Below are 111,016 nucleotides of genomic sequence, written 5' to 3' on the forward strand. Positions count from 1 at the left end.
GCGTTCTGGAGCGCCACCTACTTGTAGCTCAGTAACTGCGTGAGATTTGCCGGTTGACGGGGACCCGTTGTCCTCGGATCTGAGGAGCGTCTCGTTGGCAGAAGTCCACCGTCGCCGTCAGCGTATCATGTGCCTGTGTGCTCCTATCTAACTTTGCGGCGCCTCCTACTTCGTCATCCGGCTGATTATACCAGTCAGAGATTCATAAAGGCCAACGCGTGTGAGCTGAATAATAGAATAATTACCTTAATTAACAACAAAGACCAACAAAGGGCATTTGGTCTAGTGGTATGATTCTCGCTTTGGGTGCGAGAGGTCCCGAGTTCGATTCTCGGAATGCCCCCCTTTTCTGGACTAGTTTTTTTTACATCTTCCGTTTTGGCCAGTGACTCGGTGAGTGCACAAATTCACACGCAGAATATAATCTGCTCTTTTCTATTGCAAAAAAATTTGATGCATTGCTGCAACTAAATTCCAATCCGGTGGCGGTGGGTAGGCACAAAACAATAAAGGATTATAAATGTGATTTTTTTTTTGCTTTTTACCGTTTTCTTCCTTGCATGTGAGTTCACAAATTGACACGCAGAATATCATCTGTCTTTCAAAAAAAGAACTTCTATTTTGCAGATTAGGGCATCCAAGTGACCATGCCGTGCGTACGCACAAAAAAGTCCTAACCCTACCGTGCTAGCCTAGCCTACTGAGTTGTATCTGACTTTTCATCGCACGCAGAGCTGGACCGAAAAAAACTGGGACACCCTCTAACTTGATTCGTCGTCGTTGGCGCCAAGGGAACTGCTGCTTGGCTCGTTCACCTGCTCCGTGCCGCCGCTAGTCGCACTGCCCGGCTGCGCCGTCGGCTGCGATTCACCCGCCTCTCCGGCCACCGCGACGTTCCCCTCGTCTTGTTGCACTTCACTCTTGGCCACGGGGGGCGCCGCCGCGCCCTGGCCGGCGCACCCCGTCGTCTCCTTGTCGGGAGGAGCGGCCACCGCGCGCGGGCCGTACGGGAACGAACGTGGCGGGCCCTGGCGCGGCCGCTTCGGGAACGGGCCGTGGCCTCCGTGGAATTGGAACGGGCGGGGGCCCGCGAACCGCCGATGCGGACGCTGCTGCCCATGATGGAAGGAGTGGAACGGGCGGGGCCCCGCTGGCTGGTGGTGCTGCGGCGGCGGCGGGCCGCGGCCTTGGTGGAAGCGGGGCGCGGGCGGGCCTTGCTGCTGGAACGGGATCGGGGCAGGCGGGCGGCGGTTCTCCAGCACGTCCGAGGGCAGGTCGCCTCTGTCCACGAGGTACTCCGCGGCGAGGCGGCCGGCCGCCATCAGAACAGCTTCCCTCTGTTGCGGCGTCATCTGCTGCTGCTCCGGCGGCGCCGGCGGGCGGTAGGGCTGGTGGCCTCCCCCGTGGCGGAAGCCGCCGCCATTGCCGTTTGCACGCGGGTAGTAGCCTCCAGGCCGCATCGGCCTTATTAGCTCGATCGTCGACGAGCGTATATAAAAAACAAACAAATAAATTTCAGATGAGGGAGGCCGGGAGACGAACGCGACACGATCGAACTTGACGCGATGGGGGCTGCTGCTGCTGCTGAGTTTTAAAGGGCGCGGAACGACGAGCCCGCGTCGGATTTGGGCTGATGGTGCCCTGTCGTGGGCAGCGCAGACGGACGAAGTCCGGCAACGAGCAGAGGTGTCGAATTGATTCCGGAGATTGTAAAAGGCAATGGCAGTCGTCCCCGACTCGGACACGGGAGGTTCTCTCTCTAAGCGATGTGGCCTAGTATCTGTCAATTTTGAGTTATTCGCTCACCAAAAAATGGAACCTCCCGCCCGGGGTGTTTGTGCCGTCTAGTAAAGAAAATAGTCCAAAGGCCCATCCGGCTAACATTTGGCGTACCAAAGTATATCGAATCAAGCAGCAGACTCCTGAGCTATGATTCTGAGAACTTTTCAGTCTCTGATGTGATTATGGCATGCAGTTAAACAGTGGGATAAAGAAAGCACTTCCGAGGATACACACCTTAGGCGATATGCCATATCCCCACAATTTGGGAAAGGTAGCAGCTAGTTAATGCAAAGCATCAGAAATGCAAATATGTTTCAGCAAGGGTACCGAAGTGAAAAATCGTATCAATGTCGTGAACCTATGGGGCGATAGTGGCAGAACAATTTCATAGGCTGGAACGGACAGGAGCCCTGGGTCAAGTATGCAACATTCAATCATTCCCAGGAGTGCTAAAAATAATATCAAACATGGACGGATGATGGAGTGACAAATGTACGCATTCCATCTCCCACAAGGTTCATGATGGTTCAAGTTCTTGTTGAGACATGGTTCATGGATTATGTTTGCCAATTAAAACATAAAACTTACATATTGGGGGCACCGTTTCTTCCAAATGACATGCCTGGGTGCCCAGAACGTTACCGGACATGATAATCTACGTACCTTCTTCCCGGTATCTTTTCCGGAAGCCACATCCAACACCAGGGCTGCTTTGATGTCTCCAGACCAGCTTGCTTTGTTTTTCCTTCCCGTACGTTGCAAATGAAAGTTTCTGCAAAAGATTATCCAGAGTAACTTAGTTGCATCCTAAACACTAGCATACAGAAAAAAAAAACAACAACAGTATACGCAGCGTGTGCATTCATATTTTTACAGAAGGTAAAATTGGATCTCTAAATTTTTCTTACATAAATTTTCGATCTGGTAAGAAATGAAACTAGTACTATATAAATTAGATGTATTGTAGACACCAAATGCAGCAATGGTTTATCCAAACGTACCTGTCTCGCTCGCTTGTCAAGAGGAGTCCATGTAGGCTCGATGGACGGCAGTATGCTCTTTTCAGGATTTATACTTGGCTGTGCCTTGAAATCCATTCTTATGCTATGGCTCTGTGCTTTAGTTCCTCCTCTGCCTTTCCCATGCCTGTGAGCCCCATTTGAAGGGCTCTGATTCCTCACAGGGGTGTTTATATTTCTTCGATATCTGAAAGATTCAGTATTTGAAGGGTTCTGGTCCCTCAAAGGAGTGTCTGTATTTCTTTGATAACTGAAAGATTCAATAGGAGGAGCACTCAGAAATCTATATGAGCTATCTCTCATTCTTGAATTTGACATTGCTGATGAAGCATTGCATCTAGATCGCTCTTGGCGTGCTATTCTATTTTCATTCATTTGCCTTAGATAATCCATTTCCCAACCTGAGCCTTGTGAAGCTCCATAATAACCAAAGTCCTGTTTCAGAAAAGAAAGAGAACTTGCTGGACTCTGCATTGTTTCCTGTCTTGGTTCCTGATACCTGCTGGCTAGATCATTTCTGTGAGAGCTTGTGGTGAAATCCCCATGCAAATGACCTGTACATGTTTGATTTGGACCGCACGAAACATCCCAGTCACAAGGTTCGTTATTGATCTCCAGTGCTGATGGAAATGTTGGATGGCTGGAAGCTCTGCAGAATGATGGTCTCCTGGTGGGAAAGGAGCTTCTGATTGGCTGTTTAGCTCCCAATTCGGGTTGCCCAGAGAAATTGCATGTGTCCACCATACTGCTAGTCCTTTCATTGTATGTTCTGAAATTCGGAGACAACTCGATGATGAAGTCATCATCTATCATCTGATTCCTAGCAACTGTGTCCACATCATGTTTTCTTGGCTGATAAGAGACACCTTTCCTCCCCATATTCAAATTTTGATCAACAATAAAGACTTCTGGGAGCTCAGGCATTGTATCCTCTATGTGAGAGAATTTCCTTAACTTAGATGGTGAGAACACCTTGTCATGTTCATAATCACCACACAATTGATCACGAGGATTAGGGCAGGCAGGATCGTTGATTGCTACTGAAAAGTCCACAACACGCCTTTTCTTTTTCCTTGTGGACTGTAACAACGCACTACTGATATCTGAATCTACAGAAGAGCATTCAGTCATTACGGACCCTGATTCACCTAGCTCACCAAATTTGCACAAAGCACTGAAGAGACAGATGTTCTGTGGTGGCAAACAATACTTTTCAACAGCCTGAGTGCGTTGCTCATGTGACCATCCGAGGAAATCCACAAGACTACCAGAAGAAAGTATCATGTGTGCAGACAGAGGAATAATTGAAGGGAATGCTGTGAGGAATGATTCGGCCAAACTTTCTGATTCAGGTATACCTGGAGGAACCAGATTTTTCCTAACAACATTCCTGATGCAATTGAGAATGATTTGATCTGTTGATTTGGGCGTTTGTGAGAAAAATAGCTGCAAATTCATGTCTAGGCTAGCAGCTGAAGCATATAGAGAATCAGATGCCTCCATTACAGGAGAAAGGAAGTGGTTTTCAACCTCGAAGACCTGCAAAAGTGGAATATACAAACCGTTCTGTTACAATATACCAAAAATAGCACAAAAGAATAAGACAAACAAGTGTAACATATGTGCATTCATAAGCTCTCAATGGCATGGCATGGCCACTCTATTTAGGGAAAATCAAGTTCTCCATCATGAGCAAAACCAATTACCATTATGCAGCCACTGAAACAGAAGCTAAGTGACATCAGAATGTTGGTAGAAATGTCTTCTATAAAATTTGTTATACTGGATGTGTCCGCTGATATTGTTAATTCGCTGGACCCAAAGGTTCTGCTATCATACCATAGTAAACAAACTGCAGCACTAAGTATTAGGTCCACAGGCAGATCAACATCTCGCTCTACAACCTGCATTCCTTCTTTCTCCAAAGCTAGTATCTGCTGATAAGATGATCTTCGAGAGAACAGCATATGCTTTCCATGATTTCCAGTATTTACAACAATCACTACCTCTGGGGCAGACAATCTTCCTAACTTGGTGCTGTCAGTTTTCACACTGAGAGGGAAGTCACTAGCTGATGCTGATTGGTTGTCTTGGGGGGGTTTTATCACAATGGCAGATACAGAAGAAGTGGAGCTACTCTTCTCAACTGCAGGCACAATTTTTTGTGAATTGACGAAGGTTATTCGGTTCAAGGTAACGAGCTGTTCAGCTGCAGGCACAAAGTTATGTGAATCAACAATGTTCTTTTCATCCAAATTTCCCTGATTCTGAAGTTGACCATCCACAGGGATTTTTTTGGATGGATCAGCAGCGAGGTGATTGCTCAGCTTTTCCTGCAGATGTTCCTGTTGGTTTGTTGTTGGTATAAAGTTTAATGAATCAACGATATGCATTTTGTTCATCTTTTCCTGCAAGTCTTTCTGAAGTGTATGCACAACAGCATCCTGCAAATAATCACGAAAGGAAAACTTAGGCTCTTCGGTGTTAACAAAAACATTTGCTGCCCCATTAGTCATTTGAGGCCTTCAGTGTGGAGTGTGGACCCTCAAAATCCATACCACTTTCATTACCCAACACGTAAAATCCATGCTCATCAAAACTAGATATCATGGATACAAAGTTTTATGAGTAAACTGATAATACAGTTGTTTGCATGTTTCCGTTACACATATGAACACATTTTGGAGAGTGACACGTAGAAATGAAAAAGGAAAAGAAAGGGGCATATTTTTACCTCCATCTTTGGTGTAGGAATTTAGGAACTCCTAGAGAGAAAAGAGACACTCTAAGCTTTATATGTAATCAATAAGTTTTATAAAGAAAATTTACTTGAATGGATAATAGATATAGAAACAATTAATAGAACCAGACTCACATTTCGATGCATGTGCGCTTATAAAGCAAAAGCTTATAAGTTATGAACAGCAGGACCAAAATAGATATAAAGATTGAATTAGTTCGATTGGAAAAGAGTGATTGATACCAATGTGGATTTCAGATCCTTGTCTGTGTGATTGTCCTCGACAAGAGCAACTGGAAAGTCTTCACCATCGACTGTGACATACAGGAAATGCAGTGGTGGCAAACCATCTAATTTGGGAGCCAGGGATAACAAGGTAGATGATTTATTTGGACCTCCATATTCCAATATCATGCAAAACTCACTGAAAGGGAATGAAGCTGGAATGTTCCTTCAGGATGGAAAAGAAATGAGTGATATATGATATTTTTTTTTCAACACGAGTGATATGATATGTGAGAACAGACACACTAAAATCATAAAGCACACAAAAGAAAACTGTCTACAGAAAACGATAAGAAACTTTTTGGACAAACATTTTTTTAATGTTTTCTTTATCATGTAGACATGGCCTATATGAGATTTCTAAGATGTTACACCATGCACTATCTGCATGTGCACCAAAATTTTCAAAGTGCTAAAGTGTCAGTAATTATCAGAAAGAATAAAAGGTTAGAAAAAGATTCAGTAAGTAAGCAGGCAAACTACTTACAAAAAATATGCTTCTAGGCTTGTGTTATATACAAGTGGTAATAAATGAAACTAGACTGGCACAGAAAAGGTTGAACAATTCATACATTCCATACAGTTAAAAATAATGTGAAACATTCACCTAGTTTTAAATTCTAACCATACGTAGTAGATTCTTAGTGTCATAATAGACTGATTATTTATAACATTTTTATATCAAAAAAAGAACTAGGAACTGAACATGTGTACTGTAATGCTGAAACGAGAACTGATTGCATCTTACCATAAATTACATATTGTTTGGACAAATCTGTAGTTTATACAAAAGTTGGAGAAATAAATTCACCAGTTATAATCAATTAATCATATCACTCATGATCCTACCAAAATTTGGCCTTTAGGATCCTTCAATCCAAAGCATATTTTTATACATCTTTTATTATATATGAATAGCGGCATACCATGCTTAAGAATGTATAAATATGAAAAGTTATCATGACAATTAAGCGGCTAACTGAAAGAACCAAATAATATGTTTTTATAGTTGATTTTATTAGTAGTAACAGAACTGAAGAGACAAGGAAATAGCGCAGATAATTGGCTCAAATGCGGCCTAATTTCAATTCATATGGACTTACTTGCTATCTAGCAGAATGCAGTCTGATTTCCATAATTCTTCTAGCATCCAAGTTGCAGAAGGGTATGTTCCAACCTCAACAGATGTCATCTTCATGGCAATTAGCTTTTGACCCAATGGCAACCAGAAAGCTCTATCAGAAACTATAAGAATCTTTTGGCCGATCTGAGTATTAGATCTAAGGATTGCCTCAATTTCAGACAATGATGGATGAGACTCAAACAATTGCTTCTCAGCTTTCAAACGTGCTTCACCAATGCAGCATTGAATATTTCTTAACCCCTCAGGAATACTTTCAAAGCTTACAGTCAAATTGCCTATATACAGATAGGCAGCATGCAGACCAAAGAAACATAGGTAATATGCAACCTGCTTCAATGCATACAGTACGATAAGTGCCATTTTATCTTCATTTTTACAGAGACTGTACAAACCTTCTGAACCTTCTGCAGTTATCAGTTCAAGAAGTTTTTGCTTTGAAATGTTTAAACCTTGCCCATCTGAGAAAGAATGTCTGAAATATGTACTTTCTTGCAAAGCATATGTATAATTTACATGGATGTCTTTGATAAGGCCTCGGATAAGATCTGAGAGCCTGACAGGATGAATTTCTATGAGTTTGTTAACTTTTGATCTGGTTGAAAAGGGAAATGCTTGTTGTTTTGAAGGGGGGATGGCTGAAGTAAAAACATTCTCAGCATTCCTTACTTTATTGGTTCCATTCTTCACATTCAAGTAGTAGTTTAGCTCATTGGATTGTGACATTGACCCAAGCAACGACGATGCCTTTTCTGAAGGTTTCTCCATGTGGCTATGACCACTTTCTTGTTTATACTTCTGAGCTGCTTCCAACTTAGCTGATGGATCATGAGATATAGGTTCAGGAACATAAATCTCATTCTGCTTGTCCTCATGTTGAAGCTTCGCACTTCTCTGAAAATCCTCCAGAAAATCAATGCCAAGAGCTGGTGTCTGCTGACAACTAATTTGCAGCTCAGAACTTAAACTGCAAGGTTTTACCTCCTCAACCATGCTCGCATGAGTAGAGCAGCTCTCCCGGCTGCATGGCCCTTCCAATAGAAGATGCCAATCCAAATAAATTCCATCTGCTGCAGATAGAGGAAGTGGTTTCAGGGAGCATAGTACTTCTTCTATAGGGGGGATCATTGATCTCACTGCTTTATCATCAGTTAAAATAGGCGTAGGTAGCGATTTGAATGTATCATCAACTAAAGCCAACTCAGAGCTAACCACCGATTCATAGAAACGCCTTGCTTGATCAAAATCATCTTTGAATATTTCATCAGATGTATTCATCTCAGCCTTCTCTGACTGAACAAGCATCTTGAAGGCATCATCAGAAGGAAAGTCGATTATCTCTACTTTCTCGAAGAGCATGAAGCAAGGCAAGTCTGAACAGGTGCCATCAGGTTTGAGAGGGTATAATGCTGACTTTTTCTCGAGTAATATATTATCATTGATCCTCACAAGATCCATTTCTGCTACATCCTTTGCTGTAATTGTTTTTTCCGCTTGATACTCCACATGTGGGGCATCTTCGCAAACAAAGGCCAACATGTCCATATCACGTGATCTCAAGAACTCAGTTGAGTCAAATGATGGAAGATGAACTTGTGCTCCATCATTTAAGTTTTCAGCAATATTAAGAAAAATATTGGATATCACTGTCTTTGCTGGGCATTCATCAAGCTCCCAAGAATTCCTACTAATCTCCAATTGAGGTATTGTTAAGCCATGCTCTAGACCCGCGATTTCCAAGCAGTATCCATCTCTTGCATAAGGACAGGCCTCGTCATCGTCATGTTTTACAGGGAGTTTTTCTACTTGATAAATTGACTCTGCAACTTCAGCTGGATATGTTATTGTTGTCTCAGTGTCAATATCAATGAAATCCTGTGAGAAATCAGAAGGTAGTTCAGAGTCCATGAGAAACTGATAAATTATATAGTATAAGAATGCGATACTTTTCATAGTCACGAGGAATCAGATCAGCAAATGGACATCCTAATCATCAGGTGTTTACTCTTGAAACCACAGACACAGAACTGAAGAAATCCTGTGTTATATTATCGTGCATACATGATGCATCACGGATATAGTATAAAAATAGGTAACAATCAACTTTTATTTGAAAACAGTAGACCTTAATTATTCCCATTTAACATATATGTGCCAAGAACTTATGGGTCTAAGCACAATATTACATCCCTCTCTCAGAACCAAACTGCAGCTCCAAACATAAAAGTAGATTAGTGATCCTAATTAAGATGTGACATGCCAAGAGCTTGTGGATCTAAGCATGATATTTTCATTCATTTCTCACAACTAAATTGCACCTCCAGACACAAATGTGGAATGCAGAGTAAATATCTTAAAATTTAGATGGGATGATGTAGAGTACCAGATGGATTTTCACGTCTGGGAGACCAAACGAAAAGGTGACACCACCATCTGGCTCTTCATCATCAAACGATGCAATTTTTCTCTGCAAAACCTTTCATACCACGAAACAACAGAGTTTGAGCCAGAGCAGGAAACTGCATGACAGTATAGGCAATACCACTGAAATAAATATTACCGGCAGGAGATCGACCTCTACAACCTCAAACCTGAGCTCCTTCAACAGCTCACGTCGCTAACACAATATTATGCAGAAATTACACGTAAATCTCCTATGAAACAATCACATCATAAAAGAACAAGCAGAAACTTCGATCACCTTCTTAAGTGCGGAGGGCCCCAAACTGGATCCCTCTTCCTTCTCACCCTTCTCGCAGCTCATCTCGTCCAATCCCTTGAACAAACACACACAACTTTCAGAAATGCTCCACGGGTGGATGAACAGAGCCCAAAAATGTACGGAGTCCAAACATAAAGCTTCACTTGCCTTGGGGATTTTGAAAGCAACAGGAACCGTCGAGCTATAACCCTTGCCATACACACCCCTATCGTAGAGATAATCATCCAAGCCCTGCGGAAAAATCCAGGGTTCTAGTGATTCACAAATGCCACAAAATTCCACACATGGAAGCACGTACGGCATTGACCAAAATCACACAAATCACCAGTTCATCACCAATCTGAGCTGCCCTCACTAAACCCACACGACCAGAGAACGAGAACCCCGAATGCGCGGCGGGCTCACCTCGTCGGCGGCGGAGATATCCGGCACAGGTAGGGGCTGCGGGATGACGGAGGCGAGGAACTCGGAGAGCGCGGAAGCGACGGGGAGCGAGTCGAGATCATCCCCATTGACGCTCGCGACGGGGAGGAAATCGGCGGGGAAGGGGAGCGGGTCGGGGAGGTGAGGATCGGGAGGAAGAGTCGGGACGGGGAGGGAAGGGAAGGGTAAGGACGCTAGGGCTAGGGCTCGGTCGGAGGAGGCGGCCGCCGACGGCGACGGCGCGCAGTAGTCGGTGGCGAGGAAGCGGGACCGCATGGCGTGCCGCGGGGAAGGGAGGTAGGGAGCGATGGCAATGGTCCGTTGAGGCGTTTGGAGCAAAAGCAACAGGCTGTCCGGACTTCAGACTTCGGAGTTCAGAGTAGAGACGGTGAATTCGAAGCTTCAAAGTTCAAAATTCGAATTCGAACACGAGGTTGAGGAACTCGCGTGATGGGCCGACTGCCTTTTCATTTTGAGGAAAGGCCGACTGCTTATAGAAGACTTAAATTGGGCTGACCAAGACTTGTATAAAATAAATAATCTTTGCCGGCCCAGCCCACAAGACATAGCCTGAACGGTCTCGGATTTACCGTTCGATCTAAGGCGATCACGGCCGTTTATAGTCCCCTCGACTGTTCTATATAATCCGAAACCTAGGGTTTACTGTTGCTGTCTTCTCGTCGCCTTTGCCTCTTTCTTTCCATGTCGAGAGAGGAGAGGAGCGCAAGATATGGAGGATGGCGAGGAGAAAATTGCAAATTTAGGACTCCAAATATCGCGCTTCGCAGTTTTGCTATTACTAACATTGATTTCATAAAAATAGGACTTTAAACATATTCAACTTGATTCTACTACTATTATTGGATGTATTTCCTCTATTTTCTATTTTTTCATGTATTTGGCAGGATGAAATGACCATTTACCCTTCCACTTTAATTTATGCACCACACTTGATACGTTAGGCGTGGCGTGCTGCCTTGCCGCTGCCGCCCTTGTCAGGCAGGCAGGCGTGCAAGCTGCCGTCGCCTAGGCAGGCAGACAGGTTGGCAGGCCACCGTCGTCGCCTGGGCGTAATGCACGGATGCCAGGAACCGCCACCTCAAGCCGGGCCCGTGGCCGTGCCGCTATTCAGCAACCTGATGTGGTTGCGCCACTCCGCCGCCCACGTGGAGCCGTTCCTACTGAGGCTCTTCAAGCAGTGAGGCCCCATGGTGACCCTCCGAATAGGCGCTCCCACCTTGCCGTCTTCGTAGCCGATCGCCGCCTCATGGGCGCCAGCGCCATCATCGATCGCCAACTGGCCTAAGCCCGCCACTAGCACGCTCCTTGGTGTCGGCGGCAACATCATCACAAGTAGAATGCCTCCTGCGCCGCAACCTCGTCGCCGTGACGCTGCACCCGTCGCGCCTCCTCGTGCTCATGTGCTTCGGCGAGCCCGTGGTGGCCGAGGGGGCCCCTCGTGAACCAGCCGCGGAGTGGTCATTGGCGGCATCTGCCAGGCTGGAGGCGGGTGGGCTGGCGGCACCGCGGCCAAGTTCGAGGGGGGGAGGGGGCGTGACCGCGGATAGCTGCAGCCCCTGGGGCTGGCTGCATGGATGGCCGGGGCTTCATGGCCGCTAGCCCTAGCAAGAGGAAGACGAACCGGAGAGAGACTCGATCGCGAGATGAAAGGGAAGATATGCATGCATGAAGTGGGAAGGATAAAATGATCTTTTGATCCTGCCAAATACATAAATAAAAAATAAAAAAGAGAGGAAATACACCCATAGCAGTAGAATCAAGTTGTATATGTTTAGAGTCTCAATTTTACGAAGTCAATATTAGTGGCAAAACTGCGAAACATGTTGTTTGGAGTTTCAAATTTGCAATTTTCTCTCGAGCGGGATTGCGGGATTATAGATATGATTGTAGCCTTATATCAAACGGATACATTTGGATTGACTCAGCCAAAACCGACAAGGATAGGGACTCGATCACAGGCCTGGTGCCTGAGTTGCCGCTCCACCTCGTCGGATCCGCCACCCCTGCCTTTTGCCTAGTCAAAGCCGCCGCCGCCACCACTCGTCGCGAACATGCGTTGGGGCCTCGCGTCATGGGTGCACACCAAGGCCTTGCTTCGTGGTGGCCTGGCCGCGACCCATTGGCCTCCCCTTGCATCATCCATCGTATCTGATTTGATAAGCATCTGAAAAAGGAAGGGGAAAGGAGGAGAAAAATATCTTCTCTCTACTCATATTGCTCACACTAGTTTGGTGGCCGTCCTATATGAATCGACCGGCAAAGTGCAGAGCCCGTTGGATTAAAAACGAACCATGCTGAGAGGGGCACTCACGATAATCTTATTTGAAGAGTGCTCTCTAAATAGATTTTTCGTTATTATAAATCGATAACCCTCCAGCAATATGAATCTATTTTTTTAGGAAAATGTGGTATTGTGTTGGAAATTTTTCGGCCCATGGCAACGTAGGAGTATAAATCCCAATTATTGGATAGCTTGTGAATCTCTATCTCTATCTCTAAAAGTTTAGAGATGGAGACGGTATGTCAACGTGCGATCAGGCTCCATGCGAATTTCTTTTATTTTAAACCTTTGTATTAATATTTTAAAAATAACTCATCTTAGATTTTATTTCCACGGCGTGACCCTTTTGGTCACGCCGGACGGAGTGGTGCGATAGGATAACGCTGCCGCGCCATATGCGGCGGCGCGATAGCCCTGCCATGCTAGCGCCGGTGGGGTGCGGCAGCCAGTGTGGCGCTGGCTGGGCCCGGCCGTGCTGCGCCACCACATGTGGCGCGCCAGTCTTGTCGCGCCAGGCGGGATTCTTTGCACGCATTGTGGGCGCCTCTTGCTTCTCTTCATCGGTCATCGGAGGGGGGATTTGGTGGTGGAGGTACCCACCGTCTAAACTCATTGCACGGTTCGGTCTTCCACTCCTTGTATGGTTACAGTTGGATCCTAGGATCGAACGTATCCGGGCCATCGATCCACTGGAAAAAATAGCAATGGCAACGATTGGTCAGAGACTTCCACTTACAAATGTAGAATGCTCTCCAGGAGGTTTTAGGATGCCTTGATTGCTTCACTTCCGCCAGAATGTCACCTGGTGGTCACGAACAAAATAGGACTGGAAGGGCAGGAGGAACGGGGGCATCCGCAGCGTAGTCGGATGGGTAATGTCCATAACCAAGCTGCTTGGACCAATCGCGTGGGTTGTTCATCGTGCATACATACATAGCACAATTACCAATTAATGAATATGAAAAAATAATGTAAAAGAATATTGCTAAAGTTTGCGTATACTACAACTTCATTGGTTTGACTATTACAAAATATATCCCAACTTTGCATGATACATATGGTGTTCGAAAACAAAATAATCACAATGCAATTTAGTCTAATATGCTCAACAACTCTATACAAGTGTGCTAACCAACATAACATGACAACCTAACTTTCTTTAAAAATTCACACCATACTATGTATACCTAAAATCAATTATTAACTACAAAAATTAATACATGCAACTAATTATACACGTCAAATCGGTGGGCAATACGAATACTACATCTAAAGCAAACATCTAAAACAAAGAGAATATCACCTACGTCTATAATTTTTGAATTTATCATAAACCAAGTAATGCAAAAAAACTAACACATCCACCGAGGAAAAAGAGATTTTTAGAGGGGTACCTTCCCTCAAGGGCGGGGAATGATTTTCCTCCTTTTCCTACCCCAAATCGGCCGATTTGGGGTAGACTGGTGGCCGGCGGCGGCGAACGGGGTGGGAGGCGGCGCGTCGGCCAGGAAAAGAAGAGGAGGAAGTGAGGGAGGTGGAGGGGGAGGACTGGGCGCTGACCGGTATGGCGCCATCCCTTCTAGCGCGAAAACCTGTCGCGCCACATGCGGTGGCCCAGCCAGCGCCACGCTGGGTGCCGCGCCCCGCCAGCGCCACTGTGGCAGGGCTGTCATGCCGCCGCATATGGCGCGGCAGCGTTGTCCTGTCGCGCCACTCGGCCCGGTGTGATCAAAAGGGTCACGTCGTGGAAATAAAATCTGGAAGGAATTATTTTTAAAATCTGAATAGAAAAGGTTAAAAAACTCTCTTGCCTTCTGCGATCTAATCACCGTCAGATGTTCATTGATCTGCCGCTTTGCAACTGAGGGCCGCTTGATTGGTTTGGTTGCCAGTCGGCCTGCTGATCATCCTGCACATCCCTTGCCGTCCAATTGATGGCGATGTAGTATATCAATCCTAGACTCCACCCCACGCCATAATTCTCGCCACGCATTTCAAATCCCCTCCATCCGATTCCGGCAATGCCAGTTTCGACATTTTGTTTGAGCTTTCACCCGCACTCATCGCAAATCATCTTGCCACCTGTGATCTTACTGCCGTGCGAGTCGCTCTATCTTGCCGCGTGACAACCGACGCCCCTTTGATCTAATCTCCATACATCGTTCTGCCAATCGCCGTACCTGCTGCGACCAACACTCCGTTGGATCGCGTCGTCCTATCGCGTGATAACACCCTAACGAGAGCCATTTGATCAATTCAACCCTCGTGCGATCAATCCCCCATGGCTTATCGTCCTGCTAGCATGCCTCATAGAGTCAATGCAGTGAGTGGCCCTGCTTTGCTGGAAGAAGGTTCAGGTTTGGCCGCTGTCAGTGGAGCTCAAGGCAACAACAATGAAAGATGGTGGCGAAAGGTGAAGAACCACTCCACCCTCTAGCTCCCAACTTTAACCCCCAAAACGGACTGACCTCTCTATCTCTCCTGGTCCGAGCGTCATTCGGCAGCGATCGGAATCACAACGTCAGTATGATTCCAGCGAGCCACACGGCGGCGCTAGGGCACGAGGTGAGCGGCCCCGCCTTCACGATCACTCCTTCCGTTTCTTTTCCGTCCTCTTACTTAATCTGACAGACAGGCCGAGGCCCAAACGTTGTTCCCTTCTCCCGTCAATCCCACCAAACACTTGGGGCAAGTACATTGGAGCCGTCTAATAGGCGGTCTTATGCAATGACATATCATCTTGAGATGACTGAACATACAACCTCTACAATATTATTTTTTTATCTCGTAGTAGTACCATGTCTGGAGTGAAAAAAAGAAATATTATGAATAGTATGACGACAACAACTTGTACAATAGTGAGTAAGTGGTCTCATAGTCCTTAATTTTAGCCTATGAGGTGGTTGTTTCGTGAAGCAACTACCTCATTCTCTCTCCTCCCCCTCTCTCATCCACATCAACAAAAATCCTACATGGATCTGCATGAGACAACCTATATATGAGACCGCTGACATGTAGTATTGTATACTTACCCTTATTCAATCAATCGATATGCAAATCACGTGTTGTCTTCCATCTGCCAATACGTGCGCTTCGCCAATCATGCCCCCGGCCCCCTCCATCTACCATCGCTTTCCCTGCGCCGCGCCAGTCCATTTTCATCGCCTCTCATCTCCAATCAACCTTTTGTCCTTCCCCACGGCTCCTCTTGGTCCCGGAGATACATCAAAGGAGGCTATGACGAGGCAGACATAGGCGCGGTGTCGCTCGAGGGGGCTATTTGCAGTCACATATGTGAGTGCGAGGGGGAGCGTCGCAGAAGGCTCCCCCCCCTCCACCGCTATGGGCCGCGAGTGGGTTGGCCGCGCTCCCCCGCCTCCATCGCCGCTCGCCGTCCCGGCGCTTCCGCCCTCTGCCACCGCCGACGCTAACCCGGCCCTCGTCCTTATCATCGGCCGTCCTCATCGTCGGCCGAGCTCCCACACCTCCACCGCAGCCCACCGGCTCTGGTGCTGCCTCGGCGCCTTCGCCGCCGTCCCAAACTCCTCCTTCTCCAACTCCGTCCCAAACGACTTCCCCCACCCCCAACCCTGCCCGGCCGCCATCCCCCACCGCCCCGGCGGGCAGCGCCCCTACGCCCTGCCTCGCCGCCGTCTCGACCGTCCCCACCGCCGGTCCGGCGACCCCCCGGCGATCCTCTATAGGTCCGGCAGCATAGCAGCCCCGGCAACCCCAAACCCTAACCCCGGCAGCCCCGGAACCCTAACTCCGGCAGTCTCGACGGCATGGCGAGCGGCGGCGGCAGTGGTGGGCCGCCGGTGGGCCTTCTGCGGTTAGATCCCACCCGCGCGCGCTTGACTCATAACATTAGCGTCGCTCAACGCCCGGGCAGCAGAAGAGCACGACAACACGTTGGGAGTGGGAAGGAAACGGCGGCGCCTGCTGAAGTGCCGAGCGAGTAGAAGGGTGCGGTGGTGGTCGCTGTCTCTGGCTGTGTTGCCTCCTCCAGACCTCCACCAATACCCGATGGGAGCCATGGCTTCACCGGAGAGATTTGACGGCCAAGTGCATCCCCGCCGGTGCGCTGCTTCCTCCACCGACGCAAAATGGTAGCCGCGGCTGCCTGCATCAGATCTTGGACGGACACATGCAGCGCCGCGAACAATGTCTTCAATAATGCTGGTGCTTGGAAGGCCGTGGACGATGTTATCCTCAACGTTCCCGCCAGCAGCAAATCTTGCAAAACTGGCCGCTCATGCTCGCCGGCCCATGCAGGGACGATATATATCAAGGTGCTACGCGTAAGTGTATCTCTCTACTCAAGCACATTACTTCTCCTGTTCTTGCCTAGCCAGAGCGATTTGCCGTGTGCAATTTGCCTTGCAACCTAATTCTCGGATTCTTAGGATCATCGTTGTGCCGGAGAGCCCCAATACCTGGGGCATGGCCAGCACAGCCAGTGGCTCCCGCTTCCACAAGTTGAGGTGCGAGGAAAAGCTCTAGCCCCAGCACCACACATCCACCAGAAGAAGAATGTAACCGGTTGCAGCACCTGACGCTTGACTAACGATATGGCCAAACTAACAGTGTGCTTGCTTGTGTTCTTGCAGGATTGGGGCTCGCCAAATCATCGTTTAGAGGTCGTTTTGCAGCCTGATCCCAAGGTGAGCTTATGCCATACCCGCCGTTTGATTTGAGATTGGCTTGAGCCTCGTTGAATGTACACCCACCAATTAGGAGCAATATCACCGTGTCTGTTCTGTTATTTCATCTCCAGGCTGTTTACTCCAAGGATTGCCATGGGGTTAGCGTGAAGGGGCATCAGCTTGCAGAGTAGCTAAGCTAGCAGTACAACCTGACGTCACCTGGAGCTCCAACATCATGGTCAGGCACTTGAGAAGGTGAACTTTTGGAAGCATTCTGATCTTATGTGTGCATTTTTCTTAATGACACTGGAGTATCATGATATCAGGGCACAGCATCATTGGTTCTTGCAGGTTTCATTTGTTAGCAGCAGTCAAGCCGGTTGGTTATTGGGCCCTATCGGAGCACATCTATGTGTTCTTTGGGGCTGGGGAGGTTAATCACAGCTTATCTTTATCTTGATGGACTTCTTTTTTCTTTGCGCTTGAACTGTTGAAGCATAATATTGTTCTTTTGAAACCGAAAGTTTTGTACCCATCAATGAGATTCTTTATTTTAGCTTGACCTATCATTCTTTATTTTAGCTTGAGCTATCATTGCTCGGATATTCCAAAATAGTCTCATACTAATATTTCTTTATTTTCTCCGGTCCATCAAACTTACACTTCTGATATTTTTTTACAATTTATTACATTAGCATTTTTGGGTGGGAAGAAATAGGTATTCCCAGTATTCGTATTCTAAAGATAGAGTTTGCATATAGTCGAGTATACTTAGAAGACAATGTATTTTTTTCTTTTTGCAGGATGACTAATTAAATGGACAAAGGGTCAAGTTTGTTCATTGGAAAATAAATTTTATTTAAAGATTTCGAAATCACGAATGCAGTGCCAGAATGGTTGCAAACTTATTAGGCTTACATTGTCGGCAGTTTAGAGAATGTATAATGGGATGAATGCATTAGCCTGTACTAGGTTGTTTGTTAGGGATTATGTTGTCGGGATTGATTCTTCTTAGTCCATGCAATGAAATTTTCTTATTAATGATATAATATTATTTGAGTGGTGATATGTGCTTTCGCAGAATTTTGCTTAAAATTTATTATTCCAGAATGTGCAATGGTTAAAACAGCTTAATTATAAATATTTTAAAAATAAGTTATGTGTGGAGAATTCTAAGATTTCAGTATGGTTCACATATATGACTATATATCTTAGTCGCATCACAGGTAAAAATATAAAATAGACATGTACCTAACTTTGTTTAATTCATAACTAAGAATTTGAATTAACAATTTTTCTTGTGATATGTCCGTAGTTGTTTTCACACTATTAGCACCTTATTAATACTTTCACTATATTGAACTATAAATATTTTACGATCGTAGCAAAGCATGAGTACGAACCTACTCGTGATTAAAAACCCAACGCAAGAGGACCTCACCAGCAGACGTTAACTCCATTCCCACGGGTGTTGGTCCACTGTCAGCAGCCACGCCAGGCGAGGATAAAAAAAAATTCGACTTTGATTTATTGATTCAGTCTGACCGCTTCCTTGTCCTGGGAACTCGGCGCCCGCATGCAAGAGACCTCAGACCCTCCCGCCGCAGCCCACGTGGGCGCGCCCTCCCGAGCGATCGACGGGCACGCAACGCTCTCCAGCAACTCCCGGTGCTCGATGCCTCGACCCAGTGCCAACGATGCCAGTGCCCATCCCGTCCTTCTCTTCCGGGGGGCGGAGTCTGACGGGCCGGGAGGAAACAGCGCGCGGCTCTGATCGCCCGGAGCGAAGAAGCGGCGGGCAAGCGAGGGGAGCAGCCGCTCGGCGATGGCTTCGGCGGCCGCAGCGGCGGTCCCGGACGGGCGGCGGTGGAGCAAGGGCGGCGCGGGCTCGCCGTCGTCGCCGGTGACCACGGCCGTCTTCCTCTTCTTCTTCATCGTCGTGGTCGGCGTCCTCGTGTCCGCCCGCTGGATCAACACCACCGTGAGTGAAGAGTTCGTTTGATGTTTCACCTTCTCCCCCCATCGCCATCTGAACTCGGTTGCATTTTCGGCTGTTCGGCATAGATATGTTCGCTGTTTTGCATCATTTTTTTCCGGAAGAATCTGCTTGTCGATGCATTTCATTTTCATGTATCGATGTTTGAGGATTTTATTATACTTGTGTTTGATTCTTGGAATAATACAAAGATTAGTTTCACGGGACCGAGGCATGAGTAGTCAAGGCCGTTCTTCCTAGGGACTAATTGACAATTAATTTAACATGCGTGCAGACTCATCTGGCAATCACCGATCTGGATCAGTGGCGCTCAAAACCGGTAGGTAAGTTCCATCCATTTTTCTTCAACAAAAATTTCACACTCACCTAGGGATGTTAATCAACACATACTCATATGGGGTTATTGGATGTCAAACTACACGTATTAGCCATTTAATCAACACATACTCTTATTAAATATGTTAATCAACGCATAATCATGTGTTCAACTGTTTGCTTCCTCAAACACAACTCCTACAAAGGAATACCTAGTAAAAATTAGACATTTCTTAGTCATGATTATTTTGCACTTTTTCAATACAGAAGTTTATAGTCCATAACAAAAACACAAAGAAGTCGATTAAAATCTCCTTGTTAACAAAAATAGAACTAATTAAATTTTCTGAAGAAACCTTGCTCACAACGCTCTCTGAGTCTTCCACTCTTCCTCTGCCTGCAGGCAATCCTGACCGCGACGCAGACCATCTCCATCCCGGCCATCCCCGACGCGCCGCCGCCGCCGCGGGCGACCTACTCCCTATCCTGCTCGGCGCCGCCGCTTCCCCGCGACCCGGACATACCCAGCAACATTTCCCAGACCCTCGACCTCGTGCTCTCCCCCAACGCCTCCTCCGCCTCCACCTGCGCCGCCATCCCCGACCCGCCGCCGCTCCCCGCCACCGCCAACGCTTCCTCAACCTGCCCCACCTACTTCCGCTTCATACACGAGGACCTCCACCCATGGCGCGCCGCGGGGGGCATCACCCGCGCCATGGTCGACCAGGCACGCGCCACCGCCAACTTCCGCCTTGTTGTCATCCGGGGCCGCGCCTACATCGAGCGCATCGCGCCGGCATTCCAGACGCGCGACCTCTTCACGATCTGGGGCATGCTGCAGCTGCTCCGGCGCTACCCCGGCCGCGTCCCTGACCTCGACCTCATGTTCGACTGCGTCGACTGGCCCGTTGTGCACGCTGACCAGTACGAGGGGGAGAACGCAACCGTATTGCCACCGGTCTTCAGGTACTGTGGCGACAATGAGACGCTCGACGTTGTCTTCCCAGACTGGTCTTTCTGGGGCTGGTAAGCAACTGATCCTAGCTTCTTTTTTCTCACCACAAATTAGTTTTGCTTCTTTCGTGCGTTGGCATGGTTCGATCAGTATTCACTGCACTCCTTGTTGATAATTGTGAAATCGACGAGAACCAATTGCAAAAGATCAGTTTCATTTCTAATGTTTATATTTTTAAGGGCTAGCGAAGCGAAATTGTTGTTGATAGTCTGTTCTTTTGGGTTTTGATGTTCAGACTTCAGACAAAGGCACAACCACCTAATAAACTGTCTGTGATGACTGATGACAGGCCTGAGATCAACATAAAGCCTTGGGATGCTCTGCAGAAAGAATTGGCCAGGGGCAACAGGAGGGTGAAATGGATGGATAGAAAACCTTATGCTTACTGGAAAGGGAATCCAGATGTTGCAGCTATAAGGCAGGAGCTCGTCAAGTGTAATGTCTCCAGGGAGCATGAATGGAACGCACGGATTTACAAACAGGTACTTTGCTTCTCTTTATGTCACATTGAAGTTTCTTATACTTAGACAAATTATAATAGCCCATTCTCTTCTGTCTTCTCACAAGTTACCTCCTTCATTAAATTGTTCAACTCCATCCCATAAAATGCTTAAAGCCTTCATTATTAGTGGATGGCCACTTTTAACTGAAACAGTTCTGGTAATGGTGGTTCATCATTGATTAGCTAGTTCATTTTTTCTATCATTTAGGATTGGCTCAAAGAGATCAAGGCAGGATACAAACAGTCAGATTTGTCTAGTCAATGCACCCATAGGTTTGTTTTCTTTTCTTGCAGGCAAGTTAAAATTTATGTTGTTCTGCAGTGATGCTGACCTTCTTTCTTTGGGAGACAGGTACAAGATTTATATTGAAGGATCTGCATGGTCAGTCAGCGAGAAGTATATTCTAGCTTGTGATTCAATGACACTAGTGGTTACACCAAAATACTATGATTTCTATTCAAGGGTGCTGATGCCCATGCAACATTATTGGCCTGTTCAGGATGACAATAAGTGTAGCTCAATCAAGTATGCTGTTGACTGGGGCAATTCTCACAAACAGAAGGTATTTTTTTGTTATATGCCTTTTACATATCAGTAATGAAAGTTTTCTACTCTATACCATAACATACTCTTCCTTATTTGTCTGAATTGGAACACATTGATTGTAAGACGCTTGGTGTTATCTGAACTACGTTGCTTGTAAGACGCTTTGTGTTATCTGAACTCAGGAGATATCTTTAAGGACACCCATATTAATCAAACCACCGTGGAGTGATTTCAACATTATTTATTTATTTGCTGTGCTTGCTTTGATATATGCTTTGGTTAAAAGCATAGAACTTTCGGTTATAACATAATAACACAAAGGATACAAATATTACAAGCGCAAAAATTGCTGGCAAAAGCTTCGTATGAGGAATACTTGCCTAGCTCTAGTCCGATTGTACGTGATTTTCACAAGTAATGATCATATTGGAGTCAAGAACACCCATTTTCTGCTATAGAGAATATTTTGTTACGTACATTTGTAAAGGATTTGCATTTTTTGATAATAACTGCGTCCATGTATCTCCTCTTAAAATATAGGCACAGAAAATAGGGAAGCAAGCAAGCAACTTCATTCAAAAAGAGCTCAGTATGGACTACGTATATGACTACATGTTTCACCTCATAACTGAGTATGCCAAGCTCCTAAGGTTCAAGCCAACCAAACCACCTGAAGCTGTTGAGGTCTGTTCCGAGTCTTTAGCTTGCCAAGCTATAGGCCGTGAGAAGAAGTTCATGGAGGATTCAATGGTGAGGTCTGCCAGCAATGCTGGCCCATGCGATCTGCCCCCTCCTTTCAGCCCTGAGGAATTCAAAGCGCTAAAGCGTAGGAGAGAGAAGACAATGAAGCAGATCGAAACATGGGAGCAGAAAGCTTCCAAGCCGGTGGATAGCAAGCCCTGAGAGCTCATGCATTCCCCTCCCCAAAAAGATTCATATAAAATGCATGGTACATACCAAATTTTTGTAGTGATAATAATCACGGGCATTTGCTATATGAAGATTGAATCAAATGTGTTACATCTAGAGTAGTCACATATGTTTTAGTTCTTCTCATCATTGTACTTTTATTTTTCTGTACTCTGGTTTAGCTGTAGCAATATGACTCTGATACGCCTTTAGAAAAAATTTAGAATCTTGTCAGAAGGTAATCTGGGAAAATTCTGGAAACAAATTCCATGATTTCTACAGTATGTTTTGAGGATTCAGAATGATGCTTCCAATTATGTCAATGCCCAGCATGGATACACCGTTACCAGATAGTACTACATACTCCTCTCACTTGATCTGGTGTACACCCTTTTTCGTAATTGTGACCGCAGGCATATAAGAAGAAGATCTGTTGAGGACTTGAGGTTTGTTTTAGTTGTATTAGGCTATTAGCCATGGATCTTTTAAGGCTCGGATCAATTTTCATGGAAGCTGAAAGGCTGAATAGTTACTCGTTCTTTACCAATTTAGCATGAAAAAATTAAATAGCGCAGCTACACTGGCATCTGTAACAGGACGAATCATTTGAGCAAGCCACACATCAGTCTGAATCTCTTTTAGCACTATAAAATAATGCGGATGTTCTTCAACAATGTCATGATATGGCGGAGACACTGCTCCGAGCAATTTACAAAGCATCCAACATTGTACGCGACAAGCCACAATTTCAAAGAAACAATTCTGTTTGTATGTACAAAAGGATGCCAACAATTAGTCAATCTTTCAAATTTCAAAAGGCTAAACCTCATGTCAATAGCAAGCTGGTAGCAGCTCGTGTGTAGGGGAGAACTACGACTTATTGACTGGCTAAACTTTATAATTTGAATCAGAAAATTACAATAGGCATCAGATGCTATGACAAACAGACCAGGATCGGAGTTGTACAATAGCAAGCACACAGAGAACACGTACAATTTGTTTAGTTCTTGAAAGAAAAGCCAAACAAGATAAATCATTACGCACTCATCTCTTCATGAGGAAACCTAGTAGTATTCCCATAATAGCAACCACCAGTACTAAAACTAATGAGAAACCACCGTGCTGCCTGCTGATGTCTCGCCTCAGAAGATCCTGTTAAAATTCCAACAAAGTTATTATCAGCCAAGGTCTGTACTGCCACTGAAATTGATCCAAGTATTCAGATCTCGTTGTTGCGGGAAGCAATACAGCAGTACTCCCTCCCTCCATTATTTCAGGCATATTTTGGTATGTAGTAGTAGTTCTTAAAAGCAGATTTCGACCTTTAATTACTCTTGCATCACTTTATAAAGAGCACTTCAAAATATGAATCTATTGATACATCTTCTGTACACGAGACAAGTATATAATTTGATTTAATTGTTGGACAAAAATTTTGATGCTTGATTCAAATAAAAATACACTTTATATGGAGGGAGTATACGAATATGCACAGATTAGTTGATAGATAGGTAGTTCTGCACTGGAAATAATGAAAGGTCATTAGGCCAAAGGAAATACAAGACAAAGCTACATGTAGCCCATGTAAAACAGATTACAGGAAAGGAAGCAGTGCACAATCTTGTATTGAGCATTTGAAGATAAATGCACAAGACTAATACCACTACTTTGTCTAGCCTAGAAAATAAAACCTCAAAAATCTGAATGTAGTGCCTACAGTCAAAGGAAAAAAAATGCACTTGAGTTTATCAAATGTTTCCATAGTAAGCTAAAAACCACTAACCAATTCTTGCCGAAGCTTGTTGTTCAGTTCAACAGCAGAATTCTTCTCCTCCATCAGTTTCGAAATCAAAGCAAGTGGCTACAAAAACATAAATAATCCATGTCAAGGCTCAATATATCACTGGCATCTAGGACACCTACTAAGGCCTCAATCACTTTGTTAATAAGACTTGTTGAAATGCTGAAGAATTCGGTATAGGTAGAAACGGTTAGCTAGTACTATAGGAAAATGCAACCAATTAACGTCTGTTTACATCTAAATTTACACAGATAAAGGATCAATAATTAATGAACCAAAGATTATGCAGTAAAGTTTATTGATATAATCAAAAGACTGCATACGTCAACTGTGAGGAGAAAATTGATCAAATACAGTTAAGTCTGCTGTCAGTAATAACGTCTAACATATATCAACAATTTGAAGAAATGTTATAGGCTTTAGCTGAATGCTAGAGATGTTAGTCGTAGTGTATGTCATTTGGAAACAAGTAAAAGGGAAGAAATATTCCATGTCAACATCTTCTATAAGGATCGTCTTGAACTTAAATGCCATCTGCCCATCTCTAATTTATGAATCTTTTCTAGTTTCCATCCAGTGGCTGATCAATGCAGGAATGAGCTCAGGTGATACTATAGAACAATGGTTAGCTCCATCTAGTTCAGAGCAATGTGTAAGTGAATGGCTTGCTGATACTACAAACTTGATGACCTTTGGGGCACAGGTCTTTAAAGTGCAATAGTACTACACCTAGAATCATTAGTAGATACAGCTTGTTTTTTATATAAAATTGAGGTTCACCTCTGAGATTATTTTTTTCTTGTTTTTTAGTTTCTTTTGTTTCATTTTTTTTCTGTTCATTAGGTTCTTTTGTTTCCTGCAAAGAAAGATCGACTCTCAGTTCAAGGTTGACAGCAGGTAGAATTGATGATCGCTGGAATAGCTTATCAGTTAGGTAGTTACAGAAAATAACTGCAACTACTCCATCAGACAGTTAACAGTGAGCGCATATTGCTAACAAGCATGGCTGTCAACTATATAGAACAATTGCTTCAAGATCATAGCCATACCTCTTGATAATTCAAACTGCCCGCAGAACCATCCTCAAATCCCTCGCTTTGGGTGGATGGCGTGAGATAAACCACCTTCAATTTCACTTCATCAACCACATTGCCTGATTCTTTGGTAAACTACAAAAATCCCACATACGGTTTTTTTTTTAGTGAAGAGGAGGGGCACGCTGTTACTGACTATATAATATATAAAAAAGTAACTGCCACTAAATCAAAAGAACAAGACAGAAAACTGCCAATACAAATACTGAACCGCAAAATACCATGTCTCCGGTGACTTCCTTTGGCACAATCTCCTTGGCCACAATGGCGCTCTGCACAAGGAATTTGTCCTTGCATTGCATGTCCGGTGGCGCCTCCCGCTGCGCTTGCATTGTAACTGAATCGAATAATTCAAGGCGCGTGTAAGATGTTAACATACAACCAGTTCTGTCAGGATAATTCAGTGATTCACCAAATTACCAACAACATCGGCTGTGGACCGGGGTGCCACAATGCCATTATTCGGTCGAACGCAGTACTTCTTCGGGCTCGTTGTCTTGACCTACAAAGCCGCAATGTTGCACGAATTTCAGTCCCAGCGGTACAATTTTCACGTAATTACAGGGTTTATATAGCTTTTGCCTGAAAAATCCACGAGAATGATTCGTTTTACCTTGAACGCGACCTGCTTGTCTGTCCTGTTCGTCAGCTGCAGCGTGCACGAGATCTGCTTATTTAATTCGACTGCATGGTTGAGAGAGAGAAAATAGAGACATTAGGAAATGAAGGAACAGGACGGTCGCGGATTTACCCCAGAATGAAGACAAACCAGCGAACAAACATCGAAATCGGACAAAAATTCGGGAACCCGACAAACATCCGTAGAAAAATCATCAAATGGAGGCTCCACGCGGAGCATCAAAATTTCCCCGGATATCCATCGAAACTACCGCGATTACCGACATGAATTCCACGGAAACCAATAGAACCCGCGAGGAAGGGGGAAACACCAACAGGAAGAAGACACATACATGGGAACCGTAGCTCGACGGGGTCGATCCCGAGCAGCTCCCCGGCCTCGGTGCTCATCCTGGGCAGAACAGAACACTCCTGGCCTCCTGGGGCAATCGAACGGGACGCGGTCCGCGCCGGTGGGAGCGGCGAGGTGGGGATTGAAATCCGGGTTCTCGATGCCTCGCCCCTCCCCCCCTCCTCCTCCTCTGTTTTTTTTCCTCCGGCTATCTATATTCCTGGAGCGGAGGAGGAAGCGGAGGCGAACGGGGAACCCGGAGCCGGGGAAAATTCGGGCTTTGGAAGGGGCGAGAAGGCTGGCGGCCCTGGCTGCGGCACCGGCGACGTGGCGACGCAGGATATTCGTGTGAACACCACACAGGCGCGTCCATACCGGAATTACGGGCGTGAGGCTGGCTGGCTGGCTGGCAGGCTGCGCGCCGGTCGCTTTCTCTCATCTCACTCCCCCAGGCCCCAGCTCGCCCTCCCGTTTCCCTCCAGCTCCAGCTCCCCGTTTTTCCTCCGGAGGCGGAACGAGGGGTCAGGACTCGGCGGCGGTTGCGGCGTTTACATCGGAGGCCGTTTCGCGTCCGCATCGCCTGGTGCTCGTACTGTTCATTGGCGCCGAACCTGCCTGGGGAGCCCTGGATTCGATTCGATCGGCCGCCACGCTCGTTCCGGCTGCCCGAGTCCGTGACCGGCCGGTGTCAGCGGGGTCTTCCCTTCCCTTCCCTTCCCTTCCCTTCTACTGCTGCCGCGGAGGCTCGCGACGCGGCACGTTCCCGCTGGCTGCTGCGGGCGGCGGCTCGCGCGAAGGGTGTCAGCGGTTCGGTTCCCCGCGGGTCGCCTTCGGACGACCATTTTATAGCCGGCAGGCCGGTGCGACGTCAGAATTGACAAGTACGACGCGCTGTCACGTAGTAGTAGGAGTAGTACCAGCAGCGTGCGTGCTTGCTTGCTGGCTGGCTGGTCTTTTCCTAAAAACAGATGCGGTGCCGGTGCGTGCGTCCGATCCCCTACCAGAAAGTCCCCGAGTTTGCAACCGCAAGCAAAACCTGGTACGGTTGCGCCTGTTCATGAACCGACATGAGAGCGAGCCTCGCCTCTGACTTTCGCTTCCTGCGGGTTCCGGTGGGGACTTGACTGGCCGATTGGGGAAAATCCAGTTCTCGTGTATTCCTACGAAATTCATTTTTTCTCTATGCATCCTACAGTCACTGCTAGGCTTATAGACTCGGCCATCATCGGTAGCCTCTGTGGTCGAGTGAGGATTCTTGACATTAGCAGCCACGTCTTCCAAGTCAAAGGTTGAGCTAGACCGGCCACAGAAAATGAGCGGCCCCTCCTCTTCTGCGAACCGCACTTGCTGACAGAGCAGCTGTTTAGGGAAATTGTCAAGGCGGAAATGCGGCGATACAGGAAGTCCGATCCCAAGGCACGCCTCCGAAACGCACGGATCACGCGCTCTCCATTTCTTCCTTCTTCCGGATTTGCTCCCGTCATGCCTAGACCGGCTCTTATAATTGGTGCCGATGGCTGAGTGCGACGTGCGGCACCCAAACGAACTCTGGGTCGGCGGGCGTGTCGCGCCGGTCTGGCGCCGGAGACGCTTGTGAGGTCTCAGGCTCTCAGCTCCAGCCCCGCGCTGGATGCGTCGAATTTCGGGGGCCAAGCCGGCGAGGACGGCCGGAGAGTGCGGGCGGCAGGTAGGCGTGGTCACAGACTCACAGTGCTGCAGCCTGCAGGCAGGTCTCTTGGGGCTGGGCCTTTAATCCAGTTCGGGTGGGCTCAAGGAGTGTTCTTTTCTCCTGAGGGTGGGCTCCGTGAAACATGCGTACGGGCTTCTTTTCTCTGGGCCAACCGCTTGATGACATTCAACATTGCCGACCGCACCGCATCCATCATCACACCCAGGCCCGTGAAAGTAATGCGATCGTGTGGAACGAGCCAGTGTATGTGTTTTTCACTCTCGAGTTCTCACGTTAACGGCTTGCCCGCGTTGACGCGTACCATGCGCGTAGCACATCGGCAGAGGGCCCCACCGGTCAGGCGTGACCCACGCACGCGCTTCGGAATCGGACCAGAAACCAGCGAGCGACCAAGCAGGCTGCACGGCAGGCAGGCAGATCAGTAGTCACGTCACGGGAGGCAGCCGGGCAGAAGCCTCATGATTCATGGGCATGCAGGAACGCCCCGACATGCTCCGCCGCAATAATGCGTCGCCGGATCACACGCGCACGTCGTACACAGAAATCACGGCGCCCACACGTCGTGTCAAGGAAAGCAAAGCGCCCAGGGCGCGGCAGGCCTGGCTTGTCTCGTTGGTTGGCGAGGATCGGCAGCCGCCCGCGGCCTCGGTGGCGTCTCCCTCGGCTCTCGCTCTCGTTCTTTGGGCCGCCGCTGCCCGGCCGGGAGCGACGCAGCGTTCGTACGTCGTCCGTCCGGGGGGCCAACGAAAGCAGAAAGCAGTCGGGCTCTGTGGCTCTACATGCATGCATGGTCGTCTCTTTAATTTGGATGCACGGGTTGATTGATCCACCGGCCGGCGGTCCGGGTAGGACAACGATCCGAGCTTGATTTTAATCTGGCACGTTTCGGACAAGACTGCATTGCAGGTTGGGCATGTACATCATGCAATAACCAAGGGAACAAACTAAATGTGCTGTTTTAGTGATAGTGAAGCAAAAGTAATCACTGTTGTTAACCCATCCTTAATTACTTAGTCACCGGGGAAAATGCAAAACTATAGCGGATTATATTGTGCTACCTCCTATATAAAAGATTCCGAGTTTGTCCTAGGACAAACTATTTTGAGTTTGGCTAAATTTATAGAGAAAAGTATTAATATACCACGTCAAGTAAGCTATGAAACTATATTTCAAAATGCATCTATATAATATCCTCATTTGATATCATAAATATTATTGCTCTTTTCTATGAATTGGGTCAAACTTTGACTATTTTAACATAGGACAAACTCGGAATCCCTTATATTTCAGGACAATGGTACTAAATTGTCTAAGGGGTCAAAAGAAAGATTTTTAGTTGAAAGACTCTACCTAGACTAGGTAGTTTATTATTAATAACAAAACCAAATTGATTGTCTCATTACTCAATATTTGAATAATTTAAATGACATCATATATCTGTAGGATCAAATAGTATATACCATGAGGTCTTGAACCAACTTTTCTTTTGACAAATCTTGAATACCAGCTCCCTTTTTCTAGCGTCCTAAGATTAAAAAAAATTGACGTCGTGTTTGGTTTAATATTGTGCATGTCATGTGGCTTATCATCCAATCAATAAAAATTATGGTGGGAATGCCCTTAACTAATGAACACATACATAAAATAGTCACATTATCAATTTCTTCGAAGCACAACATTTTTCAAAGCATAGAATAGAAAGTTCTTATAAAAGTATCATGCATGTGTTTAAGTAGATGATATATTTCAGGATTTACTACATAAATTACTACATTGGGTGAAATAATTCCAATGTCCAGCACACATTTTTTAACATGATTGCATATAGACGGGATTCTCCATTTATATTCATGGAAGTTTTCAAAAAGAAAATTAATTCTGTAAGTTCAACAATTATACAGAACTTCTGCCCTACTTAACTTAACAGCATAGTTCATTGGTGAATTTAATTCAATTTTACCTCTGAATTTTGATTTCCCAAGGGAACAATGCACGCATCAACCAAACGGATCATTTGTATGCATAGACCGAACCCAACTACCCACGTTATTACTTTGCAGGCCACATTTATGTAGACTAACCTTAATTAAGATCATCAATATTGGTTGTTTAGAATTATGAGGAAAATGTAATGACTATTCCTAAATTTTATTAGTTCTTTAAATTGTACACTTGCAAAGAATCTTACTCCTAGTTAACTAAATAGTATAGTCCGCTTGTCAATTCAATTCGATTTCCCTTCTGAATTTCATTTCGAGGGGAATAATGCATCATCAATAATTAAATGGATCGACCTGTGTTATTATTTTTAACTGAAAATTATGCTGATCGATATAAACTAAATTCTCCGGAGAATAAACAATAACTATGCAAGTCGACAACAACATTAACCACAAATGCATGCAAACCCCAGGCTGAAAGAAATCACCCCCCATGCATGCGAGGAGGAAGGAACGACAACACATACGGGCACTGTTGCTAGATTTACTAGATGCTCAGCTAGTTGTCCATGGTAAAAACATGTTCTTGAACAGACACAATCATGGGATCGGAGGAGGCACAACGACTTCTCTACAGGCGGATAGAAGGGGTCCAGGAACAAAAACGAGCGAGAAAGAGAAAACAGGAACCAAAAGGGGTCGAAATAGAGAACACAATAAGTCTGTACCTAGAGGATCATAAGATAGAGAGGCCTCCTAGGTGCCCTAACTTGATTCTCCATTTCTACCTCCATACTGGAAAGTACTCTAATTAAACGCGATATTGAGATCAAGATCTGAGACGAAACCCTAGAACGCGGCACAAGGGCGATGGGCGATGGCCACTGTGTGCCCAGAACTTGTTGGCTGAAGCATGCCTAAACCAGCTAGAATGGGGTGATGCCCATGTTGGCGGCGGCTGCCGCTGCCGCTGCTGCATAGAGACCATCCTTGAGAAGCATGTCTTCAGCGCCATCCTGCAAATCACAGCCCAGGAAACAGCTAATAAAGATGACTGAACATCGAGTTAGAGAAGCACATATATATATATAGTAGTGTTGCTTGATGCTCTGAATTCTTTCAGGTGAGCATTTACAGACATGTAATACAGCTAGGTTAGGGTTCCAGTCGTGTGTGCTTTGATACCTGAGTCTTGAAAGTCTTCTTGAGGCCCTGGTCCGGCATGAGGCCGAAATGGATGTGCGGGAAATGTGCCCACTGGTTGCAGCAAACACAAATTAAAGGAGAAGAAATTAAAGCCAAAGCAGCAAAGTAATCTGCAGGTTTTGCATTAGTAAAGCAGCCTGAAGCAAATGCAAAACGGACGCTAGCTGCAATACGCTGTGCGGGTGGGGCTAAAGGCTCCCACAGAGGCACAGAGCCGCACAGGCATGCCCGGCATGCATCTCGCTCACGCGCAAGCAGCCGGCGCCGGACACAAACTGTGTGCCTCTGCTGGGGTCTGACATTGTAAAGTCACGGGTCAAATCACTAGACACGCAAACAGCTAACTAGCCACGAGTACGCAGTTGTTACTGCTGTGCTTCAGGGAAGAAGAAGAAGAAGAAAGTTACATTCTTTGCGGCTGCGCTGAACGCCTCCCGGTGGGTGATGTCCGGGTTGCCGGCCTTGATGCGCTGGATCTCATCCCTGTGCGCACAGCCAGCAGCACATTAACTAGCAAGAAGACGAGCAAGCTAGGTGGAGCATACGCTAGAGCCAACTCTTAAAAGGGAAATGCATTCTACATGCAGGGATTTTATCTGTTGCAAATAAATAAAATCTTACTTGATGAACCGGTTGTACGCCGACGGGACTCTCTGCCGCTTCTCCGGAGCTGCAAAAGTTAGATTTGTAGGGTGGATTCGAGTCAGCATGTATCCGTAGGAAACATGGACGAATGGGTGAGCTTATCCAGCGAGCAACTACTCCACTATACACGCCGACTGTTTGCAACTGACGAGCAAAGGATGGGCAGCCCGGCCTGCCACAACAAGACATGATTGTATGTCGTCTTGTTATAGGCCGGTAAGGTCTCGTTTTCACCCCCTATGTTTTATCACACGGTGAAAACTAGCTTGTTCCTCATCGAGTTTTAATTTCTAATTAAGCACAAAAGTGTTACTGTTATTTTATTCCAGTTGACTGCACGGGCACTGTTAAGCTGAGGTGATGTGCCCCTACTCATCCTCTTGTGTTCCAAATTCTCTGTCCGATAACCACCCAAGGAACTGTAAAACAACAATGGAAATGGCCGGGAACAGTGCGGTGCACGGCTTCCCGAGTTCACCCCCTGCACTCGCTGTTCGCCTTGACTAGTGATAAGTACCCTTGGTTCGGAAAAGTAACGGAGAAGTACCAAGAGATTAGAGGAGAGAGCAGCAAGAATCCATAGGAATGAGGGCAAGAAGTACGCGGGTCCTTACGCCTGTTCACCGACGGGGCGCTCTTGGGCATCTCGGGTTCCTGCTGCACGGGCGGCTTGGCTGCAGGCATCGGCGCGGCCGGCAGGTTGCTGGCGCAGCTGCTGCTGTTGCTGCGGCCCGTGATGGTGCTGCTCAGGTTGGCGCTCGCCTGATCCATCAGGAGGCTCGGCGCCTGGAACGCGAACTCGTCCTGCGCATGAACAAGCACACATTCACTCACTGATCTCAGCTTTCATAGCTGCAAATAATGAACAAGCTAGGGAGGGGATACGCACTAGGTTAAAGTGTTAGACTAATTGGACAATTAAGTTGGGTGGGTTTTGCTTGTCCATACCAAGAGGCCATGCGGGGATGTGGGGGAGAGCAAGGAGTGGCCGCCGCCGAAGCTGAGCTGGTTGGCCGGCGGCGCCGCGGGCGGGAGCAGGAGGCCGCGGAGATTGACGGAGAGCAGGTTGGCGCAGTGGCCGCAGCGCACCGTCACCGTCTTGAACAGGCTGCTGCACGGCACGCCGACCTGCTTGCAGAGATCCGAGCGAGATCACATCAGCACATCAGAACGAATGGATAATGATAACAAACCGTCAGGAAGCGGAACAGAGAAGGAAGAAGCAAACACAAGCAATAGCAAGCAGAAGAAGCAGGAGGAGAAGAGCGGTGTCGGTAGGTGTGGGTGGGGCGCTCGCGCGCTCGGCGCCACCGCACGTACGGCGAGGATGGTGTCGCAGCAGTTGCAGTGCACGTAGCAGAGCTGCTCAGTGGGGGACGGCGCGAGGTGGTCCAGCGGGAAGGCGGCCGACGACGAGGACGAGGACGACATCATGATAGATTTCGACGACCGAGTGCGGCAGCTCCGGCACCTGAGGCGCTGGCGCTGTCGAGATCGACGGGGGAGTCGAGGACGGGCGACGAGTATGGCCTCGCTCGATCCGGCGGCTAGCTAGGGCAAGGAGGAACGGATATATCGCAGGGGGAAAAGCAATAAGCAGCAGGTATAGCTCAGCGAGAGGGAGATCGGAGGAGGGGGAAGGAGGCCGGGACGGAAGAAGCAGAAGGGGGGCGGAGCCGAAAGGGAAATTTTATACGACTAGGGGAGAGGAGGCAGGAGCCAGAGATATCCTTTTGGTCCCCTTTGATTTGATGAGTGTGATTTGATGGCTAGCCGCTGCCAGGGCTGCTGGCTAACTTGCGATTTGATGGACCTGCCCGATTCGAGAAAGCCTCGGATCTGTCGTTGTTCCTGATTTGAAAGCCAGCCGATCGAAGCAGCAGCTAGTAGCAACAAGGGAGGCCAGCCAAACTCCGACGACGACGATCCTGTTGCTACTACCACTACTGCATGTGGATCTTGCCGGGAGCGGCGAGGGAAAGGCAGGCAGGCAGGCAGGCAGGCTGGGACGAGCAGGAGGGGAGGGCGGCCGGTATGGTATGGGTGTGGACCGCGGCGCGAGCAGCGTGCTGGATATATGGCCTGGCCGCGGCCGGCCCTGGCCCCTGGGCAAAGGGAAAGCGAGAGCCGTTGGTGTATGGGACGGGGGCAAAGCGACACGCCGAGCGCTACCTCCCCCCGGCCTCGCCTGTCTCCACGCGCGCTGCAGCGGTCGGCATCTCGAGACTGTTGGCGACTGGAAAAAGCGGGGCGAGTGGGGGGGGCGGCGCCCGGGCCCCCGGCCCGACTGTGCCACGATGCGCGCGGTCTCCCTCTCCTCCCCCTGCCCGGCCGGCTCTCCGCCTCGGCGCGCGGCCGCAGCGATCGATCGCCGGCGTGCGGCCGCCGATCGGCCGTGCCGTGGCGCGCGTGACCCGTGCGTGCGAGGGATATACGGAGCAGCAAGGCCCCTAGTACGTCTCATTAATACGCCTGGGCGTGCTGTGTCGCCGCGCGGGCAGGCACGGCGTAGGCGTCGGGTCGAGAGAGCGGCGGCCGATTTGACCGGTCCGGCGAGCGAGCGGCCGGCCAGGCGCGGCCGTTTCTTCGGCTTGGCTTGGCGTGACAAAAGCCTCTGGCCCCGGTCTGGCTCGATCTTCCCGGGCATGGTGGAACCGGAGGCTTGAATGGCGGGCCGGGGACCAGGTACGCCTACGGCCTACGTAAAGCGCCTTGCCAGTAGCCGCCTATGTGGTCTGGTACGTACTCCGTACGTGTATAGACTGTAGGCCCGTCGTCTCTCCCCGAGATATTATTACGGCTGATGCGGCGTGTCCTACGTACGTAGTACGTGTGCGGGCCGGCCGTGCGTGCGGGTCATCCGGTCGGGTCGGGAATCTCTACTTCTCTAGATGCCAAACGTGCAACGGTACACAAATTGGTCTCAAGTAATTCGTATGTTGGAATCATATCTGACATTTTTTCCCGTACCTGTTATAAATCGTGTTTTCATTTGAAATCATGTTCGATGCATGCATGATGTTTGGTCTCGACTTTTATAAGTAATCCTAGAGTCCCTTCAAAAGAAAATATAATCCTAGAGCTAATACGCATCTGTACTCTTTTCTTCTTTCCTTGATTGCCGCTGCTCTACCCCTCTCACAAAATTAATATTTAAATAAACTTTTCACTACTTAATACAATGATATATGTGGTTCTCCTATATATTTGAGAAAGAAATATTTCCTAGTACAAATTAAAGTAGTACTCCCTCCGTCCCAAATCGGTAGTCGTTTTAACTTTTATAGATACATAAATTTTGCTATGCATCTAGACATAACATATATCTAAATGCATAACAAAAACTATGCATCTAGAAAAACTAAAATGACTAATAATTTAGGACGGAGGGAGCATAACGAAGGGCTCCAATGTCATTTGACCTACATGTGCTAAAAAAAGGTTATTTGACCTGATGTATCAATATCGGTCTAAAATGACCTATATTTGAATTACTTTACCACTGTCCACTTTTGTAAGTTGTATTTTAATTCGAAAACTCAGCCAAATTATAATAGGTATATACATTTGTATTTTAAATGATTGTACTATGATGATTTTGGGGAGACCATAGCGTTGAGCCTTACTAAATGTCAAATAAAAGCTACATCATCAACCCGCTTAGGTATAATAAAGCCTAGATGAATTGATATATAACTAAGAATGGGCGCCTATATATGATGGCATCTATTTGATTTGAACCAACCTAGCTAAAATATGAAGTACAAGATTAGATAGCCTCATATAGGCAATGAATATAAACTACCTTGCAAAAGGAACAAATTTATATACAAATGTCATCATATATAGAGGTGCCACAGGTACGACTGAATTGAAAAGCCCCATTCTTCATTGTTCCATCTCACTTCCATGCAATGGAGTGTATTTGCAACTACATCCTATTTGATTCGCACTGCTAAGGCTTCAATTATTTCGGCATCCGATCGAAACCCGGTGCCTTTCAATGTGTCTTTATCAAAACTAGCTTCCACATTGACTTACACAAAAATTAAAAATTCCTCCAATGCCTTCAACCTTAACGTCTCTCATTTATTATTTTTACAATTTCTTCACGGCTCACAAAAAGTTAGCAACTACAAGCTGAATCGATATCACAGTGTCACAGGGTGCTACTACAACTTTTAGTATGATGTTGGCTTTGTGCAATTAGCAATATATTGTAAGAGAAACTAATGTCAAAAAAAAATCTTGCGAGGAACAAAATGTCAAAATCTAACCTTCAAAGATTTCCGATTGTTATGGTTAACCTTACAAAAGTAAAAATGTCTCAATGGTCCTCCGATAAGTACAATTAATCATGGTCCAGATATTCCTTTCAAGATTAAAAGAAAGTACAAAAGGAGAAAGCGATATTGCCAAGGAATTATATGCAGGACCAGGCCAGGAATCGAGTACGTATCAGCTGTATATGAGTTTGCCCTGTATGCATGTGTCTGTAGTGTGTGGTACTATAGTTAGCTGGGGTGCATGTTCCATCGTCAGATTCGCGCGGCCTCTCACAAGCTAGCCAGCGGCCAGACTGCGAGAGAGAAAGTAGCCGCCATGTATGGCAGTATGGCCATGTATCGGAGTACATGAGTTCCACACGAACGACCAATAATAAGACCGGCCGGCCCCGATCGTTCGTCGTCGACTCGACCGATCTCGGCAGCGCCAACCACGTCGCCCTACTGACATCTCGGTTCCACAAGCACGGCGCGAGCGATGATCAGAGCAGGGACGGGCACTGTATGGCGGCTCAGGCCGTCACATGCGGTCGCGCGCGACCGGGAGTGAGTGCATGCGGATGCACGGCAGCCGGCCGGCGGGCGGGCGCCATGTTCATTCACGGCCTGGCTCCGATCCGGCACTATGCGCGCCATGCGTGGTGGTGGAGGATGGCCGATCCCCGTGACACATGCTCAGTCCGGGTACGGCCGCGCGTCCAAAAGGAGTTTTCGCCTGCGGGGAGGACCGGCCGGCAGGGGTCAGGCGAGGGCGTGGTGTGGCGCGAGGAACAGGACATCATGGTGGGACTGAGATCGGATCGATCGGGCCGATCCATGGACAATGCATCATGCCGCGGATGTGGCTGTGGTAACTTGTAGTGCGTACCTGGCGCGCGCGTCGTTTTCGCCGTGCGCATTTCCACGGCCGGCTGGCCGGGCTGCACATCTCAGTCAGGCACATGACCAGCACCTCCGGGCTCCGCCCGATCGGTTGATCCCCAGCTAGGGAAAGCGACCGACAGGTACTGCACACATAGCTGAAAATTGAGCAGTTGTTGTTAGCGCACAACAAGCCAGGTAATTCTAATATCATGACAAAAGACATTTGCCTACCTATTTCAGATTCTTGCTGCTTTGTAATGGGCACACACATAATTATCGCGTTACTCTCTCTGTTTCAAATTATTGTTCTTTTTAAATTTTTTTCCAAAAGTCCAAATCTCTAATTTTGATCGAACAAGAAGTGTATAGGAAAAGGCACCGGCACCAACATTTACAACACATCCAATTAGTTCGATGAACCCTACTTAAAATATGTCTTGATAGTGCATTTATCCGGTAATGTAGGCATTAATATATATTATAAAAGTATCAAAATTAAAGCAATTTATGATGCTTCAGTGCATACTGTAATCTCAATTCTCTTATTCCAATTGTGACGTGATTCTATCCATAAATTGTAAAAAAGTATAAATGAATTGTTTATTTTCCCTCATAGTTTAAAGTTTTTTGGTTAAAACTGGTTGGTGCATGCAACTTAATATATATAAGCAACGGTATAACTGAAGGTAAAAGCATTTTTGCTTATTAGTTCACCCACACTTTCACCTTGCCAGCAAAGAGACCATTGCTTATATACACAGACAATCGCTTGGTAAAAAATCACTGTCCTTAGGTTTAACTGTTCGTATCAACTACAACAATGACTCGTGGACTGTTGGGGTCGAAGTTTGATGCTTGCACGAGACGATTCACTTTGTGCTATGATAGTAATAAAGTAATCAATGGTGAGTGCAGCACACACTTGAATTGTCTGGCACTGTAGCACAGTAACCGTTCAACAGTTGTTCCGAAAAGAAAATGTAATCAATGAACAGTGCAGCTTCAAAGCTGCATAATGGAGCACCGAGTTTTACAGCCCACCGGCTTGACAAAGGACAGTTTTGACGGAGACCATACATGCAATGTATATATCATGCAAGGTAAATAATCTTTGCGAATTTACCCCCAAAAATTGACGGAGCAGTGGCCAATTATGTACTGACTACTACTACTCTACTAGTGGCAATATATATCACCAATTCACCACTAGGACAATATGCCATGCATTTAATAGCATCATATCGTTAGTTGTTTAAAACCCTTGGTACATACTGTAATACACATACACATCGATTACCCAGACTTGCCCGGTTGTGGTAAGTTACGGCGGTAAAGCGGGTGGCGTTCTGCTACGCCGCTATCGACGAGTACGACTGTACGAGTCACCCTTGATGAAAAATGGACGGGGTAACATACACGAGAAAATGCGAGCGCAGGTTCTGTAGCTCGATCGCTTCTGCTGGCCTGGGATCGATGACGATGGAGCCAAGCAGTAGACGATCGTTATTCCCGAGAGGCGCGCGCGGCTGGCAGCGGCAGCAGGAGCAGGAGCAGGAGCAGTGCGCTGCTGCGCACTGGCACTGCACAGGGCGGCAGCAGGCGCGGCAGAGGTGGGCGGACGGAGAGGAGGAAGACGATGGAGCAGGGCGGAGCGACCAGGAGCCACGCGCCGGGAGGGAACCAAGGAAAAAACCTAAAGAAAGCGAGGCGAAAGGGACGTGTGCATGAGCCAGGTAGCTTTCACGCGCCAATCAGCCAGCCCATTTTGCTTTGTCCTCTCTCCCATCGAAGGAATCGCCGGCGGTTTGCATAGAGACGCTGGTTCTGTGGTTCATCGCTTCATCGGCGAGCAGGCGGCAGCCTGCAGATCGATACACCGATGAGCAATTGAGGATGAAGGAAGTAGAGCTCGTCATTCCATGCGTATACGTGTATTTACATGCCATGCGTATGCACACGGCCTGTTTACTCTGCGTTTGCATGTGGCTCGTGCAGCCTTTTCCTCCCCTCCAATTCGCCGGTGAGGTGCTCGATCAGAGAGGCCGGCCGGCCGGTGGCCACAGTGGGTCGGGTAGTGGCCGCAACAGTTGCCCTAGCTATCTATGGTCGGTAGCTAGCAAGCTATAGCTACAACGTATTACTCACATCTCCAACTGGTTCCCCCTCTCGCCCTGCTCCTGCTGTAGCCTTGTAGACGGACGCGATGGATACCTTTGCCGCGATGAAAAGCTCATGCGACGGGTGGTGCATCGAAGATGGTGAGTGAACGTACAGGCCGGAGACAGAGAGAGAGAGATGCTGGAGAGAGAAAGAGAAAGATAAAGAATGAGAGAGGAAGAGGGAAGGCATGGCATGGAGGGCATGCAATTATAAAAGAAGGGAAGGCTTTTGCAGTACTTTTTGGTGATTTGACCTCACACTATCCCATCCGCCCCGGCCCGCCTCCGTCTCTCTCACCTCGCTCAGCAACAAAAGAGCCAGCAGCGGCGGCAGCAGCGCACAGGACAGAGATCCTCTATGCACACCGCACACTGCATTGCCGCTTTCTCTTTTCTCTCGCCATCGCCGTGCTACGCTTTTGATTCCTCAAATTCCGCCCGCCCTATGCTTTCCCTGCCGACTGTCCGCTGCCGAGTTGGTCTCCCGGGACGCGTACGGATCGGAGGCACAGGGGATCTTTTAGTATACCGCGCTTAAGTTCAGAGCCGCGCTGTGCATGGGATGCCGGCAAAGCTACAGCTTGCTGCTTGGCCGGCCTTTGGCGTGGCGTCGCAGATGCATGATCGGCGCCGTGATAGGATCGATCGCAAGTAATCTGACCCGCCGATGATTAGCAGGGGCCTTTTTTTTGAGTGTGCCAAGCATACAATACCGGAAATCGTCTTAAGAAGAAGCCTATTTGATGCGCACTGTAGAACGAATATTCAATTCAACATCCATTTCTTGTAATTATTCAAAAAAATCCATTTATTGTGTCATATATGACATACAACGACTCGGAATGTAAGAAGTAAGACTTCTTTTATATATGTAGGAGAACATATTAGTTTGTGGTTCTTAAGGTTACTAATACAAAAGAAGGGTCGTAGGAAAGTTTGCTAAATATAGTGACAGTTTAGCAAAAGGATATGTTGCTATTTTCTGGATTTTCTTCTTTTTTTCTTTGATAATTCTTAATAAAACATTGAAATAATAATTAATCATAAGAATGTATGCATCAGAGCCGAGGATTCAAAATTAAGGCAGGAACTCTGTTTTTTCATTATCTAGAAAAGGAAAAGAGAAATTATATTAGAAAGGCCACCTAAAAGATTGAAAATACATGAAATTAATATATTCCACAAGATGTCTCATATGTACCAAGCTACAATATGCATGTAAACCATCAACTCATGATCAATATACCTTATCCATGATTAGGTGACTAGAAATTACCATTCCACGCCTTGAGTGAGTATTTCAATTTTAGAATGTAGTCCTCTTTTACTTGCAATCTCTTCTCACCCTATACGCCATTTTCTTTTCACAAATCCAGGGTGTAAATTTTTTTCATCTTTCTCAAAGTTCAAGTCAAGGTGCCACCATCTCCTCTATCCTAGTATCTCTCTGATCCTCCAGCCACCTCCACATTCCACACAGTCCCATACATTCATCCTCCGAAATTTTCGATGGATTCCAGTGCTATCTCTACCACAATTATCTTTCCACAATAACTAGGTTAGTTAAGCATCCCTCGCTGCCACTACCCATCGCAATCCTATTAGTGATCCACCTTCAGTTGTCGAACCTCTAATGCACATTCTCCACACAAGTACATAACTAACACTATTGAACCTAGACGCCAAGCAATTAAGGAATTGTTTTACCTAAGGGTAGTCCCAATGCAATAATTAGGATAGTCTCCATAGCATTTAATACGCTGCCATGTAAGATATTTTGTTGATTTGGCAATGCAATTAAAGAGAAGAGAGGAGAAAAGGTTAAGAAACTAGGTCTCATACAAGGAATGGTTTCTTGCGCAAAAATCAAAGTTTAAGAAACTATGTGAAACCCATTGAGATGGTATCACAAATAACAAGGTAGAATTAAAGAGTGGGGAGGAAAGGGATTGGTAGGAAGAGGACAAAAGTTATTGGAGGAATTTATTTTGTAATCATAATTACAAATTATGCATTATGAACTATAGTTTTTTTAGGTTGTGTCTATATGACATGGCAAGGCATAGACACTACTGTATGTTTTTTAGTTGGGACTGCCCTATAAAGACGTGCCTTTGTATTAGTGTCGAGACAATTTGATGGTTAGTAATAAATAAAAGTGATGGTATTTTTATAATTCATTAGCAAAGTTAGCGTACTGTAAGATATACCTCTCCGAAGTAAAGGAGCCTTTTGCAGGATACCAGATCGATCATGGAGTTCGGGAACGGATGGGTCCTGCCCATCTACAATTTCTTTATCATACTACATAGATGTGATAAGCAACTTGGATATCATTTAATAACAGCAGCGAGGCTGGTTGACCACAGGCATGCATGCTCTTAGATTTGGCTGATCCACAAATCCAGAAGTACTATGTTACATCACATCATGGAGATCACTTTACACTGGAGCTGTTCGTTGTTGTCTTCGATCCAGTTTCCATCCTTGGTGTTGCTTTACTCAAGCATGTGAAACCGGCCGGCCCCCATCCATAACCCATTGCTCTCTGCTCCACAAGCAAGCTAGCTGCCAAACAAAACCAATATAAAAATCCACATGAAGCTGCCAAAAGCAAGGAAGAAGCACCCACATGGAAGGCCAGCATGATTCCAACCCATTTCTCCCAATCTTGTCCTCCAATACCCATGCCCTCATGGGTAGACGTACACATCACACAAGCATGCATGGGTGCTAATCCGGAGTTCTGCTTTATTTCACGCACCATTTTACACTAAAGCTAGCCTGCTGGGTGCTGGACACTAGCTAGCTCCACGGCCTCCACGCGAACCAAGAGATATGTCCTTGCGGTCGTCCATCTTTATTCCTTTCTCAGCTAGTGCCCACACCTGTTGTTCGTGGACAGGGCGCCCAGATAAACCTTTTCAGAACGTGGGGGATCACTAGGGATAGCTACAGCGAGTTAGTGTCTCAACTGCCTGACGATGCTCGTTTCTTCAATTAGCACGGTAAAATATCTGAGAAAACAATGGCGTCTCAGCTGAAGCTATTTGATTCTGCATGCCTATATTTGCAGAACATTGCAGTTCTGCAGACGAAGGAAGCTAGCACTGGCCGGGCAAGCTCCTGCAAATTTCAGAAATATTTTTTGAGGCAATATATTGCTTTTGGGGGCACGCAAAATTACAGAATGGCATAGCAGATTTGCAGGCTGCGGCTGGAGATTACAGGATGGCAGAGCAGAATGGCTTAAGAGTAGCCGCCTCTTCTGATGACATCTCTCTCTCTCTCTCTCTCTCTCTCTCTCTCTCTCTCTCTCTGAGGCCTGAGCAGCCGCATGCATATGCATGTATGCTCCCCTCTGCAACAGCGATGGGCCGATGCCACTACCGGAGCTAGATTCCATGTCCTTCCGGCCGGCCGGCCGCTAGCTCCCGTCAGTCCCTCGAGCATGCGGCTGGTCCCCGTAGCTATACGTGCACGTCCGTGCCACAGTCCACGGCTAGTACCCCCTCCCCGCCTCCCCGGCCCTCTCTTCCTTCAATTGTTTTCGGAGGAGGGAAACGGACAAGAGAAAAGCTCGGCGCGCCCGATCGAAGGGTGTCTGTCGTCTCTGGCGTGGCGTGGCGCCGATCTGTAGGCGGGCGGGCGCCGGACGGCCGGGGACCAACGCGACTGTTCAAGCTAGTGTGCGCGCATGTGGCGCGCCGCTGCAACCGCATGCACACGTACAGGGGCACCGCGCACCCATGTTCCCATCGCCATGCAGGGAAGAGACGGCGCAGATGCAGATGCCAGGCAGTGATGGGCGCGTTGCGATGCAAGCGTGGCGCATGCGTTCGATGACCCCTGGATGGATCCCCATGTGTAGTAGTTGCGACGATTTGGAAAAACTAACGGCACTACCGCGTCAATTTCGATACTAGTTGCGCGGGCAGGAACCAGGAAGCATTCATCCATGATGCAGCTGATGCTTGGCTCGGAGTGGGAGCTAGCTGAGAGCTGACCGAAACGGCGTAGGCTGCAACAAGCTGCTGCTGCTTGCGCTGTGAACGCGGCAGCAAGGCCACAGGGCTAATCGAGTAAACAAACCAAAGCTTGCAGTAGTAGTTTACTAGTATAGGATCTAGGGATGCAGAAAAGCAAGGTGTGGCCACGCGTGCATATGCAGTAGCCGTACGATCAGCTAGCTCGCAAGGTCAACTTAGCTGCAACCTACGGATGCAGGAGCCATTCCTAGCTTGGGCTCGATACTTCTCTATGTATGTATATAGACAGCCAGACAGGGTGAGCAGGCGGTAGAAGCTACAGATAATTATAATAAGGAGCTTCGATTCGTTATGATCAGATCGATCGATCGATCAGACTGCAGGCTGCCAGAGCCTGATCGGGTCAGAAACGAATTGACAGAGGCGCTGGTGTTGGAGCAGATGGGGTCAGATTGGAGATTCCAGTCCAGGTCGATCGACTCCGGCACTGCCCGCGAAAGACGATTAAAGCAACCTAGCTAGCTTACAGACAGCTACCGATCGAAAGCTCGCGACGGCCGGCCGTACGTACCTGCTAGGTTATGTACAGCACGGGCATCCACCATGTCTATACCAATGTGTTAGCTGCGTCTAACGGGGAGACAGGTGTGAGGCCGGAAAGAACGGCTACGAACAAGAGGCTAGCTGCCCGGGCCTCCAGTGCTCCGATCCCAGCTCGCAAGTTGCACAACCACTTACCAGACCAGCATGGCATCCCAGACGCTTCTGGAGTTGGGAGCTACCCAAAGTAACCCAACAAAGCCTTAAACCACCCAGTGCTGCAACTGCAAATGGTTCTCTCATGTTTTTCCCAACACACCTGACGATTATATTAATTAATAAATACAACTATAGTACCTCGTGAATTAAATATGCTAATTGTGGAATTAAATATTTTGTCACATTTTATAGGCTTCAAGTAACTTAAATGACTTTTTATAATTAACATTTCTTCGCGCACCACCCATAGTTTTTTTTTAGGGCTACGCACCACCTATAGTTAGGACTTTAGGGTTGGGCTTGCACGAGCACCCCACAAAAATCATGAGAAGCCCACTAGGCTCAAATGTAACACACAAACAGTAACGGCCCAATATCTTCTGTTTTTTTTTCTCCGGGTCCGTGGCCCGACGGCGGTTACGTGTTCGCGCGCGAGCCACCACCCGTGATCCGTCCGTCCCTGTTCCCCAGTCCCCACCTCACCCAGTCTCTCTTCCTCTTCCCCACTTCACCTAGTAGCGGCCACGCGGCACCGCTCGTCCGCTCCTCCTCCTCGCCTTGAACCCAATCGCCGCCACCGCCATGACTCTTGCATCCCCTTCCCCTCTCGCAGCCGCCCCCGGCCGTCCAACAAAACTCCCTCCCTTCTCTCGCTGCCCCCCTCGGCGCCTCCTGCGCGTCTCCTGCCAGGCGACGCCCGACCGCCCGGCCTGCGGGCGCGGCAATGCGTCGAACGCCTCGCCGGCGCCGCAGCAGCCGAGGTGGCGCGCCGCGGTCTCCGCCGCGCTCGCGGCGGCCGTGGTCGCCGTGGCGATGCCGGCCTACGCGGACCTGAACAGGTTCGAGGCCGAGCAGCGGGGCGAGTTCGGCATCGGCTCCGCCGCGCAGTTCGGCTCGGCCGACCTCAAGTAGGCTGGCGACTCTGCTTCTTTTGGGTCTCTCCGTCATGCTCATTCAGTCGTTTTTATCACATTGTGTTGCTGATTCGATTGTTTTGCGAATGGTTTTGCAGGAAGGCCGTCCATGTTAACGAGAACTTCAGGTGCGGGTTCTTAATTTCACTTGTAAAATACAGAATTCCTCAATTCTTCCATGCCAACTTCTGCTGTAGCTGATAGATATAGTGCATAGTCGATGGAAAGGACTCCTGTTTTTCAACTTTAATATTGAACATAAGTTAGCAATGTTGGCTCTCTGAATTGTAGGCATTAGCACACTCCATACAGCTTCACTAGTTCCCGGAAATAATGGTGAAAACCGTGTGTCTGTAAATTGCTCGTCACCAAAATTGTTAAGCATGCTGGTATTATGTCCGGAAAGTCACAATGTGTCAGTATGCATCTTTGCTATTTTCTGAGTGTTGCTTTAACACATATATGGAAACCTCTTGTTCTATAAAATGACCATGTATGGAGAAAACGTGGAAAGAGAGATGCTACAAAATTACTGTAAGTACACCAGAGTTAAACAATATTTTAGGGAAATAATTATTTGTGATATGGAAACTAAAGAAATAATAGATTTGTTATTCCTCGTCTCTTCTTTGCCTAATGCATCATTTATGGTATAGGCGGGCCAACTTCACATCTGCTGACATGAGAGAATCAGATTTCAGTGGTTCCACATTCAATGGTGCTTATCTTGAAAAGGCTGTTGCTTACAAAGCAAATTTCACTGGTGAGCAAAATAACAGCTTTTTATTATGCAGATAGGTCTATATTCTCGTATATGATGTGTGTAGTGTGCTTGATGCACATAATTACCTTCGTTTAGTGGTCAGTGGTCCATTTGATGTACCTTACCAGGGAAGCTACTCAACAAGAGATATAATAGAAACCATCTTAACTGCTACTTCAACAAGCACCACACTATCATTGCAGTATAAAATCAGAACAGGAAGCTAGCTGCATTATGTTTTTGTTTCAAGTTGATTCATCACTGTACTATTTATTTTTATAGTTTGGTAGTACTTCTGGGCTTCTGGCATTCCCTTAAGAGGGGAACTGACTCAAATCTAGCTATCTGGGTTCTCATATTTGTGTGCTTAACATAATATCTAGGAGATTATTGAATCATCATTAGAAATCTCCTTTATTGTTAGCCAAAAACAAAGTAAATTACAGAAGTGGGGCTCTGTATTTGAATTTTTTTTATCCTAGTCCTAGTGATGTATTTTTTAGTTCATTTGAGGGTATGGCCTTAAAATAACTTAGTATGTTCATTCAGTTATTTTGTAATTTATTTTTCACAGTGCTATTATTTTCTCCTTTTCAGGTGCTGATTTGAGTGATACATTAATGGACCGCATGGTAAAACCTGAATTAGTACTTTTAGGCTAGCTTTGTCATATTGTTCCACCATACCAATATTTTGTCCAAATCAATGTGATATCTTGTGTTCATTGAAATACATGGTCCATATTTCCATTGATTGTAGGCATAGATGGAGCATACACAGCTAAATTCTAGGTCAGCATTAAACGCTGCCCCTATGCTTTCTTCTTTTGATGTAGTAATAAACTATGATGGTGATAATTCTGCCTGATTTTTAAGGTTAAAAGATATTGGAATAGGATCCAAGTTGGTGCACATGTTATCTCCACTTTTAGTTCTAATACTAAGAACTGTTGCGTTGGCTTCCTCTGTTTCTAGTATCCTTTCAGCAAATCTTTGAGTAGCGTGGAGAAACCTACTTCACTGGCAGTTCAGAGTTTCAGGGGTTGTAGAATGAGATAGAAAGTACAGGATGTTAAAAAAGAATGTAATGAAGCATAATCTTCGTCAGAGTTGGTGTGCTTTTTTATTTTTTCCAGAAAATTATATGTAGCAGAGCTATCCACATAAATATAGCCAGATGAAACCAGGTGTAGTAATAGAATCTTATACTTCTGCTGGTGTTATATATTTAATGCTTGCATTGTTAGACCCACAACTCTTGATTTTCAAGATTTGAAGTGCTATATACCATGGCAATTGGCAATTAGTGGAGTCTATACTCCTGTTCTGAATCTTATTATTGGAAGTTGTCTAAATACATATTTTCCTGAAAGATTTGCAGTTCGAACAAATTTTGACACATTGTATACTGCTGACAGGTTCTCAATGAAGCCAACCTTACAAATGCTGTTCTTGTACGGTCAGTCCTCACACGTAGTGACCTTGGAGGAGCTATCATTGAAGGGGCTGACTTCAGTGATGCTGTTATTGACCTACCACAGAAACAGGTATTTAGTTAATTAAACGGCAATGGGACATGGTCGATTTTTGTGCGAGCTCTTAATCTCTGACACTGTTTTTGCAGGCACTGTGCAAATATGCAAGTGGGACCAACCCCATAACAGGGGTAAGCACCCGAAAAAGCCTCGGATGTGGCAATAGCCGTCGAAATGCATATGGGAGCCCTTCATCCCCTCTGTTGAGTGCCCCACCACAGAAACTTCTTGACCGTGATGGTTTCTGTGATGAAGCTACTGGTATGTGTGATGCAAAGTGAGAGATGATTTATCCAGCATGGAAACTGGTGATGGATGTGAATATACATTGGAGATCGAGTGAAAGAGCAGAATAGTGCAGAGAGCTCGGTCGTTTTTCTTCTCCTCTTGCAATTGTTGTAAGTTTGCAGCGGAATCAGGTAAACTTCAGGATGTAGATGAGAATATGAGATACGGGCGTTGAGCACTGAACGCCATATATAGCATAGTAAGTATATGAAATAGATCATATCATGTGTTTTCAGAAGCCAGTATATCCAAAACAGAAGTCCAACACTGGAGTGTCTCAGTAAATAAACTTTTCACTCCATTTCACAAACATTGCTGATGCATCGGCAGCGACCAGAACTGCCATTCTAGATGATGGACCGCACAAATAGACGTCCATCGACAGCTTGACTATTTTTACAAATTGTCAAGTCAGTTACTGAAGCTCCTTAGCTTCAGCTTTCAGCTAGCTACCTTATTAACATCAGATCCTGAGACCTGATGTCAAACAATATATATAACCACTTTGGTTACTTGTTTATTATGCATATGTATATCTTCATTTGCCACGAAATGTATTGCCTGCTATATATATTTGTACACTATAAATCAGATTTGGGAGGTATATATGAATTGTATACGGCATCCAATGGATTCGTGTACGTTCTTCAGCAGCTATTTCCACAGGTCAGCCTCGCCGCCGCCATTGCCAGACGTGGAGGCGTAGTCCGCCAGTGCCTCTTCTGGCTGCTTGTTCTCAGCCTGAAACACCTGCGCCGGGTTGGAGTAACCGGCCTCTTTCGGGGTGCCGTCACCGTGGCTGAACAGCTGAGAAGCGAAGAACTTGTCGAGCACCCTCCAATCGGTGACCGAGTCGTCGCCGGCGGCCATGTAGGCAGGGTCCATCGCCGGTTGCTGCGCGGTGTACCTGGAAGGCTCGTCGGACTGGAGGCTGCAGCTCCCTTGGGCAATGTAGGCGGGAGGCTTGGGGCTCTCCAGCTGAGGAAGCTGCTGCAGGAAGGCCGCCTCCTGGCTGGGCAGGAGGTGATGGTACTCCAGCTCCGGCTTGCAGTGGTGGTAGAGCTGCTGGCCGCCGTACCCCGCCGCCGCTGATGCGCTCGGAGGGTGGTGGTGCATCATCAGCTGCCTCGGCGACGAGCCGAGGTTCGGCATGAAGCCGGCGACGTGGTCATCGAACCAGCACGGCGCCCCGTCGGCCATCCTCCGCACGGTCGCCACGCGCTTCTTGAACACCCGGCAGACCACCCATCCTTCCTCCTGAACCATTCACGCACGGGCAAGCAGAAGGCAAGTGCTGTCAGCTGAATCTGAATGCCATGATCGATCACATGGACGGCTTGTTCAGCTGTGCAGAGACAGGTAGGCGTACGTACAGGGGTGGTCCCGTTCTCGGTGGTCTCGAGGCGGTACTCGTGCATGATCCAGTCGGACTTCTGGCCGTTGGGCGCGCGGCCGCGGTAGAAGACGAGCGTCTTCCTCATCCCGACGAGGCAGTTCTTGGTGTAGATGGGCTTGTCCCGCCCCGTGGCCTTCCAGAAGCCGGCGGTGGTCGCCCGGTTGGTGCGGGTGCCGGTCGGGTACTTCTTGTCCTTGTGGCTGAAGAAGTACCACTCGTTCTGCTCCTCCATTCCGATCTTGCACTTCTCTGCCCATCCCAAATGTGATGTCAACTGAATGTGTGTTCTTTTAGTCTCTGTTGCATGAACTACTTCTGTCAGAGTGTACGTATTATTTCTTACCTTGGAGATCCCAAGGCTCAATTTTGTACAGATCGACGTCTTTTATGACGTCGAGGTCGATCTTGTTCGACGCCACCTTCTTCCTCAGGTAGTAGTCGACGAGTTCCTCGTCGGTGGGGTGGAAACGGAATCCAGGGGGCACATGGGAGAAAGTGTCCATCCTATTCCGCTGATCCCAGTAACGACTGCACGGGGGCTGCATAACAAAAGATTCAGTACAAGGTTTCATCATCAGCAATTTAAGATGCCATTACCATGCAGTTAAACTCAAAGCCACGTAGTAAAAGGTTGCCTATAGCTAGTCATACGCCTTATTAGTCATCTTATATGAAGGGCAGACATGCATACTATGATCATGTATACACAAACCATGTCTATACAGACACCAGTAAGAAGCACGCATATATATCAGGATCGAGCACAAACAACCTAAGCATTTCAGCTCTGAGCATGCTATACAGCAATGGATCAGAAGTTTTTGTTTCATTTCCGTTTGGATGATATTTTCAATCATGGCAGCAGATAAAAAGTACCATACTTTCATCATGTATACGATTACCAGATTAATTCATTGGGCCGTTTGGTTCCTTTTGTGCCAAGGAAGCTAGCTTAGTAGTGCACATGCGGACCTTTCTGCTGAAAGAAATGTATACTACTACATGATCAATAAACAGCATGGATATGCATCAGCGCAAAATTAATCTATACTCCCTTTCTTTGCCCATATGATGATAGATTATATGCCTAAATATTTTTAAAAATGATAATACACTAATTAGGAATATTTGTTTTACTACATTTTGGACAAAGGAAACTTAAACCAAATGTACCTACTTAGCCTCCCATTGTGCGAAAAAACTACACAATTGCAGAAGATAAGAGGGTCTAACTGACATAAAATAACCTATTAATATGCCATCATAAACTGAAACAAACCTTCATGAGACAAAAGGTGGGAACGAGAAAATAAAGAAGAAAGAAAGAAAAAGAGTGGGATGGTTTTGCTTCAAACACTGGAAATTTGCAGAAATTTATTTCACAGTAAAAGCAGTTCGAATTTCAAACAAGAATTAGGATGCTAAACTTGTGTTAAATTTTCAATTCAAGGTGTGTATATTTACATACGTAATTCTGTAAGGATCTCAACTGTCTAACCCTAGTTAGTTTTATGCAAACAAACACAACGTACATTAAAGACTACCCCATATAGCCATGTATCCGAATTCAGGTGCATGAGTTCGGATTTTTGGAATACCTTATAGCCATGTATCCGAATAAAATTCCTCAAAAAGAATGTACCCAAACAAATTAAAACCTAGTTCAGTGTTACCGGACACTGCCAGGAAGTGTATCCACAAAACTAGGCAAACGAAAGAAAGACGAAAAGAGAACAACATTGAAGGGAAGATGAAAACAGAAGCCTCGATCTCTTACAGTGTACCGCAGGAAGAGGGGAAGCCTCACAAAGCTTTGTGCACCAAATCTTGTTCGCCGGCCCAGCGACGAGTCCTCCGAGCAAATCACAGACCTATCAGAGCACAGTCCCAAACACACAACTCCTCCGAGGTTCTTCTTGTATGCTTAGTTGGAGGCGGAAGCACGCAGATAGACACAACACGCAGCCACCTCAACGAACTTCTTGTATGCTTCCGCCCCAGCTGAGATGGAGATGGTCAGCTAGGTACCCGGCCTTCAACGAATCAGTACAAACGCGACGATATATTTATAACGAGGACGCGCGTACGGGGCGAGAGCTGGAGAAGAAGAGAGAAGAAGAACATGTATGAGACTACGAGAGGACGGGGCTTACCACCAGTCTGTAGCCCGCCTTCACTTTATATACCAGCGGAAGCTGTCTAGGTCAGTCCAGTAGCAAGGCAGCACGCCCGGTCTCGCTTTCACCGCCGGAGGGGGAGGAATGGAAGGAGAGGGACAACACGGCGGAGGGGGGTTGACGCGGACCGGTGGGGCGGAGGGTGCGCGCGGAAAGCGCGGATGGATTGCGGGCAAAGTCTGGGGCGCGCAGAAATCCTGGGATCCCTGGATCCGCCTGCGCCCTTTCCCGATTGGCCGCCCGCCCGCGTCCCCTTTCCCCCACTGTAACCGCCACCACCTCCACCCGCCACCAACAGCGACCGCCCGCGCGCGCTAGCCGGGCCAGCGGCTAGCTAACCCCGGCCTCTTCCTCGTCCGCGATCGATCCGCGCGCGCGTGATCGAGGCGCCGGCCCGGCCGGCTTGCTCGTCTGATTTGTCTACCCTAGCTAGTAGCCGCACCGCGTCCCTCTCGCAAAGGGGGGAGAGAGGCAGGGGCGCCGGCCGGGACTCCGGGAACGCGGTGGGATGGAGTGGAGTGAAATGTAACGGGGCACGCGGGGTTGCGCCCACATATATACGGGTGGTGCGGCCGCTGGAAGCTTAGCTGGAGGCGGAAGCACCACTACTGCTAGTGCTCTTCAGGCCTCATCAGCTCGTCAGTAGGGCACACCCTGGCCGATCGAGGCCAAGCTTTCTGTCTAGATAGTATAAATAATTTTCACTTCCATCCTGATCACGGTCGCTCTGTCGATCTGCCTGGACACGATCGGTCCACTTCCGAGACGGCCGACCTAGTATATTTTGATGGCGACCCTGCTCCAAATGGAAAATCTAATAAAGGAAGCCAAACACCTTATCCCTGTCGATCGATTTAGCCTTTTATTCAGATCTGGTGCCGCAATTTTACTATAGTAATCAAGTACTGGGATAAATATCAGTGCTGCAATTATACATCTTCCGACTTCCGGTGCGACAAATTCTAGCAGGCTCGATCCATCGTGATCGATGCTGCTGGCTGCTGCCCGGGTCATCGGTGCTGGAATAATAATAGCAATCCAGCCAGTTGGTGAGAACTGAGAACTCACAGCATGCATGCAGTCACCTACCATGGCAGCCGAGTCGAATCTATCGATGACTGCAACCAGGGTAGTTATATATGAACGAGCCTTATGCATGACAGAACAAAAGAAAGAAGAGAGCTGAACCAGAAGCATTCCCTGTATATATACTACGTTAGCCAAAGGGATAAACAATGTCTATATGCGAGGCGAATCGGAGAGGCCGCGTTGTCGATCGCGGGCGCGCATGCCGAGGCCGGCAGGAGGAGTCGGTCAGGCCGCGGCGGCGGGTGGTCCGGCGTGGGCTCGACCTGATCATGAGCTAACCTTGCTTTCGCCCCGGCTTTCCGTGGATAGCCGCTTCCTTCAGCTTCTCCTTCAATACTGCCCTGCCCTGATCTGCTAGCAAGGTACATACTGGTAGTAGTGCTGAGCAGCTGCTGATGGATGAACGCTGGGCTCCACACCCGCACGAGGCCGATTGTCCCTTTTGCAGAACGGGAAAGCGGGTCTCTCGAAGATTCCGGCCCTACTAATCCGTCGTCGGTAAGTTTGCCAAACTGATCGATCGACCGAGGGCTCTACAGAAGGCCAACAAGCATGTGTCGATGATGATCATATCGTTGGGAGGAAAATGGATGGTCCTGATGATATGAACAGCAAAGCAAAGCTAGTTTAACATCAAAATTTGGACAACCTATAGATGACTAGACGCAGTTCAAGGTGGGAACCCTAGCTAGATATAGCACTCGGTGCAAATCTTTGTGGGCGTGCATATAGATCGTTCGAAGCATTATAACTGTTGTTTGTGTAGTGTGGTCCTCAATGTGGCATGCACGCGCTTTGTTCGCACGCAAATAGGAAACCATTAGGACGTCTAGCTAGATGGCTGGAAAGAGAGGTTTTGTTGCACATGCATGTTTCTTCTCTCAAGAAGATGGATGGGATGGAACAACTCACACGCGCGCCTTTGTGAATTGTGATATCTGTGTACTCCTCACGTGCACGACTGTTGCTCTATAGTTCAAGCCACAATCCAATGCTTTGATATGCAGCAAGCTCTTTGTATATTAATGACCTCATAAAAAAAACAGGACTTAATTATGCGCTCTTACATGTGTAATGCTACCTAGTCAACATGCATGACTTGCTCAGCCAAATATCTTTGCTCGGGGTGGGAGGAGACATATATTTTAGGATTTTATTTTTCAAGCGGCATCCAAGTTTTAGGATTGGGATTCTATGTAGGATCTTTTTTAAAAAAAAACAAGTTATAAAATAATATAGCCATCATTCTATCAGGTTTGAAAAATACGTATATTTTATATAAAACATGTGATACATTATAAAATATGCATGGAAACCCTTGCTGACTTGTTGACCTGAACCTGAATGGGCATGTTCTAACATAAGGAACCTAACCAAGCGAATATTGATTCTAATAATTTTAGTTGAATTATGTGAGCTTTAGTGCACTTCTTAAATAACTTAATCACTTAAAAGGTCCCAAATACTAATGCTTACATTAATTTAAGTAGTCCAGCATGTAAAAGAGTTCATAGACACTATCTAGTTTTAGATGTTGATAAAGTTTCTTGCTAGGATCAGGATCCCCCTCACATAATATAGGATCATGGTACTATATATATATATATATATATATATATATATATATATATATATATATATATATATATATATATGAAACTAGGATATACGGTGAGATCATGGTCATTTCGGCATCATGGAATCGTTAGATTAAACTTTCAATGATTTGCGCATATCGTGGATCCAGACACAGCCTTGATCATGATAGTACTCTCATCACCAGGATTATATCAAAAAATCTTGCTGACCACAATTTATCACAGTTCTTTTTAAAAAAATTCAGTTGCGTGATGACCCATGTGTGCTAGTGTCGTGGCGCATGCAACGTAGGATATTATTATTCTAGAAATTGACAAAAATACGAGCAGGTATATATATATAGAATGGATTTTTCATATGTATATATATAATATTATCCTTCATTAATCATTATACATTCCATTATCCTAAACCAGCACCAACCGCGTGACTAGCTAGGGCTATCTATGGGGTCGGTGCAAGTTGACGGGTTAATCAACAGACTAAACAATATAATGTTGATGTCCCACTGATAAATTAAACTCGTGTTCCGTTCGACACGTACACACGGGCGCGCTCGACCGTGCGAGGCTCGGCATGATGGCGATGTCGGGAGCAGACGCCGCCGCGGCCGGGTAGCTTTTCGAAACCCCCCACACAAGATCTCAAGAAGCATTGACGGACAAGACCGGGACCGATCGATCAAATGGATATACAAATCAGATGTACGCCCTGGCCGGTCTGACGGCGACCGACTGATCTATCGACCGATCGAAGAGGCACACCATAAATGTATGTATATATATATATATATATATATATATATATATATATAGACCACCAGATATACAAGTTGTATTAATCGTCGGAAGCATTTGTGTGGACGCTAGCTAGCTATTGGCTGCACCTTGTACGTAGTGTATCTATATAATCGATCTCTTGGAGAGAAGTGAAGCAAAAGGGTCGGATCGTATCGGTCTGCTGCTGTGTATACGGTGTCAAATTTTTTTTTTTAATTTGGATTGATTCGCCGAAGTTATGTCGGCCGTCTGATCTTCCTCCGACTCATGATTTGGAACTTTATAGCCATGCTTTGCATGTCCATCGGTTTAATTAATTAGGAGCTTCGTGCTTTTGAGGAAATAGTAGTACGATCAGAGATGGTAGAAGGTCTTAAAATTTAGCCTAGATATCTAAGAGCCGGGCTCTAAAAAGATCGGACTCTAATTTTATACAATTTTAAACTAAAAACATATAAAAATCCAGTAGAATTTGTGAAGAGACCACCGAACCCATGATTCGCTACCACCCATACGTTCGCGGCTGCCCTTCCGGCCGGCGGCCGCATGCGGTGACAGCGGCGTGCTGTCAGACTTTGCATTGGAAGAAGCGGCCAGCCAGCAACGGACGGCAGGTGCGAAAAGTGTAGCAGCAGCAAGCGTGAGGCGCAGCCGGCCAGCGGCCAAGAATTCTGCATCGTGCTATAGCTAGCTAGTTCCAAATTTAGACCAGGCTAGGCTACCAGTAGTGGGTAGTGATGCCTATGTTAATTTCCTTCCGAAAAAAAATTCAATGTTCAGGCTTCGTTTGAAATGCAGGATTTTCATTATAACTCTTGCTGAAACTAGTTCAGGAGCGAGGAAGCTTGTGAAATATACTAGCATTCCAGATGGGCCTCGTTGAATACATAGGAAGCTTGTAAAAGGAGAAGTATTGCTTGTAACTTCAAATCATAGTCATCATTGCTAAGACACACCATGTAGTTGTGATTTGCATGGCCGATGGACTACTGCACCATTATTGCATGCTCGTCACAAATTTGCCACGATATAGCTGTGATGAGTAGAGTGTTGTGTTTTTTGACTCATCTTTTATTTCAAGGTTGTTCGCGTTGTGTCCTTTGATCCCGTTGTAACAATGAGCGCAATACTTTGCCACTTATAGCTTCATGGCACATAAATTAATTAGCGTAACCTTTGAAGTATATCTCCTCTGGTCAGATGCTCTTCTAATTGGCGGATTGTTTATGTTGTATATGTTCTAAATCCTTGATAAGTACTCCCTCCCTTCGTTTTTGGTGGGCGCAATGACTATCCAAATTTATTTTTTACTGTAAAGTTTTTCTGTAATATTTATTCAAATATAAAATCACAATCATTGTGAAGTTCTCAATCTACAAATCCAGTGGTTTAATTTCGTGGCATAAAATTATCAATTGTCATTATTAGACTAATTGTTGGCCAAAGCGTGACTTTGAACAGTTTACTGCGCCCACTAAAAAATGAAAATGCGATTTAGAGGACTTTTTCAAAAAAATAATACAATTGGAGATCTTTTAGTAATCAAAGATCTAAAAGCATATGTATCATATCATACCATATTATATTAAATGCATTATTAATGTGTATGTAACAAATTTTGTTGTTATATATGTATGATCAGATAACAAATCAAAAGGCGCTTCATTAGCTTGACTTGAGTGGATGACCTTCATGTCGATTTATTGATCATCTTGCAGACATCGCATTGCTTGATGCATCGACATGATAGATTGCATTGTATTATGCATCGATGGTACGTCCGCCTTTTTTTCCCGTCCTGGAAACGTGGGCCCGGCACAGACACAACATCTTATCCACTTGCATGAAGAATTATAGAAAGGCCGCCCCTATGGAGAGCACGAGCTGTAACTTTGGCTCTCTTTCTTCTCCCTCATCAAGTGCCACTCGCTGTAACTTTCATCGTCAGGTAAGAAATGAGAGATCACACTGCCAAAAGTGCAGCACCGCCGGCCGCAAGGATCGCCAGCACCCGATGCAACAAACTGCCACTCGTGTTGGGTCGGAGTAGTAAAACTTTTGGTTTCGTTTGATGTGGTACTCTCTCCGTTCTGAAATATAACGCATTGAAGGGTTCAAAATTTGTATTATTCTAGGATATTTTAAAACTAATTATTTTCAGCCAACTATAAAATCAGCAAAATGACAACTAGAAAAGGTATTGAATAGGTGTACATGAGTATTTTTTCATCTCCTTAATCTGTCATGAAAAGTTTTGAATACCCAATATTACATGAAAGACGCAATCTCCGTGGATAATTTCTTCCTATCTCCAACGATATCATCAATGTGGAGGTGGTTAAGCCCAATGATGCTAAGGCATCATGGTAACCCCAAAGCAAGCCGGCTAATGTCGCAGAAAAAAAAAGCAAGCCGGGTTAATTACCGGGGCGCAAATCACCCATGGTCGGGCCGCCACAAATCATTAGCCGTCGACGTGGCGCTCCCCGGTTGGTCGCGGCGGGCCCCTGCCGGGCCAATGGGGAACTCGGGAAGGGGGCGTTGCGGGCTGGCCAATCCTCCTCGGGCCCCACCAGAGCTGCGCTGCACCCACCCACAACCTGCTCGGCGTACGCCATCATGGCGGCCTACGGCTCTACGCCACCAACTATACATACCGGATACAGTACGTGTACGCACATGTAAAACTGGCGAGGAAAAGCGCCAGGAAAAGGTAAAAAAAGGCTGCTGAACCCGCGTGCCCGCAGATATTTTACAGATCTATTTCCGGGCCCGCCACGCAGTAACTCTGCGGCCTCCACGGCGTCCGGGTCCCACATGTCATCGAGAGAGGTCACAGCAGAGCCCAGGGGGACAGGCGCGTGCAGGCACGCAGGCCAGAGTCAGAGATCAGTCATCAGTGTGCTACTGTGCTCATGTGGGCTCTGATTTCTGGCGCCGTACGTCTCTGGAGCCTGGCACCGTATTTCTACAGCCTTTTCTTGCCCCGAGCGTATTTGTACAGCTTGGCACTCTTTTATACAGGCTGAGGCTGCAGCAGATGGATGGAGCCAGCTAGGTTTTCCTCTTACTACCTGCTAGGCTGCTGCTGCTGCAAGTGTTCCTAGTTTCTGTGTGGCTGCCATTGGTCACTTGGGAGAGCAGCGATCGAGCTTGCAAAAAGAAACCCCAAAAAGAGGGCGTTTGGTACGAATGTCTGGGGGGTGCGTACTCATGTAGCTGCTATAGGGTGTATGCGTCTAGTCTAGTGTACAAGGCTTGCTCGATCAGTATACTGCTAGTGCATTTCTCTATCAGAAATTCAGGATAGATTATTGTATAATTTTTAGTTAATCTGATCTGCCTTTTGTGGTGGCCCTGTACGTGCCTTAGCTTCCCCATTTGGGCGTGTCGTACATTAATACGGTAGACATTGACATGATATGGTCGTCTAATAGGGCAGCGTCAGAGGCAGGCTAACTGTGCTAATGAGTGATCCAACAGCAAGTGATGTGTGCAGTATGGGAGTATGAGAGTTCGTTTGGTCGTCTGCTCCAGCAGGTGATGTTTGCAACTTTGCATTGCCTGAAAGATGTTTGACATAGGGCAGGCTGCTACTGGATACGATGTGCACACTACTACTAGTATACAGATGGAGAGGTATTGTCGTCGTCATTGTAAAGGTAAGTTGGTAAGGGTGAAATGTTGACATTCATTGTTGCAGGAACGACAGCTGTCGATCGGTGACCTACTGAGGTCGACAATTGGAAACTTAAATCATAGTTTGGTATCGCTGTCAAGATCATTAGAAGCAACCGGCGAAATCTGCAGGCTTGATAATTAGAAACAACTGGAACCGTCTTCTTTTACCTAACAACCTTGCACACTGACATGCTGTATCTAATGTAATGATGAAATTAACTTTAGTTGATCATCATCAGGTGCCATATATTTACCTTTTCTTTGAAAGGGGATATTCAGTATTAATAGGCTACAAAAATAATTGAGCAAAGTACAATGTCCAGGCAAGGGGATTCAGGTCATTGAGAGCTGGCAACGTGGCAAATTTTGAAATGAAAAGAGAGCTGACAATTAGTGGGCCAACATTCTCTAAAAGCCCGATTTTTGCTCCAAGCGGACTTTCGAAGAGGAACCAGCAGAACAAGGCCCACTTGTCTAGGAAAAGCCCAAATTCAGCCCATTACATTGCATAAGAGCCCATTGTTTCTTTTACGTTTTGCAGAGGCTTGGTGCAAGTAAACTGGTCGACGAGGATGCAGGGCAGCTGGTATAAAAACAAAGGATGAAACCAAACCATGTGCCCTCCTGATTCGTGTTTACCCGTAACATCATGAATCAGTATCGCCAAACAAACTTTTAAAAAACGTGAGCAGAAACCTACAGAAACGGTGACCGAATGAAAATCTCAGTGAGAGTAGATTCAGTCGCAGTCACACAACCGGATGGAGCTGGAGGCAAGGCGCGGATAAATGATGGGGGCGAAACGCGCCATGAACGACGCTGGTTTACTGGGTCTCTTTCGAAATAACTGAGCCGCGACGCCGACGTCGATTGCGACGGCCACCAGGGCTTAGAGAAGAAGGCAGCTGACGCGGCACACCCACAGGCACCGAGCGGAATCACGAGGTCTCGTCGCGGTCAGCCGGTCGCTTGGTCAGGGACGCTGCGATTTTTCCGTGCAGCTACTTGTGACCAGCAAATTGGCAAGGGTCAATGTTATGTTAACTGTGTTATTAGAAAAGAAACTCATTGGAGTAAGCTCAATAATTGAGGTCTACGTAACTGAAAGGGCAAAGTATGGTACCCTGAGTTCAGACTCCATAGGCTTTCAGATATTATTATCAACTACTGCATAATGGAGAGCATAGTCGCATAGACCATGAGGAAGCTCCGATGCGAAGGCACGATTTCAACTCGCGCACTGGTTGCTCTTGCTGCACAGAAAAGGCCAAGCAAAGAGTTCGTACGGCCTGGGCCTGTTACATCCAACAGCCGGCCTGCAGGAAACATCACTGACTGAATCCGACCTGAACAATGCGATCCCAACGGCATTCGGAGAGCAACGCAATGCAAACGCACCGCGGAATAATTTAGCACGAACGTGATGTAATTCTTGCACTACGTGTGGTATCGTGCTGTTGTGTGCGTCCTTTATCAGCCAGCAATCTAGCATTGTCAGTCGCCAGAATGGCCGCGAAAGGCCAAATTAAACCCAAGTGCAGCGCTTGAAACGGAGCACAGATCACTGGCCTTCCATGCTCCATAGAGTCAAGCTGTCAGGGGGACAAGGATGCCTGACAGGGAAACAGGTCACTAGCCGGCACAGGAAGACTGAACAGAGTATTTGATAATGTTCAGTAGCAGGTTACTAGGGGAGATTTGAGCCGTCCCCGCTAAGCAACAGGTCACTGTTGGGAACAGGTGAGTTGGAATCACAGGTGCGATCTCGGCAGATCTCTGCCATGCAGCTGTGGCATCGTTCTGGCTCTGAATCATTCGGTGACTGCGACGACCGAATATGCATGGATCCTCGTTGATCCCGCTCAGGAAAAAAAATTCAGATCTGCTCAGTTTACCGCTACTCAAAAGGTTCAGAAGTACCATTTTTTATTAAAAAAAGTGTGCTACTTGTGATCAATGAACGTTAGTTATAATCAAGTACCAATAATGTCTAACCGGTCAGTGCTTCGTCCCCCCCCCCCCCACCCCCCCCAAAAAAATGTCAGATGCATCCGAATGATATACCTTCCATAACTGATGATATTGGTCTATGATACTTGTTTCAGACCTGCACTACATTTCTGGAACAAAATAACAGACGATCTTTATAACAAACAAAACAACCATATCATATATATATTTTTTTATTTTATCTTGGAAGAGTAAGAAGCACTGTACATGGTTTGCACTAGTCAAACAATTAGCTCTTTGAGTAAACAAGTAGTACGGAAGTATTGTACTTGCCGCCTGTCCAGGTCTCCCGGTAGAAACTGGGACTTTTTCTGTATCAGTTTGGCAACTTGAAAATTGAGTACGCGCGCAGGAAGATGACACGTGCATGGCTTATGAAGAAATCAAAGAAGCTGACCGGCTCTCCACTCTCCCATTTTTAGACCTCCTGCCAGTTTTGCTCTGTGAAGGCTGCAGCTGCAGCTAGGTACCTCAGTACCTGCTTTGACTTTGTATATTTCAGACATCATCTCCTGGTTCAGGGGCGCTTCTCAGGCCAAAATTTTCTCCTGCGGATAGCGCCTCCAAGAGCTTCGTCGTTATTTAAGACTACGAAAAATATTTCCCATGGAAGTGAGTGCTGGTACAGTGAGTTTGTACGTGAGGTCCTTTCGAGGTACTTAGGGCCAGGCAATTACCTACTACTTTTTCAAGAGAACCCAATCAACGTCACTTCAGCATGCATCCAAACCAAATATGACAGCGGTTTGCCACGCTTGCACGCATGGTTCGCCCTGGATCCTGGTGCTGCCACTTTCATTCCATCAGCTTGCACTGGGACCATAGGGAAAGTACATAGCCACAAGCAACCGAACCCATACATCTTCTCATATACTATCATGTTAGCTTTTTTATGATGCGGAGGAGAAGGAGAGAAGTAACAGAAAGATTATGTTGTTTCATAAATTGATCTCGTAAGCTAAAATTTCGAACCACGAGACTGCTTGTATATCATTATTATACACGTTGCTATTGTTGAACCATAATTTATAAGCACTTCTTTTTTCCCTGCACAAACTAAGAAAATAAGTTACGAGACAACTCGAAAAACAACTCATTGCAATGGTCGCTCGTCAAATCATCTCCTGTCAATGTATATGTCTCATTCATAAGGTAGAGAAAAAAAACCTTTAGCGCGGGCCCTTGATTGTTTACTCTCATAAAGGAACTAATTGCCTGCACGGGCCCCTCAATCTGTATCCTCGTCAGGTCCAACCAATGACTCAGGATAAGCAAAGCACTCCAATCAACGCACCTTAGCTTTAACCCATGACGCGAGCCATTTGCCGGTTGTCTTCTCCCTTCTACGCTTGTTTAATCAGCTCGCGCTTTGTCATCCCGTTTCCACACCTCTTATCTACGCAAAAGCAAGCCGCCGCCCGTGACCACCCGAACAGAACCGACCGGCGACTTTTCATTCTAAAAACACCCCCTCCGTGCTCTTTCCACGGTAAGTACGGTCGGGGTACGGCTCTAAAGTATCGGGGGGAGCTCGGCGTTGTCGCGCCGCCATTGCGTCGCCGCCAGCTGCCGCCCACTTGATCTGGGCAGTTGGGCCGGGCCACTTCCCCTTTCCGCTGATCGATCAGCTAGCAGCAGCTGATGACGATGATGCGGCTGCTCTGGGGTGATATGCGCGCGGCGTGTTGGATGGTTGGATTGGATGGAAGCTGCGTAGGATATCACCACGGGGGCAGGGAGAGGTTTTCTATTGAAGTGGTTGGCTCTTAGGTCAGCGGTGCCAGCTTCCTGCTGGCTGCTGGCGAGCTCTGTCGTCTCCTGTTCTACTTCGCATCGAGCCGCAGCACTTGCGTCCGATCTCGAGTTGTTTACAGCTTCAATTCGAGAGGAGAGAGAGAGAGAGAGAGAGAGAGAGAGAGAGAGAGAGAGAGAGAGAGCGCGAGAGCGAGCTGACCTTATGATCGGTAGGGCGCCGCACGTGCTGGATCGAGATGCTGTCATGCCGATGCCCACCAACCGACGACGGTTAGCGAAGACGGAGGAAGCAGAGCGCGCCACCGATCGTGCTGACCGATCCGTGTGCATGCATGGTGCGTGCCCCTCTGCCAGCAGTTGGAACCGAAACAGACCGGGCCCGGCATTTCTGTTGCGATTCCGCCGAATGATTTCGACGGCGACTGGCCGGCCGGACGCCGGCGTCCTCACCACGGAGCTGCAACACATCGTGTTAAATTAGAAGAAGATCGAGTGCCGTACGGTTCGTCCTCGGTGATTCCTTCCGATTAGCCTTTGACGGAGATTGCGTCTGCCTACGGAGATCATCAGATAAAGAAAGCCTAGTCCGGGGTTGCGTCACTACGCGGGCACTGCTGGTCCGTGAATTGTCGTTTGTTTTGGCTTGATCTGAGGAGGAGGCGGAGCAAGCCACGGAATTCCGAGGTCCGTACCGTGCCGTACGGCTAGACCCCTACCGCCACCCCGTTGATTGGCACACGATGAGACTTGTGGTGGAGCAAAGCAGAGAGTGGACACGCAAGTCAAGCGCCATCTCTCCATCCGCTTTAAAGCGAATTTTCTTGGACCATCCGAGAGGCTGAATTCAGAGCTCGTTTCGCCGCTTTCAGTTTCTTGATTGACTCGGATGCAGGGCATTTCTCACGTGGATCATGGCGGCAGACTTCCAACTGATCGCATCGTCATGGAGTTGACAAGCAGCTTACATAATCCGCAAAAAGTCCCCCCGTGACCCCGGGCGATATTGGCTTAGGAGTTAGGACTATACGAATGAATGATGAATGTACTTGTCATGGAAGCGTGGAGCTAAATTGTTTGACCAACCAGTTGATGCTCCTAAATGGCGTCCATTAGCACCTACCCAACCCCATTTGTTCTTCCACTTCATTATCCACCTTACCAACATCCATAGCTTCGATGCTACTCCTACTTCGAACAATAGGACTCGGTCAGCTCGTCCCCGGATTTTCCCCTTTCGAATGGCATATCCTGAGATGGGTGGCAAATCACGAACTCCTCGATCTATTCCTCCAATTCAGTGATTATCTTAAAACTTTTCATCGCCGAATTAAAACTTTAGCTACTAGTACTAGCTTCCAGTAGCACTGAACGCCAGGATGTCATATTCCTGACAGAACCATGATCTGTGCAGAGATAGCCCCCACGCCGGGCACTGAGAAACTTCCTCGTTTTGGCATGGCCACTTCACCCTCGAAAAAAAGAAGAAAATGCCGTGATCAGAGTACCTGACACTCCCCAGGTGTACCTGCTGCCACCGCTGCTCTCAAAATGTTCTCCGTCCGAGCTGTAACATCCGAGGCGAATCCACGTAAAGACAGGGTAAAAAAAACAGTCACAGTTGACGCGCGGAAACCGAATCAACTAACCGATCCACCCATAACCTTCTCTTCAAAAAAAAGAAAAAGATCCACCACAACCGGAGGCAAGCCAAGCAGCAGGCAGCAGTAGAACAGTGGAAATCTTCCTGTCCTCCGCCGCGCACGAGCCCGGCGGACACGGTGGCGCTGCTGGGATCTCCATGTCGATCGCCGGCAAAGTGGTGATCACGGAGGCGGGAGAGGCCGCGCCGGGAATCAAGCTCAAGCACCCCCGGCCCAAGTGTCCCCGGCCAGTGGCCTTTGGCTTTCAGCCGGGCATGTTGCTCGTTTTTGTCCCGGCATGCACGATACACGCCCGGTTCCGTGCACCCGTCGGGTGTTGGGAAATCCTGGAACGGCGGCGTACGGGCACGCCCTTGTCCCGTGGCTGCCGGTCTCGGTAGCAGCAGTGCGCCTGCGGGTTTGAGCCCTGTATCTGTCTGTATGCGCGCGTGTTAGAATAGCCTTGTGCTCGTCCCTTTGTGCCGACCTTTCCCAGGCGTCCCTGTCCGCCGTTTGCATAGATATTGACGTGCTGCAGACTAGTATACTTGTACGTACGTGCACACGCATGCGCACGCCGTAGCTCGCAACACGTTTTCCTTGAGAGTTACAGGTTACCCCTCCTATGATCTCGTTCAGGACTTCAAGTTCAACAGCTTACAGCACTCTGTGCTACAGAAAAAAAAACCTTTTTTTGTTTAGGAGTATGAAACTGTGTTAAGAAAACGGACGGCTGGGCCAGCCTGCATCTCAGAACGGTCTTCCAGGAAAGGCACTATCCAAACGAACCCGTCAGCCAAGTTTACAGCTACCCCCCTCAATGTTCTTCTGTACTGTTCAAGGCTTCGAGTTCAACAGCTTACAGCACTCTGTGCAACAGTTTTTTTTTGGTTTAGGAGTATGAAAACGCACACTACATGAACGTTTCTGCTCATGATCGAAACTGTGATGAGAAATCTGACGGCTGGGCCAGCCTGCATCTGAGAACGGTCTTCCAGGAAAGGCCGTTCTACAAAGGCACTGACCCAACGAACCCGCTAGCCAAGTAGACAGTGGACTTTGCAGTTTGCGCTATGCAGCAGCAGCCGCTTGCGGAGATGGTGCCGAGGTGGGACCGGATCCGCGTCCTGCGCTTGCTCCGTTTCGAAATTTTCGATAGGGCCAACGCAATTTCGCCATGGAGTGTATAAAAAAGATCTGGCAAAATGTACTTGGAAGATTCATTCGGGGTCCGCAACTTGCCTGCTCGCCTGCCGAATAAACTTTTCCCCGCTTTTCGAATTTTAGGCTCCAAGTTGCTCTCGCCTTTGGTGACGCGCAGCCATTCGCTTGCAATACTGTTGCGCGCTCTCCTTTTTTTTTCTGTCGTCGGCCTGGATCCATCCTGTGCTCATCAACAGTGCTTTTACATCCACCAATGAGGTCGCCATTAATTTTCTAGAGTGAACTGAAGGGAAAAAAAATCTTTAAATTCGAATTAGATGGCGAGGCAGGGCACCAAAACATTTGTGCCGTGTCGTCCATTTTGTGAAGAAACCTCCCATGCAATCTTAAAGATATGGTAGAGGTCGGTGTTATACAAGAGCATCATATATATGCCAAAGTCAAAGGAAAAAACATTCAATCAGAGTTTCTTTAAGTGCACATGAAATTTGGCAAATGCTCATTGGAACGCGTTAGCAATGCGGATTTATTCCACCTGTATATGAAGAAAACGAAACAAATCCCTGAGATAAGACCTCGGAGCCATATGCTACGCCCCTGCAGACCCTGGCCAGAAAAAATAAACCCAACCGACTGAGGTTGAGCCGTCCCGCTTGGTAGCACGCGGCGGTGCGCGCCGTGCGCATCACACCGTCCAAAACCACCAGCGGGGGAGCCCCCCGGAGGTCGCCACCTCGAAGCGAATCTCGCCATGTTCCGCCGAAAACCCCGCTGGAATCACGCCCGGAACGATCGAAATCCCCCACGGGCCCGGGCCGAGCGCGCAGCGCGGTCGGCTCGCGCCCACACGCTCTCAGTCTCAGGCGGCCAGGCCGCGGCTCCTCCGGTCCTCCCCTCCCCTATAAGACAACCCGCGCTGTCGCGCTCCCCTTGCCACTAGCCATCAGGATTCAGGACGTCGCTTCCACCCGTCGTAACGGCACAGGCAAAGCGGGCGACAAAGCGGAGACCGCCTTTGCGAGTGCCGAGTGCGCTCTCTTTTCTTAGCTCCAGCTAGCGGTGGGATGCCGACGAGGCGGCGCGGAGGGTTCAGGCTCGGCCGGAAGCTGCTCAGCGTCTGGCGCTGGGCGCTCTGCCACCGCCGGCGCCGCCGCGGCCGCGGGTACCTCCGCCTGCAGCCGTGCCGGGGAAGCGGAGGCACCGACGGCGGCAGGTCGCCCCTGCTGGCCGCCGCCGCGGTGTGCGCCACCAGGAAGCAGCAGCAGCAGCAGTTCGTGGTGGGGCGCGACGACGAGTGCGCCTCCTCGCCGCGGATGCTGACGTGGGGGCGGTCGCTGGCGCGGCGGATGAGGCTCCTGCGCCGGCGCGGCGGCGGGAAGGACCGGCTGCTGGAGGACGCGGCGGAGGCCACCACGCCCAAGGGGCAGGTGGCGGTGTACGTGGGCGGCGCCGAGCCCGGGGAGTCGATGCGGTACGTGGTCCCCGTGGTGTACTTCAACCACCCGCTGTTCGGGGAGCTGCTGCGCGAGGCGGAGGAGGAGTTCGGCTTCGAGCACCCCGGCGGGATTACCATCCCGTGCGCGGCCTCGCGGTTCGAGCGCGCCGCCGCCGTGGCCGCCGCGGGCGGCGGCGGGAAGAAGGTTCCCGGCTGGTGGTAGCAGTAGCAGCAGCACGTGGCCGCGCGCCAGTGGCCGGTGTACATACACACATGCCCCTCAGGAGAGGAGGATCCCGATCCAGCCCCATGGGGATCATTGATCCTTCTGCTTTTTTTTTCCACTTCTTCTTCTTCTCATTAGTTTTGACTTTTTTTGGTTCCTTGCGCCCCGTTTCCTTGTGTGGATTGAGCATGTGCATGGGATGCGAGGAGGCATAGCTAGTCTGAGAGATGAACAGAGGATATTATTTAGCTACTAGGGTCAGCATGCAAAAACATGTCCTGATCCCCCCCAACTTGCAAGTCCATGTTAGAAAGCATCAAACTTGTACGTCAGGCGTGTGATCTGGTGATTCTCTTGCTTGTTGGAACTAACCCACAGATCTGTCTCTATTTTTTTTCTTTATTTGCATATGTTGAAGTGATGTTAGTTTGCACTGAAAAGGGAACAAACATCTGGAGCCCATGAAATTATCTTCTTGTTGCTATTCAGTTGCTGCCCCAAGTGTTCAATCAGCTAGAGATCTGCTCTGCTGTTCTCTACCATCCCAAAAATCTTCTGCAGGCAATGCTCCACCGATAAAAAGGGTAGCTGAGACTAGTAGCCTACTAGTAGTAGGTACCGAGTCCTCCGTACAACCGGTCGGAAGGTATTGCAAGCAACCACGGCGGATCGCCTGCCCCTCCGGAGGACCGGAGCCTTAGCTAAAACAGTTCGCGGCCTTTGTCTGATGGGCCCGTATCCGAGTCTGAGCTGCTGCACCCCGATATGCGATCACCGTCGTGTAACTCGTTTGTTTCTTTCCTCTTGTATATGATGGGAGGGGTTGGTATCCGTAGTTCTGCACTCCACGGTGTGATCCAAGCAAGCAAAGCGACCATACCATGCCATGGGCTCGGATATAAAAATGTTGGGGAGAGCTGTTAGAGCTGAGCTTCAAATGAGATGGCCCCATCCATGATCCATCCTAGAGTATTTCCGGGTATCCCCAGTGCGTGTCACACTGAACTAGGGCGGGTTCTCGGATTAGCAGTTCTTCACTGCCTGCGCATCTTGGAATGCCAAGACTGAAAATTTCCAAGTGGGGCATGCATTCAATCAAGCACACGCCGGTGGTCCATCTCTGAAAGTCTGAATGAATGAATGAAGGGGACACCCGCGGGGTCCTTTTGGTGGCTCTCGCTAGTTTCCACCGAAGCTGACTTCGCCGTGCGCGTGCGCCATTCCTATTCCCCCCGTGGCCGCGGGGGCTCCACGGCGACGCCACGCAACCGAGGAGGAGACTGGGTTGCCGGCGGCGGCTAAGGTGTCACATACCGTCCACAGAGGGTTTCCAAATTCCAGTTGCTTAGCTTGTTCTCTTTTACTAGCAGCTAGCGGTAGGTAGGTTCGCTCGTTCCGCCTGGATCGTGGTACTTGTGTACTTCGTTGGACGGGTCGAATTGCGGTGAAAGGTGCAGGCAAAGAGAGTGAGCGACACGGTAGGCGACAGTGGGAAAATATCGTACACGGCTGAGGCTTGGAGATCTCTAGTAGTTGTGTGGCGAAGGGTGAGCAGACTGTCAGAGAACCATAGAGCAACTTTCTAGCGGCGGTACTCGCTCTTGTTTCGGAACAGGGGAAGGAAGATTCTTCAGGAATCTGGAACTCTGTCCACAGTTACGACGAGTGGCTAGCTGACTTGCCAGCATTCATGGTAGGTTGATGTTTGTAATTTATGGAGGAGTAAGATAGAGCACATGGTCCTAAGATCGGCAAATTGAAGAGGTAGGACAACGGTCACTTTCGGTTTCCTTTCCATTTTGCCGAGAACTGGTGAAGCCAAGTCAGTCCACACCTGCAACTCTGCAAGTCATGCAGCGAGGACATAGTAGGATTAGTTGGGCCTCAAAGCAGAATGAGCAACGACGCTTCCTGACGTTAGCTGTTGACATAACTAGCCTGCGTACGTATTAGCTGCCTCCAGCATATATATAGCAATATGAACAGAACAGGAGCAGGTGCACTGTGTGAGCAACTGAGAATATTACTTTTACCCCAGTTGTTCCTGTCTTGATCCTTTCTTTGTTCACGGTTTCATCGTTCAGATTGGTACATTCTTCTCCTCTTAATGAAAAACACGGTCTTGAAAAAAGATAAGTACATTCGTTTGTTATCGACCCTGAGTACGCTGATGACGGTATCGACCTAGCTGTTACGTATCGTCAGTGCACACATTCAGACTAGCGATCTGTACATGCTTCTAACCTGCACGGATGCGAACAAATGGCTTGAGAGGCCTCATGGACATTTCAGTTTCAGGCTAGGAAATGATTTGGACGGGAGTTCCTCACAGAATGAGCGTAGATTGGCCTGGGGACGCCAGCAAACCTGCTCTGTTGCAGTGGCTCTTAGTAGTACGCTACTAACATTAGCAGCAGCAGCAGGAGGAGGAATATCCTAGCTTGCTCTCACATGGCCATGTGATTAATCAGAAGCGAACTGAAGCTGACAAGTGACAACTAGAGGGGCAAGTTCTGCGCTTGTCGTTGCTGACAGATGGGAACATTTTCAGCATTGAATCTGATAGGTGCATCAATTGACTGCAGAGAACATTTTTCTTAGCACTAAATCAGCTGCAGCACCTTGCTCTGTTACGTATAGATGCTGAATGTACAGTAGAATGGCTACGATCAAGACAAAGCTCTGGATCAGCAACGTTACCAACGCCATTTTTGCGCAGGTAAAGCGCCAAAGTCCAGCCCAGTCCAGCAGAGTCTTCACCTATCAGCAAGCCCGTTAGGCCCACGTACAAGTGTCCCCAAATACAGCCCAGAGTCTTCTTCGCTTACGATCAGTAAGTAGGCCTGTTAATCCCACACACGACAAATGTCTCCAACACAGCCCATGTTATATGTGACGCAAAAAGCCCATAAGGCTTCTCAACGGTCGGTCCTCCTGGTCAGGACATGGCGTCTCCCATAAAAAAAAAAAGAGGACATGGCGTCTGTCCGCGAACTCGTCAAAACGGCAGCGACTGTTGCTGGCTGCCTGGCTCACACCAAAGTTGCCACACCCACGAGCGCGCGCCAACCAGGTCGCCCCAGTAGGCCAGTACCCTACCCGAAGATGGAGTTGCTTTTCGTCGTGACGGTGTATAAGAATCTCTGATGCGAGCACCACTGCACCAATCGTCCTCACATCGATCTATGCACACCCAGTCACCCAGAGCATGCAACGCGCCGCAGAAACTTCCAGAGAAAGAGCTACCGGATCCAACGTCTTGTTTAACACGTCGTTCGCTGCAGCAATCGAGATCACCGAATCGAAAGCTCGCAATCGAGAACCCAAAGCACAAGCAGCTTCTTCACCCATGCATCCCATGATCAGCTGCCTCGCGGTCGCGGCCGTCATCCTCCTCCACGTCGGCGTCGCGCCGGGCACGTTCGTCTACGCCGGGTGCTCGCCGTCCAGGTACGCGCCCAACACGGCCTTCGAGAGTAACCTCAACTCCCTCCTGGCATCCATGGCTTCCGCCGCGTCCTCCGGCGCCACCTACAACAGCTTCACCTCTGGCGCCGGCGGCGAGGCACTGGCCGCCGCGGCCGATGGCGCGGTGTCGTCGGCCGCCTACGGCCTGTACCAGTGCCGCGGCGGCCTGCGCCCCGGCGAGTGCTCGTCGTGCGTGCGCGACACAGTGGCGCGCCTCGGCGCCGTGTGCGCCAACGCGCGCGCGGCGTCGCTGCAGTCGGACGGTTGCCTCGTGCGGTACGGCGCCCGCGACCTCGTCGGCCGCGCCGCCGACACCTCCGTGGCGTACCGCCGGTGCAGCGCTGGCACGAGCAGCGACGCCGGGTTCCTGAGCGCCCGCGGCGCGGTCCTGTCGGAGCTGCAGCAGGGCGTGGAGAACACCACGGCCGCGGCCTCCTCGGGCGGGTACAAGGTGAGCGCCTCGGGCCCCGTGCGCGGCGTCGCGCAGTGCCTCGGCGGCATCCCGGCGAGCCAATGCGCCGCGTGCGTGTCGCAGGCGGTGGCGCAGCTCGGGGGCACGTGCGGCGCCGCGCTCGCCGCCGACGTGGACCTGGTGCAGTGCTCGGTGAGGTACTGGGCGAATAGCAACTCCTACCGATCGTCGCAAGGTACGTGGATGCAAAAATGCAAATGGTCACACTGTTAGTCTGTTACTAACCACCGACTGTGAAGAAATGGAAGAGACAAACTATACTGCATTTTCTATAAGCTGAAAAGGACAAAGTTTGGCAATTTTAACATGTTTTCCTGTTTTTAATACAAAAGATGCTATTTTCACATTCTTTGATTACTAAATTTGGAGGCGCACGAACTCGAATCTGTAGGACTGAAACATGTTTGACGTCAAAAGTCCAGATCTCTTTTCGCAAAAAAAAAAGTCCAGATCTTAAAAATAGAACGAGAGTAGAGGTCCAATAGGCGTGCGCACTAGTCGCTGGCCTGGCAGCAACTAGTGTGGGTGAGGCGATAAGGAACTGAGAATAGATTCCGAACTAGTAAACTTCCAAAGCTGCTAAAGAGGACAGGGAGAATATATGCTCAGGACATAAACTTTGCGGCCTTTTGGTCGATGTTGCAAGCAAGCACGCTGTGCCACTACTCCCTAGCTTGGCTTAGCTTAGCTGGCGCTTGCGAGTCTTTCATATATCTTGACCTGCCATTTTAGAGCTATCCAGATGTTAGTTTTGACTACGTGCAGTCTCCTGATGCAGAGGCCAGGAATCATAGCTTATTAGTTGAAATACTGAAACAGATATTTCTTCATTTATTAAAAAAATAGGAAGATAGCAACATCGTCGGAAAATAAAATGATGGCCGCAGATCAAGGTTGGTAATTGGTATTGTTTATTTTCTGCCGAATGCAAACTCTAAATTTATAAGGGCATCCGTAATGTATAAAAATTAGTATATAAGGCATTGTACTGATACCAACAAATATTGTTAAATTACTCCATATCACAGTCCATATAATTAGCTATGCAAGTGCATATGGACATGCCACAAAGACTAAAAAAATATCCCCCAAAGGTTAGTTCCTCGCTCTCTGCGATTGGAATTCATCCAATTGCAGAGGAGCGCCCTCACCATCCCCGCCTCCCCCGGCTCCGGCTCCGGTGCCGCCTCCGGCATCTAACCACTCTTGCCGCTGCGCCACCCGTCCACCACCGCCGCCTTCTCCGCGCCCCCGTCGCCGGCCCCGCCCACCGGATGTTCGGCCCCGCCCGGTCGGCGGCGCTCCCGCGCTGCCTCGCCTCCGCCGTCAGCCGAACCGTCACTACCACTGGGCCGCCGCCGCCGCCGCCGACCTCCTCCTCTAGAGCTAGTGGCCATTGAAGCCCTGAAACCCCGAATCCTAAGCTCCGCCACCTCGACCACCACCCCGGCCGCCGGTGACCTCGGCGGCCCCTCCCCCCACCTCCCACCCCTCGCCGGCGGCCACTCCACCTCCTCCCCCCTCCCTAGCTCGCTGGCGGCCGCTCCCCCCTCCTTTGGATCAAGGAGGAAGATGAACAGGTCTTTCCAGTAGCATCGCCTATAGTAACGCGTGCGATAAATAGATCCCCCCTCCCCTCTCCGGTCGGAGGCAGGCAGTTCCTTTTATTTTAGGAAGTATAACTTAAATACTATCGCAATTGCAATAATTAAAGAGCACTAACACAGAACCCATCTGATCCATACATATTGATATTGTCCTGAGGATTTTTCTAAGAGGAACAAATGCTTTCTTGATGGGTTGGTAGAGGACCGTCGAGCAGCGTAAACAAAGAGAGCACTTCACTGATATGTCCCGCTTAATTTGTACGCAGTTATGAGCTATTCCAGTTTTCTTTTGCTATGATATGCTACTACATTTTCGCTTCTGTTTGGTGACAGATAATTCGGGAGATGACGTTGGGAGGACCGTGGCAATAATAATAGGTATCATGGCTGGACTAGCGCTCCTCGTGGTGTTCATCTCCTTCCTCAGAAAAGCTTGTAACTGAGGCTCCCCTCTGATTCAACTCTCTCTCTTCTTGCCTGGCTCTGGGTCTGCTTGAGCCAAAATATGAGCAAAAGGGCAGTCTAGCTAACCCACAAAGCAGAGGGGACCGTGCACCGCTTGTCTGCGTGGAGCCATGGAGCTCGTAGCCACCACGCATTTTGTCGGTCGGTGACATGGATTCAGCATCTTAGATTCTTCAAATTGTCTGGACAACAATTATGTTCTCTGTTTGATCTTAAACCTGGCCTGTGGATTTCAGCCTTGCAAGTTGCAACAGCATTCATCCTTCTACTTTTATATTCTCACTGTCGCACTGACGAAATATACAGACGCACATCATTACACACTACAACTGTATGGTACAGAGGCGCAACAAGGTAGGTTTTGCAGTGCTTTACAGATGAACTAGTCCTACATACACTGATACACATACGTATTATACAGATCCATATAAGTTGGGCATGAGCAGACTAAGCAAGCTAAGCAGTTATTGTCCTTTACGCATTATTGCTACCCAGAACCTGTAGAAGATCATCATGCGCTGTAGCCCTGGACCAACGGGCTCCATCTCGCCGAGTTGTAGCTGCCGCAAGCACTGATGCTAGCTTCCTTCATCGCGGTGGCAGGTGCGCCACTGTTGCATATGTTTGCGAATGCCCGCATGTGCTTCATACCGTACTGAGTGAGCGACCCACAATGGGATTCGAAGATCCGTACCTGTAGAAGCTCGTGAGAACGAGTGAGTTCACTTCAGCACAAGCAAGGACAGCCAAGATAGCTCTCAAGCTCGTGAGAACGAGTTAGTTCACTTCAGCACAAGCAAGGACAGCCAAGATAGCTCTCGTATACAAACGAGGATGATTGAGTCTTAGAAGAGTCTCTTAACTTACCATTCGCTTCACACAGTCCCAATCATCAACGAGTGGCTGGCCAGGAGCTCTAACGGCTCCAAGCGTGGAAGGCCCATTTTCAACCCCAAAGAGAAGCTTTCCGATAAAATCAATGCTGCTGTCGAGATGCTTCCTATGCGTTACAGTTCCAGTGATCTCCCTCAGAACTTCAAGCTTCTCTCTAGATTTTTCATGTAACAGCTCATACTGAAACCAAAACCAAACCAACAAATTGTAATCATTCACCGACTCCATGATGTGAGCCCTCTATGTGATCCCACCCATTGCGGTGATTGCTAACAGGGTACCAACAGACAAGAAATCCACAATGTAAAAAAGATCCTAATGCAGCATGTGCACAAAATAAACATAAACAAAAGGGATATGACAGGCTTAGTTGTTTTGTCAGTTGGTTTAAAGCTGGGTCGAGCTGTTTTCAGTTGTGTCTTCGGCCTTTCTTTGCAGGGCGCTCTGTACTTGCACTCTCTATTTTTCTTCTTCTCGTCTCATAAAACTTGCGGCAAATCTCTTGCCGTCTTTCAGGAAAAAAAAAAGAAAAAGGAATATGACGGCCATGCTACCAAACCATGTCACCTTGGCCCAGGACTACCCGGATAATCCATGCACATAGCAGCTTTAGTCAGAGAGAGTGATAGGATGTAAATAACAATCATTTGAAGAAATACATAATTATAAACACGCCCCTTATGGCCTTATTGTTGTCTGTGGAAATATTTGTTACATGAGAAAAAATGAGAATGTAACAAACAGGAGCAAACAAATTGTCAGAGTACTAGATAAATAAGTTCATTTTCATATTTCAGAAAGGAACACAACAAGCTAATTGAGGTACTGGTATAGCACAAGAACTTACCCTCTTCCAAAGGAATAAAATATCTGCATCTCTTTGGTTGACCACAGCCTTTTGGCCTCGCCAAAGCAGCTTATTTGTGACGTTGGCATTAGCAGGATCGAAACCTTGATAAAGATAAAGCTTCTCGCCCTTGAAGGTCTTATCCCCATACTCCATGACATGAGAGCCTGCGCCATAATTGTTTGATCCCGAAGTACGCTCCTTCACCTGTGCACGGCACTGTGACTAAGTTTGGTTTCATCAATGCAAATGAAATGCCTAGAAGGCAACTTGAGACTCACCACTTCATACTGTTCCTTTATTGTTTCCTCCTTCAGATTGTGAGTCTCACTGTCAAATGGTTAATTGTCACGCTACCAGGTGAAGACTTCCAAACTAACAATTGCTTCCAAACTAACATAATATGCTTCATGGCTAAGCAATTAACACACGGAAAGTTCGACGTTTATCCAGAATTGGTACCATATTTTGATCCGGAGAAAAGTTTCAATCTTTTAAATTAGCTATTCTAATGTCCAATTCCTTACTGTACTCAGCTAATGTACTGATTCTATGTGCATAGATACAATAGAACCACAAATGCACAACATGCCATACAGCCATAGTATTTCTTCACAGACTCTGCCTGTGACTCCCAAATTATGAAACTAAATTTCAGGTAAGATTGACCCACTAAAACAATAACGTTAACAAATACAGACCCATATTTTACGAAGCTTACCTGTCTTCCATCCAAGAGATGCTATAGAGATCACCAAGGCAGGTAATGTACTCAGAAGGAGGTGATGGTTCCATTCCTGGACAGTATGTACCCCAGCTACTTTCTTCTGCATTGGATGCAGTCGTGACATAAATATTCAGGTCTTCTGGCATTAAGCCCTCAAATATACTGCCACTCTCACATGCTTCCACATATATAACCTGTCCACATGGCTTTTGTTCAGACAGGCCAAATTTCCTGACAACAAATAAATGAGAAAAATCTTACCATTTTTGCATAGCTGTTGGAAGCATGTTTTTCTCTTAACACCTTTATGAAGTCACCAGCATAAAGATATGGTAGATTGGGCATACCTGCCAATTACAAACGTCAATCTATATTACAACAACATTGATTTGATACAACATAGAAGCATATGCAATGTCACATACCAAGAACACCAGGGCCCCCGTGATCTGAGTAATAGATAAAAATATGGTCATTCGGTTTGCTATCGATAACCTTCCTGCTGCCTCCGGTGACTGCAGTTTTGTCACCCAAGAGAACCGCATAGAAGTTTTTAGCGGTGACTTGGTCCCCAGTGTAGTCCTGGTAATAGAAGCTATGTTAACAGACAAAGATAATATTATGCATGAACCCTAGTCTAGCAAGTCCTCCACAGCTAAGCAAGAAACAGTTGTGAACCACTAGAACTAGAACACCTTAAAAACACATGGTAAAAGAATAGGGCCTCATGCCATCGTTTCCATCTAGAGCACTCGTATATTTAATTGAAAAGCTACTCATAACCAGGTTTGAAAAAGGCTCAAGCTTGGTTGGAATCAAATGTTACAATCCAAGTACTTCACAGTATATAAGTATGGACAAGCAATCACGCAGGAATCTTCCCTTGTAGAGGGTGAGCATTAACGTTGAAATTTTCTTTATAAGAATATGCATGTTGTGCGCACACAACTGCAATTTGAACTACTTCAACTCATTCTGTGTTATGTTGATTGCCTATGCAACACAATCGTAAAGGAATATGTATGAATCCTGCAATGTTTTCATTGTACCCACCCAGAAAGATGATGTATAATCCTAACTAACGCATCACGTAGAAACTAGTTGAAAAGGTAAGTTTGGGCGCAGAATGATCCCAATCGTCCCATCTTACTGTGAGAAAATCCACTAAGTAGTACCTTCGGCACACCAGCATAAACATCTTCACCCTCCGGATGGTTGATGATAACCCCTCGCCTTGGGTTGAGTGCACTATTGGCAACATCATCATACATAAACACCACAATGTTCTCCTCTTTTAGCCCTCCCTTCCGCAGTATCTGGTACGCATGGCATATATCAGCCTGCAATACAACAAAATCACATCAACCATAAAGCAAAGGCACCATGGAGACAATTGCTTGCTGATATCTGCTCCCTGCTACTAATGAGACAAAAAATGTGAAAATAATGAAAAATCTGCTGAATCACATGCATATTCTGACAGTTTATAGGTACAGGCGCATAATCACAGTGTGAAAGTACAAGTACCAGCCAGCACATACGTTAGCTGTTCTTTCAACTTTTAGCTCAAATTTTTGTAACACTTCAACCTTGGAAAGAAATTTAGAAGCAAAATTTGCGAAATTCCAGATCCCTTCCTGTTTCCAAATCATATCGCTGCCTTTCATGAAAATGACTGCTTGACAAACATTACTTCCTTAAGAAGCAGACAACCGTAGCTTGGATGGTGATGTATCATTAGACTATGAACCATCAATTGTCACTACTCGCCGCACAGTCACATGATCCTTAAACCCATCGAAAACCTTTGGACCGAGCACGAACAGTTCTGCCCCCAACTCAGCTGAACCAGCAACTAAACCAACTCAAGATGTAGAAAGGACTCGAGATGCGGTACTAAATCGAAGCATCCTTTAGCTCAGAACCCCACAAATTGAGCACCCAAAATCGCAATTTCACGGTTCCAGAATAATTTCCGAAGCGCCCTCTGAACCACGCAACGAACTGACGAACAAGCAAGCATAGCAATAAAATCTCGCACCGTCCGTAGAATCCAAGCTAACGAACCCGCGCGCGCAACGCGCGCGGAAGTGAATGGCCTCGGATACCGCGCTCACCTGGTGCCTGTAGTTGCCGTAGCCTGAGGAGCCGGCGACGAGCACCGCCCACCTCGTCCCGACGCCGTCATCCTCCTCCTCGTCGAGCCGCTCGCCTCCCCGCGCCGCGGCCGGCTCCTTCTCCCCAGGCATCCGGATCACGGGGTCCCACTCCCCCTCCTCCGCGCCAGCCCCCGCCGCGGCCAGCGCCACCACGAGCAACGCGACGCACCACCGGGCCGCCATCGCCACTTGCGTGCCTCTCCTCACTGCTACTGTCCAGCGGCGGGCCGGCGGGGAGGGTAGGAGTGTAGCGTGAGAGCGGCGCGGGGGTTCGGAAGGGGAGAAGAAGTAGGCGCCGCGCCCATGCCGCCATGCATGGAGCGGCGCCCTGGAACACGGACGCGTGGGGCGTGAGCTGGAGCGGCGGCTCGTCGGCTTGTGCGGCCGGTGGCAAGGTGCAGCAGCAGTTTCAATGTTTCGGCGTCAGCCGTCAGGTAGCGGAGTGGGGTGGACGGGTTGGGCTAGACCATGGAAATTTTCCTTTTCTAAAATCTACAACCGTTCTTGGGCTGGACCTCGAGATCATTGCCTATCTGGGCCTATAGCCCCATTTTGGTCGGCCCATAACCTTACCGAAGCCTGTTCAAATGGCTGGATTAATAACAGCCCAAACATTCGTAAGAGCTCGGAAAAGGCCCGTTAATATGTCCGCTTTCCACTTCAAGAGGCGTAAATTTAACCGAGTGTATTTCTATCGGGTCTTCTCTCCCGTTGGCCTAATCCTACTCGGCCACTCCGTGGCGGCGGAACCTTCGAGAACTCTTGAGAATTGGGGATCCAACGCCGCTGGGCACCTCCCAGTTTTATAAAATCTCATCTGGGTTCCGCGTTAATCCCCATCAAACCCCCCAGACTTTTCCTCCAGCGCCCTCCTCCGGCCCTTCCAGCCGCCAAGCCTTCGAGAACCCTCCGAAGCTCGCTCGATCCGATCGGACCCCGCGCGGGCTGCCGCCATGGCCGACGAGGCGAAGGCGAAGGGTAATGCGGCGTTCTCCGCCGGCCGCTTCGACGAGGCGGCGCGGCACTTCTCGGACGCCATCGCGCTCGCCCCGGGCAACCACGTCCTCTACTCCAACCGCTCCGCCGCGCTCGCCTCGCTCCACCGCTACTCCGACGCGCTTGCCGACGCGCAGAAGACCGTCGAGCTCAAGCCCGACTGGGCCAAGGGCTACTCGCGGCTCGGCGCCGCGCACCTCGGCCTCGGCGACGCCGCCAGCGCCGTCGGCGCCTACGAGAAGGGGCTCGCGCTCGACCCCAGCAACGAGGGCCTCAAGGCGGGGCTCGAGGACGCCAAGAAGGCCGCCGCCGCCGCGCCCCGCCGCGGGCCGTCCGGGCCCGACGCCATCGGCCAGATGTTCCAGGGCCCCGAGCTGTGGAGCAAGATCGCGGCTGACCCTACCACGCGCGCCTACCTTGACCAGCCCGACTTCATGCAGATGCTGCGCGAGGTGCAGAGGAACCCCGGCAGCCTCAACATGTACCTCTCCGATCCCCGCATGATGCAGGTGCTCAGCCTCATGCTTAACATCAAGATCCAGAGACCCGAGGCCTCCGAGCCGTCGCAGTCTACCCCGCCGCCGCCGCCGCAGCAGCAGCAGACGCCGCCTCCTGAGACGAAGGCGAGGGAGGTTGAGCCGGAGCCAGAGCCAGAGCCGATGGATTTGACTGATGAGGAGAAGGAGCGAAAGGAGAGGAAAGCAGCTGCTCAGAAGGAGAAGGAAGCAGGTAACGCAGCTTACAAGAAAAAGGACTTTGAGACGGCGATCCAGCACTACACTAAAGCCTTGGAACTTGACGACGAGGATATTTCCTATCTGACTAACCGAGCAGCGGTCTACATTGAGATGGGAAAGGTGAGGCCATTCTATTTCACTGGTTTCATCAATAATTAAGGATCTGATTTTGTGCTCCCACCGTTGTTACATTCATTTGCTTGGTTATGCAATGCGCAAAGCAGTAGTAGACCAGTAGTTGATCTTTTGAGGGATTAAGTGCTTGACCTGATACTATTGACTATTGAGTGGCCATTATGATGATTAATTATTTTGTTGTCATGCACGCATGCTAATTGTGCAAAGTGCTTAGGGGGTTGTTTGGATCCAGTGACTTATTTTTAGTCCGTGACACATCGGATGTTTGGATGCCAATTAGGGAGACTAAACATGACCTAACTATAAAACTAATTGCATAAATGAAGACTAATTTACGAGATGAATCTATTAAGCTTAATTAATTTATCATTAGCACATGTTTATTGTAGCACAACATTGTCAAATCATGGAGTAATTAGGCTTAATAGATTCGTCTCGCGAATTAGCCTCCATTTATGCAATTGGTTTTGTAATTAGCCTATATTTAAAATACTCCTAATTGGTGTCCAAACATCCAATGTGATGGGGATTTATTTTTAGTCCCTGGAACCAAACAGGGCCTTAGCTGAGAAGCAGTTGTATAGAGCACATTGCTAAGTTTTAGGAGTATAAGAGTGCAGCGTTATGCCTTAAATCCAACTTTGAACTTCTTCCAGGATTTAGCTGTGTGGCTTGTGCATGAAATATGTTGGCATATTTGGTTACTTGATAGTGTCTCTAGCCTTGTCGCCTTGGTTCACTTTTGGTAACCAAAGTAATCTTAGGAATGTACTAATATTACTTTCTACCTGCAGTACGATGAATGCATTAAGGACTGTGATAAGGCTGTGGAGAGGGGTAGAGAACTTCGTGCTGATTTCAAGATGATCTCAAGGGCACTGACAAGAAAAGGAACTGCTCTAGTCAAACTTGCTAAGACCTCTAAAGATTTTGATATCGCCATTGAGACCTTTCAGAAGGCTCTAACTGAGCACCGGAATCCAGACACTCTTAAAAAGTTAAATGAGGCTGAGAAGGCAAAGAAAGAGTTGGAGCAACAAGAGTACTATGATCCAAAGTTAGCTGATGAGGAGAGGGAGAAAGGTATGATAAGCATTATAATGTCATCTCCAGTACCTGCTGTTGCTGGTATTCTTTCTGCTATAGTTTTGTAATTTGTCTTATGATTTGTAGGTAACGAGTTCTTCAAGCAGCAAAAATACCCAGAAGCAATAAAACATTACACGGAGGCTCTTAGGAGAAACCCGAAGGATCCTAGGGTAATTTTTCTGCTTCTGTTTCTTAATTATTACTATATGCCTTTGTTAGAGTAACGTATGAAACATTTGGGATTGATGCTGGGAATTAATGCCTTGGCTTGAAGAGGAGGGAGAGTAGAAGGGCGAATATTGCTGATTGAGAATAAGAATGGTTTTTCAAAAAAAAAAAAGAATAAGAATGATGACTAGAAGATAGGAGCTATTTATTGGTTGATCTTTGTTCTTCTATTAAGCTACTTAACACCTAGCATTTGGATTTCAATTTGGGTTATGCAATTGATTTAAAATATCTCTCTTTTAATTTCCTCTTATCTTGCTTGTTGAATATTCATATTTTCTTCCTCTTATCTACTTAAACTTTCCTAGTTTGCCCCCCTTGATTCTTCTTTCTTTTTTGATTACCTTCCTCGTGTATGTATAAGGCCGAATCCATTCTTTTTTGAAATGGAAACATCAGGGTTTGCAAAATTGGAACGCAGCACATGAGCTCTCTACAGATTGCTGTACTGCCTATGTGTTAATTCGAGGTTACTGTTAGTTACTTGTTAGTTGATTCTGAATTAATCAATTAATACCTGATCTATGTAATAATTTAATCCATAATATGTATCTTAATTGTTATATATATTTGATCTGTTGTCGCTCTTTGAGTCTTTGTAGCTTTGCTTTATCAGCTCATACGTGTGCTACCTGTAACCTGTAACTGACCTTAAAATGTTATTTATCAGGTATACAGCAATAGAGCTGCATGCTACACCAAGTTAGGAGCCATGCCTGAAGGTCTTAAAGATGCAGAGAAGTGTCTTGAGCTAGACCCCACCTTCACCAAAGGGTACACACGGAAAGGTGCAATTCAATTCTTCATGAAAGAATATGACAAGGCCATGGAAACCTACCAGGCTGGCCTAAAGCATGATCCTAATAACCAGGAACTGCTTGATGGTGTTAGGAGGTAATGAAGCTATGCAATACCAGTAGCCGAATTGTTTAGTGTATGTTTGCATAAACTTACAAACCAGCATTTTTTTAACCTTTCTTTTGGTGGAACATTTGCAGGTGCATTGAACAGATCAACAAGGCCAACAGAGGAGAAATAAGCCAGGACGAATTGCAAGAAAGACAGGTAACCATATTGGAATATGCTTTCGTGTTCTTTCTGCATCTGGCTGCTTCAGATTCAGTGTTGTTAACCGGTTCTCGTGGTGTTTCTGCAGAATAAAGCTATGCAGGACCCAGAAATCCAGAACATCCTTACGGATCCTATCATGCGACAGGTATCATCGAATCTGCATGCTTTGTTTGAATCCTGGAGTCAAGCTGACTATATGTGGATGCTAACTGATTTCCTGGTTTGCAGGTGCTAATTGATTTCCAGGAGAACCCCAGGGCCGCTCAGGAGCACCTGAAGAACCCTGGAGTTATGCAGAAGATTCAGAAACTCGTAAGCGCTGGAATAGTCCAGATGAGATGATGATGCGATTGTACCCACCTATTCGTGTCTTGTGCTGGGCTTGTTAATTCACATGCCCCCGTTCGTACCTTTCCAAAATGTAGCCGTGGCAAAGGAATCAACTTATTGGGGGCTAGTGTCGTCCTTTTCCCGATTGGATTGTAAGGGCAGTTGACATTGGATTATTCATGTTTGTGGTACTGAGTTATAGGCTACGTCCGTTTTTCGTGATCCCAACGAATCATACATCGTCTTGCTACATGAACCGGAGCTGGGTTCCGCAGAATTTCTAACAACTAGCAAGTTCCTGCTTTGATGGCACATTCCAACCAGCCATCTGAGGCAGGGGACAGGAGGTTCCGGTTGGACCAGCCTGATAGCCGCGCTGGGTCATGATCGCTTTTGCGTGGATAGCACGGTCTGCGTCGAGACCGACGGCTTGGCTGGTGCTCTGGAGACATGCGAGGACAGATTGCCCGGCATAGAGGGGGAGATGGCCGGAGTGGCGAGTGCTTTCCCGTTTCTCCATGTAGCCGCTGGGTTGATCTTTTCGCTCCAGAGAACTTGGAGATCATCTCGCCGCAGCCCGCAGGGGAAGAAGCTGCGGCTGCTCTGTGCTCTGTGCCCGAATCGTTGCAGAGTTGCAGTTTAAAGCTCATCCCGCGCCTGATGGGCTTTAGGGTCCGCAACCAACCTCTTTGGGCCTCGGGCTGCGTTCCGCGCGCTTGTACCCATGGGCTAGCCACGACCCACGAGCCATGCATGGCCGTGGCCTTAGGATCGTTTCTGACGTCTCCCCGACCAGCCAGCCTAATTTGGCGGAGATCCTATACATCTCATTTCTGATGAGATGCTCGTCTCCCGTATTTGCTCGCTGAAAAATTGTGACGAAGAATTAATGGCCGAAGTACACGGAGCGAAAGACAGCCGCGCGTGAAAAAATATGCTGCTTGGGCCTGCTGGGCCTTAAAGATGATTAGCTAATCAACTTCCAGAAAGTTAGATAGGACGACCCCCCCCCCCCCCCCCCCCCGGGTCGCTTTACTACCACAAGCGAGTGTGGAGCTGAATACGTACAAAAAAATGTTGAACGACTATCTTCACAAGAAGTCTAGAAGTGCAAACAAAAATTTGGCAACGAGGAATAGGCACGCCTGCTTAGGCCATCCTTGCACGAAGATCGTGATCGATTTTGTTTCTAATAACCGGCTCAGCGTAAGCCAGCCCACATTACACACAGACATGTGGCATTGGGATTAAACTACTCCGAATCAGATCGACGTACTGACTCAGACTGACTGACAAGGCCGTGCGTAGCGTTAGAGCCGTGCTATACACAAGATGACATCGCGTCGATCGATCCAGATGCGGATCTCTGGACGCACATCCATTTTTCAGCGTAAAACTTTTCACGGTAGCGTGTGGTACTGCTACGTCTGCATGCGAGAAGGAAAGCTTGAAACATAGCCAGGCCAAACTGAAGCGACCACCCTAGCTACTGGTCTATCTACTGCGCTGCACGCGGGTCATTCGTTCCGCCAAACCAAAATAAAGACGATGATTATACGGCGACGTATACGAGTTGATGAAAGCCAGTTAAAGAAGGGGGATGCATGCATGGTATCTGTTCCCTTCGCGTCAGAATCCATGCGCACGTTTCTGTTCGATACAAACATGGATAACATGCACGTCCATCATATCTACTGTACGTCAAGCACTCACGTGGCTTTGTGTGGATAAAGATCAGAACTGCCCTATCTAGCTGTATACGCTTCCCCGTCCACATTATCAGATCCTTCCTTTGCCTAGAGCATACGTTAGTATTTCACATATATTAAGTTGGGACCTCAGCTTGAGCTATGTATGGTGACACACATCATGCACTTACTCATGCCTTTAGTTAGTTTTTTTTTCTCTTCTAACAATGACAGAAGTGGATTGTTTATATACAAGTACTTTGAGATACTCTTTTTATAATGATAGATGTAATTAGTTTATATGCAAGTTTAGGTTGCTTTTAATAATGACGGGAGCGGGTAACTAAGATACAGATTTATGGTTTACTTTGTATTACTTTCTATGATAGCAATATAGCATAGAAAGGTAATTAAGATGAAGATTTATGTGGTTATTTTTCATAACGATATGGATGGATAATTTCTTAGAAAATATTATAGTTCCAATCGCTTTTATTAGACTACTTCCATGATGGTAGAGATGGGCAATTTATTTTTTTTAAAAAAACGTTGTACAGATCCAACGGTTATAGTTATTATTAATGATTAGAGTCGTCTACCAAATTCATGGAATGATATTTTCTGATTTTTATGAGAATTTCTAGGATATATCTCATTTTCTAATGTGTCTTCTGAGGATTAACATGGAGGCTTAAAAAGAGTCTCCACACTAATGATATAAGATAAGAATAATTGGCATTATAATACATTTTTGGTTCCAGGTAGTTGTCTTTCGTGTTTGATGTGCGCCCTACATAACCTTTATTTGTCATCTTTTCTTAATCACCGTAAACTAAAGAAAAGTTAGGGCCCCTCCTCGTCAGTAAGGAATATGCTCCCGTTATGTTTCTTTTCTGGTACAAATCGGACCGATACATACACGTATATGTACACGCCATAGGCACAACCACAAGGGTACACCCTAGCAGGTGCTTTAAACATGATTATTATAGGTCTAACATATCCGTGCCAAGTATGAGACTTTGCCGGAAGCGTGATTGCTCAGCTCACACTCATTTTTCCACTTTAAACGGGCACGTCATCCCTAAACTTTGCAACTCGTCCCACCACCCAATACAAAAATGAGTCATTTTCTACAATTTGTTTGAATTATTAAGTGTAAGTTGGTCACTGTACGTACTTGCCAAAATATTGCGCATTCTTTTGGTCCTGCCCAAATTTCATACTTGGAGGTTGGAAAATCAGTGTGCGTATAGTCGTCACGGACTGACGCCATACATAGCAGAAATAGTGCGCGCAACTTAGCCATGTAGTACGTTCTCTTTCTTGCGGTCTTGCCTGAGCCGCCACCTGGGGACGAACTCTGCTTTGGTCACACACATTTGGGAGATCCACGTTTCCTGGGAGAGGAAGAACTCCATCACGTGCTACCTCCCCATCCTCGACGATCATCGGTGCCCTAGCGGAACTCGCCACAATCTTTTTTTTCTGAGTTCTCGATCGCGCTCATCTCTCGCATGGAGTTTTTCTTTTCCTTTTCTGTTACATCTCAATCTCACACGGAGCTAGCACCTCGGATGCTGTATGTTCCCCCGACAACCGCGTCGCGCGGCGGATCCTTCCTCGATCTCGATCATGGTTGCCAGTTGCCACGCTAGCTCGAGACGGGCTCGCGTGGCTCTGCTATGGTTGCCTGATGCGCCATGCACGGCTGGCAAGTTCTTCCCGGAACATGTTTCTAGGCTGATCGAGAGATCTCCCCGCCCGTCTCGCCGGGGGCTTCGGTTGCAGCGCTGCTTGTGCGAAGAATACACGCGAACCCATCTCCGATCCGCGCGACGGGGTGGATCGAACGCCCGCGTGCGCGCCCGATGCGGCCGGTTGCGCGGCACGACCGGCGTTGATCGGAGCGCGCGGCAACGTCGTCAGGGCTCGCGCGCGTACGCGATCGAGGAGAGGGCGCCCGCCGGCCGCCGCAGCCGTACGTCGCGTACGTGCCGGGCGTTCGGGCCGCGTGCGCGCTAATGGTGGTGCTCGGAGCCAGCAGGGCGAGAACCGGAGGAGAGGGCCCGTGCTCGCTCGAACACACGGGACATGCGGTGCCGCACGTCGTGAGTGTGCCTGTGCCGAGGTTCCTCTGCAAGTGCTTGCGGTGTTGCTCCGGGTCGCCAAGTACGTACGTGCCGGAGTCCTGCCAGTTGAGCCCGTGCTACCGTGTAGGGCGCTCTTTGTCTGACTAGATTGCTCAAGCTCGTTCACAGTTCAGTACAGAACGGAACTATATTGGTCAATACGACAACACGAAAGTTCGATCGCAGATATTAACAAGCCGGAACTGTAGTGACATTGACGTCACCTTCAGAGAAGTATAGATGTTGATAACGCACATATGCTGTCGTCATATATCCTCAGTAGTAATCAGTTCAGTGCTGCCACTGTGTCCCAGTCATACCATATGGACAATGCAAGTTGCTACAACTACAAGTTTTCTAGTATCTAACGGTGTATTGCACTTGCATCACGGGCCATACATACCAAACCCCGTGCCCATCGTCGATACAGCGAAAGTTTTATTTACTGGCAGAGGACGTGATTGATTTACGCAGACATGACCTGCGTCTTGAACGCCAGGCTGAACATCTTGAGCACCGCGAAGGTGACGGCCATGGCGAGCCAGCCTCCCAGGAGCACGCGGGCCCCGGAGCGGACCGCGCTGGCGCCGCCCAGGTACGCGCCCGCGGCGCCGAACCCCGCCAGGCCGAGGCTGCTCGAAGCGCACACCGCCGCGACCCTGGCCGCCCAGGGCCGGAGGAACCCGCCCGACAGCAGCGGCAGCGCGGCGCCCGCCGCGAACGCCAGCGCCGACGCGGCCGCGGCCTGCGCCGGGCTCGGCAGGCCCTCCTCGCCCTCGCCGCCGCCGCCGGCTTCCTCGCTGCAGACCCGGCCGCCCTCCGAGTGCGCCACCTGGATGTCGTACTGCGCGTACACGGACACGAACTCGCCGATGGCCATGCTGCACGCGCCGGCCACGAGCCCCGCCAGGCCCGACACCAGCATCGCCCGCGCGCCGCCGTTCACGGCGCCCATGCCGATCATGAGGGACGCCACGGAGACGAGCCCGTCGTTGGCGCCGAGGACCGCGGCGCGGAGCCACTGCGCCCGGGCCAGGTAGTCGACGCGCCCGGCCGGCCCGTCGTGGGCCGCCGCCTCGATGTCGCCGGCGTCGGCGACCTCTCCGTGCTTCGGCCTGGAGGGGAACTGCGGGGCGTGGTCGGAGCCGAGGTTGGGGGCCATGGGATTGGAAGCACGACCGTCGACCGCACAAGCGCAATGCGATGGGAAGGAGCAGCTGCGGATCGAGAAGGTTGGCGGAATGTGGAGGCCACACGCTCCGATAGTCCGATCCGGTGGCGGTATTTATAGGGAAGAAGGCCTGAAGGCGAGGGCTTTCGGGGTGGAAGATCCGCTTGTGCGGGCCACGCGCCTGTAAGCCTGTTCACAACGACGACTGCAAAAGTGGGCGTTTCGATTCGATTTTCCCGGGCTCTGTTGAGCCGGGTGCATGCCTCGTGGCTTCCAATAATCCAACCTAAACGAATCCTAGCTAGCGCTTTTCTTCATCACGAGTACTAAAAAACAAGAGGAAAGAAATGTCCCGAGTTTGTATGGAATAAAGCTTACTCCGACGTTCCTCCTTTGCTAGCTTGGGCTAGGAGACAGGTGTTCGAGCGCTCGGTGCCCGCCGGTGGACCGTGGACGGCCGCGGGTGCTTGGCCGTGCGCGCATCATGCCACCGGCGATCAGCTCGCCATGCGCGGATGCGACAAGTTTGTAGTACCGAGTATCTAGTTACATTGACTTGTCCTTTTTAGCTCATTTCATTCTCTCCTGTAAATTAATTATGCGGCAATGTCATTGTAATTCATTTTACAAAATTTTGGATCGATTCAGTGTACTAGAATGCATGGATATTGCATCCCTACTCGTGCTTCTCACTTTGCAAACAAGGTAGTAGCTAGTGTTCGTGGAACTTGCTGGAGCTCACAGCCACAGCGCAGCTTGTCTCATGAACGATCTGTTATGTCATAGCAAAGTGCGTTTTTGCTGGCAACACGCAAACGGGACAGAAAATTCCGGGATAGTAAAATGATGCGCTGTGGCGCTTTATGCTGGGAGATGTTTCTTCGAAGGAAGTCACACGTCTAAACAGAGAATATAAGAGGATGCTAGTAAGAACAGGCAATGAACAACGAGCTCTTGGTTGCATTGCATCTCGAACCTTCGAATCTCTGTCTTGGAATGAAAAAGGAATAACCTAAACTGGGATATGAATGTAGAAGCTGGAAGTTGGAAATCAACGTCCCGAGAAAGTTCATAATTTGTTGCTTTTAGGGGGCATTCACACGTCCAAAAGGAAAACAAGTTCACAAAGGTTCCATTCCCATTCAACCAAAAGGAGAGTAAAAATGGGTAACCGGAAGTACGGCCTTTACATCGGATCTAATCACAATCTGCAAATCCCAGTGCCACCATGCACATAGCACAATGCAAAAGTTTTCATCACAATGCAAAAGTTTTCAGATCATGTCATCAGAATATCAGAAAGAGAGTACGAGAAACAGCTTGATAAAATGATGGAAGACCCACAGAGAATTCAGACTGAATCGATAAACAGTTTTGTTTAGTTATACATGATGATTCCACACGCCTGAGCTATGTGGCCGTCACAGGCTTCCAGTAACAGGCGTCCAATCTGTTCTGCTCGTATACAAACACTATGAACAAACGTTGGCTGTAGTCTTGCTTCAGCCTTCAGTTTAAGAATGACAAGCAATTTCCACAATAGAATCAAAGGCCTGGATATTCTACTTCAGAAACAAGCGCCAGTTGATTAGTTATTTACAGTGACAAGTCCAGAATAAGTTGCCAACCTCACAATATAATCAACTCTACAGTTTGGATTCTTAACCGGTTAAAGAATATGGAATTAAGGGCAGCATTGACGCTTAGGGTATGGAATTAAGGGCAGCATTGACGCTTAGGGTTTATCCAATGAATCCTGCAGTCTAGATCTACTACGTGCTAGCAGGTTCTCCTTTATTTCTCTGAAGGATTCGAGTTCCTCAAGTGCGTCAGATGTCCTGCGGGACATGAAGGAGCTTGTGCTTCCTGCTTCAATAGATTCAGCCCTTGATGTATGAGTTGAGTAGCTAGAATCTCGCAGTGGACGTGCAGACTTTAGCAGGTGGACAAGATAACCGACAGCAGCGTCTTGTGATTTATGGGACGAAGAACCTGCCTGATCACCACCCACGTCCTTCCCACCGCTACTCCTGTAAAGTGCATGCAACAGAATCAGAAAGATTTACTCATGAGGATTGCAAAGGTTCCCAAGCAATATGATCATTGGACATATAGAGCCAGCCTATGGTGCTTAAGTAACACATTGTACAACCAAGTAAAGAAAAACAGTTGGCACATGAGTCAATAACGATCCAGGAAATATGAAGTAGGAGCCGAAACATACCCTGGTCGGGAATCTGGATCAACATCATCCACAGCAAAAGGAAAATCCGCATCATCAGTATCATCCTGCATAGATAATCTGCTTGAACTTCTCGAGAACCCGAGTCGTGGTGAACCACTAGAAGAGAAGACACCAGAAAACCTGCCACTTCCAGATTCATCCCTACTGTCTTTAATCTGCACACAGACCAAAAGTATTAAAGCTAGAAGAAATGCATTTCGCGTACAACAAATAACTATGCCAAATCAGAATTCAACAGGAAACAGAGTTGCAACAAAAGGTTGCAAGCTTGCAAGAAAAATCAGGAACTAGATTATGATGGTAATCTGAAGGCATTGTCAAGGCGTAGTTTGTCACACAATCACAAATGGTATTCCAGCTCCAAGTAAAGAAGGATATATGGAAAAGAAAAGGTTATAGAGACAGGCAGATGCAAAGACAATCTCTTATTGTTTAGTATGGCATGAGGCATCTTGTCAAGAATTAAATCAGCTTCATACATTCCTGTGCCAATAGTTTGGCCATGACTTCAAACTGTTTCTACTATCATAGCACCTGACTAAAGGGCCTACCCAGTGCTAAAGCTCCCACACAAGGTGGAGTCTGGGGAAGGGAATTCCTAATATTCTAGAAATGCAAAATTAACAACTTCAAGGCATCTTTTCGTGTTTTGCCTTTTGCCTAATCAATAGAGTAAACATGTTAGGACATTATAATTCATGTGCCTGAGTATACATGAACTTTTATTTGGAGTCATAGGATGTAGCAAAGAACATGAAAAATAACACATGCACTGGCAAAAGAATACCATTCTTTGTCCAATTTGACAGTTTGAATTCTTGTTTTCTGTGGGTTTCATCTCTAGCCTACCCCAACTTGCTTGGGACAAAAGGCTAAGTTGTTGTTGTTGTTGTAATTCAATATGTCTCTAGTCCTAGCAAACCATGCAAGCTTGGCTAAGCACTCAATACTACTAAAATTCTTCGCCATAAAAGGGATCATGTCCATAGTTATCTGTTGAAATTGGGCTGTTGCTAAATAAAACATAAAGATAACAAATTTGAATTCAGACTAGATCGATTTCACTAGTATGTCTAAATATTTCAAAAATCTTTCAAATTATCATCAGCTAGGGAGAGCAAACTAAAAGCTCATTACATGTGACTAAGAGAGACAAAAAAAAATAGTAAACAAGGCATACTGATGGTTCTAGCAATCAATTCTGAACATGAACTGAAGGACTCAATTGCACGTAGAGGGCGTCATCGAGAAACTAAATATCGGACAATTCTTTAAGATTTATCATGTTGCTGCATACTGCCTCCCAGTACGAGATATGAATATCGTACTAAATAGCGATCAAACCAAATTGCAAGCTAAAGTTCAAAGCAATTGCATAAAAAAGAATGTATCATATGTTGCTAGCAATTATACGCATGATGGAGTTAATCAGGTGGTGTAACAATATCAACAAAAATCAAATTTGGTTGACCTAGACAGGGAATATCCGCCCACGAATCAGCCTCGCAGGGGTGCAAAAATACACTGCGCCTGGGCAAGACAAATCATGGCTTCGATCCAAACGTTGTCCTCAAGGACTTCACCCATGTTCAGTGACCAAATTTTGGCCAGGTTGCCCCAGGCGCTCATCCAAACACAATCTAAATCTGTGGAGGGCGAAAAACATAGAACCCTGGCAAATTTTTTACATGGATCGAATTTTACAACAGTTAATAGGATCCTAACTACAGACAGTCTCATGATAAAGGGAAGGCCCAATGAATCTGTACTACTGCATTCACAAGTTACTACAAAGTTCTGACTGCAAGACTGCTAGTTCGTTGTGACTAAATACATATCCAAAGAAAGATAGTCAGGTTTTAGAGGGCCTATCATCTACACTCGGTGGAACATTTGGAAGGAAAGAAACATAAGTATCTTCCAAGATGGGGCAAGAAGTGTCCTTCAAATAGCAAACCAAGTTCAAGACGACATAGGGGTAGTGGAGACGTAGTTTAACTGCTATAATTTTAGCATTGCCTAGCTTTCACCTATTGCCAATTTGGCAACGGTAGTCAACCTCTGCTGTTGCTTTGGGCTTGCTTTCTCTTTCATGTCTATAATCAGTACTGACCTTTCTACATAAAGAAAAATGCTACTCTTATTAGCCTCCAACCAAAACAACAGCCCTTAAATTGAAGGTCGGATGAATGAACACACTAACAGAGAAGAGTTAATTTTTAACAATATGCCTTTCTGATTTTGCACAAGTATTTTCTATACAAGTCTTCCATTAAGGGCATAAAAGATAGTGATAGTTATATACTCACAGCACTATCATATCATATAAACTCCAAGGCCTCATTCAATTGTTCAGATAGGATACTGCTTTAGAGTCTATATGCTTCCATCTAAGCAAATAAACATCATGAATTAATGTTAAGGACAAAAGCAAGCAATCACCTTAGAACCAGACGGCAAGTTAGCATAGAGATCGCCCATCCGGATGCCATCCACCCTCTTGAACGACCGATTGGCCTCGGTCGGGGATTCCTGCATCCCTGCCTCCCCCCGCACACTCTTGGGCGAAGGTGGAGGAAACATGAAGGCTCGAGTGGGTTCCGACATGTTCCGATGGTGGACAGGGCCCCTGCCACCGCCCACCTGCGGTATGCTCATTGGCGCAGTCTCACCGCTAAACCGCGAGTGCAGGTATCCAAACGTGGGCGGCGAGGGCGTGGGGGACGCGTAATGTGTCGGCGGCGGCGAGAATTTCGCTTGCTGCCCCGGCGTGTGCGGCCAGGGCGCAGGCGACGCCCAGCTGCTGGGGCGCCGCGAGGGCTGCGGAAAGGCCGAGCCGGCGGGCTCCGTGAGCGAGGCCGGGAAGGCGCGCGTAGGCTCGGCCGCCGGGCTGCCGACGTAATCCATGATGATCGCGGCGGGCGCGAGGGAGGTGACCTCGAAATTGAAGGCGGCGAGGCTGGGGCGGTACTGGACGGAGACGACGAGGCGGCCGAGCTGGGTCTCGACGGGGGCGAAGCGATTGGTGCGCATGGCCGCCTCCTCGGCGCGGGAGAAGGGCGCGGCGAAGGAGCCGACGCGGTGGCCCATCTCGTAGTTGTAGAGCTGGCCGGAGGACGCGCAGAGCGTGCGGAAGGCGCGGTACGCCGGGAGGAAGCGGAGCGCGGCGTAGAGCGACCGCAGCAGCGTGATGCAGCGCTTGTACGCCCGGTTGACCGCCAGCCCCTCCCCCACGGCCGCCGCCGCCGTGGCCGAGGGCCAGGGCTCGCACGCCACGGTCCAGCGCTCCACCACCTCCTCCGCCCCGCCGCCGCCCGACGGGGCCAGGTACACGTCCACGACGAGCGGCTCCCCGGGGGTCGGCTCCGGCAGGTGCTCCGCCGCGGGCGGCGGCGGCGGCGCGTGGAGCGGTAGGTGGAACCACTGGTCCCGCTTTCGGAACGCCGACGACGCCGGGGGCGCGGGCGCCGACGCGTGCGGGCGCGGCGACCGCACGGCGAGGATGGCGTGCAGCGCCTTGTGCAGGAACTGCTGCACCATCAGCTCCGCGCCCGCGCGGCCCCCGCCGCCGCCTGCGCCCGCCGAATCCGACAGGCTCGCCATTGCCGATCCCGATACCGGTCCCTCCCCAACCCCGCACCAGCAGCAGCAGCGGTAGTCAAACTCGACCGCGAGCCGCCGCTCTGCATGGCTGCATAAATCTGGCCACAGCGGGTGACCTGGGGCGCGACCGAATTCGGAGGGAGGCAGGGAGGGAGCGAGAGAAACAGATCTGCGAGACGGCGGGGGCGAAGGGAGCTCGTGGGGCTGCCGGCCGGCGTGGGATCGGACGAGGAGTCGTGGGGGATTGGGGATGGATTCCGCCCCGGTTTTGAATCCGGCTAACGGGTCGCTGTTGGTGCCGTCACGGCACCCACGAATTATTACTGGTATTATTTTGGCCTTCGAATGATTTGGCGTCTACTCTTGCTGCGAGGATAAGTGGCGAGCGATTTCCAGCTTTGCTGTCGCGGACCTGCAGCTACAACCGCTGCGGAACTGCACGTGGTTTCTCCAAATTTGAGAAAGTTTTGGGTTGGTGAATTGCGAATGCGAAGGGGCTTCAAATCAAATCTGAAAGTTTGGTTGTGATCGCCGTCGGCGTGACGTGCGTCCAGGCACTGTCGTGCGCGGACGCTTGTTTGCGATCTTGGACTTGGGTTCTTGCCGGGACGGGAGGGAGGATGCTTCCGAGGGAGTGCACGATCTGCGACAAAAGAAAAGAAAACCATCGATTCGCTCGTTATCCGCGGCCGCGCTTGCGTTGGCGTGTGAGGAATCGCAAGACGGCAGGAGCCATGAGTGCTTGCTTGTCCGTCCGTTGGAAAGGGCGCCGTGCGCTCGCGTTGGACTTCTGGGCGGCGTGGAGATGGAATGGGGACATGGGGTGGGTGGGTGGGTGTGACGACGCCAATTGTAATTGCTGCGCTCTTTTGGAGTTTTGTGTTGTCGTTTGCAACAGTTTTTGCAGGGTTTCCACTTTTTTTCATCCTGTGTTGTCGTACAGTGGCGGTGTTGACTCCGTTGGTTATGAGCTCCAAGCTTGCCTTCGAAGCACCAATTTCCCGGCATTTCCGGCGCGGGGTCACTTGTTCGGTCGAGAATTCTTCTGTGCGCTCCAGCTCATGTATAGCCTATATTCCAAACAAACGGCACTAGAGCTAATTCACGCAAGGCAATTAACACCCCAAACCGGTCAGAAGACGTTGTGCGTTTGGACAGGTTAAACAGAATCCTTCTCTCTCCAGGCCACTAGCTCGAAATGACAGTTTCCTCCATTTTATATTCTTTCCCGCCTGTTCCAAGCCTTCCCCCAGCTCCATTGTGCCGGTAGGAGACGATTCCATGTCATCTCTGACAAGGAACATCGGTCATCAAATTTAGGCACGGCAGAAGGATCTAGCTAGTTCGTCAAAGAAAAGATGGGGAAATGGCAGCATGTATAACGCGCGCCTCATGATCCAACCAGAGACACCCTGCTGCCAAATGTGCGTGGCTGAAGGAAGACACCGGGCCTAATCAGCCGGGCTGCTTTACCTTCCTTTTCTGCGCCTCCCGTTTCGCTCCTGCTTTAGCTACGTGTTGGATTTGTTAGGCTAATGCCTCAGCCTTGAAACTCTTCTTTATTAGGCTAATGTTAGGATATACTCCAGCTAAACGATTGTTTGTTTATTCGACGATGCACTACCGCTCTGTTCATAGGCTTTGCATAGTCAAATCCCTCAGGTTTTTCCTCGCAAAAAAAAAACCCTCAGGTTTTTCCTCGCAAAAAAAATCCCTCAGGTTTCGTGGGCGTCTGTCGTAGACGTGTGGATAAACCACCTCTCTACCAAGGATAATACCGTCAGCTTTCGTATCTGCGGACATGTGGCGCTAGCAACCTTACAGAGGCTAGACGATGACTTGCGACCAAACTTCTGACAAGGCCCCATGAAACACGACTTGCACAGTTTTTTGATCAGGAGGAACAAGAGCACCAAACGCCACTCCCCCGTCCATCAGAATCTAGAATGCCCGAAAGTGTGAGCAGTCAAGGCTGGGTACGGCAACGGGTAAACTATCCGTGGATATTGCCTCTGGATATCCATACCTGCGACCTAAAAACCATACCCGAACCCGTACCCGTTACCTGTAACGGATAGCAAAATGTATCCATATCCGTTACCCGCGGGTAACGGATATCCGCGGATATATCCGGGTGGGGGGGGGGGGCCGGGGCCTGCGTGCCTGGCGCGGCCGAAGCTGGGGGGGGAGGGCGGCTGGAGCCGCCGACGGGGGTAAACCCGTAACGGATAGCAAAATGTATCCATATCCGTTACCTGCGGGTATCGGATATCCGTGGATATATCCGGGAGGGGTGGGGCCGGGGCCTGCGTGCCTGGCGCGGCCGGAGCTGGGGGGGCGGCCGGAGCCGCCGACCGGGGGGGGCGGGGAGCGCTGGCGCGGGCGGCCGGGTGGGGCTGTGGGATGGGGCGCCGACGGCTGGAGTGGGGGTGGGAGAGTTAGGGTTAGGGTTATCGTTATATATATGGTTTTGATGTGGACCCACATGTCAGATGCGGGTTTTGGGTTTCGGGTACGGATAGTAATTTTTGTTACCCGTTTTAAAAATATCCGTGGATATTATTTGCTACCCGTACCCGTACCCACGGATATGAAATGGTACCCAAACCCATACCCAACGGTTTTTTACCCGCGGGTACGCGGATAATTCGTGTCCATTGCCATCCTTAGTCAAGGCGCACCCTCCCACGAGGCCACAAGCAGGCATCACACCCGATTTTAGCGGGTGCAGTACTACCCGGGCCATCCTCTTCGGCCCGTGTCTACTTTCGCCCAGAGCATTTTCACGTCGGCCCAGCCCGCCTACCGACATAAACACGGGCTGAATTGTACGTGCTGCTGTCAAGAAACCTAAACCCACAGAATCTCTCGAAACAGCGTCGCGAGCGCCCACAAATTCACGAATAGGCAGGCAGGATTTGCAGTTGGTACCTGGTAGAGTTCCCAGCTACTCCGTCCAACACGAATAGTGTCCTGCCTGTACGAGCTGACGGAGCGTGGCGCCAGCCTCCAGGGAGAGAGGCGCCAGGCCCGATGCGAGCTGCTCCGCCGGACCCCCTGGGGCCTGGGTCCCTGCCTCCAGACGGCCAGACTGATTCCACTGCGACACCACCGCCGGACTCCGATGCTTCCTGCCGCGCCAGAACCCTACCACGCCCACACTCCGGTCGTAAAGCGGGGGGCGGGGTGGCCCACCAACACCAATATTCCCGCGGCGGCCTACGCGGCGGCCCTAGGCCATTCCCTGCTTTTCGGTGTGTTCGTTTCCTCCCCTCTAAAGTTTAGACCCGTCACATCAAACAGAATCTTGCTATTTAAAAATATTAAATAAAATCTGTTTATAAAACTTTTTGCACGGATGGGTGCTAATTCGCGAGATAAATTTAATGAGCCTAATTAATCCATAATTTGCCACAGTGATGCTACAGTAATCATCCGCTAATCATGGACTAATATACCTCATTAGATTCGTCTCGCGAATTAGCCCTGAGGTTCTGCAATTAGTTTTGTAATTAGACTTTATTTAATACTTCTAAATGACAAGATTCTCTTTGATATGACACCTCTAAACTTTAGACCCTAATAAACGAACCCACCCTTTGGGCCTGTTCGTTTCCTCCTATCTAAACTTTAGACCCATCACATCAAAGAGAATCTTGCTATTTAGAAGTACTAAATAAAATCTATTTATAAAACTTTTTGCACAGCTAGATGCTAATTCGCGAGACAAATTTAATGAGCCTAATTAATCCATAATTTGCCACAGTGATGCTACAGTAATTGTTCGCTAATCATGGACTAATATACCTCATTAGATTCGTCTCGCAAATTAGCACTAGGGTTCTGCAATTAGTTTTGTAATTAGACTTTATTTAATACTTCTAAATGATAAGATTCTCTTTGATGTGACCCCTCTAAAATTTAGGTACCCGGAAACGAACACCCCCTTTGTCATCTTTCCAAGCTCTCGTCGTCACCCTCCCTGTCTGTCTCCAGGGAATCCGGGGCGGCGGCATGCGCTGTCACCTCCGCACTGCGCTGAGACGACGAGCCCTAATTGGCGTGCATAATTGCAGTCAATTTCTAGCACAACCAAATCCCACAGCACGAGCTGCGGAGCTCGGCGGCATGAGACATGCAGTACGAATAATTGATTCAATTCGATCTGATCACATGTAGCAGGTGGCGGCAAATTTCCGTTGCCATTAGCGATAATGAAACGAACACCATGGACAGGAGGCATGGATGGGAGCACCGGAGCGGAGCTTGCTCCAGCAGAACGTACTTGCCGTCGCTTTCTTGTCTGTGTCCCAGACAGAGCCCGGTGTGAGTGACGAAGGCACGGCGGCGCTGCAGCAGCCTGGCTCCGTCCGGCTACGGCTCGCCCGCCCGCGACGGCGCGCGGCAGGTGGGGCACGACGCGCGCGCCGCGAGCCAGCCCTCCACGCAGGCGCCGTGGAACCCGTGCCCGCACGCCGGGAGCACGCGGACGCGCCCGCCGCCCGCCAGCTCCGACAGACAGATGGCGCACTCCGCCTCGCCCCACTCCCCTGCTGCGCCGGGGGCGCCTGCCGCTACTCCGGCGCCCGCGGCGTCGGCGGCGCTGCACGGGAGCTTGGGCTCATCCACCCGCGCCGCGCGGCGGCGCGCGAGGCAGCGGAGGACGAGGCGCGCCGCCGCGTGGAGGGCGAAGGCGAGCAGGGAGACGCAGGCCAGGATGATGAGAATGGTGGCCACGTTGGAGAAGAAGGCCCGGGAGCTGGCGTAGGGGCCCCACGCCCCCGCGGCGGCAGGCGGCGGCCGAGGGGGAGACGGCGACGAGGCGATCACGGCCGCCGCCGTGGCCTTCGTCATGGAGGGCGAGGCTGTGTGGTTGGCCCGGCGCTCCATGGCTTGGCTTCCTCTGGGCTATAGCTGGCCGGCGTTCGGGTGGTGTGGAGGTAGTGTGGCAACCAATTGACACCCGCGATCGCGAGCGGGTGCCGTTGTCCGAGAGACTCCGACTTCGAGTAATTCCTTTGGCTTTTATGCTGGAAGCGGGTGCTTCGTCTTCCTCTGTCCTTGGGAGTTGGTACTTGGAAACCACTACCACAGTGGATCATCTATCTACTGAAACGAACTGTGAAAGCATGCCGGTGCGGCCGTGCCGGTTCAGAAAGCAGCATTGCTCTCAGAATACGTGCAATTCTACGTCCAAAAAATGGAACAAACTGGCTTCGAACTTGAACAACATGACAAATTGGCAATCACCCGGGCTCGGTGGTTTTCAGCATAAAACTAGCGTAAGTTGCGCATGAATTCGGCTGCAAGACTCTCGGTTGGAATAGATTGCTTCCCTGAAGCAGCAAATGACAGTAGACAACTCGGGTCAATGTTGCATCCTCCTGTACCAAGAAGGTCCCATGGGCCACGGGTCTCGAACTCCTCTGTGTAACTTTGAGGTCCCTCGTCCTCATCGCCTTATCGAACGCATCAAACAAGAGGGAAAAGAAGGGCAGGCTCTTTGGCCCGGTTCCCTACGTACGAGTACGCTTGTAAAGTCGCGAGCGTTTGGTGCGCCGTGCGCGTGGCCACGGGGGCTGTTACACGTCGCGATTGCGCCACGAACGGGCGGTCACGTCGCCAACGGCGTGTGACAAGGAAAAAATATTCGTTGCGTCATCTATTTTCGCGTACTTCTTCTTATGCTATATCTTTAAAATAAGATCAAAGTTATTGAGTACATTTTGAGTAATATTTTCTCTCTAAAGTTGAAAGATATGGTTGCATTGAGCTGAACTTCATGAGTATCTGTCCTAGTCCCTCTGCAACCATGAGCTAGTACTCGGGCATGTCATTTTCAATAATCGAGCCTAGTCACAACAGTAGCAGGCTATCTTCTAAGAAGATTGAGATTAGATACTACCTCCGTTCAAATTACAATTCCTTTTAACTTTTTTAGATATATATTTTACTATGCATCTAGATGAACACTATATTTAGATACATAGAGTAAAATATATTAGCGGTCCCTGAACTTATCACGAGATGTCATCTAGATTCTCGAACTTTAAAAATGCATTTTCAGATTCTCAAACTTATCTGGGTATGTCATCCAGGTCCCAAACTCTCAATATGTATATTGAAATCTCTGAACTTATCACGGAATATCATCCGGGTCCCTAACCTCTTAAAACATATATTTGTAGTTTCCAAACTTGTAATGATGAACTTGATGACTTTGGAGGTCTGATAATGTATTTTGAGAGTTTAAGAAGCTAAATGACACTTTAGGACAAGTTTAGGGACACGAAGATATATTTTAAGAATTTAGGGATCTAGGTGATACATAAGGACAAATTCGAGGATTTGAAAATGCATTTTGAGAGTTCAGAGATCTAGATGACACCTCGGGACAAGTTTATGGACCGCCTATGTATTTTACTCCAAAAATTATGTATCTAAAAAATCAAAATAAATTTTAATTTGGGACGGAGGAGGTATAACCCATTTGTACATGAACATATTAGCCATTCCCCATCGTGCCAATAGTGAGTGTGCATTTGTATTATAGTATTTAAAAATAATAATTAGATCGTACCGCGGTTACACTCAGTGGCGGAGGATCAGCATAGCAAGATATGACCATTGACATACCTTATTTTTTGATAAATACACTACATATTTATCTATCTACCTTATTTTTCTATACTCTAATGGATAATATGTGCTTAAATTTGTTACCCGGCGTACCTCAAATTTAATTCGCCCTCCGCCACTGGTTATACCAATAAACCTATACCAATACATTAGCAATTAAGCGTTCACCCATAAACCTATACCAAAGTGGAAAAACACCCTACCTACGAGTCTTTCACAAATTGACATTCTGTTAGTCCGATTGGATACCCTAGGGAAGGTCATTGGCAACGCTTTTCGCTAATGCTAGCACAAAAGCAGTCCCAGACTACTTAGCACGTACAGTTGTCGTAGTAAACCACTTATCCGCTGCCGTAGCTGTGTACCTTGTGGTGTACTGTACTGTACTAGTATGTTCAAGATGCAACGGAACCGCTGCTTCGGTACACCGAGCAACGTACGGCGCGAGCAGGCATCGAAGTAGATGCGATGGAGCATCGGCGCTGCACGGCACAACTTGCAGTGTAGCTCTGACGAGCGGCAATGAAAGCGGAGGGAAGATCTACGTACTACGTGAAACGGGTACACCCTCAACGAGGTCCACGGCTACAGTAGCTTGGAGTACTGTCCCTGCTGACTGCAGGACACACCCACCACTCCAGATCGACTCCACCTGCTCTGCTCCTGCTCCTCCGCGCCGCCCCGTCGCGAGCGTGGCTCGTGGGGCTGCGAGAGCACGCGCAGGATGCACAGCAAACAGCAGACGGTGGAAACGCATGGGAGTGACCCGTTCGGCTTTAACTTTCCGCGCAGCAAAGGTGCGAGCTCGTAATCACCGCCGGCCGGGGCTCGCGACCTTCGGCCGCCAGGACCAGCAAAGGAATCGAGGGCAGGAGGGGATTCGAGGCCATGGCCTCGTCACATGGGGCTGCGCCGCACCCGCCACCGCCGGGGATCATGCAAAATTGCAAAGGGGCTGCCGGCCTGCCGCGCCCGCGCATGCTCCTCCCGGAGCTGAAGCTGTCCGCCTGCCCCGTCTCTTCCCGCCGGCGCTTTCCCACCCTGTCGTCGTCTACGGCGTCCAGATATGAAGGTTTCTCTTCAGCGTCCTGTGTTCCGTTCATGGTTCCAGACTTGCAAGTTCCAAATACTACTGAAAAGCTAAATGCATCGCGACGCTCGTATTCTACTGGCATTGTGCTCATGAACCTACGCCTCCTATTTCGCGGACATCTTCTGGTGCTGCGCTTGTAAAGCTCCGAACACCAAAAGTCCAAAACAACCGATTACACACTAACCTGAAAGGATTAAAAGTCACGCGTCGCACACGAACGTGGAGGTGCACTGGCGATCTGCTCGCTCACGGGCACGGAGCGCCGGCGTGCGAAGCCTCGAAACCACCGGCGGGACACAAGTACGGGACCAGCTCGTACAAGCTCAACTGGTCAAGGAGGCCAGGCGCATCCTACTGCGGCGCACCACCAAGCGCGCCTGTCAGCATGACAGTTGACGGATGATGGTGCGTGCCAAAGCTCAAAGATTGTTTTTTCGACGCTGCCAGCACCCGCACCTCCGATAAAATTTTTGTACCGCACACTCCGTTCCGTTGCAACATCAAAATACAAAAAATTAATATTTACAATATCGAAAACACGTACTGAGACGATATCGTAAAATTCCCGCGGCAACACGCAACTTCCATTCAAAATCCTGCAACGTTAAAAAAAAACGAACAAAGCTGCTGCACGAAATCAACTAGGGAGAAGAACATCCCCACAGCAACATCAATCTCGACCTCAACATCTCCAATCAACCATTGGAGCATTCAAAAATTCTGCTGCAGCACCGCAGGAGAAAGCAGCAGTGGTGCTCCCCAACAGCGAGCTCCGGGAGTACGCGCCACCGGCCACGGCGGCGATGGCTCTGGAGGAGGAGGAGGCCGGCAGGTAGGGGTCGTGGTTCCTCTGCGACACCAACCGGATGGTGCTCGAGGACTCGTCGCCGTCGCGGCGGTCGCCCCGGGAGAGGAGCTCCAGCCGGGGCAGATCTACTTCGTGCTCCCCCACCGAGATGCAGCGTCGCCGCCTCACCGGCGATGAGGTCGCCGCGCTCGCGGTCAGGGCCAGCTCCGCGCTCGTCGCCGCGGCCGCGGCCGCCGCCCAGCTGTCCTCCCCCTGCCGCCGCCGCCGTCCTTGTCCACCGCGGCGCCCGCGTCGGCCGGGCTGCTGGCGAGCGAGGAGAGGCGCCGGAAGGAGGCTAGCCGGCGCGAGAGCTCCGACTGCTGCGGGCGACAGCGCGCCAGACCGTCGGACGCCACCGCGGCGTCCTCCGTGAGAAACGTGTGGAGCTCGAGAAGCAGAGAGCTTGAGACGGGCGGTGATGAAGGAATGGGACATGTGGACCAGGGATCGTCACGTGGCCTCCGAAGCGTCCGACGCCTGAGCCCAAGCATTACCGTTGTTTTTTTAGATGAAAGCTCAAAGAGCGATTTGAGAACGCGTTGAAATTACCCGCACCACAACCAGCTTCATTCAGAGATCGATGAGAAGTTGAACGAGGAGCGACACATAGAGGTCGGGAAAGGATTGAAGGACACAGTCCGTACGGGCCCCGGAGCAATCTCCGGCAAGATGGCATGGCAGATTACTATTGCACCACACGTTAAAGTTACACAACAGCGTCCGGAATTACGGTCGTAGGATGATGTCGTCAGCAACTGGGGCCGAGGCGGCGGCGGCGGCGGTGGCGGCTAGGCAGAAAAGCAAGCACGAAGCCAGCCACCGGAGCACAAGCGAACGGCCCGATAATGTTTTCCTAAAACCCTACTCAAATCAGAGGCAAGATGGGGGGGGGGGGGGGTTAAGAAACAGAAGGAAGAAATTACATCTCTCTGGTCAGTCGTCGCTCGCGCCGTGTAATCTGTCATAGTGTCATTGTCGTGAGTGAGTGTTGATCCGATCAGCCGAACGAAGGTAACCCGTATTTCCATCCGTTGGAGGATCGCCGGCGAGGGGGCTGCTGCTGCTGCGGCGCGAAGCTGAGCCCGAACATCTCCCGGAGGACCTGCCCTGGCTCCTGGAGCCCGATCAGCTTGGCGACCAGGGAGGCACTCTCCCTGACGTGCTCCAGGTCCTTTGTCTGCGTCCAGAGGCGGCGAGCCACCTGCAGCTTCCTCTTCTTGGAATCCAGGGAAATGCCCCACTTGGTGTACACATGCTCTCTTTCCACTGCCGTGAGCCGCTTCTGCATCTGCCTAGCTAGCATCTCCCGCTCGCGCTGCAGCTTCTTAGCACTGCGTGAAGCGGATCAATGGACCAATTGTCAGCAAGTCATTCTGAGAGGCGGCGGCTGTGTCCATTATCAACAAGTCATGAGAAGGGAAAGTGATGTTTACTCACCTCACAGCTGGGGAAGAGTTCAAGCTGCCTACTACCACATTGCTAGGGGGGCTTCCCCGGGAGTAGGTATCTCTGAGGAATGATAGCCTCCGAAGCTCTACTTCCATGTAGATTGAGTCAGCCTGATCTCCCTTGAATAGCAAGAAAAAGTAGGTCCTGTGGACTAAGGAAATACTGCATGAGTGCCAAAGCTCGATGATCTCCTGCTGTTTCTTCTCGAATTCCAATGGCCAGCGAGACGGTGATTGTGAAGCATCAGCAATCGGATCCAATCCAATGCTCTTTATGGTCCCCTCTCCGAATTCTCCATTTGCATTCTGTAACATGGATTAACAAATTATTAATATAATGAGTTGATAGAAGAAGAAAGATCAGCAGATTAGTACTAGTTTTAAGTTTATCTAGAGTTTTCCAATAACAGGTCAAGTACTAAGCTAACACCGTACAAAAAAATGATACAAAAGCAACCCTTCGCATGTTGTGCATAATGTGCAGTTGAATAAATCCTTAGCATGAAACACAATTTTGCGATAGACAAACTATTTTCCACGGGCTTCAGTGACAAGACCAAGAAACATATATTATGATAATCGGACAGTTTTGTACCTGACCACCATACTGTTTCTGATAATGAACCTGAGCCATTTCCTTCAATTCAGCAACAAATTCACCTATACCAGTGAACTCTGCATCGCATGCACCATTCGTCTTGGTTGAAACTATTGATCCTGCTCTTGAAAGAGTTTCGCTTTCTGCATCATAGTTCAGTGCAGATCCCTTTCTATGATCCCCTTCAGGCCTTCCTGGGAAACCAACCAAACTTCTATGCACAGGGGTGTCGTCATCCACCACCATGCCATCAAACATAGTAGTAGCTGTAAGTGATTTACAGCTCCTGCTTCTACCAAGAATTCTGGAGCCTGATGAGTTACGTGTCGAAGATCCTAAATCTCTGCCAACAGTGGCAAAAGGCCTTCTGATATTCTCTAAATGCTGCTCCAACGTGATAGGGGATTCACCAAGGAGTCTTGAACGCCTTGAATTCACTGATGTATTTGAACCGTTACCACGCAAGCTAGAATTCATGTTTGAACCTTGTGGACTACTGCTTTCACCAGCTGACATATCCAACTGTTCATTTCCTCCTGTTCCACTGGTCTCAATGCATCGCACTTCCTTGTAAAGATCTGAATCATCATGAGAGATCTGAGAACTATCATCCCTGCTGATGCCTGGGGGCATTACAATTGATGGAGGACTCCGGGCTGAACGCTTTCCTGAGCCCTAAGCACATAAACAAAGCAAATGCATCTGTGAAGAAACAATAGATGAATACTACTAAGAAGCAGAAATCACAGAAGTAAATATACCGAGTGCTTTGGGTGGTCTCCAACAGTCTGTAGCAGATTCTGCAACCTAGATTGAGCCAAATCACGCTGTGACTTGAGTTCTTTTATTTCTTTCTCCATCTGCAAATGCAAGTACACCAAATGTCATGGATATGGAAAGAAAGCGACAATGGTTTTCATAACAGGTGGCACTGTGCTGACTGCTAAAATATTATGGGTATGGAAAGGTGTCTCCACAGGAGAATATAAATAGAAGTCATGCGCTAAAAAATGGTTTTGAGTAATTTTCCATGCATTAACTGTGAAAGAAGAGCAGAAAGGTAAAAACAAAATGTTGGAAGCAGAACCTTTCTGATTTGGTTGTCCTTTTCCTTTACTAATGCTTCAAGACTTGAATTTGAAGCTGGTTGCCGCAACTCACTCTCCAATCTAGCAACTTCCTTTTGCAAATGCTTAACTAGAGCTTTATCAGACATGACCACATTGACTTGGGCATTTGTAACTACTTCCTTTGCACAGCTTCCAAATAATAGGGTATTTCTTGATTGCTCAATATGGCTAGTGGCCGGGCTCAGTGTACAGATGATGGCGGTTCTTGCATTACCTCCCAAAGATGGTTGTAATATGCGCGTGAGCTTCGAATCTCTATACGGTATGTGTGCATTACTCCCCATGCTGCATACATAAAATGACCAGACTTAAATTTTATTAACCAACTGAGCATTTAATACTGGATTAGAGAAGCAATTCCTCTTAGCATGTGAGTCGAATAGATGTAATGCAAGTCAAGATAATAACCTTAGTTTCCTAATGACAGTGCCAAGGGCAAGCAAACTTCTGTTAATATGACAACCTTCTTTTAGTCTTGTGCCAGCAGACAACGCCTGAGATGCACGCTCACTTCCTGCCAGATCAACAAAGTTCTGCACAGAACGAAATAATGCTCACTATTATTTTGATACCAAAAAAAAGCTCCAACACATATTGCTGGATGTACTTACTGCACTAGCAACAAGTGTAGTTGACTTGTCCTTCCCTAGGAACTCCCGAGCGGAACTTTCAACTGTCTGAATTAATACATATAGATTTCAGGGAAAAGCATACTTCCATGCAATTGATCAACGTAAACAAGTAGAGGACAAACCAATCTCAGTATCTGATGAGATCTGGAGCTTTTTTCATTTAAAAAGGTCTCCCCTGTCCTTCTTTGAGCTGTTGCAATCACATAGTGCACAAATGAGACTACAGATAAGCGCCAGCTACAATAATTTAAGGCACAGCAAGAAACCAATGTTGCACCTTCGCATACAGAAATAAGCCCCTTGAGGTGGTTCCAGTCCCTTAATACAACCTCAGTAAGGTTCTCCACATAGGTTCCCTTCTGTATCACGAATAGCACTGAACCATCAACAAATGCAAATCCAGGAGAATTACAGTCTACAGTGCTAAAATGGGACTCTTTTTTTCACCTCTGCATCATCCCAGAGTCTAAGAGGAGTATTTTCCGCACTAAGAAGATCCCTTACAACTTCATTATATATTTCGATTGCTGAGAACTTCAGAACAAATGCTCTCTCTTCATGCTGGGAAAAAAAAAGGCGTGCATCTTAGGCGGTATTTGTAAGTTTCTTTTTTGAGGACTTATTATAGCGGCAACGAAAGAAACTGACCATGCAACCTGAGGATGGACAAGGATTATTCTTACCTTACTAATGTAGTCATATATGTCTGCTACTGTATATTCTGTTACTCCGGTCATGGTATATGTCTTTCCACTACTCGTTTGTCCATATGCAAAAATACTTGCTGCCAAAGGGAAAAAATACCTTTAATTTAGAGCAAAAGCTTTGTCATTTGAGAAATAGAAATATTTTTGTTGTATGGTCCACACTCACAGTTAATGCCACTCACTACAGAGAGGGCAACTTCCCTAACCCCTTCCTCGTAGACTTCCTTGGTACTGCAGTCAGAATGAAAAACCCGATCTGCAATTAGAGCATTTCTGTTAACAGTGATAGATGTGACCAAAGGGCAACGTGAAAAATGATGCCCACTTTTAATCTGTGTAGTTGCCAGGATAAGCTTATAACAAGAGAGCAAAAAAAAATGCAGGATCTAGTATGTCTGTGGGGATTGTTGGGATGATATGAGTTTATATGATGCCCCGTAGAAAGGTCTCAGATGGTGCCATTGTACAAAATTTATACAGGTAACGCCATCGCTCTCTCACATCACCCAGGGTGGCTTTTGCAGGCAACATCTTCACCATGTTAATATTGTACATTCAATTTACAAAGAAAAGAAAAGGTACACTAAAAAGCCACTGGAACTATTAAAGTCATATTCTCGATCATCTGGGCTACTCATAGAACTGAGTGCATCAAAACTCTTCAGAATAGCAAAAGATGGTGATGTAATAAATGTAGTGTAGTCCGTCCGGTGATAATTTACTGCTAAGAGCCTTAAATATAATACAAAAAATGCAAATAAAATTGCTGAAGGGATTAAACTGTTGTCGGCTTTGGGTAGTAATCCTAGAACCAGTGGATTGTCTGGGTTACAATAATAGAAATAAGAAGTTTCGCAAATTATAACATAGATTAGCTAATCATAAAGAGGCACGAAACAACAGCCAACTACAAACCAAATGTGTAATATCTGTAGTCTGGTGATAATCTACTGCTAAGGACCTTAAATTTAATACAAAAACACATACACATTCGCAAACAAAATTATTGTAGGGGTTTGCTGTTTTAGGCTTTGGGTATTGCTCCTAGAACCACTGGGTTACAATAACAGAAATAAGAACTTTCCCAAATTAGAATATAAATTAGCTAAGCATGCAGAGGCACAAAACAGCGGCCAACTGCAAAAAAATGTAGCATCAAAATAGGGGGGGGGGGCGCAAGGTCACTGACCAAATGTGTACGCCGTCGGGGCTGTTGGACGGTCTGGGAAGGTGCTCCGGAACATGACAGTGGTGTCATTGATGCACTCCCACTCCGCAGGCTCCCCCCTCGCAACCTCTTTCTCGCTCAGCGGCCTCAGCCTGACCAGCACCTGTATCCTGTCCATCCTCCCTGCGCCTCCATTAACCGCCTCCGGTCCAGCCATCTTATCCCACGGCACCAGCTCATCACCCCCAATCGCCCCCATTGTCGCTCCCACTCACCTCTCCCCCTCCTTCTAAGTCCTAACTTTTCCTCTTCTACAGCACCTGCTGAAATCGCACCATCATCATAAGCTATTAAGACACGAGCAGCAAGCAAAGCATATAAAACCTGAACAAAGAGCAACCAGAGAAGCTAGGCAGCTGAAACGCACGAATCTGTCCTGTTCCCGTGAATTTGAGTGCAGGGCAAGGCTGTGCAGGGAGCAGGGAGCTGGTGGTGGAGGAGAAGGCAAGGCATGAATTCCTGTGGACCCTAACCGCCGAACGTAATTAGGCAGTGGTTAGCACGTCGTTAGCGCGGGAGAACCACCGATTAGTCCAAATCTATCACCACCGCAACCCCGCAGCTGCTCATTCCGTTCCTACCCGGGAATTCCTAATTAACAGATCTGTGCGGTGCGAAGGCGAAACAATCCCCAAACCTAACAACCAATATGGCGCAGGATCACATCACTAACCACCAGGAAACACAGCAACCTATCTCCGGTAAGTAGCTACATGAGTTGTGAAACCAATAGCAGCAGGGGAGCGAGCGAGTACCAGGACCGGGCGAAGACGGTCGCTCCCGGAAGGCGAAAGCTCGACTTGTCCGCGGACGGTGCAGCGGCGGCTGAGCCCGGCGGCCGCGGCCATGGCTGCAGTAGTGCGGAGTGCAGCAGACCTACCTGGGGGGACGTGGGGGGGTTCGGGGCGGAGTCCGCTCTGATAGCGCCGCCTCACCGCGCGCGAGAGGGAGTGCCGCCCACGACGATCTCGCTCGCCCGGTGATTTGGGGGGCAGGGTCTCTTCTGACTCTGGAGTGCGAGAGACGGCGCCGATTTTTTTTTTCTTTTGTTTTGCTGCCAGCAGACCGTTGCGATGATTCTGTGGTGCTTCGCCTTCCCACTGCGTGCTGCTTTCAATTGCTTCATGGTTTGTTTACTCGTTCCGCGGTCGGTGGGTGTTTTTGCGTGCCGGCCCTGTGCTTTGTGCTCGTTTCAACAAGAGACCTTTCACCATTTGCAATTGCAAGTTACTAGCAGTTTGCGTCAGCTGGACGAAAGCGTGCAATGTGAGCCGTCCATTTCAAAATCTTAATGGCTCACATTCGCCCGTACAAGTGTACGGTTCTTTTGTTAAAGATACAAGTTACTGCATCACTGCGAAGATGTAGAGTTGTAGACCTTGGTTGCAAAATCATAATGAAGTTGCACTGGCGCACTGCAGAAGATCATTGTCAGCATTAGCTACACGTTGCTTTCGAAAAAAAGAAACACTAGCAATAACAGGACTACAGGAGTGCTGAAGAAGGAAGCAAATACTGGTAATGAAACGAGAAGGATATGCTGGAGAGGCACATGATGATGCATGTGGCAAGCACAAGACGATTCCTCCACGTCCGTCCAAATTCCAAACTCTCTCGTCTGTCGAATTTGGCATTTGCATTCTGCGCATTGTATTTGTGCATACGGTCAGTTTGATATGATAACGATGTCTTCCACCACCGGCGATGTATGTGTCTGTATTCCGGAGAGTGACGACGACTTGCCTTGGAATCGATTCGGTGGCACGCACGGTAATGGCTCGGAAGATACGTGCAAGAGATCGGAAGAAATGAGGACGGGATGCACCATACTGTACGTACAAGGGTACAAAGAACATTGGATGCCGTGGAAGTAAAGAGAGGCACCGTCCTAATCAGATTCAATGCGGGGGAATTAGAGCTCCAAACACAGCTCCAAAGGCAGCTTCAGCCGGAGCTCTGCTGAAGGATGGAAATAGAGCGGCTCCACCGACAGAGCCTTGAATTTTTCGCACTCTTGAGCTATTTCGTGGAGGAGGAGCTTCAAAACGTGGCTCCACGCGGCTCCTCCGGCTCCTCTGTCTCGCGAGTCGTCTTTTCCCTCGCACCCTCTTCGTGCGTTTTGCTTGCTCGCGCGCTCCGCCTCCTCAGCCTCGCTCCGACATCGTTGCTCGGCGGAGCTCGAGACCGTGGCGGCGGGCACGGCCGGCGGCGGGAGGACGAGCGGCGGGGCGGGCTGCGCAGGAGGCCGAGTGGCCGACGCGCGAGAGGTGATCGATGGAGCTGATGGGGAAGTCGGGAGGAAGATGAGGATAAGGAGGAAAGAGGATGGGAGTAATAAAGAAAATAAAGAAGGAAAAGAAATAGAAAGAAAAAAGAAAAATAAGGGTATTACGAATATTTGATCTATTGGAGCAATCGAAGAAGCTATTTTACCAAATATTTTTCAAAATAGTTTTAATTTCAGCTCCATCAAAGAAGCCATCAAAAAAGCCGCTCCAACAGTGAAGCCGGAGCCGGAGCTCTGAAAAAAACTGCAAAAAAACACCCTTAGTACGACGAGAAGATCCAATCCGACGCCAGGGAAATTACGAGGCCGTAGAAACGGTCACACGAGGACCTGTTCACCGGATTCCTCCGAAACCATCGCCTTCAGTGAACGCATATCTGTAAACAAATTCAAATGGTTTTAAACACACCTGCAGGATCGAATCGAAAGTGCAGTTTAGCCACTAACGAAAGCTCATATTCGCAGCTCGCAGTTTGAAGCATCCTGTGCTCCCTGCACCTCCTCCCGACAACACCCTGCCAACGGCTATAATCAGGTGTTCTGTTGCAGCTGCTGCTCTGAATATTTTAGCCTATTGATAAGTGATGAGCCGAGCATGGCGCTGCTTCTGCTCTTGACATCCAAACTTGGGGTCAACCCATCCCCTCGTCCAGTTAAGATCAAAATAATTTGTTTTCTGAAACAAGGATCAAAATAACTTCTCGCCCCCCTTTTTCTCCTCTCTAGTGGGGGTAGTTGCTCCAGCATTTTGGTGGCAAGCCCCTTTCCAGAAGAAAGCCGAAAGTCTCCGGATCGAGCTCCACAAAGTCGTGTCGGAACGCGTATTTTCAAAACAGCAACGCGTATCCCATGTGACCCGTAGGCCGTAGCACACGCGCATCCTCGGTGACGAGCGCAATGAAGGCCAGGCACGCGCTCTCGTGACTCGTCGCGCCCAGGCCAGTCTGACAGAGTCCCCCGGGGCCGAAGGAGCCGGCGAACGGGGACCAGCACGGATGATTCGGAGGCCAGCCGATCATGCTCGCATCCGCATCTGCTTTGCTGAAACGAGAGACAGCAGGAAGACATCCGCATCCGGCGGCCGTGCTGAGCTTGAACCGGGGCCGGCCGGGAGCGCGTCAGGTTCGGCGGAACCGTTTTTTACTGCCGGGGGGCATGGAGCTCGCCGCACGCCGGTGTAGTTAATTCGGCGGCGAGGTGGTCCAGGCGGCAGGCGCACGTCTTGTCGGTAGCGGACGAGCGGTGGCGGCTTGTTGCTCATGGAAGTCTCGCGTGTTTCTGCAGTGGACGATCCAAGTCTTGGAGGGATACGGTGGGTGCAGATCTTGTTCGCTACCGCCCCAACCTGAAAATTAGCAGTGGTTCTTGCGGTTGAATTAAAGGTGCAGCTGTTTCCAGATGATTTGCACGAATTCTGCCTATGGGAAACGCTACAAGCAACAAGATAGTCTACACTCTTGTAATCCAGTGACACGATGGCTCTATTCATGGCAGTGACATGAGCAAAACAAAAACATCAGCAGTGGTCGTAGAAGGTGATTAGAGCCGCCTACCCGAGAAGAAAGCGGCGAGAACCTTGTGCTGGGCTCGAAACGAACTACAAGACACCTTAAATTCTAGGCCCAGAATGTTGAGATGCAAACCCGGACACGGTCTCGTTGGAGTGTTTGGGCCGGTCGAGTGATTGAGCTGGACCGCCAATCGGGCTGGTCTAGCAGCACCTGGTTGCCAGACTTTTTGTTGGTAGAGCACCCCGGATGATTGTTTTGCTTGTTGCTGGCACAATAGAACGTTGGAGATGTCTGAGATGTTGGGGCAACAACGCGTAGCAGCGGCCGAGAAGATGTGCCTTGCAAGCGACGTGCACCCCGCGGAGCACGAGCTGAGAAAGGCAAAGCTGGGCGGCGTTTTTCGGTTTTATCAGAAAGAAAAGTGGCCCTTTTCCGGTGTGTTTTAGCCCCATTATTCCCGGCCCTCGCCACCTCGCCTAGCTAGCGCAAGCGCGCACGCTTCCACGGCACCGCTCGTGTCCGTCCCTTCGCGTGAAATGGAGGCCCATGGCCGTCGTTGGTGTAGTGTCACTAGTGTCTCGTGAAGCTAGGCTACGAGTGGAGCCGTGCCCTGTAGAGTAGGAGTAGTAGCA

The 111,016-nt window shown here is 48.4% G+C and overlaps 15 protein-coding genes, 1 non-coding gene and 1 pseudogene across 20 annotated transcripts; 7 read left to right on the forward strand and 10 right to left on the reverse strand.

Annotated features, from left to right (window-relative positions):
- The first annotated feature begins 271 nt into the window (after positions 1–271).
- Positions 272–343, forward strand: TRNAP-UGG. The gene has a single exon. It is a non-coding gene; the product is annotated as a tRNA-Pro (tRNA).
- A 418-nt stretch (positions 344–761) lies between these two features.
- On the reverse strand, positions 762–1,460 carry LOC112898269 (basic salivary proline-rich protein 2-like). Its single transcript, XM_025966628.1, has one exon. The coding sequence runs from the start codon at positions 1,458–1,460 to the stop codon at positions 762–764; it is 699 nt and encodes a 232-aa protein (XP_025822413.1).
- A 715-nt stretch (positions 1,461–2,175) lies between these two features.
- Positions 2,176–10,422, reverse strand: LOC112902638 (protein SHORTAGE IN CHIASMATA 1). 3 transcript variants are annotated; one of them, XM_025971772.1, is made up of 10 exons: positions 10,095–10,422; positions 9,837–9,920; positions 9,669–9,743; positions 9,528–9,584; positions 9,351–9,443; positions 6,930–8,842; positions 5,785–5,992; positions 4,508–5,245; positions 2,784–4,340; positions 2,176–2,554 (listed from the first exon to the last, which is right to left on the reverse strand). In XM_025971772.1, the coding sequence occupies exons 1-10, from the start codon at positions 10,386–10,388 to the stop codon at positions 2,438–2,440; spliced, it is 5,136 nt and encodes a 1,711-aa protein (XP_025827557.1). In that variant the 5' UTR covers positions 10,389–10,422; the 3' UTR covers positions 2,176–2,437. The 3 variants fall into 3 exon arrangements, with proteins under 3 accessions (XP_025827557.1, XP_025827567.1, XP_025827573.1); XM_025971782.1 differs by lacking the exon at positions 9,528–9,584 and having other exon boundaries at positions 9,351–9,434; XM_025971788.1 differs by lacking the exons at positions 9,351–9,443; positions 9,528–9,584.
- An 8,236-nt stretch (positions 10,423–18,658) lies between these two features.
- On the forward strand, positions 18,659–22,628 carry LOC112874024 (O-glucosyltransferase rumi homolog). The gene is made up of 7 exons (XM_025937172.1): positions 18,659–19,041; positions 19,331–19,375; positions 19,775–20,397; positions 20,676–20,868; positions 21,097–21,161; positions 21,241–21,451; positions 21,976–22,628. The coding sequence occupies exons 1-7, from the start codon at positions 18,886–18,888 to the stop codon at positions 22,336–22,338; spliced, it is 1,656 nt and encodes a 551-aa protein (XP_025792957.1). The 5' UTR covers positions 18,659–18,885; the 3' UTR covers positions 22,339–22,628.
- A 462-nt stretch (positions 22,629–23,090) lies between these two features.
- Positions 23,091–26,533, reverse strand: LOC112874020 (vesicle-associated protein 1-2-like). The gene is made up of 7 exons (XM_025937161.1): positions 26,211–26,533; positions 25,853–25,923; positions 25,660–25,741; positions 25,461–25,576; positions 25,195–25,314; positions 24,128–24,205; positions 23,091–23,496 (listed from the first exon to the last, which is right to left on the reverse strand). The coding sequence occupies exons 1-7, from the start codon at positions 26,266–26,268 to the stop codon at positions 23,389–23,391; spliced, it is 633 nt and encodes a 210-aa protein (XP_025792946.1). The 5' UTR covers positions 26,269–26,533; the 3' UTR covers positions 23,091–23,388.
- A 3,866-nt stretch (positions 26,534–30,399) lies between these two features.
- Positions 30,400–33,715, reverse strand: LOC112903613 (protein YABBY 4-like). Its single transcript, XM_025972859.1, has 7 exons — positions 33,011–33,715; positions 32,639–32,818; positions 32,305–32,494; positions 31,667–31,715; positions 31,453–31,528; positions 31,025–31,096; positions 30,400–30,855 (listed from the first exon to the last, which is right to left on the reverse strand). Exons 1-7 carry the CDS (start codon positions 33,122–33,124, stop codon positions 30,766–30,768), a joined length of 771 nt encoding a protein of 256 aa, XP_025828644.1. The 5' UTR covers positions 33,125–33,715; the 3' UTR covers positions 30,400–30,765.
- Positions 33,716–44,217: 10,502 nt separating this feature from the next.
- LOC112900918 (thylakoid lumenal protein TL20.3, chloroplastic) lies at positions 44,218–47,556 on the forward strand. The gene is made up of 6 exons (XM_025969693.1): positions 44,218–44,655; positions 44,760–44,789; positions 45,318–45,424; positions 46,022–46,056; positions 46,842–46,970; positions 47,048–47,556. The coding sequence occupies exons 1-6, from the start codon at positions 44,330–44,332 to the stop codon at positions 47,237–47,239; spliced, it is 819 nt and encodes a 272-aa protein (XP_025825478.1). The 5' UTR covers positions 44,218–44,329; the 3' UTR covers positions 47,240–47,556.
- A 187-nt stretch (positions 47,557–47,743) lies between these two features.
- Positions 47,744–49,213, reverse strand: LOC112900928 (NAC domain-containing protein 7-like). Its single transcript, XM_025969700.1, has 3 exons — positions 48,986–49,213; positions 48,620–48,891; positions 47,744–48,503 (listed from the first exon to the last, which is right to left on the reverse strand). Exons 1-3 carry the CDS (start codon positions 49,185–49,187, stop codon positions 47,901–47,903), a joined length of 1,077 nt encoding a protein of 358 aa, XP_025825485.1. The 5' UTR covers positions 49,188–49,213; the 3' UTR covers positions 47,744–47,900.
- A 16,115-nt stretch (positions 49,214–65,328) lies between these two features.
- On the forward strand, positions 65,329–66,586 carry LOC112893282 (auxin-responsive protein SAUR36-like). Its single transcript, XM_025960524.1, has one exon. The coding sequence runs from the start codon at positions 65,601–65,603 to the stop codon at positions 66,192–66,194; it is 594 nt and encodes a 197-aa protein (XP_025816309.1). The 5' UTR covers positions 65,329–65,600; the 3' UTR covers positions 66,195–66,586.
- Positions 66,587–69,118: 2,532 nt separating this feature from the next.
- On the forward strand, positions 69,119–72,321 carry LOC112888366 (cysteine-rich repeat secretory protein 15-like). Its single transcript, XM_025954572.1, has 2 exons — positions 69,119–70,312; positions 72,078–72,321. The coding sequence occupies exons 1-2, from the start codon at positions 69,406–69,408 to the stop codon at positions 72,185–72,187; spliced, it is 1,017 nt and encodes a 338-aa protein (XP_025810357.1). The 5' UTR covers positions 69,119–69,405; the 3' UTR covers positions 72,188–72,321.
- A 187-nt stretch (positions 72,322–72,508) lies between these two features.
- On the reverse strand, positions 72,509–77,246 carry LOC112888357 (vacuolar-processing enzyme beta-isozyme 1-like). Its single transcript, XM_025954562.1, has 9 exons — positions 76,795–77,246; positions 75,853–76,017; positions 75,103–75,259; positions 74,939–75,024; positions 74,672–74,871; positions 74,232–74,280; positions 73,951–74,157; positions 73,077–73,283; positions 72,509–72,903 (listed from the first exon to the last, which is right to left on the reverse strand). Exons 1-9 carry the CDS (start codon positions 77,017–77,019, stop codon positions 72,721–72,723), a joined length of 1,479 nt encoding a protein of 492 aa, XP_025810347.1. The 5' UTR covers positions 77,020–77,246; the 3' UTR covers positions 72,509–72,720.
- Positions 77,247–77,661: 415 nt separating this feature from the next.
- LOC112888343 (hsp70-Hsp90 organizing protein) lies at positions 77,662–81,660 on the forward strand. Its single transcript, XM_025954556.1, has 7 exons — positions 77,662–78,689; positions 79,502–79,790; positions 79,881–79,966; positions 80,695–80,918; positions 81,023–81,089; positions 81,181–81,240; positions 81,324–81,660. The coding sequence occupies exons 1-7, from the start codon at positions 77,790–77,792 to the stop codon at positions 81,435–81,437; spliced, it is 1,740 nt and encodes a 579-aa protein (XP_025810341.1). The 5' UTR covers positions 77,662–77,789; the 3' UTR covers positions 81,438–81,660.
- A 3,842-nt stretch (positions 81,661–85,502) lies between these two features.
- LOC112877805 (vacuolar iron transporter homolog 2-like) lies at positions 85,503–86,419 on the reverse strand. The gene has a single exon (XM_025942178.1). It carries the CDS (start codon positions 86,405–86,407, stop codon positions 85,712–85,714), a length of 696 nt encoding a protein of 231 aa, XP_025797963.1. The 5' UTR covers positions 86,408–86,419; the 3' UTR covers positions 85,503–85,711.
- Positions 86,420–87,750: 1,331 nt separating this feature from the next.
- On the reverse strand, positions 87,751–92,656 carry LOC112903622 (autophagy-related protein 13a). Its single transcript, XM_025972868.1, has 3 exons — positions 91,104–92,656; positions 88,641–88,816; positions 87,751–88,446 (listed from the first exon to the last, which is right to left on the reverse strand). Exons 1-3 carry the CDS (start codon positions 92,262–92,264, stop codon positions 88,152–88,154), a joined length of 1,632 nt encoding a protein of 543 aa, XP_025828653.1. The 5' UTR covers positions 92,265–92,656; the 3' UTR covers positions 87,751–88,151.
- Positions 92,657–96,166: 3,510 nt separating this feature from the next.
- LOC112877096 (RING-H2 finger protein ATL79-like) lies at positions 96,167–97,287 on the reverse strand. The gene has a single exon (XM_025941305.1). It carries the CDS (start codon positions 97,152–97,154, stop codon positions 96,639–96,641), a length of 516 nt encoding a protein of 171 aa, XP_025797090.1. The 5' UTR covers positions 97,155–97,287; the 3' UTR covers positions 96,167–96,638.
- A 2,504-nt stretch (positions 97,288–99,791) lies between these two features.
- Positions 99,792–101,216, forward strand: LOC112898280 (annotated as a pseudogene).
- Positions 101,217–101,484: 268 nt separating this feature from the next.
- Positions 101,485–107,685, reverse strand: LOC112889656 (kinesin-like protein KIN-7C). 3 transcript variants are annotated; one of them, XM_025956402.1, is made up of 14 exons: positions 107,342–107,685; positions 106,548–106,846; positions 105,525–105,614; positions 105,335–105,435; positions 105,099–105,212; positions 104,929–105,010; positions 104,774–104,841; positions 104,631–104,696; positions 104,428–104,552; positions 103,977–104,304; positions 103,651–103,749; positions 102,887–103,564; positions 102,281–102,597; positions 101,485–102,174 (listed from the first exon to the last, which is right to left on the reverse strand). In XM_025956402.1, the coding sequence occupies exons 2-14, from the start codon at positions 106,783–106,785 to the stop codon at positions 101,841–101,843; spliced, it is 2,640 nt and encodes an 879-aa protein (XP_025812187.1). In that variant the 5' UTR covers positions 106,786–106,846; positions 107,342–107,685; the 3' UTR covers positions 101,485–101,840. The 3 variants fall into 3 exon arrangements, with proteins under 3 accessions (XP_025812187.1, XP_025812180.1, XP_025812197.1); XM_025956395.1 differs by having other exon boundaries at positions 106,548–106,849; XM_025956412.1 differs by lacking the exon at positions 107,342–107,685 and having other exon boundaries at positions 105,525–105,589; positions 106,548–106,684.
- Between the last annotated feature and the right edge of the window lie 3,331 nt (positions 107,686–111,016).

Source organism: Panicum hallii, chromosome 1, assembly GCF_002211085.1.
Source record: "Panicum hallii strain FIL2 chromosome 1, PHallii_v3.1, whole genome shotgun sequence".
NCBI lineage: Eukaryota > Viridiplantae > Streptophyta > Magnoliopsida > Poales > Poaceae > Panicum > Panicum hallii.

Bases quoted from the DNA above. Each gene is read 5' to 3' on its own strand.
- LOC112889656 (XM_025956402.1), bottom strand. From the start codon at position 106,785: ATGGGGGCGATTGGGGGTGATGAGCTGGTGCCGTGGGATAAGATGGCT. The intron at 105,615-106,547 runs GTCAGTGACCTT...CTCTAATTGCAG, and splicing joins CCCGACGGCGTACACATTTG to ATCGGGTTTTTCATTCTGAC. The intron at 104,553-104,630 runs GTAAGTACATCC...CGTTCTGTGCAG, and splicing joins CTACACTTGTTGCTAGTGCA to AACTTTGTTGATCTGGCAGG.
- LOC112898269 (XM_025966628.1), bottom strand. From the start codon at position 1,460: ATGCGGCCTGGAGGCTACTACCCGCGTGCAAACGGCAATGGCGGCGGC.
- LOC112888357 (XM_025954562.1), bottom strand. From the start codon at position 77,019: ATGGCGGCCCGGTGGTGCGTCGCGTTGCTCGTGGTGGCGCTGGCCGCG. The intron at 76,018-76,794 runs GTGAGCGCGGTA...GTTGTATTGCAG, and splicing joins ACGGCAACTACAGGCACCAG to GCTGATATATGCCATGCGTA. The intron at 75,025-75,102 runs GTATGTGACATT...TGTAATTGGCAG, and splicing joins CGGGGGCCCTGGTGTTCTTG to GTATGCCCAATCTACCATAT.
- LOC112874024 (XM_025937172.1), top strand. From the start codon at position 18,886: ATGGCTTCGGCGGCCGCAGCGGCGGTCCCGGACGGGCGGCGGTGGAGC. The intron at 19,042-19,330 runs GTGAGTGAAGAG...ACATGCGTGCAG, and splicing joins CCCGCTGGATCAACACCACC to ACTCATCTGGCAATCACCGA. The intron at 19,376-19,774 runs GTAGGTAAGTTC...CTCTGCCTGCAG, and splicing joins ATCAGTGGCGCTCAAAACCG to GCAATCCTGACCGCGACGCA.
- LOC112902638 (XM_025971772.1), bottom strand. From the start codon at position 10,388: ATGCGGTCCCGCTTCCTCGCCACCGACTACTGCGCGCCGTCGCCGTCG. The intron at 9,744-9,836 runs GCAAGTGAAGCT...TGTTTGTTCAAG, and splicing joins TTGCTTTCAAAATCCCCAAG to GGATTGGACGAGATGAGCTG. The intron at 5,993-6,929 runs GTAAGTCCATAT...TCCATCCTGAAG, and splicing joins TGCATTCTGCTAGATAGCAA to GAACATTCCAGCTTCATTCC.
- LOC112903622 (XM_025972868.1), bottom strand. From the start codon at position 92,264: ATGGCGAGCCTGTCGGATTCGGCGGGCGCAGGCGGCGGCGGGGGCCGC. The intron at 88,817-91,103 runs GTGATTGCTTGC...GTCTGTGTGCAG, and splicing joins ACTTGCCGTCTGGTTCTAAG to ATTAAAGACAGTAGGGATGA. The intron at 88,447-88,640 runs GTATGTTTCGGC...TGCACTTTACAG, and splicing joins GATCCAGATTCCCGACCAGG to GAGTAGCGGTGGGAAGGACG.
- LOC112888366 (XM_025954572.1), top strand. From the start codon at position 69,406: ATGCAACGCGCCGCAGAAACTTCCAGAGAAAGAGCTACCGGATCCAAC. The intron at 70,313-72,077 runs GTACGTGGATGC...GTTTGGTGACAG, and splicing joins CTCCTACCGATCGTCGCAAG to ATAATTCGGGAGATGACGTT.
- LOC112903613 (XM_025972859.1), bottom strand. From the start codon at position 33,124: ATGATGTCGTCCTCGTCCTCGTCGTCGGCCGCCTTCCCGCTGGACCAC. The intron at 31,529-31,666 runs GTAAGATTTTAT...CTGTGCGCACAG, and splicing joins GCGTACAACCGGTTCATCAA to GGATGAGATCCAGCGCATCA. The intron at 31,097-31,452 runs GTAACTTTCTTC...TGCTGCAACCAG, and splicing joins TCAGCGCAGCCGCAAAGAAT to TGGGCACATTTCCCGCACAT.
- LOC112900928 (XM_025969700.1), bottom strand. From the start codon at position 49,187: ATGCAGCCCCCGTGCAGTCGTTACTGGGATCAGCGGAATAGGATGGAC. The intron at 48,892-48,985 runs GTAAGAAATAAT...TGGGATGGGCAG, and splicing joins TGAGCCTTGGGATCTCCAAG to AGAAGTGCAAGATCGGAATG. The intron at 48,504-48,619 runs GTACGTACGCCT...TGAATGGTTCAG, and splicing joins CCGAGAACGGGACCACCCCT to GAGGAAGGATGGGTGGTCTG.
- LOC112877805 (XM_025942178.1), bottom strand. From the start codon at position 86,407: ATGGCCCCCAACCTCGGCTCCGACCACGCCCCGCAGTTCCCCTCCAGG.
- LOC112893282 (XM_025960524.1), top strand. From the start codon at position 65,601: ATGCCGACGAGGCGGCGCGGAGGGTTCAGGCTCGGCCGGAAGCTGCTC.
- LOC112877096 (XM_025941305.1), bottom strand. From the start codon at position 97,154: ATGGAGCGCCGGGCCAACCACACAGCCTCGCCCTCCATGACGAAGGCC.
- LOC112874020 (XM_025937161.1), bottom strand. From the start codon at position 26,268: ATGAGCACCGAGGCCGGGGAGCTGCTCGGGATCGACCCCGTCGAGCTA. The intron at 24,206-25,194 runs GTATGGCTATGA...ATGTTTTTGTAG, and splicing joins GCAGTTTGAATTATCAAGAG to CCACTTGCTTTGATTTCGAA. The intron at 23,497-24,127 runs GTTAGTGGTTTT...GAATTTTAACAG, and splicing joins ACAAGCTTCGGCAAGAATTG to GATCTTCTGAGGCGAGACAT.
- LOC112888343 (XM_025954556.1), top strand. From the start codon at position 77,790: ATGGCCGACGAGGCGAAGGCGAAGGGTAATGCGGCGTTCTCCGCCGGC. The intron at 79,967-80,694 runs GTAATTTTTCTG...GTTATTTATCAG, and splicing joins GAAACCCGAAGGATCCTAGG to GTATACAGCAATAGAGCTGC. The intron at 81,241-81,323 runs GTATCATCGAAT...CCTGGTTTGCAG, and splicing joins CGGATCCTATCATGCGACAG to GTGCTAATTGATTTCCAGGA.
- LOC112900918 (XM_025969693.1), top strand. From the start codon at position 44,330: ATGACTCTTGCATCCCCTTCCCCTCTCGCAGCCGCCCCCGGCCGTCCA. The intron at 44,790-45,317 runs GTGCGGGTTCTT...TTTATGGTATAG, and splicing joins CATGTTAACGAGAACTTCAG to GCGGGCCAACTTCACATCTG. The intron at 46,971-47,047 runs GTATTTAGTTAA...CTGTTTTTGCAG, and splicing joins TTGACCTACCACAGAAACAG to GCACTGTGCAAATATGCAAG.